Consider the following 144,179-nt stretch of genomic DNA (forward strand, 5'->3'; position numbering starts at 1 on the left):
GGGGCTGTAAATTAAATGACATTAGTGGGCCTGCAGCACTAATTATGTCGTCCACTTAGGTAGCTCTTTAAGAATGTCTCAGGACTGCAACAGCAGCCTGTATGTGCATTTTTAAACTACCATTTTGACCTTTTGCCAGACATAAGCCATTATTTGTAATGCATATAAGGGTAGGTCCTAAACAGCACACAGGGTAGGATGTGATGTATTTAAAAAGTGGGACATGTATGTAAGTTTTACATGTCCTAAAAGTGAAAAACTCCTAATCTCATTTTTCACTATTACAAGACCAACTTCTCCCATTGGATAACATTGGAGTTACCTTATTACATTTTATAAGGTTATCTTTCAAATGGAAGAAGGTAAAACGGATCATGTTTGTTCTGCATTGTAATAAAAAAAATCCTCTTTCATGGTAAAGTGTGTTTTTAAATAACAATTTTGGAAATGTCACTTTTAGAATGTTGGAATGTTCCTGCCTTAGCCAGTCAGTGCTTGCTGTCTGCCTCTGGATCACAACACAAGTGTATTTGACAGTTGTTCTTTGTGTTCCTCCTAGACAGTCACACAAATGAGTGCTTAGGTGGGCCTGCTTGGGGCATCACTGGCACGATGGGAGGGCTGAACTTGGCACAGCCCTACTTACACCTGAGTAACCTGTGGCCTGCCACCACACAAATGATTGCATAGCCCCAGTAGTTAATCTAGAGCCAAGGCAGGGGAGGCAGAGAACTTGAGAACATTAAAGGGAATCCTCCAGTAGTATCTTGCACTTCAAATGAGGTACCAGGTATAAATATTAGACCTTAAACACCAACTCTTCAGTATACTGCTTGACCTGTGAAAGGTTCTGCAGAGAAGGACTGCTATACTGCTGAAAGGACTGTCACTCTTCTGGACTTCTGCCCTGAAGGACTGCTCATTGACTGGCTCCCTGGTTTGGGTGAGAAGGACTGGACATGCAACGTGTACCCAGGACCACCAGAGTGACCCCATGGGCTAGTCTCTTGTAACCAGTAACTAGACTCTGAAACAGTGAGTGCTACCCTGCCTTATGGTGCCACCCCAGTTCTGGAACCTTAGAAGTTGGAATGAAATTGCTCTTCCAACCCATCTGTGGATCCAGCAGAATGGATGAATCTGGTCTGCTGCGCTATGCAACCCTGAGCAGAACCAATGTATCATCTCTGCTGTGAGGACTTTCCTGGAGCAAGGACTTCACATCACCCACACAGCCTGCAGCCTCATCGGAACTGCCACTGCACAATACATCCTCAGTGCAGGCCCTCGCATCTCAAGCCCCTCGTCAATGGCAGCCTCGACAATGAGACATGACTTTGCATCATAAGCCCTGCGACCTCTTTAGAACCAGCCTGTGCACCATGCAAATTTGATGCAGGACTTTGCATCACAAGCCTTCTCATCAACGGCCTCCGATGTACGATGGAGGACCTCACATTATAGCCTAACATTTATCTGAAACCAACTCTGTGTGACACATTTCCAACCTGGATCTCCAATTTCTTTGGCTGCAGGACCCATTCTCAACGTGAGACCGTATACCACTCTTCAACCAGAAAGTAAGGTACTCTTGTTCAGCGGGCCTAAGTGTGTCCCTGTAGCCAGCCCACACTCCATCGCAGTTGGCCTGAACTTGTGACTTTGTCACGGTCTAGCATGATCAGGTATCCATAGTTGGAGCACTATACTTTTGGCACTAAGTTCCCTTAACTCTTTAACATTGCTTATCTTTGGTCCTACTGATCGTATTTTTGTAATTTTGGTCTTGTTTTATTTATGAAGGCTTGCTCTATTCTTCTTATCTGGTGCCCAATTTTTCTTGTGTTGTGTTTTAATTTCTCACTGTTTGAAGTGTTGAACAAATACTTTACACATTGCCGCTAAGTTATGCCTGACTGCTTTCAGACAAGCTATCAGAGGAATTTAGAGTTGGCTTGTAACTTAACCTTCACACAGATTGTGGTTCCTGCAAGAGTAGGGTTTCACCGCCCTCAACCAGTAACTCAGTTTCTTACAAAACACCAATTGGTGCTTGGGAAGTTGGTATGGTAGTACATCATTACAATGCATACACTACAATGAGAGATCACTACAAAACATCTACAACAACGCTTCTAGGGGCATATTTAATAGCTCCTAGCACCACTTTGCGGTACATTAGCGTATTTATTTAAAACATTTAGCGCCATATTTACATTTGTAACCCTTTCTGGGGGGGGGTGAAAAATTTATGCAAGGAAATGCGTCATTTTATACGGCACTTTTAACGCCTGCTCAGAGCAGTCGTTAAAACGGGGTTTCCATTATTTACAATGGGCCCCTATGTACTCTGCAGGAGTAGCAGCAATATTTTGACGCTACTCCTGCAGAGTACATCAGTAGCTTCGCCCCCACTAGCAGCAGAAGCTGCAAACCTTTCAGAACGAAAGGATAATAAACTATGGATGAACTAAGGACAGTAAACTATGTTTATTATCCTTTCTTTCTGAAAGGGGCAGGGCCACGGGGTGACGTGCGCTGAGGGAGGGTGCTCAGGACTCTCCCTCCGAGCGCATGCTGTCTTGGGCCGGCCAAACACACATGCACAGTATGCTGTCTCCAGCCCGGCAACACAGTTGTCAGGCTGGTGAGAGCCTGCACCCAGTCTGCCTGGGAGCACTCAGGCTGGTTGCTCCCAGCCAATCCTGATGCTGCTTTGAGCAGCATCAGGATTGGCACAGGCAGGCTGGGAGCCTGTGCCTGCAGCTGGATTTAGCAGAGACAGAGGAGCGGCGTGGCCCGTGTTCAGGTAAGGTTTAAAAAATATATAATTTAATGTATCTCCCCCTGCTCCCACCTCCCTCTGTTCCCCCTTCCCCGTCGCGCCTCACCCACCCCACTTCGCCCCTTTTAAGATCTGCAAGTGCGACTGGTATATGTGCTATATAACAAGAACTTAAACAAAGCATTCCTAAAACATTGTAACAAGAAGCAGTAATGCCCTCAGTGATGACAATGGTGAAGTCATGAATGATGTCATAGGCAGCTCAAGGGGATGGAACATGTTATGGTTCAAGCAATCGTCAATAGGGATGTCATAAATGGTGCAACAGATGTTGTTGTGCGTGATGACATTTGCAGCTCAAGAGGGGGGTAGTAGTTAGAGTTTGCACTGCAAGTTATAGCAGATGAATTCCATTGGATTAACACATTTGAAACAGATTAGTAGCTCAGATTTTATTGAGTTTTGTTAGAAATGGGGTCTCTAGTCATCATATGTCACATGGTATTCACCACGTGGAAAGGTTCAGCATCATATGGTGCATCAGATTTCTTTCTTCGCATCTGTCAGGAAATCACTAAATCTACTCTCTTAAAAGTGATATTCTTTGCTTGTTGCCTCTTGGTGGCATAGACTTTCATTTTTTGATTGTTTCTTTCTCTCTTGTTGGTCCATTGATGCAACTTGGCTGTCATTGGTCTCCCAAAGATCAAAAAAGCAGGACTTGTGCCTGATGTCAAGTGAGATGTTGAACGATTAGCTCATAAGGTAGAATATAATGCAGTTTAGAAACTGAGCTTCTCAAGAGTTGCACACTGGACTGCTTTCTTTAGCATACTCATAAAACGTTCAAGAAGTCCATTGGCCTACAGCCACAAAGGTGTACTCTTTTGATGCTTTATATTCAGATGCTCCAGGAATTCTGTAAATTCTGGACTATTAAAAGGCCAGCCAGTGTCACACTTCAAAATGACTGGAACGCCCCATGTTGCAAAGGAGAATTCTAGTCTCTCATTGACTCATTTGTGAGTTGTGGATGAGAGGTCTTCGACAAATAGAAAACATGAGTATTCATCCACAATCACTATTAGGTGATGTCTATTGTTGAGTGGACCGAAAAAGTTGTTGGCTATTCTCTCCCTTGCGTGCTTAAGGATTTCTTACATGTTCAAAGTATGTTGAGAAACATTTGTAGAAAGGCAGTTGAATAGATGACAAGCCTTGAGTTCTTTTTCTACACTTTCACCTAAATAAGGAAACCAAGCTCGGTCTCGAAGAGCTCTTTTTTGTGGCAACTATACTAGGATTTTGTATGTGAGCCACATCAATTAATTTCTGTTGCAGACTCTCCAGAATCAGGATTCATGACAATTGCAGTACAACTCCCTCTCGCATTACGAACAGTTCATTCTTGACATTTCTGTATTTTTGATATTCATCATCATTGGTGAGAGATCAAGCATGTCGGTTCCATGACTGATGTGTGTTTATGTTTTTTAACTTCAGCATATCACTATCATCGCTCATGTTAGTGATAATCTGGGCTAATGAGAGAGCAGTTGACATATTTGATTTCACAATTAAATTTTCGGCTCCAGGAGTATTGGAAGGAGTACCTTGCCATTGTTTAGGCACTCTGGAGAAGTAGTCAGCAGAATTTTGATCCTTCCCCAGAAGATGTATATTGGTACTATTATACTCTTGCAATTGTAGTCCTCAACATTCAGTGCAAAGAGGCATCGTGACGTTTGGATTACCAAAGATAGTCAGTAAACCTTGATGATCAGTTACCAGTGTAAAAAGCTTCCCATACAGGAATACATAGAGATGTTCCAAAGCCCATACCACAGCTGAACATTCTTTCTCAGACTGTGAGTAAGGACTTTCTGTTTGGGATAAACTTCTATTAGCATATGCCATGCTATGCCTGAGAGCATTTGGGTTTCTACTGTGATATGCAAGGATAGCGCCTAACCTGACTGGATTAACTTCAGCAAAAACCTCTGTATGAAGCTTCGGATAGGAGTATGCCATTTCAGCAGCACTTTCAATGGCGTGTTTGATTCTCTTGAAATGTTTCTCACATTCCTGCGGCCATTGAAATGTAAAAATTTTCTATGTCAACTGTTGTAAAGGAGCACTTTCAGTGGCAAAGTCTTTAATGTATCTTGAACAGTAATTGGCCATGCCAAGAAAAAAATGTACCATAGAAACATCTTGTGGAGGATCTATGGCCTCTTTGTCAACAGTTTACGTTTCAGCATGCTCTTTAGCTCTGGGAGCCATTAACACTAGCTACAGACTAAGGGGCATATTTATAAACCCCTATAGCCACCTTGCACCACATTAGCGTCATTTTGTTTTACGCTAACATGGCCCAACGAAGTCAAAATCTTCACGCTATATTTACAAAGTGGCCCAAATGCATGCATTGTGCCACTTTGTAATCCTTTGTGCTACGTTATGCCTGCATCAGGCATAATGTATGGTAAAGGGTCATTCCCACGTTAGGGGAGCCGAAAAAATGGAGCAAGGAAATCTAACAGATTTCCTTGCATCATTTTTTACGGCGATTTTAACGCCTGCTCACAGCAGGCGTTATTAGGGGGCTTCCATTATTCATAATGGGCCCCTATGTACTCTGCAGGAGTAGCCCCAATATTTTGCCACATCTCCTGCAGAGTACATCAATAGCACCATGAAAAATGACGCTATTGCCCCCTACCCTGCGCCATGGTGTGCCTTATTTTAACTATGCCGCACACATGGTGGCGGTGGGGGGTGATAATGGGTGCAAGCACCACTTTCCTTAAATATGCCCCCAAGAGCTTCTCTTAGCATTGGTCACCTGATTTAATTTGATAAGCATCCATCAATAACTCCAAGACACATAGCACATTTATGATTAAAATAACTGAACTTTCAGTGTTTCATGAGAGTATCGAGTCTCTACACAAATTCATTGATTTTTTCACTTACGTTTATGTGTTCTTGACTAAAAAGGTATCTTTCATAATCTTTCATATTGAAATGAATTTGAGATATAAATCTCTTTTAATCTGACGGTATGTGACTTCTTCATCAGTTCTTGGTATTTTCTTTATGACTTCTTTCACACCATCAGCAGCAAGATTTTTTAGATATCTTGCATGGCTCTTCTGTACATTTATGTTTGGCCTGAACAGCAAGTTCTTGGCCAACGATGTGTAGATTCTTTACAATGCTTGCTTTGTCTTCAACTGTTTCACAGCACCTAGAGCTACACTTCAACTCCACATGCATGAAGTGTTGATTCCATACTTCGACTGCAACACATTTGACATGTATGGGCAATTTGCATGGACCATGGCAAACTCTCTGAGAGAGCATGATTGTTCTGCAGGCTACTTGTGCCCTATCTCATCACCATTTGCAGCATTCTTTTCAGCCTGGGTACCCGCCAATGACTACGTCACACACGAAGCAGAATATTACACATCTTTATGTAACTAAAAACTCCACGTCCTAAGCCAAACCTTCATTGCATTCCACCTTAAAAACTATGTCACACTTCTAAAGAGTCTGTTCAGAGCCAAAGGTGTTCCATCATAACACTCCCAAGACACAGCAGATCATCATGTGGGTTTTGCTCATCAAAGCCAACCTGCTATATGTTTCTCATATTTGTAATACTTATCAGGTTGCTAATTGTTTACTCATTTTGAATCCTGCTAATTAAATTACTTCCTTTTGTTCTGTAATTCTTTCTTTTTCACCTCAGATCTAGAAAGAAACTCGAGACTCACCTTTTCTTTTTATAAATGTCTGTTAAAGCTTTACAGCAACAAGCGATGCTTGGGGTCAATGAAGCACTCTAAAAAATTGGCCTAACATAACAGAACAACCGATGGCCTGACAGTGCAACTACTTTTTTCAGAGTGATACGTTTCCAGAATTCAGCAATAAGTGTGTATCGCACTGATCTCAAGTATTTATATTTGATAAATGTGTTGGACACACATTATTCTTACTGCTCCTTTCCCTTCTTCATTGTCCTGATGTGCATGAATGGAAAGTGTTCCTGAACCATGACCTGTGTTGGAAAGTCCCCCACCTCACTCCCCATTTGCTGGTATTGGAGTGCTCTTTCAAATACTGTGGAGCAGATTTATGAAAAGTGGTGCGCACCTTGTGCCGCGCCACATTTCTTGCACCCTTTTGCACCCCCATAATACTACCTTGAGTCTGCCTTATTTAACATACAAAACCAACAGATGATGGTCGGAATGCTGAACAATCCAAACGTTCACCCTCAATCACAAAGATCTGGGTTTAATCCATAATTTTTTTACTCACCACCCCACCCCAGTTTGGACCCAACCACATGCAAATCTGTCTTGACCCCGTTCCCATCGGAACAGTCCAGCCCGAAGTGCCAAGCAAGGTCCTCCCTGGACCAGAAACTGGTATCCTAGAACCAGTTTCAGGGTATGACCCTTTATCAGCTAGGTTAGCTTGAATCCAGTGGCGCAATGAGCACGGGATCCACATCTGGGCATCCCCTTCACACTTAGGGCGACAAATGCAAAAACAACAGATGATGGACAGAGTGCCGAACCATTCAAACATTCACCGCCAGTCACAAAGATCTGGATTTATTCCATCATTTTTTTGCACATTTAAAATATGGCACATCATGGCGGTAGTCAGGGGAAATAGCATCACAGGTTTTGACGCTAGTCCGGCCCTTTGCAGGATTAGCATCAAAACATTTGACGCTAATCCTGCAAAGCACCCAGAGGCCCATTGAAAACAGTGGGATCCTCAGTGTAACACCTGCTCTTAGCAGGCATTAAACATGCAGATAAAAATGACGCAAAGAAATCTCTTAAATTTCTTTGTGCCATTTGTTTGCACCCCCCTAGAGTCGGAATGACCCCCTTGCATACATTATGCCTGGCGCAGGGGTCACAAAGTGGTGCAATGGTAGCATTGCACCACTTTCTAAATATGGTGCAACAGTTTTTGGCCTTCCAACGTCACTTCAGCGTAAAAGAATTATGCTAATGTGGACTTGGGGTGGCGATAGGCCCTTTTAAATCTGGGCCCTAGTTGTGATGCTCACTGATCTTAGCCAATCACATTGTGTGAAAAAGACAACATTTACAATGTGATTGACACCAACTTTCAGCAAATGTATACAAAAGTGTGAAAACTTTAAAATCTGTGTGCCACCTTTTGAGACTCAAATATCTCAAAACACTGCTGGACGGATTTACAACAAAAGGATTCTACATGTATGCACAGCTTCTTATGAGAGTTAAAATTGGAAATTATACACCTTTTCACACTGCCTACCTTTTCTTCTGAGGAAAGATGTCCATAAACCTTATCAAACTGAAACATAGCTATCTCAGTTGATAGATTGCAATGTTTAGTGCTAATCTATCCTTGGGGTCAAACCAAATGTTGAAGAAACATTATAGATAGGTGAATATATAAACAAAAACATTAATGTTTTGAACTAAAAAAACACAGAAATTCACCAGTTATAGTTAGCAGCACTAATTATAACTTGTGCCCATGCCATGCATTGCTTATGACCTAACATATTACATCACACATGTCATGTTTTTTTTACATCAGTTATGACATCTCTCAGGGTTCCAGGTACTATTTTGACTCATACCGGGTGCTTGCTTGTGTCTGGACTAAGCTAAAGCTCTCTGAAGAGCTGTAACAACAGCCAAACCAATGTCAAGGGTTGCTTTTAATCATTCCAGTTTGGTTTGGATGGTGTTTTACCAATCCAAAGCTGTAATGCTATGCCTAGCCCAAAGTGGTAAAAGGCTTTTGTCGTTTTACAGCCTGGCAATGATGGCACTAACTAATTCTGTGCTTAAAGGCTTTGCTGGATAAATGGCAAAAGCCGTTGGGCCTTTTTATCACTTGGGTGGTCTGACCGCTGGACTACAAATATGACAGTGGGGGGTCAATCGCCAACACTGTATTACAAACTATCCACTGGGCTTGCTGGCAGACACTGTGTGGTGGCATTGGATCTGAGGGAGAACCAAGGCCAATGTTGCCACACTGTGTGCACCAGCAGCACAATCAGAATGCAGACTCTCTGCCAAGGGCATGGGAAGTGCAGGGGCCTCCCTTTGGTCCCGTCCCTGCCTTTCCCATGGCACTTTTTCCAAACAGCACTTTTTCCATCGCCATACGTATTTTTCCCACAAAGTCGCCAATAGGTAGTTACAGTTAAGTCTGATTTTTCATTGATGGAGTGTTTTTTGGTTTGCTAATAACTTTGACCTCATTCAACAAATCATCACAAAACTTTTTTTAAAAAAAGTTAATCCACCTCAGCTCTTTCCTGGAAGGTTTCTGGGTGATCTGTCAAGTGGGAGCTGAGAAATGAAGGAGTACCAAAACATAAAGTCCCCATGCAGTTTATTTAGACTTCTTTAGAAATGTTACAGCAAAAACTGCTGAACAGAATTATAACAAATTCGGCAGGAATCTAGATCTTGGTACACAGATTATGCATTTTTGTGATTTTGTGTGAATCCTTTCAGTAGTCTTTGAGAAATTAAGGGTAAAAAATAAATGTTTATTTGGACAGCTGGGCTCACAAGTGTCCTGCAAGCCTCCTGCAAGAGCCCACATTTTAAAATAGAGTCCTATGATTGCTCAGGAGGCCAATTTTTCCTATGAGCCTTTATGCTCTCATGGGAGCAAAAGGCTCCCACACGTTTTGTGAGAGCAAGTGATATGATTGGCTGGTTGTTGGGATGTTAGAAATTGAATGGCCGCCATTACTGTTTACTGAGAAAAATTGGAGGTGTCGTAAAAATACAAGGGAGAAGCAGAAATGTATGCTGTCCCCCTAGATTTAGAGAGGAGGTGTCTAAGAGATAATTACTGTGATAAAAATAAATGAATATTGGTTTTAACTAGTTTTTTATGATCTCGCAGGACTCTTGCAGGATCATGAATAGTAAAAAGTGGTATATGAGTTCTGAATACACTCCGTTAGTCGGAATGCATATTGTGGTTATTGTTTTTGAGAGGAAGTGTGTAAGAGATGGGTACTGTGATATGTAGATGGTTAATTCCTATTGTCAAAAAAAGTTAGGATCTTATGAGACACTTGCAGGACTGTGAACAGTAGAAAGGAGTAGTGATCTTTGAATATACCATAGTATGCACACTTCCTACTGGGGAACGGTGTATCGCTGGAGATAGCATGTGAACTATTACTGTCCATCAGCTTTGTAACAGTGGCATATAGAGGATAGTCTCTTCCCACACCCTACTATGCACACCTATCATCCAAGAGAGAGGTCTCACCTGAGAGGCCAGTCTCCCTCCACACACTGTACTACTCATAATCTTCATCAGAGACAGAGTTGTGACAGAAGAGTCCAGTCAATGTACATAGCCTAATACACACACCAGTTATCAAAGAGAGAGGTCTGACAGGAGAGGCTAGTCAATGGACATGGTGTACTATGCACAACCATCATCTGAAACAGAAGTCTGGCAGAAGAAGCTAGTCCATACATACACCTTACTATGCACACCTGTCATCAGAGAAAGAGGTCTCACTGGAGAGACCAGTCTTTTTCCATACAACACACTAATCACACCCATCAACTGTGGGAAAGAGATCTGGAATGAGTGTATAGTCCATGTACACACCCTACTATTCACAGCCATCTTCAGAGAAAGAGCTCTTACAGAAGAGGGGAGTCCATTTACGTACCCCAATACCTACACCCGTCATCTGAGAGAGAGGACTTAGTGGAGAGATAGTCTCCCTCCATACACCCTACTATGCAAACCTGTTGTTAGAAACGGGGTCTCTAGTTGGCAGAGATATTCACCTTTGTCCAAATAGGGACCACAATCCTAGTCAGGGGAAGTCACAGACAATCCAAATGATCCTGTGCCCATCTTTTGGTAGCTTGGCACTGAGCAGTCAGGCTTAACTTAGAAGGCAATGTGTAAAGTATTTATAAAAAATATATGATATTTATTTGGTTGAATTAAGTCAAAATGCTAAAGATTCAATAAGGACAAGTTGATATATCACTTTTGCAAGTTTAAAAAGAGTTTTTCAACTTAGAAATCAACAGTTGTCTCTTGTTTGCACAAACTACCTGGATTGAATCAAAATTTCCACACACGAGAACATAGAGGAGGAGATACATGAAAAAATAAGGTGTGCGTTGGATTTTTTTGCCCTGAGACTTCAGAAAACAGGAGGCAAGCTTAATCCAAACCCTTGTAGAGCACTTCTCAGCAAAGTCAGAGGCCACTAAGGCAGCAGTGCAACAGCAAAGCAGCAGTTCTTCACAGCAAAGCAGTCCAGGTGAGTCCTTTGGGCAGCCAGACAGCTCCTCTTGACAAGTTGCAGGTTCAGGTCCAGAAGTGTCTGAATTGGTGGGGTCAGGGACCGAGTTTATATACCCCAAAATGCCTTTTAAGTGGAGGAGACTTCAACGACTTCAAGTTTAGGATTTTCACCCCTCATCTGCATGAGCCATGTGAGGGGCCTGTGGTCTGTCTGAACACAGATGTGAGTCCCAAACAGGTATGGTCTCAGCTTCTTCAGTGCCCAGACCAGAGCAAATGTTTCTTTTTCAATAGCACTCCACCTCTGTTTCCGTGGTAATAGTCTTCTGCTAATAAAGACTACTGGTCGGTCTAGGTCCTCCTCATTCAGCTGTGCTAGAACCACCCCTATGCCATGCTCTGAAGCATCTGTCTGCACGATGAACTCTTTGGAGTAGTCAGAGGCCCTGAGTTTGGATGCCATGCACATGGCTTCCTTCAGGGAGTCAAAGGCTTTCTGACAAGCCTCTGTCCAATTCAACAACTTAGGTTGTTTCTTAGATGTTCTGTTAAAGGGGCCACTATGGTGCCATAACCCTTAACAAATCTGCGGTAGCACCCGGTGAGAGCAAAGAATGCTCTCACCTCTTTCTGGGTTCTGGGTGGTTGCCAGGCCTTGATTGTCTCAAACTTGGCCTGGGGGGGGGCTGTACCTTGTCACCACCTACTAGGTGTCCCAAGTACACCACGGAACCCTGCCCAATCTGGCACGTACTGGCCTTGATGGCCAGGCCTGCCTGTTGCAGAGCCTGAAGCACCTCCTTGAAGTGGAGCAAGTGTTCCTTCCAGCTGGAACTGTAGACGACAATGTCGTCTAGGTAGGCTGCACAGAACATACCCTTGCCAGCTAGGACCCCGTTAACCAACCGATGGAAGGTAGCAGGGCATTTTTCAATCCAAAGGGCATTTACTCTGAACCGGTAATGTCCCTCGGGAGTAGAAAAGGCAGATCTCTCTTTAGCCCCCTCAGTCAAGGTGATCTGCCAATACCCTGATGTGAGATCAAAGGTACTGAGGAATTTGGCAGTGCCTAGCCTGTCTATGAGCTCATCAGCTAGGGGCATGGGGTGAACATCTGTCTTCATGACAGAGTTGAGATTCCGGTAGTCCACGCAGAACCTAAGTTCTGGCTTGATACTGGGAGCGGCAGCCTTGGGAACCAACACCACAGGGCTGGACAAAAGACTGCTGGACTTTTCAATTACCCAAGAGCCAGCACCTTGGCAACTTCATCCTTGATGCTGGCCCTCACCTTGTCTGACACTCTGTAAATTTTCTTCTTTACAGGTGGACTGTCTCCTCTGTCAATGTCATGGACACACAAGTGTGTGAGTCCAGGGGTGAGGGAAAGCAGGAAAGAAAACTGTTTCAATAATGGTAGTAGTCTCCTCTCTGATCTAGGAGTAAGGAAGATTGACACCCTCCACTGACCCATCACCTTCTTTGACAGAGAGGAGGTCGGGGAGAGGTTCACTCTCCTCTTCCATAGCCTCATTTGTCAACAGAACCATGCTGACCCCAGACCTCTCAAAATTAGGCTTCAGTTGGTTTTGATGGAGCACCCTTAGGGGGTTTCTAGTAGACTTGAGGTCCATTAGGTAAGTGACCTCCCCCTTCCGCTCCTTGATTTCAAATGAGCCAGTCCAGTGGTCCTGGAGAGGTTTAGGATCTACTGGCCCCTTACCCAAACTTTTTCACCAGGTTTAAACTCTACCAGGGTGGCCTTCTGGTCATGCCATTGTTTCATAACCTCTTGATTGGGCTTGAGGTTGCTCTTCTTTTCCAGAAGTGTTGCATCTGGATGCGAAGGGCCAGCCTGTAACTGACCACATCGTGGGGGGGTTCCTGGGAACTTTCTACCATCCCTCTTTTACTAGGCATAGGGGTCCCCTGACAGGGCACCCATAGAGAAGTTCAAAGGGGCTGAACCCACCCCTTTCTGGAGCACCTTCCTACAAGCAAAGAGAAGGCATGGCAATGGAATGTCCCACGTATGCCTCACGGTCTCAGGGAGGCCTGTGATCATGCCTTTAAAGGTCTTGTTGAATCTTTCCACATGACCATTGGATTGAGGATGGTAAGGAGTGGTGAATCGTTAGGTCACCCACACGCTTCCCACATGGATTTCATGTATGTAGACATGAAGTTTGTGCAGTCACTGTCCTCAGACGAATTGCCTCTGGGTAGCGGAGGGGCGTGGTCCACCAAAAGTGTGATAAACCTGTTGCCTAAGGCAATCTTGGGGTCCAAGGGACCAATGACATTGATGCCCACCCGGATGTTGTAGTAAATAAGCTTTTCTCTAGCTTGGTTACCCCCACTTGTGACCTGTTTGTCAGTGTATTTGACTGTGTCTACTGGGATCCTGCTTACCAGGACCCCAGTAGTTATGCTCTCTCCCTTAAATTTGGCTATTGCATACTGGTAACCAAGTATTTCACCCACAATCGGCATACTGGTGCCCCATAATAAGTCCCTACTATATGGCATTTAGGTACCTAGGGCATTGGGGTTCAGGGGGATCCCTATGTGCTGCAGCATATCTTTTGCCACCCATAGAGAGCCCATGCAAAGGCTTCTGCAGGACTGCCATTGCAGCCTGCATGAAGGGGCACATGCACCCTTTCACTGCCATTTACACTGCACCAGGTCACTTATAAGTCACCTCTATAGATGTCCCTCCAGCCCTGAGGGCAGGGTCCAAAGTACCTGTGTGTGAAGGCACCCCTACACTACCAGAGGTGTCCAGGACCATTTCCCCAGACTTTGTGAGTGTAGGATGCCATTTTATGGGTGTACTAGGCATAGGTCACTACCTATGTCCAGCTACATAATGGTAACTCCGAACATAGGCATGTTTGGTATCAAACATGTAGGACATATACCCCTGTGCTTTTGCAAGCATTGATTGTGTGATCCCATACACTCTAGGGGCTCCTTAGAGGACCACCAGTACTGCCATTACAGACTTCTGAGGTTTTCCAGGTAGCCCCAGCTGCTGCCACCTCACAGGCAGATTTCTGCCCTCCTGTTGCTTGAAAAGCTCGAGCCTAGGAAGGCAGAACAATTGATTTCCTTTGGGAGAGGGGTATTACATGCTCTCACTTTGGAAATAGGTGTTGCAGGCTTGAGAGGGGTAGGCTCCCCAAGCCTCTGGAAATGCTATGAAGGGTACATTTGGTGCCCTCCTTGCACAATACAGTCTGCATCGGTTCTGGGACCCCCAGTTCCTGCTCTGGCATGAAACTGGACAAAGGAAAGGGGAGTGACCACTCCCTTGTCCATCACCACCCCAGAGGTGATGCTCAGAGTTCCAGAGGATCCCTGGGTTTCGCTATCTTGGATTCCAAGTTGGCAGAGAACTCTGGGAGCATCTAAGTGGCCAGTGCCAGCAGGTGACTACAGAGCCCTCCCTAATAGGTGTTTACCTGTTTAGCTGACCAATCCCTCTGTCAGGGATTTTTCGGATCTCTCCTTTGAGTGGTTTTTCAAATTCGTATTGCAAGACTCCATCAGGAATCCTCTGTATCCTCCACTTCCCCCTCTCACCAAAGAAACTGCATCTGGACCATCCAGAAACTCTACAAACTGCAACAAAGAAGCAAAGACGACTTCTGCAACATTGTATCGTCAGCTCCTGCCAGCAACTGCAACTGTTTCCTGGTCTTGCATCTTCAGAGGACAGCCTGTTTTCAGCCTGCACCAGAAGACCGAAGGAATCTCCCTTAGGGTGAAGGAGTCATTCCTATGCTTCAGCAGGCACCTACTACATCGACTACCGGCTGCGTGGATACCCTCTCTTGCTGAGCTGCATGGATCCTGCATCACAGGTGGTGAACTGAAGTAGTCCTGACGTCCTACTGTCTAACTTTGGTGGAGGTAAGAGCTTGCCTCCCCATGCAAGACAGTACCCTGTGCACCACGTGTTTTGCAATTGCCAAGCCTTGTTGGTATCCTTCCACAAAGTTCTTCATGCACCATGCAGCTCCAGCCCCCAGCACTCCACCCTGCGATGCACATCTTGCTGAGTGGTGTAGGAGCCTTTTCGTAGTGCTGCATAGGCCTTCTTTTGCACCTCTTTTGCCCCCATGCTGTGGGACTCCTGTGCACGCTGCCTGGTCTTCTGTGGGCTCTCTGAGTTGCTGAGAGCCCCTCTGATTTCCACTCCTGGGTAGAGTTCACCTGGTCCTTCCTGGTCCTGGGCAGTGCCATTTTCCACTAACTGTGAGCTTTACAAGTGCCAAGACTCGTTGGCAGACTCCAGTGATGCAATCCAGACTGAAATCATTCATCCGACATGGGACATGACTTGCACCAACCAGGAACCCAAATCCGTCTTCTTGGGTGCAGTACTGACTATTCTTCTTTACCAGTGGTTCTTATTTTGCACCTTCATCCGGGTTGGCTTGGGCTCCTGTTCTTCCTTGACTGTTCTGTGCTTCCTGGACTTGGTCCCCTTCTTCAGCAGGTCTTCAGGTCCAGGAATCCACTGTTGGTGCACTGCAGTCTTTTCTGGTTCTTGCATAATCTTCTTTCTCAATTCTGTTTGTGTTCTGGGAAAGTTACTGTGTTTTACTCCTGCTTTCCTGGGCACTAGGGTGGGTTCTAGTACTTACCTCTGGGGTTTTGTAGTACTCCCAGCTCCCCTCTACACACTACAATTGCCTAGGCGGGAAACCAACATTCGCATTCTACTTAGTATATGGTTTGTGTTGCCCCTAGGCCCTTTTCTAACTATTGTGATTTTCACTAATTTGCACTTTTGTCTAACTGTTTTCACACCTAGTTTGCATATTAGTGTATATAATTTGTGTATTACTTACCTCCTAAGGGAGTATAGTCTCTATGGTATTTTTGGTATTTGTGTTACCAAAATAAAGTACCTTTATTTTTGTAACACTGAGTATTTTCTTTCATGTGTGAGTACTGTGTGACTACAGTGGTATTGCATGTGCTTTGCATGTCTCCCAGATAACCCTTGGCTGGTCAGCTACAGCTACCTCTAGAGAGCCTGGCTTCTAGACACTGCCTATATTTCACTAATAAGGGATAACTGGATCTGGTATAAGGTGTAAGTACCATAGGTACCCACAACAAACCAGGCCAGCCTCCTACATATATCATGAGCCAGACCCAGTAGGAAGGCCAAGTAGCACTGGGGGACCACCAGCCCAAGTGCTGCCCTAGGCTCACTATAGAGGAGGTCATACTCCCAATATATGTGGTGATCGCCAGAGGCTGCACCTGCTGCTTGGGCTGAGGCCTGTTGCCTCAGACTCTCAAGAGTGGGGCATTCCTTCTGTGCCATGTAGAATTTCTCCCTGGTTGGCCCACCCTCAACATGCCAGTCTGCAAGTTCAGGTAGGTTACCCAGGGCAGCAATGTCCTCCCCAGTTGGCTAAGGGGCCTCCTCCTCAGGGACCCCATAAACCACTGTGGGAACTTCTGGGACTGGTTTCCCGCACACATTTCCCCTATCCGTGGCGGTTGTCTGGGCCATTGTTGCAGGCTCCAGCACCTTGAGACCCTCACGGGTGAGTAGCCCGCTCTATAAATTGTTTTCATTGATTGATTGATTGATTGACTCCCTTCCTGGACAGTCATGGAGCTTGTGGTCATGCAGACCCACTCAGGCAAACATAACATCTCCTGGTGAGACCTTAGCTCTACCTCCTTCCGGTAGTATGCTCAAGGTTGTTGCCTAACAGACAATCTATAGGCATGGCAGGACTCACAGCTACTTTCAGAGTACCAGATTACCCCCCCCCCACTGGAAGGGAACCAGAGCCACCAGCATGTGTCTCTCGCGATTGTCAGTGACTATGACCAGGTGGAATGTATTGGGGATGACCTGCTATGCTGACACCAGCTGACCCCTGACAGTAGTCACACTGGTTTCTGTGTCACGCAGAGCCTCCACCCTTTGCCCATTAATGGTGACCCTCTGCCTATACGTGGGCTTTTGGCACAATTTCCTCATCTCCCAAGGACACTGGGTCACCTCTATCTGTTCCCCAAAGCTGACTGGGACTACCTCCTCCCCTAGCGCTACACTAGCCAACTCAGGTGTCTGTCCTCCAGTGGGGGGCTGTGCCCTCTTGGGACACTTGGAGTCACCCCTAGAGTGACCATACTTGGAGCACTCTGCACATTGCAGTACAAACCTCCCTGTCTTATGGTCAACAAAATCTTTCTTTTTAGAATCAGACTGGGACTGGTTACTACTGCCTCCCAGGGAATTATTTTGGGGGGCTTTTGAGAACTTATTTTTAAGTTTTTCCTCCCCCCACCTTCTTCTGCTGGGAACCCTGACCACATTTGTGGGTGCCCCCCCAGATACCTCTTTGCACACTCTGGGGCTAACCCAGAGGTCTGCCTAGAAGCAAGCTTCCTAGGATCAGTCAGCTTACTGTCAACCAGGGGCTGGCGGAACTCTGTAAAGCACATACTGAGCATATGCTCGCTCAGGGTCACATCATATAACCACTTATAATCATTTACTTCACTGCCCGCACCCATCCATTCAGTGCCCTAATAGAAGAATCAAAAACATCTACCCAAGTTTGGGTGGAAAGTTTACTACTGTCCCTAAATTTCTGGCTATACTTTTCAGGGGTCAGTCCAAACTTGGCAATTAAAATGGCTTTCATGAGTGGGTCTTTGTTACGGTCCTCTGGTTCCAATGTGAGGAGTGCATTCCTCCTAATTATTGGAACATGTTTCCACAACCCGCCCCCATTGATTTTCAGAAACCCCATGGGCCCTTAGCGCTACTTCATAGGCATCAAACCATTTGTCAATGTCATCTCCCGCCACATAACTTAGTACCACATCTTTGGGCATACAAACCTTTTTGTCTCTAGCAGGTCCTGTATGTATGCTGCCACCATCACTGCTGGACTCAGACTGCCTAGACTTGAGGTCCAGTTCCTTTAGACTCAGTTTATGAGCCAGAAATAGCTTCTTTTCAGCCAAGGCCCTTTCAGCCTCAGCTCTCCTCTCCTCTGCCACTTTCTCTGCTCTCCTCTCTTCCTTTTTTAATCTGGACAATTGCAGTTTGAAGTCTCTCTCCTCCCTCCTTTCCTCTGCGGTTAGGCCGTGGCTTGAGACACTGCTCCCTAGTTTAGCAGGGGGCCCAAATCCAGGGGTGTCACCCCCCCCACTTCTATTAGAAAATCCTCGGGGTAGCCATCCTCTGACCGCTCCACCTCAACATGCTGTTGTGAACGGGCACCTGACCAGCCCCTCACAGACTTTTGGTACTCCTTCTTCCTGGAGGCACCCCAGATAGGTACTCCCATACCCTTGCTGAACCCTTTCAGATGGCTGACAGTGTACGTCTCCAGCTTAGCTAGGTCATTCTCTCCAGTTCTTCCTTGAGACCCAGCCAGAGACATGTTGTTGAGGATTAGATTAAAAACGTCGAGCAGAAAGAAATTTGCGCAACAAGAGAAAAAAATCAAATTGACCTTCAACTGTGGATAGGTAGTGTACACGTAGATATTTAATGTTATTACACAAATACAAGTCCTATTGTCAGGGAGACCAGATCCCCGGGCCTGCGTACGTTCCCAACATGTCCACCACTAGACATCTCCAAAACTCTGATAGAAATATCACAGAGCCTGAGAGGGTCCAAGCAGGGGAAAAGAGGATTAGAAAGGGAACAGCTGGGAAGGAGACCTGTAGGAAGCTAAAGGGTAAACAACACAATATCAAGATATTATCACATTGATTTTCACTAGACTATGATTCTAAGCGTTGTCCTACTGGAACCATGAATAACTTAAGAAAGGACTATAACTAGACCTCAAGAAGTCTGGGTACCTGGAAAGGAATCAAGAATGGTGAATACAATGTTTAACATGAACTTTTCATGAAATATCACATACTGTCTAGGAATATAAGAACCTTCTAGAATAATGTTCCAGAACCAACATTGCATCTTTACATGAGGACAAAAGGTAATCTGAAAACATTCCCTGGAAAACAATATGGATTGTACTAAGGACTTAATATGCACAAAGAATGTAACATCTTGTATTTAACACCTTTGCAGAAAATTCAAAGGCCCCTGGATAATTGAGTGCACTTTAGGAATCACTACACATCAAAGTTTTAATTGCCATGAAATGATTGCGCACACTGTAGGCAATCTGAACACCTAGGTTTAAATACGGGAAATGAATCGGGCACACTACCGATTCCAACAAGTATATGTAAATGCCATGAAATGGTCGCGCACTCGATAAGCAATCTTAACATCAAGGTTTAAATGCGGGAATGAATCGCGCACATTGCCGATCCCAACAAGAATACGCAAATGCCAGGAAATGATTGCGCACTCTGTAAGCGATCTGAACATCAAGCTTTAAATGCAGGAATGAATCGCACGTCTTGCCGATTCGAATGCCACCAAGCAAATGCCAAGAAATGGTAGCGCACAATGAGTATGAAGAGTTAAATGCAAGGAATGAATTGCGCGTCTTGCCGATTCAAATGCAACCATACAAATGCCAAGAAATGTTAGCGCACAATGAGTATCAAGAGTTAAATGCAAGGAACGAATTGCGTGTCTTGCCGATTCGAATGCCACCATGCAAATGCCAAGAAATGGTATCCCACACTGAATAACAAGAGTTTAATGTCAGGAATGAATCGTGCGTCTTGCTGCTTCGAAAGCCAATATGCAAATGTCAAGAAATGGTCGCGCATACTGTTGCCAACCCGAATCTCAAAAGTCAAATGCCAAGAATGAATTGCGCGTCTTGGCGAATTTGAATATCAACATGTAAATGCCAGAAACCATGAGCACATTCACACGCACAAGGAAACTCTTTCAACATGAAGGCTAGGCCCAAAAACTCGAATGCCTTTGAAAACGGGGTCGGAGGCCCAGCCCAACCTCCGTCTTACCGCCCTGTTCAAGGATCACCAATACCGTGAAGGGCAAGGCCTGTAGGGTCAAATTAGGCCTCTGAAACAGGAGCTCAGGAAGTTGCTGCTGCTCTGCACCGGGACCTCTGAATAGTGAGCACGTGGAGCTGGGCTGGCTCCCTTAAATAGAGTCTGGCCCAGCCCACAACCACACCCAGTCATGATGCAGAGAAAGCTTCTGGAAGGTCCTAGAAAGGGACCACACCCTAACACACTCAGTAAGTCTGCAGCAATACCTTGCAAAAGAAGTTATTGCAAACATCATTAATAGTGTTTTTTCAAGGTTAAAGTCTGCAATGCAAAAGGTTAACATACTGCATATAAACACAATGCATGAATTATGCTTTTGCATAAAGGCTGGGTTTTTGCATTTTAGTTGACTGTAGAGTGCGCACTGCCCTGATGTTGACAGTACTCCCCTCTCCCAAGCTCGCTCGAGGGCCTGGTTTGTCTCGGTTAAGACGATGAAAACGTCTCCCTAGTCGTGGAGCATGAACATCAGATCCGGAAACCCATGAGTTACTTTCAGGACTGTAACCTTTCCAAGAGATCAGATACCACAGGTTACGACCTCGAAGTTTGGAATCCAACACCTGTTTGACTTCGCATTCCACTTCCCCCTGTACTAGCACAGGAGCTGATTGTGAGTGTACCTTCTGGACTGCTTTTTTCAGGAGGGAAGTATGGAACACTGGATGAATATGCAGTGAGCGGGGCAACTGCAGTTTATAGGTCACTGGGTTAATTTGCTGGAGGACAGTGTAAGGACCTATGAATTTGCGATTAAACGTGTTTTTTTTAAAAGTCTATGCTGGTCATTACAAACCTGGCGGTCGGTGTTAAAGCGGCGGTAAGACCGTCAACAGGCTGGCGGTAAAAAAAATGGAATTACGACCGTGGCGGAAACAGCCAACATAGACAGCCACTTTAACACTCCGACCGCCATGGCGGTACAAACAAACAGCCCGGCGGTCACCACCAACAGACAGGAGGAAGACAATGTACCACCCACAGTATCACAACCTACCAATCTGACAACTTTTTCGGGGCGGATTCAGCGTGAACAAAAACACGGCAGAAACAGGACTTCGAAGGGAAAACGCTTACCTCTACACACCCCACGAGGAACGAGGACGCCATGGAACCAGAGCTTCACATTTTCCCAGTTTTCATCTTCTTGCTCCTTTACCAGGAGCACGAACGCCGGCGGCGAAGACCACGGTGAGTACTGCACCTACAACACAGGGGAGGGGGGGAGGGAAAAAACAAGGACACACACATGCAACATGCAACATCCCCACCCCCACCCTCACCCACGAAAACACACACACTAATACTGCATGATACATTACAGTTACACTCCCCAACCCCCCCGGAAGAATGCAAAGACAAAAGGAAATGAGTGTAACCATTGTAATCTATTAAAATCCAGTACGCAAAAATATATATACACTATTAACAAATATATACACCAAGAATAGAAGTCAAGGTATTGCTCCATTTAAGTCCATGGAACACTGGGCCCACACTGCATAGGCGAGGCCCACACAAGATACCCGAACATGACGGAGAGAACACTGCAGGGGCATCAGATAGAAATAAAACAGGCACCTCAGGGGGAAGGGAAAGGGGGTGCACCTCAGCTGGATCAGTGCACAACACCAAATCCACGAGGGGGCCACATGCCCACTGTTCAATCCTGGGGAGTGCAAAGCCACAGTCTCTCAAGTCTCTACAGTGGGTGGTTTTCCCACTGTTCAATCCTGGGGAGTGCAAAGCCACAGTCTCTCAAGTCTCTACAGTGGGTGGGTTGCCCACTGTTCAATCCTGGGGAGTCAAAGCCACAGTCTCTCAAGTGGATAACAGTCTCCACTGGTTCTGGAGGGGGCTTTGTACCCAGAGTGCTTCATCCTGCCAAGGACAGAGGTAGTGGATGCCTGTCTCCACTGGTTCTGGAGGGGGCTTTGTGCCCAGAGTGCTTCATCCTGCCAAGGACAGAGGTAGTGGATGCCTGTCTCCACTGGTTCTGGAGGGAGCTTTGTGCCCAGAGTGCTTCATCCTGCCAAGGACAGAGGTAGTGGATGCCTATCTCCACTGGTTCTGGAGGGAGCATTGTGCCCAGAGTGCTTCATCCTGCCAAGGACAGAGGTAGTGGATGTAAATCTCCACTGGTTCTGGAGGGGGCTTTGTGCCCAGAGTGCTTCATCCTGCTCATGGCTGACTCAGTAGCGTCAGTGATCTTGGCGCTCATGGGCCAGCGGTGCTTGTGGAGGCGGTGTCCACTGCAGAGGTGCTTGTGGCGGCGGTGTCCTTGGCAGCGGTACTTGTGGCGGCGGTGTCCATTGCAGCGGTGTCCATTGCAGTGGTGCTTGTGGCGGCGTTGTTCATTGCAGCGGTGCTTCTGGCGGCGGTGTCCTTGGCAGCGACTCAGCTGCTGGCGGTCCTGTCTGGGCCTGCGGGGCTGCTGCTGGTGGTCCTGTCTGGGCCAGAGGGGCTGCTGCTGGTGGTCCTGTCTGGGCCAGCGGTGCTGCTGCTGGTGGCCCTGTCTGGGTCTGTGGGGCTGGTGCTGGCGGTCGCCCCCTGGGCAGCGGGGCTGATGGTGGTCACCTCCTGGCAGCGGGGCTGATGGCGGTCACCTCCTGGGCAGCGGGGCTGATGGCGGTCACCTCCTGGGCAGTGGGGCTGATGGCGGGCTTCTCTGCCGTGCCAATCTTCCCAGACTTGCCAGGTTTCTTGTGCCCCTTCCCCACCTTGGAAGGTGTCGCAGCTGACTCCACACTCCCACCTGTACCCCTGGGAGCGGCTTTGGTGGCTGGTGTCTTCCCCCTCTCCCGCCGAGCACTGTCCAACTTTTGATGCTTGACAGGTGGGGGACTGTCCGTGCTGTGGCTCCTTGCCACACTGGCTGCCCTGCTGCCTGGTGCACTCCAGAATCCGGTGACTACTGGCACCACTGATCCTGCCGATGTCGTGGCTGAGGTGCTAGGTTGGGACCTGGAGAGTCGGGCCCTAGGGGACTGACAGGGTGGGGGAGGTGAGGGAAAGAGGTCAAGGGTGGACAGGAAAAGTTTCTTGGGAACACTGGGACACTGGGACGGGTACCTGGAGGGGGTTTGGGAGTGGAGGAAGAAGTTGTGGTTGTAGGAGGTGTACGTTTGGTGACTTTGGGTGAAGGTGCATTTGCTGGAGGCTATTGTGAGGTGGATGGCTGTTGGGTGGGTGTGTGCCTGTGTTTGTGTATCTTGGGAGGTGGCGTCACGGACGCACTGGGAGAGCACATATGGGATCTGTGAATTGAAGTGGGGGTGGTGACTGCACGTGAGCGGGGTGTGGTGGTGATGGAAGTAGTGGCTGTAGATGTAGTACAAGCAGGTGTGAGTGGAGACGAGACTGGGAGGGAGGAGGGAGACGAGGAGGAGGAGGACACATTGGAGGCAGTGGATGTTGCTATGTCTGCATGTGTGTGATGTTTGCGTGAGTGCCTTTGGGATGTGTGGTGCTTATGTTTGCCTGAGCTTCCTTTGTGTGTTGGGGTGTGTGCATGCTGGTCTGATGGTGTGCTTGGCGTAGGCTGAGGTACAGGGGTGTGGGTCTGGGTAGAGGAAGTTGGAGGGGGGAGGCTAGAGACAGGGACAATGGCTGCCATCAGTGCTGAGGCCAGAGTCTGAAAAGCTCACTGAAGGGCTGCCTGACCAGAATGAATGCCCTCCAGGAATGCAGTTGTCTGTTGCAACTGCCTCTCTACACCCTGGATGGCATTCAAAATGGTAGACTGCCCAACAGTGAGGGACCTGAGGAGGTCAATGGCCTCCTCACTGATGGCAGCAGGGGTGACTGGGGCAGGGCCTGAGGTGCCTGGGGTAAAGGTGATGCCCACCCTCCTGGGCGAGCGGGCACAGGGCAAAGGCTGAGGGGCTGCTGGGAGGGCGGTGCTTGAAGGGGGGGGTGGCGGCTGTACCTGTTGATGGGGGGGGCACAGATGGGGCCCGCCACAACAAGGGAGCTCCCATCAGAGGACGAGTCCGTATCACTGGTGTCAGCTCCTGTCCCCGCCATGGAGATCCCCTCGCCCTCCATCCCACTGGTGAAATCCGACTCCGTAGTGTCGCCCTCCAGGGCCATGTGGGACGCAGCTCCCTCCTGCTCCAGTGCCACTGCTCCTCCGCCTGATGATGCTAATGCACACAAGAACAGGGAGAACAGAAAAAGGGGGGGGGCGACAGAAGAAAGACATGTTGAGTGAATGCATTACGCTACCGTTGGCGGACACGACAGACACAGAAGCCCCCTGCACTTCGCCGCGCACTTGGGGTCCACTATTCAATCCCTGGGACATGGCCTACAAGGCTATGGCCGACATCTGCACACATGGATGTCACAGGAACCTGACTAGGTGTAGTTGGCACTGTACCCAGGTGGGGTGGGGTGCCACAGGGCCTGCCTGAAAAAGGAGACCTAACAAGCACACTCGCCCTGGCCTAGGGGAACCCACAGCCCACCTCCCCCACCCAGACACCTCCACTGCGCGCTGAATCAGCAGAATGAGAGTGTACTCATCCCGTTGTTGCTGCTGTGATGCCCTCAAGCGCCCATCCAACTGCGGGTAAGCCACCGCCAGGATCCTGAACATCAGGGGGGTCATGGAGCGACGGGCACCCCTCCCACTTTGGGAAGCCATCCCCAGCTGGGCCTCCACCGTCTTCTTGCTCCAGCAGCGAATGTCCTCCCATCTCTTATGGCAGTGGGTGCTCTGTCTGTGATAGACCCCCAGGGTCCGGACGTCCTTGGCGATGGCACGCCAAATATCCTTCTTCTGGTGGGCGCTGACCTACAGGAATTGTACTGGGGAAAAAGAGAAGTAATTTCCAACTGCACCGTCACAGTCATTGGCCCGCATCCCTACCCTTGCCATGTGGCACATGCACTCACCGTCATTTCATGCAAGCCTCATTCTCCCCCCCCTATCTTTCATCCACCGCACTGCACACAGGCATAGCCCATACAGCATGCTCCCAGTGTACTTACCTGTTTGTCTGGAGGACCGTAGAGTAACGTGTACTGGGGGAGTACCCCATCCACAAGTTTCTCCAACTCCTCCGATGTGAAGGCAGGAGCCCTTTCCCCAGACACACGAGCCATTGTCTCTTCCAGTCTGAGGTCACAGCAGCACTTGCAGTGTAGGTCCTCTCCTGTCGAAGATCAGGTATCGAGTGATTGAACAGATAGAAAATGGCGGTCACATCCGCAGTGGTGTGTACCGTCACCGCCGGCGTACATCGTCATTGGCTCCTGGGACCCTTAGGGTCCAATGTTAACCAATGCAGAATTGTGCTGCGGTCTTCGACCGCCTACTGCGACGGAGTACTACGCCAGCACAGTTACCTCATATCCCATTGTCCCACTTTACAGGTCAGGCAGCCGCCATTTCAGGGACCCACATGGCTCTATTTTTAACTGCGTCACACATAACTAGGCCTTGCCTCAACACTCATACATGCTCATTTCGGATTGTGAATCTTGTTCTGTGTAAGCTGTGTGTACATACCTCTGAGTTGGTTGACTCTGTGCTCGCTGTTGTCCTTCATAGGCACCGTCTGCTGGGACATGTGAGGAGATGGCAGCATCCTCCGGTGTACAGACTGCTGGTGAAGCTGTCGACAATGGAGGAAAGACATGTAATCATCACATACAGGCTAGATAGTGCCCCAATCCTGGAACTGTGTGCCCAGTTGGAGCCAGACCTGATGTCAGCTATCCGCCATCCCACAGGAATCCCCTCTCAAGTGCAGGTGCTGCCAGTACTCCATTTCCTTGCAAGTGGGTAATTTCAAACAACACTGGCCATAGCATCAGGGATGTCTCAACCTATGTTTTCCAACGTGTTGTCCAGTGTTGTCTGCCCTGCTGAAACACATGCGGAGCTACAGCGTTTTCCCTCAGGTGGAGGATTTGCCTACAGTGAAAGGTGACATCTATGCCCTGGGACATATCCCCAACATTATAGGTGCCATTGATGGGGCACACGTGGCCTTGGTCCCCCCCGCAGGAGTGAACAGGTGTACAGAAACCGGAAAAGTTATCATTCGATGAATGTGCAGATGGTGTGTTTGGCCGACCAGTACATCTCCCATGTGAATGCCAAATGTCCTGGCTCAGTGCATGACGCTTACATACTGCGGAATAGCAGCATCCCTTATGTGATGGGGCAACTCCATAGACACCAGGTGTGGCTATTAGGTGAGCACATGGAACCAAATCAGTGGGAATAGTTGTCTGGGTCTGGGGATACCCCTACAGGTTATTGTGTGTCTAACAGTTGTCCCTCGCCTTTTTCAGGTGACTCTGGTTACCCCAACCTGTCATGGCTACTGACCCCAGTGAGGAATCCCAGGACAAGGGCAGAGGAACGCTACAATGAGGCGCATGGGTGAACTAGGAGGATTATGGAACGGACCTTCGGCCTCCTGAAGGCCAGGTTCAGGTGCCTCCATATGACAGGTGGATCCCTATTCTACTCACCAAAGAAGGTGTGCTAGATCATCGTGGCCTGCTGTATGCTTCACAACTTAGCTTGCGACGACAGGTGCCTTTTTTGCAGGAGGATGGTCCAGATGGAGGTGTTGTGGCAGCTGTGGAGCCTGTGGACAGTGAAGACGAGGAAGCAGAAGAAGAGGGCATCGACAACAGGAACTCGGTTAACCTGCAATACTTCCAGTGAGACACAGGTAAGAAGACAAACCTGCCTACTACATATAATGTAACACTACTACCTCTCTACTGTCAGTCCTTTTCACCCAGTGTATGGTCACTGAGTTTTCACTTTCCCTTACGATTTCACAGATGTGGGTCCCACTGTGTGACATCTGCTTTGTTTCCTCATGGACTAGAGCTGTGTGACATAGGTATGTTGACATTACAATTGTAAGAGCATTTTGTCACTGTAATTGCTAATACACTATTTTGAAATCACGGACAGACTCCAGATTGTTTTGTGCCTTAAGGGTGTTTATTTAAGTGCTCAATATTGGAGGGTGCTGTAAAATGGGGAGGGGTGATGGTGGAGGAATGTTCATGGCAGAATCCAGTCTATCACTCTCACAGGTGCATTGTCCAAAGGGGCATAGGAAGTGGAGCTGGGGCAGTTTGAGGATGGACAGGGTGACAAGGTGGGACAAAAGGATGACATTCAGGGCGGTCTCATTTCTTGGCGGGGTCTTGGCATCGTTCTCTGTCTTTGTCCTGGATCTCAGGGACCGTTTGCGGGGTGGTGCTCCATCTGCAGGGGGTGGGGTGCTGGTGTGGTGGTCCTGTGGCAGTGCCTCCTGTCCACTAGCGCCGGCAGAGGTGGTGGGCAGTTCATCGTCCCGGCTAGTGTCAGGGGCCCCTTGTTGTGCCACAGTGTCCCTCCTGGTGTTGAGGACTTCCTTCAGCACCCCTACGATGGTGCCCAGGGTGGAGTTGATGGATCTGAGTTCCTCCCTGAAGCCCAAATACTGTTCCTCCTGCAGCCGCTGGGTCTCCTGAAACTTGGCCAGTACCGTTGCCATCGTCTCCTGGGAATGATGGTACGCTCCCATGATGTTGGAGAGGGCCTCGTGGAGAGTGGGTGCCCTGGGCCTGTCCTCCCCCTGTCGCACAGCAGCCCTCCCTGTTCCCCTGTTTCCCTGGGCCTCTGTCCCCTGAACGGTGTGCCCACTGCCACTGCCCCCAGGTCCCTGTTGTTGTTGGGGTAGTGGGTTAGCCTGGGTTCCCTGTAGTGGTGGACACAATGCTGATTGACGTGTCCTGGGGACAGAGGTATGGGCCCGCTGGGTGGGTGCTGTGCTCGTGTTTCCAGAGGGGGGAAGATCTGTGGTGGCCTGTGACTGTGTGAGGGGAACCGACTGTCCTGAGATCCCAGATGGGCCGGGCTGGTCGTCTAGATCCAGTTGGACAGAGCTGCTGTCATCACTGTGGGCCTCTTCTGTTGGTGGTGTGGACATGTGTGGACCCTCCTGTCCGGTGACGTTGGGTAGGGGTCCTGCAGGGGTGTAAAAGCATGATTATTGCATCTGTGTGTACCATGGTATGCAATGGGTGGGTGACCTTGTACCCCAGTGCTTGCATTCCTCTGTGGGACCTTGTGTGATGATGGTTTAGGGGGGTGTATGGGTATGTGCAGTGGCCATGCATTGGTGATGGGTGTCCATGCTTTGTTGTTGCATGCAGGGCTTGGTGTTGGGCTGTGTGGTTTGTGACAGTGGGACATGTGTGAGGAGTTGGAGTGATGGGGGTGAGGGCCAGGGTGGGGGTATGTGATGGCAAGCAGGTAAGGTGGGGGTTGTAATAGTTAAGGCTTGACTTACCAGAGTCCATTCCTACAGCTACTCCTTCGAGGCCCTCAGGATGCAGAATCGCCAAGACTTGCTTCTCCCATGTTGTTAGTTGTGGGGGAGGAGGTGGGGGTCCGCCGCCAGTTTTCTGTACCGCAAGGTGGTGTCTGGATACCACGGAACGCACCTTCCCCCGTAGGTCGTTCCACCTCTTCCTGATGTCATCCCTATTTCTTGGGTGCTGTCCCCCTGCGTTGACCCTGTCCACTATTCTGTGCCATAGCTCCATCTTCCTAGCTATGGAGGTGTGCTTCACCTGTGATCCGAATAGCTGTGGCTCTACCCGGATGCTTTCCTCCAGCATGACCCTGAGCTCCTCCTCAGAGCACCTGGGGTGTCTTTGCCATGCCATGGGGTGGTGTGGGTGATGTGTGGGTTGGTGTGTGTTATGATATGTGGGTTGATATTTAGTGTTGTTTTGTGTGGGGTGCATGGAAGTTCTGTGGGTGATGGTGTTGTGTGCCTGTGGATGCTGTTGTTCTTGCTGGTCTTCTTTCGGAATTTTTTGTCGTGGGGGTTTGTGGTTGTTGTGGGTGTGTGTTTTGTATTGTATTGGGTGTGTGGGAGTGGTGTGTGTATGTGTACCAGGTGTGTGTATTTCGAAATGTCCAATGTGGCTGTGTTTTGTATATGTTTGTGTATTTTGAGCGCAGCGGTGTGTACCGCCAATGGAATACCGCGGTTGAAAGACCGCTGCGTGGATTTGTGGGTCGTGATAGTGTGGGTGTATTTCTGTTGGCGGGACGGTGGAGGTTTTGTTTCCGCTAGTTTATCACTGATCTTTGGTGTGGCGGACTTGTGTGGGTGTCTGAATTTTGGCAGATTCCGAGCTGTGGGTCATAATAGCTGTGGCGGATTTCCGTGGCAGTGTGTTGGCGGTCTTCTGCACAGTGGTAAGAGGCTTTTACCGCCAATGTTGTAATGACCCCCTATATGTCTTGTAGAAAGACACACTTTATCACCTGGTTGGTATTGAGGTCCTTCACAATGTTTCTTGTCGTAATGCTTTTTGTATTTTTGTTTAGCTTTTTCTAAATGCTGTTGAATCAGTTTCTGGGTTTGGTGGAGGTGTTGAATCGTTTCCGACACAGCTGGGATAAGAGAACTTTCTTGAGGAATCATGATGGGCAAAGTGTCAGGATGATAGCCAAACAAACCAAAAAAGGGTGTAACACCAGTGGAGGTAGGAAATTAGTTATTGTAAGCTAACTCAGCTAGCCAGAGCATTGATGTCCAGGAATGAAGCATAAGCACGCAGATATTGCTTCAATGTCTGATTCAGTCTCTCAGTTTGACCATTTGTTTGAGGATGAGGGCTAGTAGATAGTGTGGACGTCACCTGAAGCGTTTTGCACCACGTTTTCCAGAAATTGGAGGCAAATTGTGACCCTCGATCAGAGAGAATCGTTTTCGGCAGTCTGTGATAACAGACCACTCTATTCAGTAAGATGGTTGCCAGTTCACTGGAGGTGGGCAATTTCTTACAGGCAATGAAATGCCCATATTTCGTGAGACTATCTACCACCACAAGGATTACTGAGTGTTGTTGAACCACTGGTAGTCCTGTAATGAAGTCTAAGGAGATGTGTTCCGAAGGTCGACATGGAGTTGGGAGCCGATGCAACAAACCTTTCAGTTTTGAATGGCTTGTCTTGATGCAAGTACAGACTTCGCAGTTATTTACCATTGTTTTGACGTCTTTTGTCAGAGTAGGCCACCAAAAGAAGCGTTGGATTAATTCAAGAGTTTTAGGAGTACCTGTATGACCTGCCGTAGGTATAACATGCAACCAATGAAATACTAACTTGTAAAGCTTGGTAGTGGGCATGAACAAACGAGAGTCATGGAAAGGTAGTCCTTGCTTGATTGATCGTTTGGGATCTGCTTGATCCCATGCCTGCCATTTCTCAATGGTGAAGGAATTACGGATGTCTTCAAAGAAATCTTCGGTTTTTATGACGCATAGGACTTTGTCTGGAGCAATGATAGCTCTGGAAGGTTGGACTGTAGGCAACGTGGTAGACTCTTGGCGGGACAAGGCGTCTGCTTTGCGATTGTCTTTACCAGGATGAAAAGTTACCACAAAATCTAATTCGGCAAAAAACAACATCCAGCGTAATTGCAGAGGAGACAAAAGTCTGACTGAACTCATGAACTGGAAATTACGATGATCAGTATATAATGTGACAGTGTACTTGGCACCCAACAAATGATGTCTCCATTCTTTAAAGGCCAGAAGCTCTTTTTCAGCAATGACATAGTTCTGGTTGCCTTTGTTTAGCTTTCGAGACATGTAGGCTACAGGATGAAGTTGGCCACTGTCTTTACTTCGTTGTGACAAGACTGCACCAGTTGCCACATCTGAGGCATCAGCTTCCACTATGAATGGACGATCCACATCAGGGTGAGTCAAGACTGGGGCTGTGGAAAAAGCTTCTTTCAAAGTTGAAAAGGCTTGGTCAGCTTCTGGAGACCATACAAATTTTTCTTTCTTTCTCAATAACTTGGTGATTGGGGCCACTGTTTGAGAGAAATGGTTTATAATCCTGCGATAAAAGTTTGCAAACCCCAGGCAACATTGTACATCTCGAACAGTCTTTTGAGTGGGCCAATCAGATACAGCTTGTACTTTCTTTTCTGCCAGGGGTAAGGATAACCCCTAAAAACTCAACTGGGGTAACATGAAACTCACACTTGGTTAGTTTGCAATATAAATGGTGCTTTTTGGAGAGCTGTGAGAATTTTCTTGACATGTTGTACATGTTTGGTTTCATTGTCAGAGTAGATCAAAATGTCATTGATATAGACTATTGCAAATATGTTGAGATACTCTCTAAGAACGTCATTCAGGGAAAATTGAAATGCTGCTGGAGCACTGCACAGGCCAAAAGGCATGACGGTACATTCAAAGAGACCATATCGTGTCTTGAACGCAGTTTTCCATTCGTCACCTTGTCTAATTCGGACTAAATGTTAAGCACCTCGTAGATCGAGCTTAGTGTAGATTTTTGCTTTTTTCACTTGGTCCAACAAGACAGGAATCAGGGACAAGGGTATTTGTTGTTGATTGTGACCTTGTTCAAACCCCTATAGTCAATACAGGTTCGAAAGTCCCCATTCGCCTTAGGGACAAACAACAAAGCAGAGGCTGCAGGAGACTTGGAAGGGCGGATGAAGCGATACTCTAATAATTGATCTAGGTACTTTCACAAGTGTTGATTTTCATGTTCTGACAAGGCAAATACACAACAGCTGGGGAGTATCGCACCTGCAGTTAGATCAATTTGGCAGTCATAAGGTCTATGAGGAGGCAAGGTTTCTGCTTCTTTTTCATCTAATACATCTTCATAGGACGAATATTGTCTGGGCAACTTTACTTCTTTCTCTGCTGCAGTGGCTATGTAAGAGTTGCAATTTTTGGCGACTTGAGACATCTGGAAGCATTTTTTATTACAAAGGGCGGAAGAGAACACAACTTTCTGTTCTGCCCAGTGTATCTCAGGATTGTGATGAGTTAACCAGGGCAAGCCAAGAATAATTCCATCCTGAGGAGCATGGATCACGTCAAAGATGAGTTTCTCTTTATGTTTGATTCTTTGATTCCCCCCCTCACAGATCACTGACAAGGGGACAGTCTGAAGAGTTACTGGGCCTCCAGTCAAGAGTTTTCCATCTTCTGCTTGAAATATTTCTGGAGTCTTTTTTTTCGGTGCATGGGATCCCTCATGCGCAAACCAATTGGGCATCAACAAAGTTCCCGGTAGCCCCAGAATCTACAAGGGCCTTCTTGAAATAGTTATTTTTCTTTACTTGAACTTTTATGCCCAGCTTGACATATCTAGACTGTTAAGGGTCCACGGTGACACCGAAGAGCAACCCTTCTTTACATCTTGGGTGATTTCGTTTTCCGGCTCGACTTGTGCATTGGCTGCTAGTTTCTGGACAGTTTGCACTTTGGTTTGATTGGACACTCTTTGGTGAAATTACCCTTGCGCCTGCAGTAAAGACATTGTCCATTCTTTCTACGTAGGTCTTTTTCGTCTTTGGTCAAAGGCCTCCTGATTGTTCCAATTTCCATAGTTTCTGGAGTTCTCTCTTTCTGGGTTCTTGATTCTCTATTAACGTGAACACGCCAGGGATATTTCTCAGTCTTTTTGCGTGTTCCCCTTTGTTCTGCTAGACGATGATCCAGTCTCAAACAAGGTTTATTAGATCTCGACAATCTGTAGGCTGCGGGTCTATTTAAGCAAGGATGTCATTTAACTCATCCTTGACTCCTTTGTAAAACAAGGCCACTTGCTTTTCTTCAGGCCAGGATGTCTCGGCTACCAGCCGATTAAAGTTAGCTAAGTAAGACACTAGATCCTGGTTATCTTGTCGCAAGTCTAATAGTTCACGATCTGCCGACAATGTCACAGTTGTACGATCAAACACTCGTTCAAACTCACAAACAAAATTTCTCCAATTGTAAAACAGGGGACTGTCTTTACGCACAAGAGGAATGGCCCAGGTGGCTGCGTCACCAGTCAGGTATGATAACAAGAAGGCCACCCTGGATTGGGCATCAGGGAAAGTGTGTGGTCGGCAGGTAAAATGTAATTCCACTTGACCCAGGAAAGATTGCGCTTTCAGGGGATTGCCTGAGAAACGTTCTGGAGGAGCTAGGGGAATGGCTGAAGGAACATTGAGGGAAATGTTTGTAGGAGGATTACCTCCTGAAGCTTGAGAAGAAGGACCAGGCCAAGACACACCCAAAGGACGTTGTTCCTTCTTTTCTACCCTTTTCTGCAACTGACTCACTCTCTCAGCTAAGCTTGCTGCTATATCCTTTGATGACACTACCTCTGCTTGGAGCTGCGTGATAACCTAGACTAGCTCGTCCAATGTGGCCATGCTGAGAACACACTCAAACCAGGAGGATAATTAATTAGTGGGCTCACTATTCTGTCAGGGAGACCAGATCCTCGGGCCTGTGCACGTTCCCAACATGCCCATCACTAGACAGCTCCAAAACTCTGATAGAAACATCACAGATCCTGAGAGGGTCCAAGCAGGGGAAAAGGGGATTAGGAAGGGAACAGCTGGGAAGGAGACCTGTAGGAAGCAAAAGGTTAAACAACACGATATCAAGATATTATCACATTGATTTTCACTAGACTATGATTCTAAGCGTTGTCATACTGGAACCATGGATAACTTAAGAAAGGACTATAACTAGACCTCAAGAAGCCTGGGTACCTGGAAAGGAATCAAGAATAGTTAATGCAATGTTTCATATGAACTTTTCATGACATATCACATACTGTCTAGGATTATAAGAACCTTCTAGAATAATGTTTCAGGACCAACATTTCATCTTTACATGAGAACAAAAGGTAATATGAAAACATTCCCTGGAAAACAATATGGATTGTACTAAGGACTTAATATGCACAAAGAATGTAACATCTTGCATTTAGCACCTTTGCAGAAAATTCAAAGGCCCCTGGATAATTGAGTGCACTTTAGGAATCACTACACATCAAAGTTTTAATTGCCATGAAATGATCGCACACACTGTAAGCGATCTGAACACCTAGGTTTAAATGCAGGAAATGAATCGGGCACACTGCTGAATCCAACAAATATATGCAAATGCCATAAAATGGTCACGCACTCTGTAAGCGATCTTAACATCAAGGTTTAAATGCTGGAATGAATCACGCACACTGCCGATCCCAACAAGAATATGCAAATGCCATGAAATGATCACGCACTCTGTAAGCGATCTTAACATCAAGGTTTAAATGCAGGAATGAATCGCGCGTCTTGCCGATTCAAATGCCACCAGGCAAATGCCAAGAAATGGTCGCGCACAATGAGTATCAAGAGTTAAATGCAAAGAATGAATTGCGTGTCTTGCAGATTCGAATGCCACCAAGAAAATTGCAAGAAATGGTAGCGCACAATGAGTATCAAGAGTTAAATGCGAGGAATGAATCGCTCGTCTTGCCGATTCGAATGCCACCATGCAAATGCCAAGAAATGGTAGGGCACACTGAATAACAAGAGTTTAATGCCAGGAATGAATCACGTGTCTTGCCGATTCGAAAGCCAATATGCAAATGTCAAGAAATGGTCACGCACACTGTTGCTGACCCGAATCTTAAAAGTCAAATGCCAAGAATGAATTGCGCGTCTTGCCGATTTGAATATCAACATGTAAATGCCAGAAACCACAAGCACATTCACAAGGAAACTCTTTCAACATGAAGGCCATGCCCAAAAACTTGAATGCCTTTGAAAACGGGGTCGGGGCCAAGCCCGACCTTCGTCTTACCGCCCTGTTCAAGGATCACCAATACAATGAAGGGCAAGGCCTGGAAGGTCAAAGTAGGCCTCCGGAACAGGAGCTCAGGATGTTGCTACTGCTCAGCACCGGGAACCCTGATTAGTGAGCACGTGGAGCTGGGCTGGCTCCCTTATATAGAGTCAAGCCAAGCCCACAACCCAGCCCAGTCATGCTGCAGAGAAGGCTTCTGGAAGGTCCTAGAAAAGGACCACACCCTAACACACTCAGTAATACCTTGCAAAAGAACAGTTATTGCAAACATCATTAATAGTGTTTTTTCAAGGATAAAGTCTGCAATGCAAAAAGTTAACATACTGCATATAAACACAATGCATGAATTATGCTCTTGCATAAAGGCTGGGTTTTTTGCATTTTAGTCACCTGTAGAGCGCGCACTGCCCTGATGTTGACACCTATCCTCACCGCTGGTCATCAATGTTAGAAATGGGGTCCCTAGTTGGCAGAGGTATTCACCTTTGTCCAAATAGGGACCACAATCCTAGTCAGGGTATGTCACACACAATCCTCTGTCCCTCCGACCTCTGACCCTGCTTCTGGCAGGCAGGTCTCTTCCTCCTCACCACAGCTCCACTCAGGTGCCATTCTATTTTTGGTATTTTTCCCCGTTTTTCGGCTCTGACTCGCCGCTGCGTCCCCGTGGCCCTGCCCCGCAGCCCCACCCCCCTCCCACCACCTCAATTCTCCATTCCCTTTTCCCGCCTCAGAGCCTTGCTGCCCCGCCCCCCCTGCTCTCCCATTGGACGATTCCTCCCCCCTCCCAGCTGCCATTCCCCCCCACCTCCCCTCTTATGCCAGCCGCAGCACGCCAAAGGCAAGCCGTCTGCGCCCGTCCGCGCCCATCCGCGCCAAGACTGCACCCAGTGCCAGACCCCCGGCCAACACGCCCCCCAGATCACCAATCACCACTAAACTGCCGACGACCTCCACGCCCTCAATCCAGGACGCTCCTCTGTCTGCTTCCAGTCCACTCTGACGCGCACCAAAGGACCCTTCTCTCCAAGCTCCAACTCAAAGCTTCAGACAGCCGCCTAAGATACATCCTGCTTAACACCAGCTCCATCCACAAGCATGCAAACGAACTCTGGGACCTACTGACCACATCTTCGCCGACGTCGCATTCCTCACCGAAACTTGGATGAACTCGGCCTCGGAACCAGACACAGCCATAGCCATACCAGAAAACTACAAGATCACCAGAAGAGACCGCAGCAACAAACCAGGAGGAGGAATCACCATAGTCCACAAAAACACCATAAGAATCTCCACCAGCTCCCATGACACCATCAAATCCGCCAAGCACCTCCATTTCAAAATCCACATCAACGCCAACACCACCCTCAGAGGAATACTGGTCTATAGACCCCCAGGCCCCAGACCGCAGTTCTGCGACGACATCGCGGACGCCATCAACTCCCAAGCCCTCGCCTCAATGGACTACATCCTCCTCGGCGACCTGAACTTCCACCTAGAAAACAACAACGATATCAACACCACCAACCTAATCGACAACCTCGCCAACCTCGGCCTCAAGCAACTCGTCACGTCACCCACCCTCACTGCAGGACACACACTCGACCCCATCTTTTCAGCCAGCAACCACGTCTCCTTCAGCCACACCACCGAACCCCTATGGACCGACCATCACTGCATCCATTTCTCCTTTCAGAAGCCGGTCACTCACCACTAAACCCCCCCACCGCTACTGGAACAGAATCTCAACAGATCAGTTGATCTCCATCCTCACACAGGCACCCCCTCCCAGGACCCGGGACCCCAGCACAGCCGCCACCTACCTGCACAAATGGCTAGAAAGACTGCACCAACACCCTTGCACCACTCAAACAACCCTCAGACTCCCACGACAGACCCAAGGCCAGCTGGTTCACCGCGACCTGCAAGCCTCCAAATGGGAATGTCGAAGAATGGAGAAGACCTGGCGCCTTGCACCCACCGAATCCAACCGCACCGCCCTCAAGACTGCCATCCGCAAACATCACCAGACGATCCGCACTACCAAAAGAACCAACTACAAACCAACGCCCACAACAACAAAGAGCTCTTCGGCATCATCAAAGAACTCTCCAACCCCAGGACCTGCTCCCATGAACCCTCGCCATCACAGGAACTCTGCAACTCCCTCGCCACTCACTTCCGTCGAAAGATCAAAGACATCCACAACAGCTTTGAACCCCAGACCAATCAGCCAACCACAGACAGCCACGAACCCAATGCATCAAACAATACAACCCTCTATGCTCCTGGACCCACGTCAACAATGAAGACACCATCAACACCATGGCCTCAATCCACTCCGGCTCCCCCTCGGACCCCTGCCTGCACCAGATCTTCAACAAAGCCAGCAACTTCATCGCATCCCACCTCTGCGCAATTATAAACAGCTCCTTCGAGACAGCCACCTTCCCGGAGAGATGGAAACACGCAGACGTCAACGCCATTTTGAAGAAACCCAAAGCAGATCCAGATAACCCCATTAACTACCAATCTTTCTCCCTCCTCCCCTTCCCAGCGAAGGTCATTGAAAAAATTGTGAACAGGCAACTTTCCCGCTACCTGGAAGACAGCAAAGCGCTCGATACCTCCAAATCCAGATTTCGCAAGAACCACAGCACGAGACCGCACTCATTGCTGCCACAGATGACATCAGGACAATGCTTGACAAAGGCAAAACCGCAGCACTCATCCTCTTGGACCTTTCCGCAGCTTTCAACACCGTCTGTCACCACACCCTTCGAACACGCCTACACAACACCGGAATCCATGGCAAGACCCTTGACTGGATCTCCTCTTTTCTCGCCAGCAGAACCCAGAGAGTCCGCCTTCTGCCCTACCTGTCCGAATCCTCCAAAACCGTCTGTGGTGTCCCTCAAGGATCCTCCCTCAGCCCAACACCTTTCAACGTTTACATGGCTGCCCTCGCCAATATCGCACAAACCCACCACATCAACATAGTATCCTACGCAGACGACACCCAGCTGATCATCTCCCTCATGAACAACTCTACAACAGCAAGAAACAATATCCGCAAGGGACTTCACGCTATCGCCGACTGGATGGATTCAAGCCGCCTCAAGCTAAACACAGACAAAACAGAGGTCCTCATCCTTGGCAGCAACCTCTCCGCCTGGAACGACTCCTGGTGGCCTACCTCCCTCGGAGCCACACCCACCCCCACCCCCACCACCCAAGTACGGAACCTGGGCATCATCCTTGACTCAGCACTCAGCATGACTCAGCAGGTCAACGCAGTCTCCTCTTCCTGTCACAACACCCTCCGCATGCTCCGCAAGATCTTCAAGTGGATTCCCGTTGAATCCAGAAAAACAGTCACCCACGCCCTACTCAGCAGCCGACTGGACTTCGGCAACATGCTCTATGCGTGAACCACAGCCAAACTACAAAAGAAAATGCAACGTATCCAAAACGCCTCTGCCCGATTCATCCTTGATGTCCCACGCCACAACCACATCTCTGCCCACCTCAGAGAGCTACACTGGCTACCCGTATCGAAGAGGATTACCTTCAAACTACTCACCCACGCACACAAATCACTCCACAACACAGGTCCGGCCTACCTCAATGACAGACTCACCTTCCACACCCCTGCCCGCCAGGTCTGCTCCGCCAGCCTCTCCCTCTCCTCTGTCCCCCGCATTCACCGCACCACCACCGGAGGAAGATCCTTCTCTTACCTCGCAGCCAAGACCTGGAACTCCCTACCGCTCCAACTACGCCAGACCCAAGACCTCCTGGCCTTCAGAAAATGCCTCAAGATATGGCTATTCAACCAATAGCTCCCCCCCGCCCCTAGTGCCTTAAGACCCTGACGGGTGAGGGGCACGCTTTATAAATTGATTGATTGATTGATTGAATCCAAATTATCCTGTGCCCACCCTCTGTTAGCTTGGCACTGACCAGTCATGCTTAACTTAGAAGGCAATGTGTAAAGTATTTGTGCAGTAAATCATGCAATAACACAGTGAAAACACCACAAAAATACACCACACAGGTTTAGAAAAATATTAGATATCTATCTGGTTAAATTAAGTCACAACGATAAAGATTCAATAAGCCCAAGTTCAGATATCACGTTTGCAAGAGTCTTAAACCATAGAAATCAACAGTTGTCTCTTCTTTGCACAAAGTACTTGGTTTGCATCAAAATTACCACGCACGGAAAACGCAGAGGAAGAGATGCGTGAAAAAATAAGGTGTTGTTTCTTTCCACACTGGAAGGGGCTTTGCATTGATTTCCGGTACACAGTGTTGGTTCCTCACTGCGATGCTGGGATCTTTGGATGCCCAAGGACAATGCAGGGAAAAATCGTGGTCGTGCGGGAAAAAGTCACAGGCGTTGCGCTGATCCGGTAGGGAATGCGTCAAATTTTCTGCAGCACAGCAGGTGACGCGTAGATTCTTCAAAGGGCAGGCTGTGTGTCATTTCCAGCAGGCGGTTCATCAGTTTTTGATGCACAAGGAGTTTTCTTGAAGAGATGAAGGGGGTCATTCCTACCCTGGTGGTCCGAGACCGCCAGGGTAGGGGACGGAGGAAGCACCGCCAACAGGCTGGCGGTGCTTCTGGGGCTATTCTGACCGCGGCGGTAAAGCCGCGGTCAGAAAAGGGAAGCCGGCGGTTTCCCGCCGGCTTCCCACTGCCCCTGTGAATCCTCCACGGCGGCGCTGCAAGCAGCGCCGCCATGGGGATTCCGACCCCCTTCCCGCCAGCCTGGTTCTGGCGGTTTTCACCGCCAGAACCTGGCTGGCAGGAACGGGTGTCGTGGGGCCCCTGGGGGCCCCTGCAGTGCCCATGCCACTGGCATGGGCACTGCAGGGGCTCCCTAACAGGGCCCCACATTGATTTTCAGTGTCTGCTTGGCAGACACTGAAAATCGCGACGGGTGCAACTGCAACCGTTGCACACCAGCAACTCCGCCGGTTTCCTCGTTGCTGGTGCTTTCCCGCTGGGCGGGCGGGTGGCCTTTTGGCAGTCGCCCGCCAGCCCAGCCGGAAAGACAGAATGACCGTCGCGGTCTCTTGACCGCGGTACGGTCTTTTGGCGGTTCCCGCCAGGCGGGCGGCGACTGCCGCCCGCCAAGGTAGGAATGACCGCCGAAGTCTTGTTGGGACTGAATCTTCAAAAAACAGGATGCAAGCTCAATCCAAGCCCTTTGAGAGCACTTCTCAGCAAAGTCAGAGGCCAGCAAGGCAGCAGGGCAACAGCAAGGCAGCAGTCTTTCACAGCAAAGCAGTCCAGGTGAGTCCTTTGGGCAGCCAGGCAACTCCTCTTGACAAGTTGCAGGTTCAGGTCCAGAAGTGCCTGAATTGGTGGAGTCAGGGACTGAGTTTATATACCCAAAAATGCCTTTGAAGTGGAGGAGACTTCAAAGAGTGGTTTTGAAGTGCACAAGTTCCCATTTCAGTACAGGTCCGTCTGTCAAGGTCCCAGTAGGGGGGTTGGCAGTCCATTGTGTGAGGGCAGGCCACTGGCCTTTAAAATGTAAGTGTCAAGCCCCTCCACCCTTCCAGCCCAGGAAGACCCATTCAGTATGCAGATGAGTGCAGGTGTGACAGTATCCTGTGTTTGTTGTTGTCTGGGTGAAATGCACAAGGAAGCTGTCAACCAGCCCAACCCAGGCATTGACTGGAGACAAGTTGTAAGGCACAAATGGATTTTGAGTGCAGAGAAATGCTCACTTTCTAAAAGTGGCTTTTTTATCCTAGTATTATCAAATCCAACCTCACCAATAAGCAGCATTTTTTATTACTATTCTGGCCATACTAAACATGACCTGTGTATCCCTTTCTGATCAGAATCTACCAATGAATTTAGAAGTTTTCCACTACCAGAACATATAAAACACACAGGTATATGTCATGCCTTTTACCTGCATAGCACCCTGCCCTATGAGGTACCTAGGGCCTAGCGTAGTGGTGATTTATATGTAGAAAAAGGGAAGTTTAAGACCTGAAAGCTGTTTTAAATGCCAAGTCGAATTGGCAGGGAAACTGCACACACAGGCCATGCAATGGCAGGCCTGAGACATGGTTAAGGGGCTACTTAGTAGCATTTGATTTACTGGCCCTGGGCACATGCAGTGCCCTTTAATAGGGACTTACAAGTAAATCAAATATGCCAATTAAGAATAAACTAATGTTACCATGTTTAAGGGAAAGAGCATATGCACTTTAGCACTCGTTAGCAGTGGTAAAGTGCGCAGAGTCCTAAAACCAGAAAAAAGTGTCAGAAAAGTGGAGGGAGGCCGGCAAAAAGTTGGGAGATGACCACCCTAAGGCTGTCAGGTCTAACACCTGTCATCTGAGAGAGAAGTCTGGAAGGAGTGGGCAGTCCGTGTACATACCTTACTAAACACTCTCATCATCTGAGAAAGATGTGTGAAAAAGAGGATAGTCCATTCACACACCCTACTATGCACACCTCTCATTTAAGAGAGAAGTCTGAGGGAAGTGGTCAGTCTCTCCTCACACAGTACGACGCATACCCGTCATCCAAGAGAAAGCTCTCAGTGGAGAGGCCAGTCTCTCCAGACACACTACTATGTACACCTGTCATCTGAGACAAAGGTCTGTGTGGAGAGGTCAGTCTCTCCCCACACCCTACTATACATACCTGTCATGGAAGAGATGGGTCTTAGTGGACAGGATACTCTGTCCTACATACTATTGTTTCTCTACAATTTTGCTGTGATCCCACAAGACTCTCATGAGAGGAGCTCACAAGTTTCAGGGAGTGATGCTTGGTCATGTGCGATCTCATGAAAGGATCTCAGGCCCTGAGGGAGTCTGCACAAGATGTTTTACAATCCTGCAAGAGTTTTGCAAGATCATATTGGAGAGAGGAAGAAAAATTAGCCAAGGACCAACCAATAGTTACCATTTTTATTACATTGGTAAAGAAGTGCTGTGATGTGATTGGGTGCAGAACCAGAGATAGTTAACATTTTTTCTTGGTGATTTTGAGGACGAGGAAGATTGTTGGAGTTATACTCAACAGAAGCGACTATAATTTGGTATGGAAGCAAACTGGTGTCTTCAGCTATATATAAGAAGCTGCTCTAAGTTTAGGTAATTACAAATGTACTTTATGAACTTTGTTGAGAAGTATCAGTAAGGGCATTTATATTGGTAAGTTTAGTGAGTTCAAAGCTGTTTGAAGAGGTAGATGTTTCTTAATATAGGGTTTTAGAGATACATTTTAGAATGTAGAGAATCATCACCAAAGGACTGGACATTGTTTCAAAAATGAACTGTTCAATCTGTATGTAACTTCAGGTAAAAGAGGCAATATTTTTTAAGTTAGAAAGCACAGAATCTACAATTTGTTAATACATTGCCCAGTGTTTTTAATAACCTTGCTGTACACATATTTTACCCCTGTGAGCGTGGTGATATTGCTATTTCTAGAGTAAAACACTGTGCTCATTGTTAGGAAATGTGTGTAAAGAGGAATGTGTTACTTTAGAAATTGTTATGAAACCATGTTTGGAGGTATGTTGTGGATAATAAATGCAGTGTTTGAAGGTGTGGAATTTCATAAGAGAAAGGAATATGAAGTTAGTGGTACAGTACATAAAAATATGTGATTGTGAGTGAAAAATGTAGAAATCTTGTGAGAACATATGGATTTATTATTGTTATCACTTATTGGTGGGTATGCAACCTTACATTTTTTTGGTTATTTTGTCTTTTTAGGGCAAAAAGGGAAAACAAAAGTTCTGAAATACAGAAGTACAATGTTTAAGTTAGAAGAGCAAGGAAACAGTAACTGTGTGGAAAGCTTGGAAAATATTTAATTGCAGGACTGATGTTGTTCTTTCTGCCTACAGTGACATTTGTACCCTTGCAGAAGTGTGTTCTCTGTAGCTCTACTTGTTTTCATTTAGAAATGATCTACTTACTCAAACAGCAAAAGTTATTTATTTAAATAAGGAAGTTTGTTATCTTTTTGAGCAGTAAGTACCTGGGGGGCAGTTGTATCTGCCATTTGAAATAATATGTAGGCAGCTGAAGGACTGTGTAGTTTGGCTGTACAAGCTAAGTTTGTCTAAGCTATTCTTTCAGAAAGACTGCATCTACAACACCCCTATATTCCTGTAATGGATAAACGCATTGGTTGTTTCTAATTTCCAAGGTAAACTTCTTTTTGCAAATTTTATTTTATTTGAACAGACTCTTTTGCCACATAGCCTACCCTAAAATGTCTATTAAAGAAGATATTGTTTGGCAGGTTAAGGTGACTGAAACAAAGGAAAAGGATATGTATGCTTAACAAAATCAAGTAGGCAAATGAAGCAAAAGGGGAGGAGGTGTTGCTAGTTGCTATCTAGCAACGAGAGGGATTCAAAAAGTTTCAAAAAGGTTGTTGTTGTTACATTTTTACAGCTGTTGTAGTTTGTTGATGTAGCTGGGTTTTGTAATGTTGCTAAAGTGTTTTGTTTTATATTAAAATTATTACTGATTTCTTTCCTTAATAGATTTTAAAGATTTCAATGTTATTACAGTCTTGCAATGTTGACTGAAAGTGGCAGCTCCATTTTCAAGAACTGTAACCGTGGTGCTGCATGTAAATTTATGTTTAAAGTACTATAGAGAGATTAGTGCTTCTTCCCACTATAGTATAAAGATTTTCCTATAAGAGACTGATTTTGTCAAAGAGGCAAATGCTTTCTCATAGTATACTAAGCACTGCTGTGAGCTGGCAAAAAGGGTAGTTTTTTTGCACATCTTAGTATATATGCCTGTCACTCTGGAGAGATGTTTCAGAGTAGAGTTCTGTCTCCGTATACCTTACTATTCACACCTGTCCCCATAAGGAGATGTCTGAGAGAGAGGTAAGTGTGCTGTTACATTCACATATGCATAGTGGTTGTCCAAGACTCGGTTTCCAGCAGAGAGGATACTCCATTTTATAATCTAGTAATAACATTCATCATTATGTAGAGAATTATGAGAAGAGACAGCAATCTCTAACCACATCATATTTTGCATATGTATTAATCTGGAGAGATGTCTCAGCTGACCTGGAAGTCTCTCTATAATGTAGATTATATGCTTGTCGTCAAAGGAAAACTTCTCAGTACAGAGCTTATTTGTTCCCCACACACTAGTTGTAGATCTGTCATTCAAAGGTTATGTATCAGCAGAGAGGCCAGTCCTTCCCATTACCCTGATATGCATACCCATCATCCAAGAGAGAGAGAAATCTAAGGAGAGGGGCCAGGACCTCCCTAAACCCTACTACATGTATCTGGCATCCCAGAGTGATGTCTCAGCAGAGAGGCCAGTACCCACTCACTTTCTACAATGTACACCTGTAATCTGCGGGAGGTCTCAGTGTAGAGGCCAGTTTCTTCCTACATACCAGTACAGCCTTCATCAGAGAGTTTGCAGTGTTGAGGTCAGTCCTTGCCCACATTGTAAAAGACATTATTGTTGCCCTGGGGAGAGGTCTCAATGGAATGGCGAGTCCTTATTATACCCTATTGTTGGACATGACCCACTCTGCAAGTACACCTCTGAACCGTTTGCCTTTTACTCTCCACTTTTTTGCTGAATCCATTTTTGTTGGCCTTGGGACTCTAAGCACTTTACCAATGCAGACCAGTGCTAAAGTGCATGTGCTCTCCCCCTAAAACATATTTTGATTGGTACATCTACAATTGGCACACTTAATTCACTTATATGTCTTTAGTAAATTGCAGTACATGTGCCCAGGGTCTGTAAATTAAGTGCTACTGGCGGGACTGTAGCGCTGCATGTGCCAGTGAAAAAGTTGTATTCATGTTTCACTACTGTGATGCCCACCCCTCTCATTGGTTGCCACTGGAGATTCTTTATTAGATTTAATAAACTGTAATTCCTAATTGAAAACGTTTTCCTGCTCTTAGCCCTGTGTGTCTGCAGCCTATCTCCAATGCCTTTCTGCGCTAGGTGACAGCTGAACTTTGTGCATTCCTTTCAGACATCCACACACATAGGGAGCTTGGCTGTTCCTGATGGGACATCAACATCCCGAGGGCCCATCCTGGACAGGATTGGTGGGAAGAGCGCTCACTGACACCTGACTAGGCAGTGTCCTGCTTCCACACAAAGAGCTGCATAACCCCGTGAAGTGAGTGTAGAGCCAGGGCAGGAAGAAAGGATCTTTACACACTCTTCGAAGTCACCTCCACTTTAAAGTCACAACTGCCTATAAGTACTGGACTTCTGACCCTACAAACTCAATACACTGCTGGACCTGTGAAGAACTCTGCCAGGAAGAAGGAGTCTTGTGCGACTACAGGGACTGCCACTCTGGACTGCTGCTCTGGAAGAAATGATTTTTGCTGTGCTGCCCTGCTGCCCGCTGCCCTTCTGAGGAAGGATTGGACCCGTCTTGTTTGAACCCAGAGTAGCTCCAAGAGCATGGTGCCTTGCCTCCTGTTCTGAAGTCTCAGGGACATCAAAGGCTGTTCTTTAATTTACAAAGAGCAAGTTGTGAGCTGGCAAGTGGTGCAAACCAGGCTAAGGCCCTTGGAAGTGACTGTAAAGTGTTTCAACTAGCATAACCCATTCATCTTCATCAGAACGGAAGCACCTTCACAGTTGTATGGAAAATCCTGGTTCGTAGCACTCTGAATCACTGCATCACGTCCAGAACCATCGATTTGGCACCAATGCATCTCTGCTACTGCGTGGACAAGATTGACATGTCGCCCCCTCCCCCCCCAGCGTGGATTAACCTGGTGTATCATATTTGGAACTGCTGCACTCGGAACCAGCACTTCACTCAATTGAACCATAGCTACCAGAGAATGAGCATAGCTTATTTTATGTTGTGTACCTGACTAACCCTAACATTTTTTGTTTTGCGTTTTTTTTTTAGATTGTGACTCTGCCTGGGCAGGGTGCATACCTCTGCCAACAAGAAACCCAATTTCTAACACCTCCTGTATAGACTGTTTATCTAGTTGTGAGGTGTTTTTGAAGAGTCCAGTCTCTCCTCACTCCCTACTTCTTACTGCTTACATAGTGTGGAAATCTGGGACTGGATTGGTTCCTAAAGTCCTAGGAGAATGAAGTAAAATGTTTAATTAATGTACTGAAGGAGAGTGTACATTATGTGCCTTGTGAGACTCATGTGAGATTTGGATGGCAGAGAATATTGTTTATAAAGAAAGGTGTCCCTGCACAGGCTTATTTGTTCAAGTACTCTACTATCCACATCGAAGAATACAGACCTGTTGTCCATTAGAAATACACTAAGGGGCATATTTATACTCTGTTTGCGCCGGAATTGCGTAGTTTTTTTTTACGCAATTCCGACGCAAAACTAACTCCATATTTATACTTTGGCGTTAGACGCGTCTAGCGCCAAAGTCCATGGAATTTGTGTCATTTTTTAGCGTGGACACCTACTTTGCGTTAATGATATGCAAGGTAGGCGTTCCCGTCTAAAAAATTTACTCTGAGGCATGTGTGCCGTATTTACACTCCCGGGCAAAATTCACGCCCGGGAGTGGGCGAGTCAAACAAAATGACATCCAGCCGCTTTTGCGCCGTTTTTTAGCGCCTGGTCAGGGCAGGCGTTAAGGGACATGTGGGCTCGGAAGGAGCCCAGAGGTGCCCTCCCATGCCCCCAGGGACACCCCCTGCCACCCTTGCCCACCCCAGGAGGACACCCAAGGCTGGAGGGACATTAAGGTAAGTTCAGGTAAGTTTATTTTTTTATTTTTTTTGTGGCATAGGGGGGCCTGATTTGTGCCCCCCTACATGCCACTATGCCCAATGACCATGCCCAGGGGACAGAAGTCCCCTGGGCATGGCCATTGGGCAAGGGGGGATGACTCCTGTCTTTGCTAAGATAGGAGTCATTTCAATGGGGGTTGGGAGTCGAAAAAAATGGCGCAAATCGGGTTGAGGCGAAAAATTTGCCTCAGCCTGACTTGCCCCATTTTTTGGCGCCCAAGCTCCATATCCCCCTACGCCGGCGCTGCCTGGTGTACGTCATTTTTTTTCACGCACACCAGGCAGCGCCGGCGGCTAACACCGGCTAACGTCATTGAATAAATACGGCGCCCGCATGGTGCTTCAGAATGGCGTTAGCCGGCGCAAATTTTTTTGACGCAAAACTGCGTTAGCGCAGTTTTGCGTCAAAAAGTATAAATATGGCCCTAAATACTTAAGCTTGCAAGACTCTTGCAAGAAATGGAGAAATACGACACGAAAGGTAGCTGGTTGGATACTTCTACACTCATAGGAGGTTTAGAAGAATGTAAAAAATGTAGGATAAAGAAAATCTATCACAGGACAAGTTCTTCATACAGCCCATCAGTTTTAATGCATGCTGTGGTGCTTGTTTTTGAGAAGTGTGTGAGAGATAGGTAGTGTGATGTGTAGATTAATAATTTGTTATGGGAGTCATTTGTTCTTGCGAGCATCCCACAACACTTACATGGAAAATTACTGGGCCTGCCAAAAGGTGTTTTAAAATCCCACAACAGTCTTGCAAGATTGTATGGGAAAAAGTAAAAACAAAGAGCCAAGGCTCAACCAATAGCTAGAATTCTTATTGCATGGTTGGAGAAATGCAGTGACGTGATTGGGTGCAGAAGCAGGGACAGGTCAGTTTTTCCTTGGTGCTTTCAAAGAGAAGGGAGTGTCTTTGAGTTATGCTTAGCAGAAGTTCATTTATCTGGATTTGAAAGAGAGTAGTGTGGTCATATGCATTTAGGAAATAACTCCAGGTTCAGGTATTTAGCAATGGGCTTCAAAACCTTTTTTGTGAAGTGTTGGTACACTTATTCTACAGTATGTTTAAAGAGTTAGAAGTTGTTAGGGGAGGTGCAGCTGTGTTAATACAGCTTTTGAGAGGTACACATTAGAGTGTAGAGAGATGTAATTAAGGTTTGCAGATTGTGCTAACAATGGAATGTACAAATTGTGTGTTCCTGTAACTAAAGGAAGCAGTGTTTATGAACTTATAAAACAAAGAATGTAATAATACAAGCTGTACTGTTGTTATAAACCTTACTGTACAAAAACGTTAACCCTATGAAATGTTTGATTGTTGATATTGCTATTTATAGAGGGAAAAGCTGTAGTGAGTGTTAGCAAAGGTGACTCAAATGAGGTTTGAAGGTATGTATCAGGAATAAGGCCAGGCGTGGTCCAGGTCTCGCCCGAAACTCCGCTGCGCAACTCTGTGGCACTTTATGCGCACCACTGCTCATCCCCGCTTGTTCCAAGAATGGCCATCAGCGTCGCCTGCCCTGCAGTATAGCTCACATAGCTGCATGTTCAGGGCATTGGTGGACAAGATGCACTTATCAGTGCTATCCTATGAAGGGACTACATTTCCCATGTTTTTAGAAGCAGCGGCCATCTTGGGGTGTGGCAGGCCTATAAAGCCCAGCCACACCCAAGCATGTTGCTCACTATTTTGAAGACTTCTATGCAGCCAGACCTCGTGGAGGTTTCTCTGGAAGAGTCAAGAGTTTCTGAATGGCAGATTATCTTCTAACCAAAGTCCATGGTGCATCGAAAAACAAGTAGGTCGTACTCGTAGCGGTAAGGTCTTGCTGAATCCAAGTTTGGAGGAAGTTATTGCTTCCAATGGATAACGCGCTTTGTGCACATGTAATTCATGGTGTTTCCGTTCACAGATGTAAAGTGCTCTTTTGGCTCAGTGATTCAAAGCGTTTCAGTTCACAGAGATAAAGCGCTTTGTGCACATGTAATTCATGGTGTTTCCGTTCACAGATGTAGAGCGCTCTTTTGGCTCATTGATTCAAAGCGTTTCAGTTCACAGAGATAACGTGCTCAGTGCACATGTAATTCATGGTGTTTCCGTTCATAGATGTAAAGCGCTCTTTTGGCTCAGTGATTCAAAGCGTTTCAGTGCACAGAGATAACGCTCTCAGTGCACACATGATTCATGGTGTTTCCGTTCACAGATGTAAAGCGCTCTTTTGGCTCAGTGATTCAAAGCGTTTCAGTTCACAGAGATAACGCTCTCAGTGCACACATGATTCATGGTGTTTCCGTTCACAGATGTAAAGCGCTCTTTTGGCTCAGTGATTCAAAGCTTTTCAGTTCACAGAGATAACGTGCTCAATGGACACGTAATTCAAGGTGTTTCCATTCACAGATGTAAAGCGCTCTTTGAACTCAGTAATTCCAAGCGCTTCAGTTCTCAGACGTAAAGCGCTCTGGGCAGGATAATTCAGGCGCTTCAGTCCCCAGATATAAAGTACTTCAATTCACAGAAGGAAAAGGTTCTTGGCACAATGATCTAAGTGATTTAGACTACTTGAGTAAAAGCACTTCCTGGTGTGATTAAGTAAGGCGCTTTAGGTTTTAATGAGTAAAACCTTTTTGACATTTATTATTATGAATGTGAAAGTATTTTGGAGATGAACCAATAAAAGTTTTCATTGTTCTTTGAATAACTTAAGATGTGAAAAAACATATTTAAGTCTTTGAGATTTTCTAAGTCATGATCAAAGGTTTATGTTGTGAATACATAAATGTTACTGGATTGATATTCTGGGTAAAATCATAGTTCAACGTTCTTGTCATCTCTTGAATTTGAGGTCGTGTTTTACAAGGAGCTTCGCCTGCATTTCAGAAGAGGTCTCCACTTGATATCCCAGAGACACATTTAGTCAAGAGTCTATAAATGATTTGCATTTTCTATGAATGAGTAAATGCATATTGTTCTAACCTTTCCTTTTCAGATCTCTCTCCCTGCTGTTCCCTTCCCTAATTCCCTTTCCCCCGACTGGCTTCACCATAACTCTGCGCTATAATAGCTTTCTGAGTAGGTGACGCCGGGAGGTGGACCTTTTGTTCAGCAAGGTGCAGATCCTGAGGAAAGGACCCAGTGGCAGTATCTTATAATTTATTTGTGAAAAACAGTGCACTGGGTGAGGGTGTGGAATTTTTTAGGAGAAAGTAATAACAAGCTACTGGTGCATTATATATAAATATTTGGTTGTGGGTGAAAAATGTAAAAATGTTTAGAGCATATACTGATTTATCACTGTTATCAATTATTGCCCAGTGTGTAACATTTTGGTTATTTTATCTCTTTTAGGAGGAAAATTTAAACTTGTGTCTGAAGAAATACCTATCTGCTTACATACACAACAAAGAAATAGCCTTGTTAAGAGAAGCATGATTCTTGTGCATAAGCGAAAACTACTTTACAGTATATTCAGGTTAGAATGATGTGGAGTCACCTGAACAGTTGAGTTCTTCAGCAGCATGAGCTAATTCTGGACTAGCTAGGCTCTGTGAACTGTACATATGGATATGCTGCTTTCCTAAGATATTATTGCCACCTAGCCTGCCATACCATAGAATGAATCTATGGACTGACAGGGTAAGGAAGCTAAAAGTCTGAAAAAGAAGAGCTACATACATCAAAATCTAGTAGGCAAATAAAGTGAAAAGTAGAGGGGTGTTCTTAGGAGGTGCTTACTAGCATAAAATATGATATGTATTATAATGATGTGTGTCTTTTTTATGATATAGTTTCTTATATTGTTTGTTTATCAATGTAGTTGTTGTAGATTTGTCTTGCTATTAAACTTTTTTGTTGTAGTTAAATGATTAAAGAGACTTTGGATTAGTTTCCTCAATACTTAGTATACATTTCAAGTTTATTTTAGTATTGCAAAATTAAGTGAAACTGGCAGTACAATATTGAGGGGCTGTAACTAGGCTTTTACATAATTATGTATGTCAGTGGTACTAATGCCATATTTTAAACTACAGGGAGTTGGTAATAGAGCCAATTACTTTGCAATGCATATATGGTTACTTGTCATGCAATGTGAGGTGAGCTGTGGTATAGGTAACTATAATGTAAAAGAGCAATCTGTGTACAGAGGTAGTGCATATTCATACTCTAGTACACTCTGCTATCAGCTGCTGTGCACACCCTACTATTTATGGGTATTGCCAATGAAATATGGAAACAGGTTATCCAAGACACAGTTCTGAATAGAGTTGACACTCCATTTTACACTCTACTTTGGACATTCATCAGGTATGTACAGAGAGAACCGTTCTCACCCACAGCTTACTTTGCACATTTTACTTTGAGGATATGTCTCACCTGGGAGGGCAGTGTGTTTTCATATCAAAGTATCTATAGATGGTATGCATGAAATACTTTTGAGCATAAAGGTAATTTCAAATCCATAATTTATTTGCTCTTCTGTAATACTGGAGAGAGGTGTAACCACAAAGGCAAGCCACTGTTCACTCCCTAATTTGCACAACCATTATACAAGAGACACATCACAGGAGAGAGGCCAGTCTCTCCACTCACTCATCTATGTAGACTTTTCATGTAAGAGACCTTTGTCAGGAAACAGGGCAGTTTCTTCCCACAGTCTATTATACATATGTGTCAGCATGAGAAGAGGTAAGAGTAGAGAGATACATTTCTCTCAAACCCTATTAGAGCCACCTCTTATCCTGGTAAGATATGTTAGCAGTGAGATGACTCCCTTCACAAATAGCATAGCTTATAGCTGTTGTTCTAAGGACAGAGGCCACTGGTTCACTACACCATGGTGTACAACATCCAAGTGAATATAGTTTATAGGTGATTTAGAATGTTATAATACAATTTGAATAGTAATTTATGGTGTTGTACCAAGTTGCTGAGTTTGTAGGAGAATAAGGTGGGAGGTTAATTAAGTAATAATTAAAAAACAATTAATTATTAATTTAGAAATAATTATTCGATTAGCAATCATGTATATTGTATAATACTTATATCTTGCAGTTATAATTTAAGTGTTGTTTGCTAGGTTTGCAGGGGTATAGGATGGGAAGTTGATTATGAAATAATTAATTGACAACAATTATGTATTGTTAATTAATTATTTAATTTGTTATCAATTATGTGAAATATGCTATACCTATTTATTTTAGATTTAATATAGGTGTGCTCCGCAGGGTTTGTAAGGGTATAGGGTGGGAAGTTAATTAAGTAATAATACTTAAATATCAATTGTTTACATTTGTAATTAATTCTTTAATTGATTACAAATTATGTAAACGTTTTAATGGTTTATTGTTTTAATACATTGATAGATATTAATCAATGTTGATTAACAATATTTATATTAGATTGTTTTTTTTGTAAATTAATAGGGTCTTTTTAAATTTGTAATGTGTTTGAAGTGAAGCACTTTCCCTTCTGTTGCTTAGACTGGATTGGACATAGTAAAGTTAACCCCTCTGAAGTCTATTGCTTTCCCTACTGTTGCACAGACTGGAGCATGAATAGCAAATTGTACCCCTCTGAAGTCCAACACTTTCCCTGCTATTGCACTGTTCGGAGTGAGAATATTCAATGTAAACCTTCTGAAGTCCAACACATTCCCTAATGTTGTGTTGTTTGTAGTCTGAATAGTAAACTTAGGGGCATATTTATAGCCTACTAGAGCCACCTTGCACCACATTAGTGTAATTTTTTTTATGTTAATAAGGCCCAACAAGGCCAAAATCCCCACTCCGTATTTACAGAGTGGTGCAATGCATGCATTGGTCCACTCTGTAACGCTTTGCACTACATTATGCCTGCACCAGGCATAATGTATGCAGAGAGGGCGTTCCCCTGTTGGGGGGGGGGGAAAAATAATGCAAGGAAATCTAAGAGATTTCCTTGCACCATTTTTTACAGCACTTTTAACGCCTGCTCAGAGCAGCAGTTAAAAGGGGGCTTCCCTTATTTTGAATGGGCCCCTATGTACTCTGCAGGAGTAGTGCCAACATTTTGGCACTACTCCTGCAGAGTACATCAATAGCTTCCAATTGAATGATGCTGTTGCCCCCTACCCTGGTCTATGGTGTGCCGGATTTTAAATATGGCACACACATGGTGGTGGTAGGGGGCGTTCAGGGGTGCAAGGAAAGTGACACTCCACTCAGTGCAGTGCCACTTTCCATAAATCTGCCTCTGAAGTCAAACCCTTTCCCTACTATTGCATAGACTACAGTGGAAATAGCAAACGCAAACCCTCAGAAGTCCAACACTTTCCCTACTGATGTACTTTTTGGAATGATAATAGTAACTTTATCCTCTCCAAAGTCCAAAACATTCCCTAGCTCTGTGGGGACTAGAGTAGAAATAGTAAATGTAACACCACCAAAGTTTTACGCTTTTCCTACTGTTGTTTAGACGGGAGCAGGACTTATAAATGTAACCCCTCGGAAGTTCAATACTTTCCCTGCTCGTTTATTGACTGAATTAGGAATAGTAAATTTAACCTCCCCAAAGTCTAACACTTTCCCTACTCTTGTGTTGTTTGCAGTGGAAATAGTAAATTTAACCTCTCAAAAGTACATTTTCCCTATTGCACACTATCCCTATTGCGGCATAAAGTGTAAGTGTGCCTTTCTGTATAACATAAATTCAGGATATTGAAACCCACCATTGCTTTTTGGTGTATGTAATAAATAATGTCCAGGATAATTCTGCGCTCTTGCTGGAGCTATTAAACAAAAAATGCATTTGTCGGCTTTCTTTCTTTCTTCTTCAGCATGTACAGGATATTGTAAAATTTAGATATACAGTGATGTGTTCATTTTAATAGAGTGTATTTTTGAAATAGTGTTAGATATAATGTAGACTATGTGCTATAATGCGCTTTAATCCTTTTTTAGTAATAAGTGATGTTTAATCATATTTTGAAGATCCAGGTTAATTTAATTGCATAATTATTATAAAACTTTCCCCGGATGACTGTACTGTTAAGTCTCCTTAATTCATTGTATAGATTCATTTCTGTACTTCTTTATCATTCCATTCACAAAATAGACTAACGGCGTGATTATGACTGTGGCGGTCTGACCGTGGGACTACCAAGCTTGCGGTGTGGAGGCCTCCATCAAGCCACCGGCCTCATGCCATCTCGTATTTCGATGTTTCCACCAGTGTGACCAACAGAATTGTCACAATTACAAAGTTTCTGCTGGTCAGCCCAGTGGAAACAGTGCTGTAGCATTGGAGATTCTGCAAGCAAGTAAGTTTTTCGATTTTATGGGAACAACTAGTAGTTTAGTGTTAAATGAACACAAGCTTTTTCATCTGACTCACAGAGCAGCAGAATGGGGTCGACAAGGCAAACAAGGGGCATGTATGGATGTGTTTGGCCTACTGAAATTACATGTTTTAATACCATTGACGTTTTGACCACTTAAAGCTCAGCCAGCTATCAACCTTGTGTACAACCTCAAAATCTAGTTGAAAGTCTTTAAATTTCAAGATTGTTGGTGCAGCCAGTGCTGTGTATCTCCATACACATGCTTCAGGATATTTTTCAATCTTCAGTAGAGAGTAACAAATGCTCACAGTCTTCTCAGGTGTCTGTGACCCTGCAAGAGAGCAGGTGCATCAAAGAGTTTCTCAGATCAAAATTATTGCCCATCTACTCTATGTGGGCCTGTATATAATCAGTGTAAGCTTTCTGGGCAAATCAGGTTATGGAGAGGCTTTAAATATATATGCAAATGGACTGATGGGTGGTTGGAGGGCTGGAGCTCTTTACAGAAGATTGGTGATCTGAGGACATTAAGGCCCTCATTATGACATTGGTGTTAAATCCCACTTACTGCCATGCTGACTGGCGCCAACATACCGCCGCAGCGGCGGATATCCGTTCACATCTTATGACACACACACACACACCAATCCAACACTATTCAGCCACAGACACAAGTCCGCCACACCAAACGTCAGTGATAAACTGGCGGTATCAAAACCCACACTGTTACGCCAACAGAACAACGCCTACCATATTATGACCCACAGATCACCACTGCGGAAATTTAACGGCAGTAAACCATTGGTGGTACATAACACCGTGCTCAAAATACACACAAAAAAAACAACATTACATTGGTCAATTTAGATAACACACACCTGACAGCCACATACCCACACCACTATAAAACACACACCCACATTACCCACAACCCCTTATAAATACAAACTATTGGCACAAGACAGACACCACAACTACAGACAACACCATAGCCACACACTACCGACACCTATCACCAACGCACCCCACAACACACACCCCAATACATCACTCTACACACCCTCATCTACACAACTCACACAATACCCATGACACCACAAAGACACCCCAGATTCTCAGAGGAGGATCTAAGGGTCATGGTGGAGGAAATCATCAGGGTAGAGCCTCAGCTATTTGGAGCACAGATGCAACAGATATCCATTGCTAGGAAGATGGAGCTATGGCGAAGGATCATGGACAGGGTCAACACCGTGAGACAGCACGCGCACCCCAGAACAAGGGACAACATCGAGAAAAGGTGGAACGACCTACGAGGGAAGGTGCAGTCCATTGCAGCAAGACATCAACTGGTTTTACAGAGGACTGGCGGTGGACCCCCACCTACTCCTCCACAACTAACAACATGGGAGGAGCAAGTCTTGGTAATCATGCATCCCAAGGGCCTGGCCAGTGTAGCAGGAGGACTGGACTCTGGTAAGTCAGCTCTATACTACTATCATCCCCCTACCTGCCTGCCATCACATACACCCAACCTCACCCTCACTCCCATCACTCCACCACTTCCCACACACCCCACCATCACATCCCACTCATCCCAATGCCAAGCTCTGCATACCATACCAATGCATGGACACCACTCACAGACCTGCATGGACACCTAAGCATGCACACTAGAGAGAACTAATCATCCCACCATACACCAAAGTACACAAGTGAAAGCTGTCAGGGCAAATACAAACAACGAGGGCAACCCACCAATGCACACACAGAAACAATAAGACTGCATTTACATCCCCACAGGTATCCCAGCCAATGTCAGTGGCAAAGAAGTGCCAGCAATATCCAGTCCCCCAACTGAAGAGGCCCACAGTGATGACAGCAACTCTGGTCTCCTGGATCTGGATGACCAACCTGGCCCATCAGGGATATCTGGACAGTCGGTTACCCAGACATAGTCACAGACAATCACAGAGCCTCCCCCATCTGGAAACACCACCACAGCACCCACCCAGCATACCCATACCTCTGTCCCCAGGACAGGTCAATCAGCAGTGTGTCCACCTCTACATGGACCCCAGGGCACACCTCATACCCAAGACAATTGGGGACCTGGGGTCAGCGGCAGTGGCCACACGGTCCAGGGGACAGATGCACAGGACAACAGGGAAATTGGGAGGAGTGCTGTGCACCAGGGTTAGGACAGGCCCAGGGAACGACTCTCCAAGAGGCACTTGCAGACATCCTGGGAGCATGCCAACCTTCCCAGGATACACTGAGCCAGATCCTGGACAACATGCAGGAGAACAGGTGACTGCAAGAGGGACAGCACCAGGAGATCAGGGAGGACTTGCAGGCCATCAAAACCACCCTCGTCTCCATAGACGGGGTGCTGGCAGACATGGCCAACATCATGAGGGAGGCAGTGTCACACCAGTGGGCCCCTGCCACTAGCCAGACATCTGAACTGCCTTCTACATCCGCTGTCGCTAGTGGACAGGAGGCCCTGCCACAGGATCAACAGGCCACCTCCACCCCTCCCCCTGCAGAAGGTGAACTACCCTGCAAATGTTCCCTGTGATCCAGGCAGAAGCCTGAGACTACTGCCAAGACCCCCGCCAGAAAATGAGACTCTCCTGATTGTCACCCTTCTGTCCCACCCTGTCACCCTGTCCACCTTGAACTGCCATTGCTCCCCTTCCTTTATTTCCTTGGACAATGCACCTGTGCAGCAAATAGACTAAAACAATACCCTGGACTTTCCTCCTTCATCACCCCATCCCAATGCACTTGCCCCTCTACTTCTTAGCACTTAAATAAACACCCTCTGAAAAAATACAAGTATGGAGTACATATGTATTCGTTTATCTAGGTTCAAACATGTTCAAATAGGAAAGACCTGTAGTTGGCTGCAGTGATCACACCAGGAGTGATAGTGGGGCACCAACATCTGCAAAATGAGTTGCTAAAGGGTGCAGTGAGTGGGCATAGAATTGGGAAATATCAGCATGCCAGTGCTAAAGATAACTTAAATAATGACAATGAAATGTGAAGTAACACTGTCTTACCTTGTAGTGTAGCCATTTTTAATATAGCTTCATGCATGTTAGTTTAGCATAATAGGCCACTGTGCACTTTGCCCTAGATATATTTTATTCAACTTCGTACTGTTATTTTACAATAACCAGTTTTACGGTCTTGTTTTAATTTCTTCGATCGCATTGTTTAGCTTAGTTCAGCACTGTGTTCTCAAGTAATGCATTCTTGATCGCCCTGTGCTTCAGTCAAGGTTACAGTCTGGTACATTGCCGGTAAACATGGTAGAAGTTTAGTCTCCAGTATTCATAGAAAATACACATCCTTTACTTAGGGACATTTTCTTAGAACATCTGCGTGTTAGTATAAAAACACTTCCTAGTCCTAGTACAGGTCAAGAGAGAGATTCCGGCCAGGAACCTACAGCTAGTTGCTGAATGCCCCGTTGCAGATGCTGATGCAGATTACAGGCCTTTGCTCAGGTATGAGGGTTGATGTCCTCCCGGGGGAACCTGAAAGGCAGGCTTAAAGCTTCACATGCTGTGCTCAAAACATAATTTAGAGAGAAAATAATCTAGCAGCACTATGATAGCCTTATTCTTGTGCTTCACTCTCATCTTTACTATGTTAATCCTACTGTGTTGTGTAGTTCTGGTTATTGCAGCTCACGCTTTGCTATCTAAAATGCAGTTGTTTTATTAAACCAATCTTTAAAACTTAAGCTGCCTTTGTCATTTATATATGAGACCGTACTGTGTATGAGAGAACTGGTTGTGACCTGAGTGACCACAACTTCCCTGGGAAGTGCTAAGATGTCATGCGCTCGGCTGCCTAATTGTCTCTACCATTTGGGAGAGATGAGGCACTGCTAGCAGGCCAGAGCAAAACCGGATTTAGAGTGACAAGGGTCCTTTACCGTGGGTCAGACATAGGTGGTCATTACAACCCTGGCGGACGGTGTTAAAGCGGCGGTAAGACCGCCAACAGGCCGGCGGTAAAAAAATTGCAATTACGACCGTGGCGGAAACTGCCAACAAAGACAGCCACTTTAACACTAGAAAAAAACAGCGCGGCGGTCACTGCCAACAGACAGGCGGGAGACAATGTACCGCCCACACTATTATGACAGGCCAATCCGCCACCTTTTCCGGGGCGGATTCACCGCGGATAAAAACACGGCGGAAACTGGAATTTCAAAGGGAAAACGCTCACCTCTACACACCCCACGAGGACGCCATGGAACCGGAACTCCAAATTCTACCTGCAATAGTCTTCCTGCTCCTCTATGAGGAGCACGAACGCCGGCGGCGAAGACCATGGTGAGTACTGCACCTACGACACAGGGGAGGGGGGAGGCAAAAAATAGGGACACACACACGCAACACCCCCACCCCCACCCTCACCCACTAAAATACACACACTAATACATGTTGATACACTACAGTTACACCCCCTAAGCCCCCCGGAAGAATGCAAAGACAAAAGGAAATGATTGTAACGATTGTAATCTATTAAAATCAAGTACTCCAAAATATATATACACCATAAACAAATATATACACCAATAATACAAGTCCAGGTATTGCACCATTTATAGTCTGTGGACCACTGGGCCCAAAATGCATGGGCGAGGCCCACACTCGATACCCGATCAAAACAGAGAGAACACTGCAGGGGCATCAGATAGAAATACAAGAGGCACCTCAGGGGGAAGGGGGGCACCTCAGCCGGATGAGTGCACGACGCCAGATCCACGAGGGGGCTTAATGCCCACTGATGTATCCTGGGGAGTGCAAAGCCACAGTCTCCCAAATCTCTACAGTCGGTGGTTTGCCCACTGTTCAATCCTGGGGAGTGCAAAGCCACAGTCTCACAAGTCTCTACAGTGGGTGGTTTGCCTACTGTTCAATCCTGGGGAGTGCAAAGCCACAGTCTCTCAAGTTGATAACAGTGGGTGGTTTGCCCACTGTTCAATCCTGGGGAGTGCAAAGCCACAGTCTCACAAGTCTCTACAGTGGGTGGTTTGCCCACTGTTCAATCCTGGGAAGTGCAAAGCCACAGTCTCTCAAGTGGATAACAGTCCCCACTGGTTCTGGAGGGGGACTGGTGCCCAGAGTACTTCATCCTGTGAAGGACAGAGGTAGTGGATGGACCTCTCCACTGGTTCTGGAGAGGGACTGGTGCCCAGAGTGCTTCATCCTGTGAAGGACAGAGGTAGTGGATGGATGTCTCCACTGGTTCTGGAGGGGGACTGGTGCCCAGAGTGCTTCATCCTGTGAAGGACTGAGGTAGTGGATGGATGTCTCCACTGGTTCTGGAGGGGGACTGGTGCCCAGAGTGCATCACTCACCCTGTGACGGACCCAGTTGCGTCAGTGCCCCTGCCGCTCATAGGCTAGCGGTGATTGAGTTGGCGGTGCCCTGTTCAGCAGTGCTTGAGTTGGCGTTGCCCTGTTCAGCGGTGCTTGTGGTGGCGGTCCTTCATGGCCCAGCAGTGCTTGTGGTGGCTGTGCCCTGTTCAGCGGTGCTTGTGGTGGCGGTCCTTCCTGGCCCAGCGGTGCTTGTGCTGGCGGTGCCCTGTTCAGCGGTGCTTGAGTTGGCGGTGCCCTGTTCAGGGGTGCTTGAGTTGGCGGTGCCCTGTTCAGCCGTGCTTGTGCTGGCGGTGCCCTGTTCAGCGGTGCTTGTGGTGGCGGTCCTTCATGGCCCAGCGGTGCTTGAGTTGGCGGTGCCCTGTTCAGGGGTGCTTGTGGTGGCGGTCCTTCATGGCCCAGCGGTGCTTGTGCTGGCGGTGCCCTGTTCAGCGGTGCTTGTGCTGGCGGTCCTTCATGGCTCAGCGGGGCTTGTGCTGGTGGTCCTTCATGGCCCAGCGGTGCTTGTGCTGGCGGTCCTTCATGGCCCAGGGGTGCTTGTGCTGGCAGTCCTTCATGGCTCAGCGGGGCTTGTACTGGCTGTACTTTATGGCCCAGCGGGGCTTGTGCTGGCGGTCCTTCACGGATCAGCTGGGCTGGGGCTGGCGGTGGCCTCCTGGGCAGCTGAGCTGGGGCTGGCGGTGGCCTCCTGGGCAGCTGGGCTGGGGCTGCCGGTGGCCTCCTGGGCAGCTGGGCTGGGGCTGGTGGTGGCCTCCTGGGCAGCTGGGCTGGGGCTGGCGGTGGCATCCTGGGCAGTTGGGCTGGTGCTGGCGGTGGCCTCCTGGGCAGCTGGGCTGGGGTTGGCGGTGGCCTCCTGGGCAGCTGGGCTGGGGCTGGCGGTGGCCTCCTGGACAGCGGGGATGATGGCGGTCTTCTCTGCTGTGCAGCTCTTCCCAGACTTGCCGGGTTTCTTGTGGCCCTTCCCCACCTTGGGAGGTGTCACAGCTGACTCCACACCCCCACCCCTGGGAGCAGCTTTGGTGGCTGGAGTCTTCCCCCTCTCCTGCCGGGCACTGGCCAACTTCTGATGCTTCACAAGTTTGGGGCTGGCTGTGCTGTGGCTCCGAGCCACACTGGCTGTCCTGGTGGTCGGTGCACTCCACATACCGGTGACTACAGGCACCACTGGTCCCGGAGATGTTGTGGCTGAGGTGCTACTTCGGGACCTATGAGATGGACGGGGTGGGGGAGGTGTGGGAAAAAGGTCAAGGGTGGACAGGAAATATTTCTTGGACACACTGGAACGGGTAGCTGGAGGGGCTTTGTGAGTGGAGGAAAAGGTGGTGATAGTAGGAGGTGTATGTTTGGTGACTTTGGTGCAGGTGCATGCGCTGGACGCTGTCGTGAGGTGGATGGCTGTTGGGTGGGTGTGTGGCTGCGTTTGTGTATCTTGGGAGGGGGCGTCACAGACACACTGGGAGAGGACACAGGGGACGTGTGAATGGTAGTGGGGGTGGTGACTGCACATGAGCGGGGTGTGCTGATGGGTGTGCTGGTGAGGGACGTAGTGGCTGTAGAGGAAGTGCATGCAGGTGTGAGTGTAGACGAGACTGGGAGGGAGGAGGGAGACGACGAGGAGGGGGACACAGTGGAGGCAGTGGATGCTGGTGTGTCTGCATGTGTGTGTTGCTTGCGTGAGTGCCTGTGTGATGTGTGATGCTTATGTTTGCCTGAGCTTCCCTTGAGTGGTGAGGTGTGTGCAGGCTGGTCTGATGGTGTGCTTGGGATAGGCAGAGGTACAGGGGATTGGGTCTGGGAGGTGGAAGTTGGAGGGGAGAGGCTACAGTCGAGGACAATGGCTGCCATCAGTGCTGAGGCCAGAATTTGAAAAGCTCGGTGACGGGCCGCCTGACCAGAATGTATGCCCTCCAGGAATGCATTAGTTTGTTGCAACTGCCTTTCTACACCCTGGATGGCATACAAAATGGTAGACTGCCCAACAGTGAGGGACCTGAGGAGGTCAATGGCCTCCTCACTGAGGGAAGCAGGGGTGACTGGGGCAGGGCCTGAGGTGCCTGGGGCGAAGGTGATGCCCACCCTCCTGGGTGAGCGGGCACGGGGCGAAGGCAGAGGGGCTGCTGGGAGGGCGGTGCTGGTAGGGAGGGTGGCGGATGTACCTGTAGATGAGGGGAGCACAGATGTTGCCGCCACCACAAGGGAGCTCCCATCAGAGGACATGTCTGTGTCGCTGGTGTCAGCTTCTGTCCCCGCCGTGAAGCTCCCCTCGCCCTCCGTCCCACTGGTGAATTCTGAGTCCGTAGTCTCACCCTCCAGGGCCATGTGGGATGCAGCTCCCTAGTGCTCCAGTGCCACTGCTCCTCCGCCTGATGATGCTAATGCACACAAGAACAGGGAGACCACAAAAACGGGGGGGCGACAGAAGAAAGAAATGTTGAGTGCATCGATTACCGCTACCGTTGGCGGACAAGACAGACACAGAAGCCCCCTGCACTACGCCGCACTCTTGGGCTCCACTGTTCAATTCCTGGGAAATGGCCTACAAGCCTATGGGCGACATCTGTACACATAGATGACACAGGGGCATGAATAGCTTTACTTGGCAGTCTACAGAGGTGGGCTGGGGTGCCACATGGCCTGCCTTACGGAGGGGCCTTGCCTACGTAACTCGCCCTGGCATAGAGAAACCCACAGCCCTCCTCCCCCACCCAGACAACTCCACTGCACGCAAAGTCAGCAGAATGAGAGGGTAATCACCCCCTTGTGTCTGCTGTGATGCCCTCAAGTGCCCATCCAAATCCGGGTAGGCCACCGCCAGGATCCTGAACATCAGGGGGGTCATGGTGCGACGGGCACCCCTCCCACGTTGGGAGGCCATCCCCAGCTGAGCCTCCGCCGTCTTCTTGCTCCAGCAGCAAATGTCCTCCCATCTTTTACGGCAGTGGGTGCTCCGTCTGTGGTAGACCCCCAGGGTCCAGACGTCCTTGGCGATGGCACGCCAAATATCTTTCTTCTGGTGGGCGTTGACCTACACTAAAATACACACACTAATACATGTTGATACATTACAGTTACACCCCCCAAACCCCCCGGAAGAATGCAAAGACAAAAGGAAATGATTGTAACGATTGTAATCTATTAAAATCCAGTACTCCAAAATATATATACACCATAAACAAATATATACACCAATAATACAAGTCCAGGTATTGCACCATTTATAGTCCGTGGACCACTGGGCCCAAAATGCATGGGCGAGGCCCACACTCGATACCCGATCAAAACAGAGAGAACACTGCAGGGGCATCAGATAGAAATACAAGAGGCACCTCAGGGGTAAGGGGGGCACCTCAGCCGGATGAGTGCACAACACCAGATCCACGAGGGGGCTTAATGCCCACTGATGTATCCTGGGCAGTGCAAAGCCACAGTCTCTCAAATCTCTACAGTCGGTGGTTTGCCCACTGTTCAATCCTGGGGAGTGCAAAGCCACAGTCTCACAAGTCTCTACAGTGGGTGGTTTGCCCACTGTTCAATCCTGGGGAATGCAAAGCCACAGTCTCACAAGTCTCTACAGTGGGTGGTTTGCCCACTGTTCAATCCTGGGAAGTGCAAAGCCACAGTCTCTCAAGTGGATAACAGTCTCCACTGGTTCTGGAGGGGGACTGGTGCCCAGAGTGCTTCATCCTGTGAAGGACAGAGGTAGTGGATGGATGTCTCCACTGGTTCTGGAGGGGGACTGGTGCCCAGAGTGCTTCATCCTGTGAAGGACTGAGGTAGTAGATGGATGTCTCCACTGGTTCTGGAGGGGGACTGGTGCCCAGAGTGCATCACTCACCCTGTGACGGACCCAGTTGCATCAGTGCCCCTGCCGCTCATGGGCTAGCGGTGCTTGAGTTGGCGGTGCCCTGTTCAGCGGTGCTTGTGCTGGCGGTCCTTCATGGCCCAGTGGTGCTTGTGCTGGCAGTCCTTCATGGCTCAGCGGGGCTTGTGCTGGCGGTCCTTCAGGGCCCAGCGGTGCTTGTGCTGGCGGTCCTTCATGGCCCAGGGGTGCTTGTGCTGGCAGTCCTTCATGACTCAGCGGGGCTTGTACTGGCGGTCCTTCATGGCCCAGTGGGGCTTGTGCTGGCGGTCCTTCACGGATCAGCTGGGCTGGCGGTGGCCTCCTGGGCAGCTGAGCTGGGGCTGGCGGTGACCTCCTGGGCAGCTGGGCTGGGGCTGGTGGTGGCCTCCTGGGCAGCTGGGCTGGGGCTGGCGGTGGCCTCCTGGGCAGCTGGGCTGGGGCTGGTGGTGGCCTCCTGGGCAGCTAGGCTGAGGCTGGCGGTGGCCTCCAGGGCAGCTGGGCTGGGGCTGGCGGTGGCATCCTGGGCAGCTGGGCTGGTGCTGGCGGTGGCCTCCTGGGTAGCTGGGCTGGTGGTGGCCTCCTGGGCAGCTGGGGTGGGGCTGGCGGTGGCCTCCTGGACAGCGGGGATGATGGCGGTCTTCTCTGCTGTGCAGCTCTTCCCAGACTTGCCGGGTTTCTTGTGGCCCTTCCCCACCTTGGGAGGTGTCACAGCTGACTCCACACCCCCACCGGGACCCCTGGGAGCGGCTTTGGTGGCTGGAGTCTTCCCCCTCTCCTGCCGGGCACTGGCCAACTTCTGATGCTTCACAGGTGGGGGACTGGCTGTGGCTCCGAGCCACACTGGCTGTCCTGGTGGCCGGTGCACTCCACATACCGGTGACTACAGGCACCACTGGTCCCGGAGATGTTGTGGCTGATGTGCTACTTCGGGACCTATGAGATGGACGGGGTGGGGGAGGTGTGGGAAAAAGGTCAAGGGTGGATAGGAAATATTTCTTGGACACTGTTAGAAATGGGGTTTTTGGTTGGCAGTCAGGTTGCCCTCTGTCCAAGCAAGAACCCTCACTCTAGTCAGGGTAAGTCACACACAATCCAAAATCAGCCTGTGCTCACCCTCCGGTAGCTTGGCACGAGCAGTCAGGCTTAACTTAGAAGGCAATGTGTAAAGCATTTGTGCAATAAATCATACAACACCATAGCATAACACCACAAAAATACACCACACATTGTTTAGAAAAATATATAATATTTATCTGGGTATCTTCAGGTCAAAACGATCAAAGTTGCAATATGAATTTGTAAAGATATCACTGAAAAGTGATATAAAGCGTCTTAAGTCTTTAGAAAGTAAACAGAGTCTCTTTCAAACACAAAGTACCTGGTTTCTGGTGGAAAATCTCCTCAGAGGGCCACAAAGGAAGAGGTGCGTGGGAAAAGGGTGTGTGCGTCGATTTCTCCCCAGCACACACGGACTTGCGTCGTTATTTTCCACGCGGGGAAGTCGGGCGTCGTTTTCCGGCACGCGGACAGTCTCTTTCTGTGGGTCGCAGGGATTACCAGATGTCCCGGGTCTGTGTGTGGATTTTCATGCTTGTTTTCCGGCTGCGCGTCGTTCTGCGGGGCTGCGCGTCGAAGTTTCGATCTCACGGCAGGCGTCGCATCGATTTCTCCTGCGGAGTCGGGCGGCGTTGTCCTTGCGAGGCCGTGCGTCAAAGTTTTGGTCTCACGGCAGGCGTCGCGTCGATTTCTCCTGCGGAGTCGGGCGGCGTTGTCCTTGCGAGGCCGTGCGTCAAAGTTTTGATCTCACGGCAGGCGTCGCGTCGATTTCTCCTGGGAAGTCGGGCGGCGTTGTCCTTGCGAGGCCGTGCGTCAAAGTTTCGGTCGTCCCGAAGGTGTCTCGTTGATCAGCGTCGGTGTGCGGCGTTTTTCTTGCCGCGGAACAAGCTGTGCGTCGAAAGGTTCGGCGCACGGAGCGTCCAAGAGGAAGAGTGAAGTCTTTTTGGTCCTGAGACTTCAGGGAACAGGAGGCAAGCTCTATCCAAGCCCTTGGAGAGCACTTTTACAGCCAGGCAAGAGTTCAGCAAGGCAGCAGGCCAACAGCAAGGCAGCAGTCCTTTGTAGAAAAGCAGACAGGTGAGTCCTTTGAGCAGCCAGGCAGTTATTCTTGGCAGGATGTAGTTTCTGGTTCAGGTTTCTTCTCCAGCAAGTGTCTGAGTGAATGCACAAGGAGCTGTCAACTAAACCTAGCCAGACGTGGATTGAAGGTCACAACAAGGTTTTAGTGCAAAGAAATGCTCACTTTCTAAAAGTGGCATTTCTAGAATAGTAATATTAAATCCGACTTCACCAGTCAGCAGGATTTTATATTACCATTCTGGCCATACTAAATATGACCTTCCTGCTCCTTTCAGATCAGCAGCTGCCACTTCAACAATGTATGAGAGCAGCCCCAATGTTAGCCTATGAAGGGAGCAGGCCTCACAGTAGTGTAAAAACGAATTTAGGAGTTTTACACTACCAGGACATATAACCACAAAAGTACATGTCCTACATTTTACCCACACAGCCCCCTGCTCTAGGGGTTACCTAGGGCACACATTAGGGGTGACTTATGTATAGAAAAAGGGGAGTTCTAGGCTTGGCAAGTACCTTTAAATGCCAAGTCGAAATGGCAGTGAAACTGCACACACAGGCCTTGCAATGGCAGGCCTGTGACAAGGTTAAGGGGCTACTGAGGTGGGTGGCACAACCAGTGCTGCAGGCCCACTAGTAGCATTTAATCTACCTGCCCTAGGCACATGTAGTGCACTCTACCAGGGACTTACAAGTAAATTAAATAGTCAATCATGGATAAACCAATCAGTAGTACAACTTACACAGAGAGCATATGCACTTTAGCACTGGTTAGCAGTGGTAAAGTTGCCAGAGGTCAAAAGCCAACAACAACAGGTCAGAAAAAATAGGAGGAAGGAGGCAAAAAGTTTGGGGATGTCCCTGTCAAAAAGCCAGGTCCAACATGACCCCCTACCAGCCTAAAGCCAGGGGAGAACAATCACTATCCTGATGTACTTCCCTGTTTGAGGCGACAGAACAAGGACCCAGGCCCACAACAGCAGGGGCATGCTCCAGTTCTTCGCCTTCCTGACTCCAATTGGATCCCTCTGTCCATACTCTCAGGGCCCACTAAGCCAACCCATGGGGAACCTTTCTCCTTACCTGCGGATCCCATCTGTGCAGCACCTAACTTTACTTCGCTCACAGATGTATCCCAGGAGCAGGATAGTACCACCATGACCAACACAGTGGTGTTGCCCACTCTACCCCCGGGGTGTGACACTTGTCCCCTCCCCAGGGATAACTCTGTCCACCCGGACAGCAAGCCACAGTGATTACTGACAGCTGCCAGGGATGAGAGCCAGGCCTCAGGCCTCTCAAAGCTCTCCAACCACTGTGGCTGTGGAGAGTGGGGGGCGGTAGCCCCAGGTGCTGGGCACCCTTTAACCACTCTCCCTTCCACCAGGTCAGGGATGACAGTCTGAACCTGGTCCTCCCCTCTGGGGCTCTGTAACCTCCCTCCTGGAGCAGTACCCCCAGAGTCCAACATGGACAGGGTGCTTACAGAAGTCGCCCTGTACCATTCCTCCACCAGGGCAGGGCGGTTAACCTGCAACTGGCCCTCCAACCTGGGGTCTGTACCTTCAGGTTGGACTAGGGCCTGGGGTGAGGCTTCCCTCCCCCTGCCCTCCCTTCTGGGGTCCAGCACCCTCCAACTAGGAGTGGCCTCCTCAGAAGACAACATGGTAGGGGCACTGTTATCAGTAGCCCCTCCCTCCAGGTCCGGGGGGACACCTTGAACCTGGTCTTCCAGCCCAGGGTCTGTACCCTCAGACTGGATCACTGCCTGGCAAACCAGGACTTTCTGGGAGGCACACCTACCCCCCCACCAGGTCAAAGTTTAACCTCTGCACCTGACCATTCAACTCAGAGTCACCACCCTGAAGTTGAACAATTGCCTGGCACGCCAGGACTTCCTGGAGGGCACACTGACCCTCCACCAGGTCAGAGTTTAACCTCTGAACTTGGCCATTCAACTCAGAGTCACCACCCTGAAGTTGAACAATTGCCTGGCACGCCAGGACTTCCTGGAGGGCACACTGACCCTCCACCAGGTCAGAGTTTAACCTCTGAACCTGGCCATTCAACTCAGAGTCACCACCCTGCGGTTGAACAAGTGCCTGGCACGCCAGGACTTTCTGGGGGGCACACCTACCCCCTACCAGGTCAGAGTTTAACCTCTGAGCCTGGTTCCCCAACCCAGGGTCACCACCCTGAGGTTGGGCAATTGCCTAGCACGCCAGGACTTTCTGGGGGGCACACCTACCCCCCACCAGGTCAGAGTTTAACCTCTGAACCTGGTCATCCAACCCAGAGTCAACACCCTGAGGTTGGACAACTGCCTGGCACACCAGGACTTTCTGGGAGGCACGCCTACCTCCCACCAGGTCAGAGGTTAACCTCTGAACCTGGTTCTCCAACCCAGGGTCACCACCCTGAGGTTGAACAACTGCCTGGCACGCCAGGACTTTCTGGGGGGCACACCTACCCCCCACCAGGTCAGAGTTTAACCTCTGAACCCGGTTATCCAACCCAGAGTCAGCACTCTGAGGTTGGACAACTGCCTGGTAGACCAGGACTTTCTGGGGGGCCCACCTACCCCCCAACAGGTCGGAGTTTATCCCCTGAACCTGGTTAGCCAACCCAGAGTCGCCACCCTGAGGTTGAACCATTGCCTGGCAGGCCAGGACTTCCAGGGAGGCACACCTACCTCCCACCAGGTCAGAGTTTAACCCCTGAGCCTGGTTAGCCAACCCAGAGTCACCACCCTGAGGTTGAACCATTGCCTGGCAGGCTAGAGACTTCCAGGGAGGCACACCTACCTCCCACCAGGTCAGAGTTTAACCCCTGAGCCTGGTTCCCCAACCCAGGGTCACCACCCTGAGGTTGGGCAATTGCCTGGCACGCCAGGACTTTTTGGGGGGCACACCTACCCCCCACCAGGACAGAGTTTAACCTCTGAACCTGGTCATCCAACCCAGAGTCAACACCCTGAGGTTGGACAATTGCCTGGCACAGCAGGACTTCTTGGGAGGCACACCTACCTCCCACCAGGTCAGAGTTTAACCTCTGAACCTGGGTATCCAACCCAGAGTCACCACCCTGAGGTTGAATCTTTGCCTGGCATGCCAGGACTTCCTGGGGGGCACTCTCACCCCCCACAAGGGACACACCGTCCCCAAGGGCCAAACAAGAGTCTGGTTGGCGCAGGTCTTCCGACCTCTGCCCATCCGGCAGAGCCTGGGTTTCCCCCAAACCAGAAACGGTTTCACCTGGGTCATTCCTGGGGGGCTCTGCTCTCAGAGCTGACCCCTGACTCTCAAGGTCCTCCATTGGGGTCTACAACCCCCTCTCAACCCTATGTCTGGACTTCTGCACCCCCTCACTAGGAGGGGTACTGCCAGAAACCAGAACTGTTGGGATGCTGGCTACAGTCACCCCCCCAAGTTCTTCTGACACTGCGGGGCTTCCCTCAAAAGGTGGCCCTACGGTACAGGCTAGGCTTCCCTCCTGGTGTTCCCTCATGGAAACCTGTAGGACCTGGGACCTACCTGGGACACTACAATCCTTTCCCACCTCACTCGGTTGGGAACCACCTAGACCACTCCCTTCAGGAGCACCCCCAAATGCCTCTTCAGACTCTCTGGTACTCACCCAGAAGTCTGCCTCCATTGTAAGTCCCCTGGGGTCAGAGAACTCACACTCCACCTGGTGTTGGCGTAGCTCTGGAAAATAAGGACCAGACATATGCTCTCCAGCAATTACATCATTCTGCCCTTCACATGTATTAACCACAGTACCCTTCACCCAACCACCCAGTAACTCAACCTTGGAAAAGCACTCTACCTCACCCTCCTGAGACTGGTGAGACAGTATCTGTCTGTCCCTGACATTCAACCCATACTCTTCTGGGATGTCTCTATATATCCAGGACGTCCATCAGGGGGGAACCTTTTCTCTGTCACTCTCTGCTAGAGTCAGTAAAGTGTCCCTCCCCCCAGTAGGAATATGACTCCCTGTGCCAGTTCCCCAATCCTTCTCAGGGACCCTGTGCATAACGGGAACTCCCTCATACCCTTGAACCGCCTGGGGTGTGTCAACTCCCTTCTTCAAGTTGGGCACCACATCTCTGGGCTTGTGCCCTTCTTCAGCAGTACTAGATGCAAGATTTTTGCTGCCACCATCTGAACTGGACTCAGCCCTTCCGGCCTCCAGTTTCAGCTCTTTACAGCTCAGCTCTTGAGCTGCAATCTTTTCTTCTTCCAGGGCTAAGAGTCTTTTTGCCTCAACCTCTGCAAGATACTCCTCTAATTGTTGCTCCTGTCGCCTTTGACCTCGGAGCCATTCATCTATTTCTGGGTCACTGCCCAAATCTGAGTAGTCTTCCTCCTCAGGTGCGTAGTCCTCCTCCTCATCTGAGGGGTACTTAGTCATTTGGTTTCTTGCTGCCTCTCTCTCTGCCCATCTTTCCTCCCCCCAGACTATGTAGTGATGTAGCATCTCCGCCTTAGTAGATCTCCTTGCTACAGGAAGGCCCCATTTTCTGCAAAGCTTCCTTAGGTCAGCCTTAGTGAGGTGGTCAGTACGAACAAAGAATGAGTAGGAACACAATCCCATTCTGATAAGATCTTATCAGCAAAAACCAAAATCCAAAGTCCAAAATATCAATAGTATATCCAGGAGGACATCAGAGAACCAAGAGCCAAAAAAGATGAAAAATCAAGTTGACCTTCAACTGTGGGTAGGTAGTGAAATACTTAGCTACTGTATGTCACTGCACAAACACAAGTCCTATCCTCACCGCTGATCACCAATGTTAGAAATGGGGTTTTTGGTTGGCAGTCAGGTTGCCCTCTGTCCAAGCAAGAACCCTCACTCTAGTCAGGGTAAGTCACACACAATCCAAAATCAGCCTGTGCTCACCCTCCAGTAGCTTGGCACGAGCAGTCAGGCTTAACTTAGAAGGCAATGTGTAAAGCATTTGTGCAATAAAACATACAACACCATAGCATAACACCACAAAAATACACCACACAGTGTTTAGAAAAATATATAATATTTATCTGGGTATCTTCAGGTCAAAACGATCAAAGTTGCAATATGAATTTGTAAAGATATCACTGAAAAGTGATATAAAGCGTCTTAAGTCTTTAGAAAGTAAACAGAGTCTCTTTCAAACACAAAGTACCTGGTTTCTGGTGGAAAATCTCCTCAGAGGGCCACAAAGGAAGAGGTGCGTGGAAAAAGGGCGTGTGCGTCGATTTCTCCACATCACACACGGACTTGCGTCGTTATTTTCCACGCGGGGAAGTCGGGCATCGTTTTCCGGCGCGCGGACAGTCTCTTTCTGTGGGTCGCGGGGATTACCAGATGTCCCGGGTCTGCGTCGATTTCTCCCGGGAAGTCGGACGGCGTTGTCCTTGCGAGGCCGTGCATCAAAGTTTCGGTCGTCCCGAAGGCGTCGCGTTGATCAGCGTCGGTGTGCGGCGTTTTTCTTGCCGCGGAACAAGCTGTGCGTCAAAAAAGTTCGGCGCACGGAGCATCCAAGAGGAAGAGTGAAGTCTTTTTGGTCCTGAGACTTCAGGGAACAGGAGGCAAGCTCTATCCAAGCCCTTGGAGAGCACTTTTACAGCCAGGCAAGAGTTCAGCAAGGCAGCAGGCCAACAGCAAGGCAGCAGTCCTTTGTAGAAAAGCAGACAGGTGAGTCCTTTGAGCAGCCAGGCAGTTATTCTTGGCAGGATGTAGTTTCTGGTTCAGGTTTCTTCTCCAGCAAGTGTCTGAGTGAATGCACAAGGAGCTGTCAACTAAACCTAGCCAGACGTGGATTGAAGGGCACAACAAGGTTTTAGTGCTAAGAAATGCTCACTTTCTAAAAGTGGCATTTCTAGAATAGTAATATTAAATCCGACTTCACCAGTCAGCAGGATTTTATATTACCATTCTGGCCATACTAAATATGACCTTCCTGCTCCTTTCAGATCAGCAGCTGCCACTTCAACAATGTATGAGAGCAGCCCCAATGTTAGCCTATGAAGGGAGCTGGCCTCACAGTAGTGTAAAAACGAATTTAGGAGTTTTACACTACCGGGACATATAACCACAAAAGTACATGTCCTACCTTTTACCCACACAGCACCCTGCTCTAGGGGTTACCTAGGGCACACATTAGGGGTGACTTATGTATAGAAAAAGGGGAGTTCCAGGCTTGGCAAGTACCTTTAAATGCCAAGTCGAAATGGCAGTGAAACTGCACACACAGGCCTTGCAATGGCAGGCCTGAGACAAGGTTAAGGGGCTACTGAGGTGGGTGGCACAACCAGTGCTGCAGGCCCACTAGTAGCATTTAATCTACCTGCCCTAGGCACATGTAGTGCATTCTACCAGGGACTTACAAGTAAATTAAATAGTCAGTCATGGATAAACCAATCAGTAGTACAACTTACACAGAGAGCATATGCACTTTAGCACTGGTTAGCAGTGGTAAAGTGCCCAGAGGTCAAAAGCCAACAACAACAGGTCAGAAAAAATAGGAGGAAGGAGGCAAAAAGTTTGGGGATGTCCCTGTCAAAAAGCCAGGTCCAACAGACACACTGGAACGGGTAGCTGGAGGGGCTTTGGGAGTGGAGGAAGAGGTGGTGGTAGTAGGAGGTGTATGTTTGGTGACTTTGGTGCAGGTGCATGCGCTGGAGGCTGTCGTTAGGTGGATGGCTGTTGGGTGGGTGTGTGGCTGCGTTTGTGTATCTTGGGAGGGGGCGTCACAGACACACTGGGAGAGGACACAGGGGACGTGTGAATGGTAGTGGGGGTGGTGACTGCACATGAGCGGGGTGTGCTGATGGGTGTGCTGGTGAGGGACGTAGTGGCTGTAGAGGTAGTACATGCAGGTGTGAGTGTAGACGACACTGGGAGGGAGGAGGGAGACGACGAGGAGGGGGACACAGTGGAGGCAGTGGATGCTGGTGTGTCTGCATGTGTGTGTTGCTTGCGTGAGTGCCTGTGTGATGTGTGGTGCTTATGTTTGCCTGAGCTTCCCTTGTCTAGTGAGGTGTGTGCAGGCTGGTCTGATGGTGTGCTTGGGATAGGCAGAGGTACAGGGGATTGGGTCTGGGTGGAGGAAGTTGGAGGGGAGAGGCTACAGACGGGGACAATGGCTGCCATCAGTGCTGAGGCCAGAGTTTGAAAAGCTTGGTGAAGGGCCGCCTGACCAGAATATATGCCCTCCAGGAATGCATTAGTTTATTGCAACTGCCTTTCTACACCCTGGATGGCAAACAAAATGGTAGACTGCCCAACAGTGAGGGACCTGAGGAGGTCAATGGCCTCCTCACTGAGGGCAGCAGGGGTGACTGGGGCAGGGCCTGAGGTGCCTGGGGCGAAGGTGATGCCCACCCTCCTGGGTGAGCGGGCACGGGGCGAAGGCAGAGGGGCTGCTGGGAGGGCGGTGCTGGTAGGGAGGGTGGCGGATGTACCTGTAGATGAGGGGGGCACAGATGTTGCCACCACCACAAGGGAGCTCCCATCAGAGGACATGTCTGTGTCGCTGGTGTCAGCTTCTGTCCCCGCCGTGAAGCTCCCCTCGCCCTCCGTCCCACTGGTGAATTCCGAGTCCGTTGTCTCACCCTCCAGGGCCATGTGGGATGCAGCTCCCTCGTGCTCCGGTGCCACTGCTCCTCCGCCTGATGATGCAAATGCACACAAGAACAGGGAGACCACAAAAAGGGGGGGGGGGGCGACAGAAGAAAGAAATGTTGAGTGCATCGATTACCACTACCGTTGGCGGACAAGACAGACACAGAAGCCCCCTGCACTACGCCGCGCTCTTGGGCTCCACTGTTCAATTCCTGGGAAATGGCCTACAAGCCTATGGGCGACATCTGTACACATAGATGACACAGGGGCATGAATAGCTGTACTTGGCAGTCTACAGAGGTGGGCTGGGGTGCCACATGGCGTGCCTTACGGAGGGGCCTTGCCTACGTAACTCGCCCTGGCCTAGAGAAACCCACAGCCCTCCTCCCCCACCCAGACAACTCCACTGCACGCAAAGTCAGCAGAATGAGAGTGTACTCACCCCCTTGTGTCTGCTGTGATGCCCTCAAGCGCCCATCCAACTCTGGGTAGGCCACCGCCAGGATCCTGAACATCAGGGGGGTCATGGTGCGACGGGCACCCCTCCCACGTTGGGAGGCCATCCCCAGCTGAGCCTCCGCCGTCTTCTTGCTCCAGCGGCAAATGTCCTCCCATCTTTTACAGCAGTGGGTGCTCCGTCTGTGGTAGACCCCCAGGGTCCAGACATCCTTGGCGATGGCACGCCAAATATCTTTCTTCTGGTGGGCGTTGACCTACATGAAATGTACAGGGGAAGAAGAGAAGTCATTACCAACTGCACTGTCAAAGTGATTGGCCCCCATCCCTACCCCTGCCATGTGGCACATCCATTCACCGTCTTTCATGCACGCAGCACTATGCCCCCTTCCTTCTTACTCATAGCCCATACAAAATGCTCCCTGTGTACTTACCTGTTTGTCTGGAGGACCGTAGAGTAGCGTGTACTGGGGGAGGACCCCATCCACAAGCTTCTCCAACTCCTCCGATGTGAAGGCAGGGGCCCTCTCCCAGACGCACGAGCCATTGTCTCTTCCAGACCGAGGTCACAGCAGCACTTGCAGTGTAGGTCCTCTCCTGTCGAAGATCAGGTATCGAGTGATTGAACAAATAGAAAATGGCGGTCACATCCGCGGTGGTCACGTCCGCGGCCGTGCGTACCGTCACCGCCAGCGTACATCGTCATTGGCTCCTGGGACCCATAGGGTCCAATGTTAACCAATGCAGCTATGCGCCGCGGTCTCCGACCGCCTACCGCGACGGTGTACAACGCCAGAGCAGTTACCTCACATCCCATTGTCCCACTTTACAGGTAAGGCAGCCGCCATTTCAGGGGCCCACATGGCTTCATTTTCAACTGCGTCACACATACCTAGGCCTAGTCTCAACACACATACAGGCCACCTTTTGTGTATGATTGGTGTTCTGTGTAAACTGTGGGTACGTACCTCTGAGTTGTTTGACTCTGTGCTTGCTGTTGTCCTTCATAGGCACCGTCCGCTGGGACATGTGAGGAGATGGTGGCATCCTCCGGTGTGCCGACTGTTGGTGGACCTGTCAACAATGGAGGAGCGACATTTGATAATCACCTACAGGCTTGACCGTGCCACAATCCAGGAACTGTGTACCCAGTTGGAGCCAGACCTGATGTCAGCAATCCGCCATCCAACAGGAATCCCCCCTCAAGTGCAGGTGCTGTTAGTGCTCCATTTCCTTGCAAGTGGGTCTTTTCAAACAACTGTGGCCATTGCATCAGGGATGTCCCAGCCTATGCTTTCCAACGTGTTGTCCAGAGTGTTGTCTGCCCTTCTGAAACACATGTGGAGCTACATCGTTTTCCCTCAGGTGGAGTATTTGCCTACAGTGAAAGGTGATTTCTATGCCAAGGGACATATCCCCAACATCATAGGTGCCATTGATGGGACCCATGAGGCTTTGCCCCCCCCCCACAGGAGTGAACAGGTGTACAGAAACCGGAAGAGTTCTATGAATGTACAGATGGTATGTTTGGCAGACCAGTACATCTCCCATGTGAATGCCATGTTCCCTGGCTCAGTGCATGACGCCTACATCCTGCGGAATAGCAGCATCCCTTATGTGATGGGTCAACTCCAGAGGCACTGTGTGTGGCTATTAGGTGAGCACCTGGAAGCAAGTCAGTGGGAATTGTTGTCGGGGTCTGGGGTTATCCCTCCAGGTTAGTATGTGTCTAACAGTTGCCCCTCACCATTTGCAGGTGACTCTGGTTACCCCAACCTGTCATGGCTACTGACCCCAGTGAGGAATCCCAGGACCAGGGCAGAGGAACGCTACAATGAGGCCCATGGGCGAACTAGGAAGGTGATCGAGCGGACCTTCGGCCTCCTGAAGGCCAGGTTCAGGTGCCTCCATATGACAGGTGGATCCCTATTCTACTCACCAAAGAAGGTGTGCCAGATCATCGTGGCCTGCTGTATGCTTCACAACTTGGCTTTGCGACGACAGGTGCCTTTTCTGCAGGAGGATGGTCCAGATGGCGGTGTTGTGGCAGCTGTGGAGCCTGTGGACAGTGATGAGGAGGAACCAGAGGAAGAAGACATGCACAACAGGGACTCAGTGATCCAGCAATATTTCCAGTGAAACACAGGTAAGAATACAATCCTGCCTACTACATGTACTTTTACACTACTACCTCTCTCCTGTCTGTCGTTTTCACCAAGTGTATGGTCACTGAGTTGTCACTTTCCCTTACGGTTTCACAGATGTGGGTCCCACTGTGAGACATCTGCTTAAATTCCTCATGGACTAGAGCTGTGTGACATAGGTATGTTGACATTACTATTTCAAAAACATTTTGTCACTGTAATTGCCAATACACTATTTTGAAATCACAGACAGACTCCAGATCATCTTGTGCTTTAGGTGTGTTTATTTAAATGCAAAATATTGGAGGGGGTAGTTAAATGGTGAGGGGTGATGGCGGAGGAGTGTCCATGGCAGAGTCCATTCTATTAGTCTCACAGGTGCATTGCCCATATGGGCATAGGAAGTGGAGCTGGGGCAGTTTATTTATGAACAGGGTGATAAAGTGGGACAGTAGGATGACAATCAGGGTGGTCTCATTTCTTGGCGGGTCTTGGCATCGTTCTCTGTCTTGTTCCTGGATCTCAGGGACCGTTTGCGGGGTGGTTCTCCATCTGCAGGGGGTGGGGTGCTGGTGTGGTGGTCCTGTGTCGGGCGTCCTGTCCACTAGCACCGGCGGAGGTGGTGGGCAGTTCATCATCCATGCTAGTGTCAGGGGCCCCTTGTAGTGCCACAGTGTCCCTCCTGGTGTTGAGTACCTCCTTCAGCACCGCTACGATGGTGCCCAGGGTGGAGCTGATGGTTCTGAGTTCCTCCCTGAAGCCCATATACTGTTCTTCCTGCATGCGCTGGGTCTCCTGAATCTTGGCCAGTACCGCTGCCATCCTCTCCTGGGAGTGGTGGTATGCTCCCATGATGGAGGAAAGGGCCTCGTGGAGAGTGGGTTCCCTTGGCCTGTCCGCCCCCTGTTGCACAGCAGCCCTCCCAGTTCCCCTGTGTTCCTGGGCCTCCGTCCCCTGGACCGTGTGCCCACTGCCACTGCCCCAGGTCCCTGTTGTTGTTGGGGTGGTGGGTTATCCTGGATTCCCTGTAGTGGTGGACACACAGCTGTATGGGCCCGCTGGGTGGGTGCTGTGCTGGGGTATCCAGAGGGGGGAAGGTCTGTGATGGCCTGTACCTGTGTGAGGGGAACCGACTGTCCAGAGGTCCCTGATGTTCCGGGCTGGTCATCTAGATCCAGTTGGACAGAGGTGCTGTCATCACTGTTGGCCTCTTCTGTTGGTGGTGTGGACATGTGTGGACCCTCCTGTCCGGTAACGTTGGGTAGGGGTCCTGCAGGGATATAAAAGGATGTTTGTTATATCTGTGTGTGTAATGGTGTACAATGGGTGGGTGACCGTGTACCCCAGTGCTAGCATTCCTGTGTGGGAGCTTGTGTGATGGTGGTTTAGGGGGGTGTATGGGTATGTGCAGTGGGCCTGCTTTGGTGATGGGTGTCCATGCTTTGTAGTTGCATGCAGGGCTTGGTGTTGGGATGTGTGGTTTGTGATGTTGGGACATTTGTGAGGAGTTGGGGTGCTGGGGGTGAGGGTGAGGGTGGGGGTATGTGCTGGCATGCAGGTAGGGTGGGGGATGTAATAGTTAAGATTTGACTTACCAGACTCCAATCCTCCACCTACTCCTGCGAGGCCCTCAGGATGCAGAATCGCCAAGACCTGCTCCTCCCATGTTGTTAGTTGTGGGGGAGGAGGTAGGAGTCCGCCGCCAGTCTGCTGAACCGCCAGGTGGTGTCTTGAGACCACGGAACGCACCTTCCCCCGTAGGTCGTTCCACCTTTTCCTGATGTCCTCCCGATTTCTTGGGTGCTGTCCCACTGCGTTGACCCTGTCCACTATTCTTCGCCATAGCGTCTTTGCCGTGCCATGGGGTTGTGTAGGTTATGTGTGGGGTGGAGTGTGTGGTGATAAGTGTGGTGATATGTAGTGGTGTGTTGTGTGAGGTGCGTGGAAGTTGTGTGGGTGATGGTGTTGTGTGCCTGTGGATGCTGTTGTTCTTGCTGGTGGTGTCTCTCTCTGGCCTTCTTTCTGAATTTTTTGTTGTGGGGGTTTCTGGGTGATGTGGGTGTGTGTTTTATATTGTAGTGGGTGTGTGGGAGTGGTGTGTATTTTGAATTGTCCAATGTGGGGGTGTTTTTTAAGAGTATGTGTATTTTGAGCGCGGAGGTGTGTACCGCCAATGGAATACCGTGGTTGAAAGACCGCCGCATGGATTCGTGTGTCATGATAGTGCGGGCGTATTTCTGTTGGCGTGACGGTGAAGGATTTGTTTTCGCCAGTTTATCACTGACCTTTGGTGTGGCGGACTTTTGTGGGTGTCTGAATTTTGGCGGATTCAGAGATGTGGGCCATAATGTCTGTGGCGGAATTCCGCGGCTGCGGCGGTGTGTTGGTGGTCTTCTGCACGGCGGTAAGCGGCTTTTACCGCCAATGTTGTAAGGAGGGCCTTAGTCCCCCACACTGTGAACGATCTTGCCGCTCAAAATCCAGCAGTCTCATTAGGATAATGAGAGCCTACGCAACAACCTGTGTGCCATTGGAAGTATCGTCGAATCAATGATATTCTGTTGTCCTCATCCTCATCCTCTGGTGCCACACGGCCATCTACAGCCTCCACATCCTGCAGAAACGTCACATGGCGTCTCAGGGCAAGGTTGCGCAACATGCAGCATGCCAAGATTATCTGACAGACCTCTTGGGGTGAGTAGCACAGGGATCCACCTGTTAGTTTCAGGCACCAGAACCTGGCCTTCAGGAGGCCAAAGGTCAGTTCGATTATCCTTCTTGTTCACCCGTGTATCTAATTGTAACGTTCTTCGTCTCTTGTCTTGACATTCCTCACAGGGGTCAGTAGCCATGATAGGTTGGGGTAACCTGAGTCACCTGCAAATATCGAGGGACAACATTTAGACACACACTATCCTACATGGGCCACACCATACCCATACACCAACATCTACTGGGTGGAAACCGGGGCTCACCTATTAGCCACACACGGTGCCTCTGTAGTTGGTCCATCACATTTGGGATGCTGCTATTCCTCACGATAAAGGCATCATGCACTGACCCAAGATACTTAGCATTGACATGGGAGATGTACTGGTCTGCCAAGCACACCATCTGTACATTCATGGAGTGAAAACTCTTTAACTTCTGAACACCTGTTCATTTTGCCGGGCGGGGGACAAGTACAATATGTGTTCATCAATTGCCCCAATTATGTTGGGGATATGTCCCATTGCATAGCAGTCCGCCTTCACTGTGGACAAATCCTCCACCTGGGGGAATACATTGTAGTTGCACATGTGTTTAATCAGGGCAGACAACACTCTTGTCAGCACTATTGAGAACATTGGCTGTGACATTCCTGCTGCCAAGCCCACTGCCACATGGAAAGAACCAGTTGCCAAGAAATGGAGCACAGATAGGGCTTGCACAAGATGGGGTGTCCCAGGGGGGTTGCGGATAGTAGATATCAGGTCAGGCTCCAATTGGGCACACAGCTCTGTGATTGTGGCCCTGTCAAAGCCATAGGTGAGGAAAATGTGCCTGTCCTCCATTGTTGCCAAGTCCACCAGGGGTCTGTACACGGGGGTATGTCTCCATCTCCTATTCATCCACAGCGGTTGCGGTCTAAGGGACAAAAGAGTGAGGAACTGGTCACAAATTGAACATCAGAGCTACAACAGTACAATGCATGATGTTAATTTGTAATGGGTAAGTGGGATTTGTCCTGTATGTATAATACTTAACTGTGACGTAGTTATTATCCTGGGCCTGCCCCACCCTGAAATGGTGTCCGCCTGTCCTGTATGGAGGGACAGGTGAAAGTGAGGTAATTCCGCTGACATTGTGCGGTAGGTGGTTGGGAACCTTCGTGCAACTCCTCATTGGCTAACATTGGGCCCTATGGGGTACAGTGGCCAATGGTGATGTACGCTGGCGGTGACGGTACGCACTGCCACAGACATGACCGCCATTTTCTATCTGATCTCTCACTTGCTACCTGACCTTCCATAGGAGAGGACCTACACTGCACATGCTGCTGTGACCTGTGCATGGAACCTACCATGGCTCGTGTGACTGGGTGAATGGCCCCTGCGATCACCTTGGCAGAGTTAGTGCGACTGGTGGATGGGGTTCTATCCCAGTACGGACTGCTGTATGGGCCTCCAGACCAACAGGTGAGCAAACTGTGAGCACGATGCATGTGGCATGAATGCATGGAATGATGTGTGTGAAGGCCTTATGCATGGGGGGGGGGGTGGATATCACCTGGTCACCATACAGCTTGTGTGCTGGCCCATATGTGTGTAAATGGCGATGTGAAGGGGTATGGTGGGCAATAAGTGTAACAGGCAGGACGGTTTGACTGATACCATTTCAAGTGTGTATTTCTCGGCAGGTCAGCGCACATCAAAAGAAGGGTATATGGAGTGCCATCACCAAGGATGTGTGGACCATGGGGGTCTACGGCAGGTGGAGCACCCACTGTCGGAAATGGTGGAAGGACCTGAGATGCTGTGCAGGGAAGATTGTGGAGGCTAAGCTGGGGATGGCCTCCCAACGAGGAAGGGGTGCTCATCGAACCCTGACCCCCCTGATGGCCTGCATACTGGTGGTGGCCTATCCGGAGCTCGATGGGTGCTTGAGGGCATCACAGCAGCTACAAGGTGGGTGAGTACTGTGCCCATCATTACAACATATGCATGGTAGGGTGATACCCGGGTGGGGGTTGTGTGTCAGTGGGTGCCCCTAGGCCAGGCCTGACATTGCAGAGTAGGTCCCATGTTGGCCAGGGTTCTGAAGTGATAATCTTGCTACCTAGCTCGGTGGCATCCACAACTGGACAGGGCTGTGTGAGTCCCAGGTTTGGTGCATTTGGCAGTATGTGCCCCTCCCCATGTCTTGGTGGCTAGCATTATAACTGGTAGTGCAATGCATAGTGCGCAGGGCTGTTCCCTGTGTGTGACAGTGGTGTGTACGCCAACGGTGGTGTTGGTGCAGTCATTGACCCAGTGTATCCATTGTCTCTTCCCTCCCCTTTTTGTTTTGTTACCCTGTCCTTATGTGCATTAGCATCATCTGGCAGAGGGCACAGGCAATGGAGGGAGCTGCATCCCACAGAACCCAGGAGGCAGAGTCTGAGGTTATCCCTCCAGGTTAGTATGTGTCTAACAGTTGCCCCTCACCATTTGCAGGTGACTCTGGTTACTCCAACCTGTCATGGCTACTGACCCCAGTGAGGAATCCCAGGACCAGGGCAGAGGAACGCTACAATGAGGCCCATGGGCGAACTAGGAGGGTGATCGAGCGGACCTTCGGCCTCCTGAAGGCCAGGTTCAGGTGCCTCCATATGACAGGTGGATCCCTATTCTACTCACCAAAGAAGGTGTGCCAGATCATCGTGGCCTGCTGTATGCTTCACAACTTGGCTTTGCGACGACAGGTGCCTTTTCTGCAGGAGGATGGTCCAAATGGCGGTGTTGTGGCAGCTGTGGAGCCTGTGGACAGTGATGAGGAGGAACCAGAGGAAGAAGACATGCACAACAGGGACTCAGTGATCCAGCAATATTTCCAGTGAAACACAGGTAAGAATACAATCCTGCCTACTACATGTACTTTTACACTACTACCTCTCTCCTGTCTGTCGTTTTCACCAAGTGTATGGTCACTGAGTTGTCACTTTCCCTTACGGTTTCACAGATGTGGGTCCCACTGTGAGACATCTGCTTAAATTCCTCATGGACTAGAGCTGTGTGAGATAGGTATGTTGACATTACTATTTCAAAAACATTTTGTCACTGTAGTTGCCAATACACTATTTTGAAATCACAGACAGACTCCAGATCATTTTGTGCTTTAGGTGTGTTTATTTAAATGCAAAATATTGAAGGGGGTAGTTAAATGGTGAGGGGTGATGGCGGAGGAGTGTCCATGGCAGAGTCCATTCTATTAGTCTCACAAGTGCATTGCCCATATGGGCATAGGAAGTGGAGATGGGGCAGTTTATTTATGGACAGGGTGATAAAGTGGGACAGTAGGATGACAATCAGGGTGGCCTCATTTCTTGGCGGGGGTCTTGGCATCGTTCTCTGTCTTGTTCCTGGATCTCAGGGACCGTTTGCGGGGTGGTTCTCCATCTGCAGGGGGTGGGGTGCTGGTGTGGTGGTCCTGTGTCGGGGCGTCCTGTCCACTAGCACCGGCGGAGGTGGTGGGCAGTTCATCATCCATGCTAGTGTCAGGAGCCCCTTGTAATGCCACAGTGTCCCTCCTGGTGTTGAGTACTTCCTTCAGCACCGCTACGATGGTGCCCAGGGTGGAGCTGATGGTTCTGAGTTCCTCCCTGAAGCCCATATACTGTTCTTCCTGCATGCGCTGGGTCTCCTGAAACTTGGCCAGTACCGTTGCCATAATCTCCTGGGAGTGGTGGCATGCTCCCATGATGGAGGAGAGGGCCTCGTGGAGAGTGGGTTCCCTTGGCCTGTCCGCCCCCTGTTGCACAGCAGCCCTCCCAGTTCCCCTATGTTCCTGGGCCTCCCTCCCCTGGACCGTGTGCCCACTGCCACTGCCACAGGTCCCTGTTGTTGTTGGGGTGGTGGGTTATCTTGGATTCCCTGTAGTGGTGGACACACAGCTGATTGACGTGTCCTGGGGACGGAGGTATGGGCCCGCTGGGTGGGTGCTGTGCTGGTGTTTCCAGAGGGGGGAAGGTCTGTGGTGGCCTGTGCCTGTGTGAGGGGAACCGACTGTCCAGAGGTCCCTGATGTTCCGGGCTGGTCATCTAGATCCAGTTGGACAGAGGTGCTGTCATCACTGTTGGCCTCTTCTGTTGGTGGTGTGGACATGTGTGGACCCTCCTGTCCAGTGACATTGGGTAGGGGTCCTGCAGGGGTATAAAAGGATGTTTGTTATATCTGTGTGTGTAATTGTGTACAATGGGTGGGTGACCGTGTACCCCAGTGCTAGCATTCCTGTGTGGGAGCTTGTGTGATGGTGGTTTAGGGGGGTGTATGGGTATGTGCAGTGGGCATGCTTTGGTGATGGGTGTCCATGCTTTGTAGTTGCATGCAGGGCCTGGTGTTGGGATGTGTGGTTTGTGATGTTGGGACATTTGTGAGGAGTTGGGGTGCTGGTGGTGAGGGTGAGGGTGAGGGTGGGGGTATGTGCTGGCATGCAGGTAGGGTGGGGGATGTAATAGTTAAGATTTGACTTACCAGAGTCCAATCCTCCACCTACTCCTGCGAGGCCCTCAGGATGCAGAATCGCCAAGACCTGCTCCTCCCATGTTGTTAGTTGTGGGGGAGGAAGTGGGGGTCTGCCGCCAGTCTGCTGAACCGCCAGGTGGTGTCTTGAGATGACGGAACGCAGCTTCCCCCGTAGGTCGTTCCACCTTTTCCTGATGTCCTCCCGATTTCTTGGGTGCCTTCCCACTGCGTTGACCCTGTCCACTATTCTTCACCATAGCGTCTTTGCCGTGCCATGGGGTTGTGTAGGTTATGTGTGGGGTGGAGTGGGTAGTGATAAGTGTGCTGATATGTAGTGTTGTGTTGTGTGAGGTGCGTGGAAGTTGTGGGGGTGATGGTGTTGTGTGCCTGTGGATGCTGTTGTTCTTGCTGGTGGTGTCTCTCTCTGGCCTTCTTTCTGAATTTTTTGTCATGGGGGTTTGTGGGTGATGTGGGTGTGTGTTTTGTATTGTAATGGGTGTGTGGGAGTGGTGTGTATTTTGAATTGTCCAATGTGGGGATGTTTTGTAAGAGTGTGTGTATTTTGAGCGCGGCGGTGTGTACCGCCAATGGAATACCGTGGTTGAAAGACCGCCGCGTGGATTCGTGTGTCATGATAGTGCGGGCGTATTTCTGTTGGCGTGACGGTGGAGGATTTGTTTTCGCCAGTTTATCACTGACCTTTGGTGTGGCGGACTTGTGTGGGTGTCTGAATTTCGGCGGATTCAGAGATGTGGGCCATAATAGCTGTGGCGGAATTCCGCGGCTGCGGCGGTGTGTTGGCGGTCTTCTGCACGGCGGTAAGCGGCTTTTACCGCCAATGTTGTAAGGAGGGCCTTAGTCCCCCACACTGTGAACGATCTTGCCGCTCAAAATCCAGTAGTCTCATTAGGATAATGAGAGCCTACGTGACAACCTGTGTGTCATTGGAAGTATCGTCGAATCAATGCTATTCTGTTGTCCTCATCCTCATCCTCTGGTGCCACACGGCCATCTCCAGCCTCCTCATCCAGAGAAACGGCACATGGCATCTCAGGGCAAGGTTGCGCAACATGCAGCATGCCAAGATTATCTGACAGACCTCTTGGGGTGAGTAGCACAGGGATCCACCTGTTAGATGGAGGCACCAGAACCTGGCCTTCAGGAGGCCAACGGTCAGTTCGATTATCCTTCTTGTTCACCCGTGTATCTAATTGTAACGTTCTTCGTCCCTTGTCTTGGCATTCCTCACAGGGGTCAGTAGCCATGATAGGTTGGGGTAACCTGAGTCACCTGCAAATATCGAGGGACAACATTTAGACACACACTATCCTACATGGGCCACACCATACCCATACACCAACATCTACTGGGTGGAAACCGGGGCTCACCTATTAGCCACACACGGTGCCTCTGTAGTTGGTCCATCACATTTGGGATGCTGCTATTCCTCACGATAAAGGCATCATGCACTGACCCAAGATACTTAGCATTGACATGGGAGATGTACTGGTCTGCAAAGCACACCATCTGTACATTCATGGAGTGAAAACTCTTTCAACTTCTGAACACCTGTTCATTTTGCCGGGCGGGGGACAAGTACAATATGTGTTCATCAATTGCCCCAGTTATGTTGGGGATATGTCCCATTGCATAGCAGTCCGCCTTCACTATGGCCAAATCCTCCACCTGGGGGAATACATTGTAGTTGCACATGTGTTTAATCAGGGCAGACAACACTCTTGTCAGCACTATTGAGAACATTGGCTGTGACAATCCTGCTGCCAAGCCCACTGTCACATGGAAAGAACCAGTTGCCAAGAAATGGAGCACAGATAGGGCTTGCACAAGATGGGGTGTCCCAGGGGGGTTGCGGACAGTAGATATCAGGTCAGGCTCCAATTGGGCACACAGCTCTGTGATTGTGGCCCTGTCAAAGCCATAGGTGAGGAAAATGTGCCTGTCCTCCATTGTGTCCAAGTCCACCAGGGGTCTGTACACGGGGGTATGTCTCCATCTCCTATTCATCCACAGCGGTTGCAGTCTAAGGGACAAAAGAGTGAGGAGCTGGTCACAAATTGAACATCAGAGCTACAACAGTACAATGCATGATGTTAATTTGTAATGGGTAAGTGGGATTTGTCCTGTATGTATAATAATTAACTGTGACGTAGTTATTATCCTGGGCCTGCCCCACCCTGAAATGGTGTCCGCCTGTCCTGTATGGAGGGACAGGTGGAAGTGAGGTAATTCCGCTGACATTGTGCGGTAGGTGGTTGGGAACCTTCGTGCAACTCCTCATTGGCTAACATTGGGCCCTATGGTGTACAGATGCCAATGGTGATGTACGCTGGCGGTGACGGTACGCACTGCCACAGACATGACCGCCATTTTCTATCTGATCTCTCACTTGTTACCTGACCTTCCATAGGAGAGGACCTACACTGCACATGCTGCTGTGACCTGTGCATGGAACCTACCATGGCTCGTGTGACTGGGTGAATGGCCCCTGACTTCACCTTGGGAGAGTTAGTGCGACTGGTGGATGGGGTTCTATCCCAGTACGGACTGCTGTATGGGCCTCCAGACCAACAGGTGAGCAAACTGTGAGCACGATGCATGTGGCATGAATGCATGGAATGATGTGTGTGAAGGCCTTATGCATGGGGGGTGTGTGGATATGCCCTGGTCACCATACAGCTTGTGTGCTGGGCCATATGTGTGTAAATTGCGATGTGAAGGGGTATGGTGGGCAATAAGTGTAACAGGCAGGACGGTTTGACTGATACCATTTCCAGTGTGTATTTCTCTGCAGGTCAGCGCACATCAAAAGAAGGGTATATGGAGTGCCTTTACCAAGAATGTGTGGACCATGGGGGTCTACGGCAGGTGGGGCACCCACTGTCGGAAATGGTGGAAGGACCTGAGATGCTGGGCAGGGAAGATTGTGGAGGCTAAGCTGGGGATGGCCTCCCAACGAGGAAGGGGTGCTCATCGAACCCTGACCCCACTGATGGCCTGCATACTGGTGGTTGCCTATCCGGAGCTCGATGGGTGCTTGAGGGCATCACAGCAGCAACAAGGGGGGTGAGTACTGTGCCCATCATTACAACATATGCATGGTAGGGTGATACCCGGGTGGGGGTTGTGTGTCAGTGGGTGCCCCTAGGCCAGGCCTGACATTGCAGAATAGGTCCCATGTTGGCCAGGGTTCTGAAGTGATAATCTTGCTACCTAGCTCGTAGGCATCCACAACTGGACAGGGCTGTGTGAGTCCCAGGTTTGGTGCATTTGGCAGTATGTGCCCCTCCCCATGCCTTGGTGGCTAGCATTATAACTGGTAGTGCAATGCATAGTGCGCAGGGCTGTTCCCTGTGTGTGACAGTGGTGTGTACGCCAACGGTGGTGTTGGTGCAGTCATTGACCCAGTGTATCCATTGTCTCTTCCCTCCCCTTTTTGTTTTGTTACCCTGTCCTTATGTGCATTAGCATCATCTGGCAGAGGAGCAGAGGGCACAGGCGATGGAGGGAGCTGCATCCCACAGAACCCAGGAGGCAGAGTCTGGGGTTATCCCTCCAGGTTAGTATGTGTCTAACAGTTGCCCCTCACCATTTGCAGGTGACTCTGGTTACCCCAACCTGTCATGGCTACTGACCCCAGTGAGGAATCCCAGGACCAGGGCAGAGGAACGCTACAATGAGGCCCATGGGCGAACTAGGAAGGTGATCGAGCGGACCTTCGGCCTCCTGAAGGCCAGGTTCCAGTGCCTCCATATGACAGGTGGATCCCTATTCTACTCACCAAAGAAGGTGTGCCAGATCATCGTGGCCTGCTGTATGCTTCACAACTTGGCTTTGCGACGACAGGTGCCTTTTCTGCAGGAGGATGGTCCAGATGGCAGTGTTGTGGCAGCTGTGGAGCCTGTGGACAGTGATGAGGAGGAACCAGAGGAAGAAGACATGCACAACAGGGACTCAGTGATCCAGCAATATTTCCAGTGAAACACAGGTAAGAATACAATCCTGCCTACTACATGTACTTTTACACGGTCACTGAGTTGTCACTTTCCCTTACGGTTTCACAGATGTGGGTCCCACTGTGAGACATCTGCTTAAATTCCTCATGGACTAGAGCTGTGTGACATAGGTATGTTGACATTACTATTTCAAAAACATTTTGTCACTGTAATTGCCAATACACTATTTTGAAATCACAAACAGACTCCAGATCATTTTGTGCTTTAGGTGTTTTTATTTAAATGCAAAATATTGGAGGGGGTAGTTAAATGGTGAGGGGTGATGGCGGAGGAGTGTCCATGGCAGAGTCCATTCTATTAGTCTCACAGATGCATTGCCCATATGGGCATAGGAAGTGGAGCTCGGGCAGTTTATTAATGGACAGGGTGATAAAGTGGGACAGTAGGATGACAATCAGGGTGGTCTCATTTCTTGGCGGGGGTCTTGGCATCGTTCTCTGTCTTGTTCCTGGATCTCAGGGACCGTTAGCAGGGTGGTTCTCCATCTGCAGGGGGTGGGGTGCTGGTGTGGTGGTCCTGTGTCGGGGCGTCTTGTCCACTAGCACCGGCGGAGGTGGTGGGCAGTTCATCATCCATGCTAGTGTCAGGGGCCCCTTGTAGTGCCACAGTGTCCCTCCTGGTGTTGAGTACTTCCTTCAGCACCGCTACGATGGTGCCCAGGGTGGATCTGATGGTTCTGAGTTCCTCCCTGAAGCCCATATACTGTTCTTCCTGCATGCGCTGGGTCTCCTGAAACTTGGCCAGTACCGTTGCCATCGTCTCCTGGGAGTGGTGGTATGATCCCATGATGGAGGAGAGGGCCTCGTGGAGAGTGGGTTCCCTTGGCCTGTCCGCCCCCTGTTGCACAGCAGCCCTCCCAGTTCCCCTGTGTTCCTGGGCCTCCGTCCCCTGGACCGTGTGCCCACTGCCACTGCCCCAGGTCCCTGTTGTTGTTGGGGTGGTGGGTTATCCTGGGTTCCCTGTAGTGGTGGACACACAGCTGATTTACGTGTCCTGGGGACGAAGGTATGGGCCCGCTGGGTTGGTGCTGAGCTGGTGTTTCCAGAGGGGGGAAGGTCTGTGGTGTCCTGTGCCTGTGTGAGGGGAACCGACTGTCCAGAGGTCCCTAATGTTCCGGGCTGGTCATCTAGATCCAGTTGGACAGAGATGCTGTCATCACTGTGGGCCTCTTCTGTTGGTGGTGTGGACATGTGTGGACCCTCCTGTCCGGTGACATGGGTAGGGGTCATGCAGGGGTATAAAAGGATGTTTGTTATATCTGTGTGTGTAATGGTGTACAATGGGTGGGTGACCGTGTACCCCAGTGCTAGCATTCCTGTGTGGGAGCTTGTGTGATGGTGGTTTAAGGGGGTGTATGGGTTTGTGCAGTGGGCATGCTTTGGTGATGGGTGTCCATGCTTTGTAGTTGCATGCAGGGTTTGGTGTTGGGATGTGTGGTTTGTGATGTTGGGACATTTGTGAGGAGTTGGGGTGCTGGGGGTGAGCGTGAGGGTGGGGGTATGTGCTGGCATGCAGGCAGGGTGGGGGATGTAATAGTTAAGATTTGACTTACCAGAGTCCAATCCTCCATCTACTCCTGCGAGGCCCTCAGGATGCAGAATCGCCAAGATCTGCTCCTCCCATGTTGTTAGTTGTCGGGGAGGAGGTGGGGGTCCGCCGCCAGTCTGTTGAACCGCCAGGTGTTGTCTTGAGACCACGGAACGCACCTTCCCCCGTAGGTCGTTCCACCTTTTCCTGATGTTCTCCCGATTTCTTGAGTGCTGTCCCACTGCATTGACCCTGTCCACTATTCTTCGCCATAGCGTCTTTGCCGTGCCATGGGGTTGTGTAGGTTATGTGTGGGGTGGAGTGTGTGGTGATACGTGTGGTGATATGTAGTGGTGTGTTGTGTGAGGTGCGTGGAAGTTGTGTGGGTGATGGTGTTGTGTGCCTGTGGATGCTGTTGTTCTTGCTGGTGGTGTCTCTCTCTGGCCTTCTTTCTGAATTTTTTGTCGTGGGGGTTTGTGGGTGATGTGGGTGTGTGTTTTATATTGTAATGGGTGTGTGGGAGTGGTTTGTATTTTGAATTGTCCAATGTGGGGATGTTTTGTAAGAGTGTGTGTATTTTGAGCGCGGCGGTGTGTACCGCCAATGGAATACCGTGGTTGATAGACCGCCGCGTGGATTCGTGTGTCATGATAGTGCGGGCGTATTTCTGTTGGCGTGACGGTGGAGGATTTGTTTTCGCCAGTTTATCACTGACCTTTGGTGTGGCGGACTTGTGTGGGTGTCTGAATTTAGGCGGATTCAGAGATGTGGGCCATAATAGCTGTGGCGGAATTCCACGGCTGCGGCGGTGTGTTGGCGGTCTTCTGCACGGCGGTAAGCGGCTTTTACCGCCAATGTTGTAAGGAGGGCCTTAGTCCCCCACACTGTGAACGATCTTGCCGCTCAAAATCCAGTAGTCTCATTAGGATAATGAGAGCCTACGCGACAACCTGTGTGTCATTGGAAGTATCGTCGAATCAATGCTATTCTGTTGTCCTCATCCTCATCCTCTGGTGCCACACGGCCATCTCCAGCCTCCTCATCCTGCAGAAACAGCACATGGCGTCTCAGGGCAAGGTTGCGCAACATGCAGCATGCCAAGATTATCTGACAGACCTCTTGGGGTGAGTAGCACAGGGATCCACCTGTTAGATGGAGGCACCAGAACCTGGCCTTCAGGAGGCCAAAGGTCAGTTCGATTATCCTTTTTGTTCACCCGTGTATCTAATTGTAACGTTCTTCGTCCCTTGTCTTGGCATTCCTCACAGGGGTCAGTAGCCATGATAGGTTGGGGTAACCTGAGTCACCTGCAAATATCGAGGGACAACATTTAGACACACACTATCCTACATGGGCCACACCATACCCATACACCAACATCTACTGGGTGGAAACCGGGGCTCACCTATTAGCCACACACGGTGCCTCTGTAGTTGGTCCATCACATTTGGGATGCTGCTATTCCTCACGATAAAGGCATCATGCACTGACCCAAGATACTTAGCATTGACATGGGAGATGTACTGGTCTGCCAAGCACACCATCTGTACATTCATGGAGTGAAAACTCTTTCAACTTCTGAACACCTGTTCATTTTGCCGGGCGGGGGACAAGTACAATATGTGTTCATCAATTGCCCCAATTATGTTGGGGATGTGTCCCATTGCATAGCAGTCCGCCTTCAATGTGGCCAAATCCTCCACCTGGGGAAATACATTGTAGTTGCACATGTGTTTAATCAGGGCAGACAACACTCTTGTCAGCACTATTGAGAACATTGGCTGTGACATTCCTGCTGCCAAGCCCACTGTCACATGGAAAGAACCAGTTGCCAAGAAATGGAGCACAGATAGGGCTTGCACAAGATGGGGTGTCCCAGGGGGGTTGCGGACAGTAGATATCAGGTCAGGCTCCAATTGGGCACACAGCTCTGTGATTGTGGCCCTGTCAAAGCCATAGGTGAGGAAAATGTGCCTGTCCTCCATTGTTGCCAAGTCCACCAGGGGTCTGTACACGGGGGTATGTCTCCATCTCCTATTCATCCACAGAGGTTGCAGTCTAAGGGACAAAAGAGTGAGGAGCTGGTCACAAATTGAACATCAGAGCTACAACAGTACAATGCATGATGTTAATTTGTAATGGGTAAGTGGGATTTGTCCTGTATGTATAATAATTAACTGTGACGTAGTTATTATCCTGGGCCTGCCCCACCCTGAAATGGTGTCCGCCTGTCCTGTATGGAGGGACAGGTGGAAGTGAGGTAATTCCGCTGACATTGTGCGGTAGGCGGTTGGGAACCTTCGTGCAACTCCTCATTGGCTAACATTGGGCCCTATGGTGTACAGATGCCAATGGTGATGTACTCTGGCGGTGACGGTACGCACTGCCACAGACATGACCGCCATTTTCTATCTGATCTCTCACTTGCTACCTGACCTTCCATAGGAGAGGACCTACACTGCACATGCTGCTGTGACCTGTGCATGGAACCTACCATGGCTCGTGTGACTGGGTGAATGGCCCCTGCCTTCACCTTGGCAGAGTTAGTGCGACTGGTGGATGGGGTTCTATCCCAGTACGGACTGCTGTATGGGCCTCCGGACCAACAGGTGAGCAAACTGTGAGCACGATGCATGTGGCATGAATGCATGGAATGATGTGAGTGAAGGCCTTATGCATGGGGGGGGGGTGGATATCCCCTGGTCACCATACAGCTTGTGTGCTGGGCCATATGTGTGTAAATGGCGATGTGAAGGGGTATGGTGGGCAATAAGTGTAACAGGCAGGACGGTTTGACTGATACCATTTCCAGTGTGTATTTCTCTGCAGGTCAGCGCACATCAAAAGAAGGGTATATGGAGTGCCATCACCAAGGATGTGTGGACCATGGGGGTCTACGGCAGGTGGAGCACCCACTGTCGGAAATGGCGGAAGGACCTGAGATGCTGGGCAGGGAAGATTGTGGAGGCTAAGCTGGGGATGGCCTCCCAACGAGGAAGGGGTGCTCATCGAACCCTGACCCCCCTGATGGCCTGCATACTGGTGGTGGCCTATCCGGAGCTCGATGGGTGCTTGAGGGCATCACAGCAGCTACAAGGGGGGTGAGTACTGTGCCCATCATTACAACATATGCATGGTAGGCTGATACCCGGGTGGGGGTTGTGTGTCAGTGGGTGCCCCTAGGTCAGGCCTGACATTGCAGAGTAGGTCCCATGTTGGCCAGGGTTCTGAAGTGATAATCTTGCTACCTAGCTCGTAGGCATCCACAACTGGACAGGGCTGTGTGAGTCCCAGGTTTGGTGCATTTGGCAGTATGTGCCCCTCCCCATGCCTTGGTGGCTAGCATTATAACTGGTAGTGCAATGCATAGTGCGCAGGGCTGTTAACTGTGTGTGACAGTGGTGTGTACGCCAACGGTGGTGTTGGTGCAGTCAGTGACCCAGTGTATCCATTGTCTCTTTCCTCCCCTTTTTGTTTTGTTACCCTGTCCTTATGTGCATTAGCATCATCTGGCAGAGGAGCAGAGGGCACAGGCGATGGAGGGAGCTGCATCCCACAGAACCCAGGAGACAGAGTCCACCAACGCTGAGGGCACACAGTGGGACAGAGGGCGATGGGAGGACCACGGCAGAAACAGGAGGTGACAGTTCGGACACAGATACCTCCTCCGATGGAAGCTCCCTGAGCCCACCCCAGCTACTGGTACAGCCGCCACCCCCGCACCAGCACCAGCACCGCCCTCCCAGCAGCCCCTCATCGAGTTTCCTGTGACTGCTCACCGAGTAGGGTGGGTATCTCCTTTGCCCCAGGCACCTCAGGCCCTGCCCCAGTGATCCCTGCTGCCCTGAGTGAGGAGGCTATTGACCTCCTGAGATCCATCTCTTTAGGGCAGTCAACCAATGTGAATGCCATCCAGATGCACCATACTAATGCATTCCTGGAGGGCATTCACACTGGCTTGGCGGCCCAATAGAGATCAATCCAGGCTCTGTCTCCTCTCTGATGGCAGCCATTGTCCCTGTTTCAACCCTCCCCCCTCCAATTTTCTCTTCCCAATCCCATTCCCCTCAACCCCAACCTATCCCAAGCACACAGGCAAATGAGTATGCACACAAGACGACACACAAGAGTGGCACAGGCAAACACAAGTACCACACTTCATCCCACAGGTACTCACACAAACTCCATCGAGATGCAGACATACCAAAATCTACTATATCCACTGTGTCCCCCTCCTCCTCCTCCACCTCTCTCTCAGTTGTGTCTACACTCACACCTGCATGCACTACATCTTCATCCAATACCAGCATCACCACCACACCTAGCAGAGCACACACCTCACTGGCAGCACCTCCACAACAGCCATGCACATGTCACCTGTGTCCTTTCCCACTGTGCCTGTCACCCACCCTCCCAAGGTACACAAACGCAGACACTCAGACACCCAACAGCCATCCACCTCACAACAGCATTGCGCCCATGCACCTGCACCCAAACACAGCAGATAGACACCTCCTACAACCACTCCCTCTTCCCCCACTCCCAAACCTTCTCCCTCTTTCTGCCCCAATGTCCCTAAGAGGTTTTCCCTCTCCACCATTGACTTCTTCCCAACCCCTACCCATACCCCGTCTTTCATGTCTGGCCATTGTGGCAAAAATCCAGTCAAGCACCTCAGCCATCCTGTCCACAGGCCCAGTAGTCTCCACACCCACTTGTGGTGGGAAAGGATCCAGGGCACCAGGCGGCCTCAAGGAAAGGGTGCCTGCCTCAGCTGCAGCCCGGAAGGGCAAGAAGCCATCCCCAGCTGCTTCCAGGAAGGGCAAGGACCAATCCCCAGCTGCTGCCAGGAAGGGCAAGGAGCCAGCACCAGCAGGCAGGAAGGACAAGAGGCCTGGTGCAGGGACTCAGACGGAGCCCCTACCACCAACCATGGTTGTGCAGCCCCTACCACCAACCATGGTTGTGCAGCCGTCCGATGCTGCAGGGGATGGGCTGGAGCTTCTGACCAGCAGCAGCAGCACCACCACCACCAGTGGGCAGCCATCCGAGGCTGCAGGGGATGGGCAGGGGCCTCTCCCCACCAGCAGCAGTAGCAGCACTACCACCACAAGTGGGCAGCCATCCGAGGCTACAGGGGATGGGCTGGAGCGTCCCTCAACCACCACCACCAGCACCACCACCACTGGGCAGTCATCTGAGGCTGCAGGGGATGGGCTGGGGCCTCCCCTGACCAGCGGCTGCAGCAGCAGCACCACCACTGAGCAGCCGTCACCGCTGGCGGAAGGGATGTAGTCCTGCCTCCATGGGCTGCTGTGCGGCCTTACCCCTGCAAATCCAGTGGTTCTGACACCCAGCTGAGAGACTGTGAACTTACACTCCCCATTATGACGAGCACAGGGCACGATGCCCCCTCCAGAACCAGTGGGTAAGACACCCCCAACCCCAGCCTCGACAGGAGCAGAAGAACAGGGCACGATGCCCCCTCCAGAACCAGTGGGTAAGACACCCACCAACCCCAGCCTCCGTAGGATCAGAAGCACAGGGCACGATGCTCCCTTCAGAAGCAGTGGAGAAGACACCCACCAACCCCAGCCTCCCCTGGATCAGAAGCACAGGGCACTATGCCCCCTCCAGAACCAGTGGGGAAGACACCCACCAACCCCAGCCTCCCCAGGATGAGGAGCAAAGGGCACAATGCCCCCTCCAGAACCAGTGGGGAAGACACCCACCAACCCCAGCCTCCCCAGGATCAGAAGCACAGGGCACAATGCCCCTCTAGAACCAGTGGGGAAGTCACCCACCAACCCCAATCTCCCCAGGATCAGAAGCACAGGGCATAATGCCCCCTCCAGGACCAGTGGGTAAGACACCCACCTGAGAGACTGTGGCCTTGCACTCCCCAGGACCAAGCACAGGGCATGTTGCCCCCTCCAGAGCATGTGGGCAAGTAACCTACTTGAGAGACTGTGGCCTTGCACTCCCTAGGAAAGAGCACAGGGCATGTTCCCCCTCCAGAGCATGTGAGGAAGTCACCCACTTGAGAGACTGTGGCCTTGCACTCTCCAGGACAGAGCACAGGGCATGGTGTCCCTCCAGAGCATGTGGGGAAGTCACCCACTTCAGAGACTGTGGCCTTGCACTCCCCAGGACAGAGCACAGGGCATGTTGCCCCCTCCAGAGCATGTGGGGAAGTCACCCACTTCAGAGACTGTGGCCTTGCACTCCCCAGGACAGAGCACAGGGCATGTTGCCCCCTCCAGAGCATGGGGGCAAGTCACCCACTTGAGAGACTGTGGCTTTGCACTCCCCAGGACAGAGCACAGGGCATGTTGCCCCCTCCAGAGCATGTGGGCAAGTCACACACTTCAGAGACTATGGCCTTGCACTCCCTAGGACCAAGCACAGGGCATGTTGCACACTCCAGAACCAGTGGTCTTGTTCCATCTGCTGGCTGAGGTGCCCCCCAGTTACCCGTCCCCTTGAGGTGCCTGCCTATTTTCCAGCAGATGCCCCTGCAGTGTTCTCTCCGTGTTGGAGCAGGTGACAAGTGGGGCCTTGGACTTTGGCCTGTGGCCCACGCACAATATGGACTGGGCAATGTCCCTTGAACTGTACATATGTATATACCATTACATTGCATTTTCATATTTCTACTTTGTTATTACACTCAATTTTGCGCAATCCTGTTGTCCTTGCATTAATCCTCAGGGGTACGGGGTACATATGTTTTATTCCTGCAGCTGATTGTGTGGGGGTGTTGCGTGTGTGTGTCACTCTTTTTTTCCTCCTTCCCTCCCCTGTATGCTAGGCGGCTGTACTCACCATGGTCATCTTCACTGTCGGTTCTCTTGGTGGAGCAGGACGTAGAAATCGTTGGGAATATTTGAAGTTCGTGGCATAGTTGTTCCCCATGTCTCCAATGGTGAGTCCTTTCCCTTCTGATCTCTATTACTGCCAGGCTTTTAATGTTGTTGGTACCGCCCTGGAAAAGGTGGCGGTTTCCAGGTTCTTAATATGGTGGTCGCAACATTGACTTCTGCCTGACTGTAGGCGGCTACCGCCATGGTGGCTGTTGTATCCGCCCTGGCAGTTGTTGTGGTAAAGTGGCTGTCTATCTGAGTTCTCACCGCCATGGTCATAATTTGGCAGTAGTTACTGCCAGCCTGTTGGCAGTATTACTGCCACTTTATTACCAACCGTCAGGGTTGTAATGAGGGCCTAAGTTCCCAATTTCACACATTGACCTCTGCCACAAATAAATGAGACAAACTACAATGGGGTGAAATTCTAGGCTCCACACATGTCCCTCAAACACTGTAATAAAATCCAGTGCATGAATGTGTTGAACCCCATAGCTTACTTCCACATTATCAACATAGACATTTATCCAAACCTGCAGTAGCAAGAAATCCCAGTCAGACTAGTGTGATCTAGAAATAATTGATGGTAAGGTGTTTTGTGCAGGAGATTACTGAGCCATGCTAAACTGCCAATTCAACTACTTCATTATGTTGTATTGTGTTGTAGAATTAATTTGGGACTTTCCTGCATGTTGTAGTGGTCCCAAAACTCGATCACAATATTCAAATGAGTAGATAACGCTTCACTACTGCATGGGTTGAGAATGGAGTTGGATCTCTGTGCATGTATTAGTTTTGATTTTTGGTGTTGAGTGAAACCAGAGTGTTTTCCAGCTTGTGCAAATGTTACCACATGGTTGGGTAAGCAAATGACCAGTGAGTATAATATTGTATGTATTATATACAAATCAATCATGCATTATGGCCTGAGACGCAATTCGGTTCTGCTATTTGGAAAAGTCATGTCTTCATTTCCCTTCTGAATACTTGATGGTCGTTGACGGTGCCTATCCGCTTTGGGAGTATTATTCAAAGAGTGCAAGTCCATACTGAAAAGCAGTTACACCTGAGTTGGTTTTATGACTATCACACACAGGACTGTTCATGGTCTGGTTAGTCCCATCCAAGTGATGCCTGTAATGCCAGGTGTTAGACCTGACAGCCTTAGGGTGGACACCCCTAACTTTTTGCCTGTCTCCTTCCACTTTGTGGATACTGTTTTTGCTGGTTTTAAGACTGTGCACTTTATTACTGCTAACCAGTGCTAAAGTGCATATGTTCTCTCCCTTTAAACATGGTAACATTGGATCATACCCAATTGGATTATTTAATGTACTTATAAGTCCCTAGTAAAGTGCACTATGTGTGCCCAGGGCCTGTAGATTAAATGCTACTAGTGGGTCTGTAGCACTGATTGTGCCACCCACTTAAGTAGCTCCTTAACCTTGTCTCAGGCCTGCCATTGCAAGGCCTGTGTGTGCAGTTTCACTGCTAATTCGACTTGGCATTTGAAAGTACTTGCCAAGCCTAAAACATACCCTTTTCTACATATAAGTCACCCCAAAGGTATGCCCTAAGTAACCCATAGGGCAGGGTGCTGTGTAGGCAAAAGGCAGGACATTTACCTGTGTAGTTTACATGTCCTGGTAGTGTAAAACTCCTAAATTCCTAAATGCTCCCTTCATAGGCTAACATTAGGGCAGCCCTCATATATTGTTTGAGTGGTAGCTGCTGATCTGAAAGGAGTAGGATGGTCATATTTAGTATGGCCAGAATGGTAATACAAAATCCTTCTGACTGGTGAAGTTGGATTTAATATTACTGTTTTTGAAATGCCACTGTTAGAAAGTGAGCATTTCTCTGCACTTAAATCCTTCTGTGCCTTACAATCCAGATCTGGCTGAGTTTAGTTGACAGCCCCCTTGTGCATTCACTCAGACACAACCCAAATACAGGATACTCAGCCTCAATTGCATACATCTGCATTTTGAATGAGTCTTCCTGGGCTTGGACGGTGGAGGTCCTGACACTTGCATGTCAAAGGACTGTAGTCTGCCCTCACACAAAGGACTGCCACACCCCCTACTGGGACTCTGGCAGACAGGATTGAACTGAAAGGGGACCTTGTGCACTTCTAAGCCACCCTTCGAAGTCTCCCCCACTTCAAAGGCACATTTGGGTATTTAAACAGGGCCTCAGCCCCTACCAACTCAGACACTTCCTGGAGAAGAGACCTGAAACAGAACCTGCATCCTTCCAAGAAGAACTACCTGGCTGCCCAAAGGACTCACCTGTCTACTTTCTGTGAAGGACTGCTGCCATGCTGTTGACCTTCTGCCTTGCTGCTCTCTGGCTGTGGTGAAGACGTGCTCTCCAAGGGCTTGGATAGAGCTTGCCTCCTGTTCCCTGAAGTCTCAGGACCAAAAAGACTTCATCTCTACAAGAAGGACTCCTTGTGCAGCGAAAGTCGATGCACAGCCTGCCAGAAACGACGCACAGCCTGCACTGCGGTGAACAATTCACTGCACGCTGAACTAGAACGACGCAGCCCTACTTCGCAATGAGAAGATCGACGCAGCACCAGTGGAGCAACCGGAAATTCGATGCATGCTCACTGGATTGATGCACACCCGTGCCGGAACAACACAGCCCAACTTCCAGAGAGAATACAATGCAGCGCCTGCCGTGCGGTAGAAATTTCTACGCAACACCCACCGGATCAACGCAGCCCCTGTGACTTCGTCCTGTCAGCGCCAGAAATCCACGCATCATCTCCGGGGTGTCCAAAAACCCCGCAACCCGAAGAGGATCCATGACTGAGTGGCGGAAATTTATGCATAGCCGTCCCTGCATGAAAACTAAACAACGCATCGCCATGTGCGGCCCGAGAAATCAACGCACACCCCCTTTGTTTCCACACATCTCCTCCTCTGTGGTTCTTTGCAGAGATTTTGCATGTGAACCAGGTACTTTTGTGCTTGAAAGAGACATTTATTGCTTTTTAAAGACTGAAGGCACTTATATCACTTTTACAGATAAATATTATATATTTTTCTAAACACTGTGTGGTGTATTTTTGGGGTGCTATACTATGGTAATGTATGATTTATTGAACAAATACTTTACACATTCCCTTCTAAGTTAAGCCTGACTGCTCAGTGCCAAGCTACAAGAGGGTGGGCACAGGATAATTTGGATTGTGTGTGACTTACCCTGACTAGAGTGGGAGTCCTTGCTTGGATGGGGGTAACCTGACTGCCAACTAAAGACCCGATATCTAAAACTAGGCAACAGCAACAACAGGATTTGAATACTGCACTTGTCACCCATTAGGGTATCCAGATGCTGAAGATGCTGCGTGGGGCCTCAGTCAAACATCCAAGTCTTGAGATTTTTTCTGAATTCCTCCATGGAGAGAGAAGGTCTTAGATGAACGGGGAGACTGTTGCAGGCTTTTTCTGTGATGAAGTTGAAGCCTCAGCCACCGTATGTGCAGCAGCAGATGAGGGTGTGTGCATCGGGGAGCAAGGTGGTGTGCAGCTGTCTGGAGGGGCAGGCAGTGGAAATTCAGGCAGTGGTTGAGGCATGTTGGTTCATGCAGGGCTTTATGGACGTATGTCAGAAGCTTGAATTGGCATTGTTTGTGTATGGGGAGTCAGTGGAGGTTCCTTAGGTGGGAAGGTGGGTGCTCATCTTTGGAGGTCCAAGATGAGTCTGGCTGCTGAGCTCTGGATGAATTAAAGTATTTTCATGAGCTGTAATATGAGACCGCTTTATACAGCGTCAACATAATCTAGTTGGCTGGTAATGAGGGCCTGTGTGATAGTTCCTCTGGAGGCGAACCGGAACCACAATGTTTCAGAGTATGCAGAGGGTAAGGAGACAGGTGGATGAGACTGCATTGATCAGGTGCTTCTTGTTGAATTTATTGTCGATGATGGTTCCTAGGTTTCTGGCATGGCTTGTGGAGGTGACTTTAGGTCGACAAGTCACCAGGAGTCATCCCAAGGTGAGGTGGTGTTTCTGAACAGCTGGACTTCTGTCTTGTCAGTGTTGAGTTTGAGGCAGTTTTCCTTCATCCAGTCAGCAAAGATTTTCATGCAGATGTCAAAGTTGGCCTTCACAGTGGAGAGATCTTTGGATAGCGTGATGATAAGCTGTGTTTTGTCTGCAACATGCAACAGGCATGTGTGTGGTGCTAGTGGAGATCCTCAAGAGTGTGGACTTCTAAAAGTTGTTCCACTTTTAAGCCTAGCATCAACAGCATTGTGTACCATGTGAGGTTGAAACAGTTCTCAGGGTCAGGGTGAAGGTTTAGATAAACATTCAAATGTAGGGGTAATGTTAAGCCCTCTACGATTCCTACTTGACAATTATAGAATGAAGAGTTAAAAGGAATTAACGATTTTGTTTAGATCAGTAGTATGGGTACCAGTGCCATCAGATCCTCTGTCTAATAGCTGATGGGAGACCATGTAAATATTAGATGATAGCTAGCATCAGAGTAGCTCAGCAACATGTTTAATGTCTACAGACTTTAATGTCTACAGGTCTTCTCAGAGGAAGTTCAGTGCTGATTTGGCACTTTTTCTAGTACTGAAACAATTCTGTCTATCATATAGTAATCTGTCATGTTCAATGAGGTATCATATCTGGTAGAAATGAACATTTGATATTGTTTGGTTGTTTGCTGTGTCAGCCTGGCTAAGTGGTTGTTTCTTTATTATTGGTTTGATGAAAGATATTGTTATGTCCCAAAGGATTTCATCAGGTATTAGGAAGATAATTTATCTCACTGTCACTAGGGGACTCTAGCAGAATGGTCTTGCAGATATTGAGCCTGCCTACCTTTGATGAAATATTTAGGGCCTCATTTACAAGAATCTGATGCATTGGCAGAGATGCATCAGACTTCTTGCGCTTCCCTAAAATCCCCTAATGACGCCATGGATGTGCTGCATTTACAATACTGAGCTCCATGGCACATGCTTTCACACATGCGTCACAAATTCTGATGCATCTGTTGGCACTAAACTGACATATTGGTTGAGTTGTGGCATAAAAATTATGGCCCATATTTATACTTTTTGACGCACAACTGCGCCAACGCAGTTGTGCGTCAAAAATTTTACCGCCGGCTAACGCCATTCCAACGCACCATGCGGGCGCCTTATTAATGGAATGACGTTAGCCGGCGCAGCGGACTGGTGTGCGTAAAAAAAAATGACTCACACCAGGCAGCGCCGGTGTATGGGAAAATGGGGGTTGTGCGCCAAAAAACGGTGCAAGTCAGGTCTGAGGCAAAATTCAGGCCTCAAACCAGATTTGCGCCATTTCTTTTTTATGCCCAACCTCCATTGACATGACTCCTGTCATAGCAAAGACAGGAGTCATGCCCCCTTGCCCAATGGCTATGCCCAGGGGACTTTTGTCCCCTGGGCATGGCCATTGGCCTAGTGGCATGTAGGGGGGCCCAAATCTGGCCCCCCTATGACACTTAAAAAAAACGAAAAAAAGATACTTACCTCAACTTCCCTCAACTTCCCTGGGATGGGTCCCTCCATCCTTGGGTGTCCTCCTGGGGTGGGCAAGGGTGGCAGGGGGTGTCCCTGGGGGCAGGGGAGGGCACCTCTGGGCTCCTTCCGAGCCCACAGGTGCCTTAACGCCTGCCCTGACCCAGGCGTTAAAAAACGGCGCCCATCAGGCTGTGCGCCGTTTTTTAAGGCCTGCCCCCTCCTGTGCGTCAAAATGACGTCAGAGTATAAATAAGGGGCACAGGCCTTAAAGTCATTTTTTGGAAGGGAACACCTACCTTGCATATAATTAACGCAAGGCTGGTTCCCCCTTCCAAAAAATGACGCACATGGTGGAATTTTGACGCCCGCGGGGTCGGACGTCAAAGTATAAATATGGGGCAGGGTTTGCGCCGATTGTGCGTCAAAAATTTTGACGCACATTCGGCGCAAACAGAGTATAAATATGCCCCTATATATCTGCTCTGAGCGGTCTATCAAATTCTGATGCAGGGAATTTGCAGAATGGCATAATAGAATGTTGTAAATTTCACTTTATTAGTTCTGCGTGGCTTTTTGCCTTTGAGCGCCTACCCTACATACGTTATACCTGGCACAGGTATTATCTGATGCAGCGCTTTACAAACTGATGCATTGGACACAGTGTGTCAGTTTGTACATCTGGAGCAGTGCAGTGCACTCCTCTCACCACCACTGCATCAAAAACAAATGGTGCAAAGGGCTTGTGAATGAGGCCCTTAATTTCCTCTTCAGTCAGAAGGCCGAATGTGTATAGTTTAGGTTATGTATTTGAGGAATTTGACCTTTGTTGTAAGAGACAGAAATTATTTTAATACTGTCTTTTTACACCATGTTTTCCCTACTATGCTCTCTGCTACATGACAGGATTCTCAATCACTACATAAAACAGGGCATCTAGGGGCATATTTATACTCTGTTTGCACGGAATTAGCGTCATTTTTTTTTACTCTAATTCGGTGCAAAACTAACTCCATATTTATACTTTGGTGCTAGACCCATCTAGCACCAAATTTATGGAGTTAAAGTCATTTTTTGGAAGTGGAAACCTACCTTGCCTTAATAAGATGCAAAAAAGTACTCTATGGCCTTAATGCCATATTTATACTCCTATGCAAAAATGGTGCACGGGAGGGAGGAGGGGTCAAAAAATGGTGCAAAGCTTGCTTTGCCCAGTTTTTTAACTCCTGGTCAGGGCAGGTGTTAGGGTATCTGTGGGCCCATTTCCATGGTGGAACACCATGGAATAAGCCCGCAGGTGCCCTCCCTAGGCCTCAGGAGCACCCCCACCCACACCAGAAGAACTGCGGAGGTTGGGGGACCCCATGCCAGGTAAGTACAGATAAATACAGGGGAGTATTGTATTTTATTTTTTAAAGTGCCATAGGGGACCCTGTAATGAGCCCCCATACATGGCACAGGGTGCAATGGCCATGCCCAGGGGACCCTTTCTCCTGTGCTGGCCACTGGGGGGGTGGGCATGACTCCTTCCTTTTCTAAGGCAGAAGTCATATGGCATGGTAGGTTTAGCACCATAAATTGACGCTAATCTGGTTAGTCATTTTTTTTTTTTTTACTCCAACCTGCCTAAAGTCATTTTTTGGTGCTAAACCCCCTTTTTGTATACCGGCAGCCCCACCCGACTAAAGTCTTTTTTTTTTTTTTACTTTTGCCTACTGTTTGCACCGGCTTGCACCATTCCATAAATATGGTGCCCGGCTGGTGCACAGAAATGGTGCAAGCCGGTGCTAAACCTTTTGGTGAAAAACTGCTTTAGTGCAGTTTTGCACCAAAAAGTATAAATAAGGACCCTCATTTGGGATGCTCACAATGCTGTAGCTCAAGGCACACCACGTGCACTCAAATCATAACACTATAAATCATCCATACTGCATGTTCCCAACATATGCCTGATATCCTTTAGTCAGATTTTTTTTGTTGAGTTTCACCAAAGCACTCTCAATTGAATAATAGCACAGAACACCATAATTCCAGACACATCTCCAAAATGGCATCATCAAATGGGTTATATTAGACATAACCTTTGCTCCTTCCGGTTGACAATATGGAAACTAGGCCATAGTGGATCTGATTCATGAACCACTACTGAGTACATTTACACTTTACAGTAAGTTTAATACATTTTGGTATTCACAAACTGTACTTTTATAATAGCTTACAATTTTGTAGTAAGTCCAGCAGTACACTTGGCCAACCACTTGTATTGCAAGACCCTCCTATCGAAAATAAAGGAGGTAAGGACTTAGAATAAAACCCATAGAAAATATTGTTAAATCAATAAATGTAAAAACATTTCTAAAGATAGCAATAATGTACTGTTTAAATATTTAAACCCCATAGGAAATATTGTTAAACTCAATTAAATATTTAAAATAGTTAAAAAACATAAATAAATGCAAATTAATGTTTAAGAATAGTAAATAACAATATTTTTTAATGTTGAAATAATTAACAACCAAATTAAATATTTTATAGTTAATTTAAAATTTTAAAAAAACACTGTAGTAACTATAGCTTGCACACAAATCTTGCACAGTGTTGTAATCAATGATATAACTTCAGGTGTTGTTAGACTTTTCATCCTTGACGTGGTCTCCCCTAACTTTTTGCCTCTGTTTCCCAGGTTGTTGATGTGTGCTGGACTCTGTTTTTGCTGTTGTTGTTACTCTGGGCACTTTACCACTGTTATCCAGTGCTAAAATGCAAGTGCTCCTCTGTAAAATGTATGTGTAATTGGATTTCCATGATTGGCATATTTGATTTACGAGTAAGTCCCTAGTACAGTGCACTAGAGGTGCCCAGGGCCTGTAAATCAAATGCTACAAGTGGGCCTGCAGCACTGGTTGTGCCACCAACATTAGTAGCAATGTAAACACGGCTCAGACCTGCTACTGCAGTGTCTGTGTGTGCAGATTTTAACTGCCAATTCCAATTTAGCTTGGCAAGTGTACCCACTTTTCAGGCCTAAACCTTCCCTTTTCTTACATGTAAGACACCACTAAGGCAGGCCCTAGGTAGCCCCATGGGCAAGGTGCAGTGTATGTTTAAGGTAGGACATATACTAATGTTTTTTATATGTCCTGACAGTGAAATACTGCAGATTTGTTGTTCACTGTTGCAAGGCCTATCTCTCTCATAGGTTAACATGGGGACTGCCTTTAAAAATGATTAAAGCGTAGATTCCCCTTGGGAGCAGATAGAAATGTGGAGTTTGGGGTCTCTGAGCTCACAATTTAAAAATACATCTTTTAGTAAATTTGGTTTTGAGATTGTGTGTTTGAAAACGCCATTTTTAAAAAGTGGGCATTTTCTTGCTTAAACCATTTATGTTACTCTGCCTGTTAGGTGGATTCCCTGTCTGGGTCAGTTTGACAGTTGGGCTGTTTGCACCGCTCTCTAGACAGTGACACAAAGGGAGCTGTGGTGAAGCCTGCATATCCTGATGAGCCATCTGTGTTAGGGGAAAGGGGACGAGTGGTCACTTACACCTGAAAGGGCTGTGCCTGCCCTCACACAATGCAGTCTCTAACCCCCTGGTGTGTGTCTGGGTCCTGGCCTAGGCAAGGCAGGATTTCACAAACAAGAGAGACTTTCCTTTGAAGTAAGCCTACTTCAAAGGCCAAAATGGGGAGAAGAAGAGCACCCACAACCACAGACTTTAGATCACTTCTGGACATCAAGAGGAACCTCTGCCTGGAGAAGAGCTGAAGAGCTGAGGAGAAGTGCTTCCCTGCCTGTGACTGTGCTTTGTGGAGCTATCTTGCAGTTGCTGCTTCTGCTTGTGCAAGAGGACAAAGACTGGACTTTGTTGTGCATTCCTGGTTGTGAAGAAATCTCCAAAGGCTTGTCCTGAGCTTGTCTCTTGTTGTCGAAGTCTCAGGGCCATCAAAGACTTCTCCTGCCAGCACCTGGACTCTCTGCTGAGACTCCTGCCCTGCGAAGAGGTACCCTATCAAGTTCCTTGGGCCTTGACAGGTGAAGCTGGCAGACCAAGACTTAAAATTCATGCACAGACTACCATGCAGGGAAAATATTGACGCACCTTCCGAGACGCGGCTGAAAAACTATGCGCTGCCGGCTTTGTGGCAGAAATCGACACTCCACTGGCATTGCGACTAGAAGATCGACGCACGCAGCTGGAGAAACGACACGCAACATCCGCTGACGGAGGCTGATAACGTCGCAGCCCACATAGCGCGGTTTTGCTAATACTGTGCAGGAGGATTTTCGAAGCAAACCTTGCTGGGCGCGGACCTGAGTGCTTGCTCGAATCGACGCATCACTCTCCTGCGGAGAGGAAAAACGACTCGCGCCGACCCAGGTACTTTTCAACGCTAACAGTGTTTTTACTGTTTACTAAAGGATTTAAGACTCTTTTGCTTTTGAAATGAATAACTTGACTTGTGTATGTTTGATTTTTGTCGTTTTGGTCTTCTTTTGTTTAGATAAATAGTTCCAATTTTTCTAAACCTGTGTTGTGTAATTTTGTAGTGTTTCCACTGAGTTACTGTGTGTGTTGGTATGAATACTTTACACCTAGACTCTGAAGTTAAGCCTGCCTGCTTGTGCCAAGCTACCAAGGAGTTGAGCGGGGTTAACTGAGGGTGATTCTTCTTTACCCTGACTAGAGTGATTGTCCTTGCTTGGGCAGGGGGTATCCTGACAGTCAACCAAAGACCCCATTTCTAACAGGTGTCATCAATGATGTTATCAATGATGCGTTAGAACATGTCACAAGTGAGATAATCTGTGAGCTCCTATGCAGTGCATGGTGAAGTCACAGGTTATAGTAATTTTGCTGAAATAAAAATGAGTGAATTTCAGTGTTTGTTAGAGTTTAAAACAACATGTTTTAACTTTCAATTTCATCGAACTATAACGTCAAGTTAACCTATTTTTCTTCAATGTATTGCTGAGGTTTTTTTTAATGGAAAGTAAGATAATATTACCATAAATACCCGTAACAACACTTTAACATGTGTTTATTCAGTGAATTTTAAAGATTTTTTTAAAAAAGAGAAATAATATTTTAATAACATACCTAACTATGACAACCCCCTGCCATGCACAGCCATTGGCCGGCAGGCCCGATATCCCACAGCAGTGGTCTTTGGCCGTGCATGGCATGGGTTTGGCTGCGTGGCCTTGCCGTCCCAATACAAAGAATGTCATTTTAAATAAGACAAAACTACATGCATTGCAAAAGATTCAGAACATCAATATATAAAAGGCAGGTCTATTAGCTTCCCCAGGGGGTTACCACATCAACATATATAAAGTAGATCTATTGTCTTAGTTTTAAAGGTAACCACATTAGTAAATTAGTCATATTTTATCAATGAAACCAATCTAATCATTATTCAGTGCATTAATTATTAATATATGCTTTACAGTGTTCATTAACAGTAATTATAAGTAATAGCCCAAAACATCGACTATGAGGAGACTCTGCACCAGTGTAGAGTTTAAAGTGCATGCTTGCAAGAGTTGCCAGTCAATCCAGGGGGATGCAACAGCCAAAGTATAACCATGCTAACATTGCTTGTTGTGGGGCAGTACACTTGTAAGTTACTACCTTGTTAAAATGCAGTAAAGAATTAAATAAGTAATTAGAAGTAAACCAGGTTTAATAAAAAGGATTAAATTAAAACACCATAAACAATTCTAAGTCTGTTTAGCACATTTTAGACCATGCCAGTCAACTATAGGATCAACCATAAAGGGTTCCCATGCTCCAGCTGCAGAACATTCAGCTCCAGGTCTATGTGCTTTGAAAATTATACCACCCTCTCCTGACGTCATGTACTCAATGAACCAGGAGACATAATGCTAGTTTTCCTTAAATGCTTCTGGGGAGGGTGCTGTGCTCGCAGCAGTCCACCAAAACATTTAAGTAAATCATTGATGATGACTCGGTCACTCCTTTGGACACCACAACAAAGAATAAAATGCAAATATAAAACCCTCGCAAGACTTTAAGTGGTGTTGCTTTCTAGAACAGTAAATGTTTGGTGAGTGGCTACGCTGCTCTCCATCGTTTATTTGGCCTCACACGTTTAGATTATTTATTTATTTTTTGGGTTTGTGGCCTGGTCCTATCAGGGGAACCACAAGATATAGGGCCTCATTTAAAAGAAAGTGGACCACGCAGCGCTGCACCAAAATTGGCAGCGCCATTCTGCGTCACTTCAGAAATGCAGGGAGGCGCCATATTTACAAAAATATAGTGCACATCTGTTACCTCTAGTGCTGGCTCTAAAATTAGCTGCCTACCGCCAACACAGGCACCCTTGCACTATGGCGAAATGGTTTCTGCATTGCAGGGAATAATTGTTTATGTGGAGGAAGGTCTCACTTCCTGCACATAAAAAATCATTCATGGAGTTTTGCTCTTTATATGTGTGCTGACGAATGCTGCACACATAGAAGAAGCAAAAACAAGGAGAAATCAAAGTATTTCTCCTCGTGGCCCCATGGGAACGCCACCCTAGCGGTGCCTCAGGTTTACAATCGATTCTAAATCTGGGGCAGCGTCAAAAGCAATGGGTGTTGAGGTGGAACACCCACAGCAACACCCAATGCACGCTCCTTTCACGCTAAGTGATACATGTTAAGCGGCCATAATTACAAGGCAGCATGAAGCCACAAAAAGTTGCTTAACTCCACCTTGTAAATATGGTGCAGGGCATTGCGCCATCAAAGCATTGTTAAAAGAGATGCTTAAATGAGGCCCATAGTTTGTTGGGAGATGCAGCGGGAGCCTCAAAGCCCCTGTGGTCCTGGCAGCTCCACAGCCAGCACCCATCCTCGGTGTCAGTGAGTCAGACATCTTTATTATTTTTTGTGGGTGCATCAGTCACATACAACACATTGTTTTGTTGGAGGATGCGTTGGGAGCCCCAAGGCCCACACACCCCTGCTGACGCCCCAGCCATCACCCATTCTGGGTGCCCGTCGGAGTCAGCAATATTAAATATGCTCCTGTCCAACTGGAGCTAAATTCCCGCTCTCAGTGTGGGAGCGCAGTCACTGTTCCTTGCCAGTTTGGTCAGGAGAATTGTATTATGCTGCCACAGGATGGGAGTATTTCCACTTCCACCTGTGGCAGGGGTTGGCCTCAGTGGGGACAATACCTTGCTTGGAGAAGGGAGCCACACACAGTGCGCGCTCCCCAATAAGTCATATATGTTTTTTAAATACAAAGAGAGATTGGTCATGCCCCATGGCAAGCATGGAGTGCCTGCCCATACCTAGCTCAAGGAGGGGGGCTCACACACGCCCTCAACCCATTTTTTTAAAAATGTGCTGACACCCACTGGACTCTGACCCACCACTGATGTTTATAATTGAAAAAGGCAGACTGCCCCGGCCTGTCCTTATTTTTTTATATTTACTGCAATAACACAGTCCGACTATAGCACCGAGGTGGGGCCAACAAAAATACATATCTGTTTTTGGTCCCAGAGGCGTCCCTCTGGCCTCATGTCTCCCTATATTATTATTTTTTTTTCACACAACAGTGAAACTGGGTCCCCAAGTCCCGAAATGGTTACAAAACATCCTTATAGATGTTGCTTGCAGGCCATCAGATCTAATACTTTGCTCTGTTGTTTCTGCAGTACTATCACAGCATAAAATATCTATACATTGTGTAACTTCATTTCTCAAAACCTACTGAACAAATATATGCCAATTCACAAAAAACAAAGGGCCAAATCTGGCATAGCGTTGCACACTGTCATTTACAAAATGCATGGATGCACCATATTTACTAGACTATGGTACACCCCTGTCTTTCCCCCTGTGTCAGGGCTAAATATGCAGCTGTGTGCCAATGCAGCAACCCTTGCACCACAGTGCAACAATGGCTGCATTGAGGGGGAGATTGTTTTTGTGCAGGAAGGAACACCATCCTTCACAAAAACAATCTTAATAGGTGATTTGATCTTTCTATGTATGCTGCGGAATGGGTGGCTTTCGATTTTGGAGCAGACTCATGTTTACGAAACTCAAAATACAATGGGTGTTGCTGTCGCACGCCCACAGCAATACCCACACCATGCCCCTTCCACGCAAAGTACTGTGTGTGAAGGGCCATATTTACAAGGTGGGGTTAAGCCACACAAAGTGGCTTAACGCAACCTTGTGAATAAGGTGCAGTGCATAGCGTAACTAAAAGTGAGTGAGTTTTTTTTGGAAAGTTTTGTGTACGTCAAGCAGAGGAAAACAAAATTAAAGATTTCTTATTGAAACTTGACCCTAACTATAACTACACATATTACTGCAACTTTGTAGCATATATATAATGAGTTTTCCCTTCTTCTGAAGTGCCACTTGTCCTGTGCCTGCTTTAGAGCATCAAATAAATAAATACAAAAATACTTTTCTTTAGTTGAACAGATAGGATTTTCAGAGAGAATGTCTTATTTGTGACGTCACATTTAAACCTGCATTTAGGAAAACCTAACAGCGAAGAGGTACTGTTGTAGTAAAGCATGCTTGTTTAATAACAAATAACAGTAGTGATGGGCAAGATTCTTATGTTTTTTTGCTTTCACATCCTGCGCACTCGTCTAGTTTGTTGTGTCATCGTTCGGCCGGCACCTTCCCACATGTTGCTTGGCAACTGCCTACCATTGCCTGTATTACTTCCTCTCCCACCGCCCACCCACTTTTGCTCATTTTATTTATTTTTTGTTCCTGATCCAACTTCAAATCAATGGCCATAAAGAACACAAAAACACACATTTCATTTTGTTAGCATGCACATTTGGTGCATTCTGGTGCAAACGAAGTGGGTGGCTGCATAAAAGGTTTTTGGGACACATTTATGGAAAAGTCATGAATCATTCATAATGCAACACATTTCTAGTGCCCCATTGCGTCCCCCTAATGACACCGTGTGTGCCGTATTTACAATACGGTGCACCATGGCAGTTGTTTCCACATTAGCATCATAATTTGTGGCCCTAATGTAATGCATTGCTAGATTAACACCATAAATCATGGCATTAATGCAGCAAGCACAGCGAGGCCCATTGTATTCAATGGGAGCGTCGTCCTAACACCTGCCTTATTCAGGCGTTAATAATGATGCTAAAAATGACACAGGGAAATATAGTAAATTTTACTGCACCATTTTTCTGCGCCTCCCTGCATGGGAACGCCCCCCTTGCATACATTTTGCCTAGTGCAGGGGTACTCTTTTGCAAGGGTTTACAAAGTAGCTCAATGATTGCGCCACTTTGTAAATATGGCCCATGGGAAATGCCACCTTCACGCCACATTTCCCTAAAAAAAATATGCCCCTTTGTTTTTTAACTTTACCTATGCTGCACAGCATCATGGTTGATTGTGCAGGGGGCTGAAAAGGCGGGATCTATTGGCTTTCAAGACACGTGTTCAATGAAGAAGGCATTCTCTACCAGGAAAAGTATTTCCCCCCTCCGGGGAATCATTTTTCACCTGATAAAGGCCATTTTCACTGCGGCTGCTGCTGTAGCTGCTGTGTCCTACGGCAATTCTAAGTAATGAATGTGGAGAAGGCGTACACTTGGAAAGCTATGTTTTTTGTAGATTTTCATGACGGATTGGGGATTTTTTTCTATAACCCAGAGAAGTCACAGGCCTGTAGAAATCTGATTCTCAGAATTGATTCACAGATTTCCAACTTACCTCAGAATGGAAAGTAATGAGTGAGAACAACCAAGTGTGTTTTAAAAAAATGTGCCCCTACTTCAATGTGTTAGCACCATGGTTTTTAAAATATGTGCAACAACGAGCTCCACTAAAAATGTTTGCACCTATATATTGTATGGATATTAAGCAAATGTTTTGCTGTCCATTAATGATTTCCAGGCACTGCGGTTTGACGTAGTTTAGTTAGTCCGAAGCATGTCATTTTAAAGCGGAAGAAAGTTGATCCCTATGGAAAAGTAAACTGAATCATAAGTGTCAGTGGGCATGTTCTACTGCTTGTAATGTATGCTAATGTAGTTCTGATTCAATGTAGGACTCTTGACCCTTTCCTGAGGCAGATATGAATATGTATCAATGTATCTTTGTTCATTATTCAGTCACGGATTCATTTAGGTGTACAGGCAGTCTCTGGTGCTCGTCGAGACAGAGAATGGCGTCTATTATGGAGTGAAAGGTCACTTAAACCGATGGATACAATTAACAGGTTTCTCAACAGAGATTTAACGCATGACTAAGGCACGCCTACCAACACTGCCTGTGTGTTAAATCTCACAGCAGAGTAATAAGCCGAACCTTAACAGTTCTTGGCCATCTTAATCCAAACGGACTTGCCAAATGGCACAAGAGGTGGCGTTGAGCTCGTGGCTCGGTCATTTAAGGACACCGACTCTTAATGAGTGACCGAAATCCGGGGTATCTATGACAAATAAAATTACCTTTTATACTACTCGGGGCCTCTCGTGGTATTCATTTCTACTACAGGCCCAAATTGTGCCAAGAAACGCTCATGCTGAACTGGTTTCTCATTTCCCAGAATTCATTGTTTCAAAAGGAAACCTACCGGGACGGGTTATATTTAACGCCGAGCTGCATTAGGTTATTGTGTGAGAAGTACGTGCATGGCTGATTGAAGTCCCTGGAGCCTCTTGTACTGGGAATACAGCACAAGATTTCTCCGGCTACTTTGTAGAAAAAGCAGCATGTTGAATAAACACATTCATCGTCGGAAGCAGACTTTAGTCATTGTGCTAGAGGAAGGGTTGGTTCTGAGAAGCGTTCGCCCTTTAGAATGCACAAAGCCTCTCTCCACAAGAAAATGCACTGCGCTCCTGCGGTCGCTCCTTTAATCACCCACTTTGATGCAACGTTTAGTCTTTCCGACAAGTGTGGCATAATAATACTTTTATAAATGATCTCTCTACAACCCCTTTCTTCTAGTGAATCCTTTGCTACTTCCAGACTGCTTGTTAGGCTGCCATCAAGAGCATAATTTAACTCCTAGTGTCATCTTTAGTATTTTGGGGCCCCGGTCAAGAAATATTTCGGAGACCTTGTTCAGAACAACTTGAATTTTATTACCGTTTTCCTGCTATTTTAAGTTTGCCTGATGCCAGAAAATACTGAATATATAGTAACATTTCAGAAACAGAAGCACATAAAAACAGTTGAAATCTGTCTTGTCTAGTGTACCAAAAATCCTTAAAATGCCACAGGGCAGAGAGAGACAGAGTCAGAGGTAAAAGAAGGCAGAAGGACAGAGAGATTGTGATAGAGAAATAGAAGAGAGTGAAATCTAGTAGAGAGAAAGTTCACCTTCTCAGGGTTCCCCTTGGAAGGTGGATTCCCTGGGCAATCACCCACTTTGCCCATGCCTTAAAATTAGGCCTGGGTGGAATTTCAATTACGCCATAGTAATTGGAGTAGTTTCAGTAATTTCTGTTACTCTTTGACGCTGAATAACAGATAATTATGTGATTGCTCCTCGCATATTTCAGAATTTTGGGGGAAAAAACCCAACAAGAGATCGCATTTAGCGAACGCAAGCAGCTGTTTGCGCGCACTATTTGTGTTCTGGTGCATTTGGTGCTGTTATTAGTACAAAATGCATTCATGCCACTCTAGGTCGTATTCAGGTTGTGAGAAAGTCATCCTGTTGGCCCTGATAACCCTCATTTTTTGGCTGAGACTTATGGTTACTGACTATGCCCTTGGGTCTGCTAATCATTCCAGGGCCAGTGCTCTGCTTAAAAGGTATATGGAAATTAGGTGTAATTATAATGGGATCTGACAGCCTACCTGTAAGTCCCTAGGATATGGTTGGGCATGTAGATTTAGGGACCCCAGAGGAGTTATGGCACCCATGGGTACACTGCTGTGGGGTTTATTGTCACTTTAAAGGCAGGCCTTTCTTGCTGGTTGCTTTCTAAATAAAGTTAACTCCATATTAAAAAAACTTTGGAAGTAAAAGTACTATTAAAGTTTGAAACTACTTTATTTTTACATGTCACCTATAAAGTCTGCCCTAGGTGGCCCGAGTGAGGGGTGCAGTGTAAAAATAGGCAGGGACATTACAAAAGCTGTTTTGTGAGCCTGGTGAGGGAAATCTGCCAATTTCGTTTTCCCCATTGTAGTACATTAGCTCTATAACCTAACATTGGGAGGCCATGCACAGTTATCTGATCAGTAATTTTACTGCAAATGTTACTGTGACATTATCAATTATGTTATCAAAGATGTCATGAGTGCTGTAATCGTGGGGTAATTAGCAGTGTATGGGGAGGGCACAAGTTGTAGTTACCTTAGGGCACAAGTTACAGTTACTTGAGATAACTCTGACAATAAGTTGTGAATTTCTGTGGTTTTGTATGTTTAAAATGTGAGCCGTGATCGCGCGCCGGAGCAGCTAAGATGGGCATTCGATAACAACGCTCCTAAGCTGCTGAGGACGTTTTTCTATCGGAGGGAGGCGTTTTTGACAGCTGGCTATTTCTTTTCCCAGAATTTGATGTTGGAACAAGCAGGGAGCAGTATGGTGAGTTTTTTCTTTTTTTAAAACTCTGGTATTTTACAGAGTTTAATCTTTTTAACCTACTGCTCCCTTTCTGACAGGAATGCGGCCGCCATTTTGAGAGGATTTTGTTTTTTTTTCCTAAAAAATATTTTCTTTTTTGTCTTTTGGTTACTTTAATTAATGTGGAGAACTTAATACTTTTTTGACACTCTTGGATGCCACCCTTGAAGCTGTTATAGTCATTTTATTCTGGATTTTCTATTATAATTTTCAATATTTGTCCTCTGAGGTGACTTAATCGACGTTGCAGGAATATTAACTAAACTATTGTATTAAATATATACTGTGTGGCTGAAATGGAAGCCCCTCACACGTCCAAAATATCTGTATCCTCTGTCTCTAACTCTAATGGTCGTAAAGACTCCAGGGGCCAAAAAAGAGTTAAAAAAGACACATCTTCTCCATCTAAATCTCAATTGCCCCTCACATTTGATGACATTATGGATGAGCTTAAGCTAATAAAGCCGTTTGTTATGGAGACAAATATTGTGTTACAGCGAATTGAGGAGAAATGGTCAGGTCTGGATTCTAGACTTTCTGAGGTGGAACAGAGGATCAGTGACATACAAGATACTTCTACTAAAGTTGATAACTTGACTAAGGAAGTCGTACTACTTAAAAAACAGACAGAAGATTAGAAAAATCGCAATCGGAGAAATAATCTTCGCATTTATGGCATTCCGGAAGGCTCCGAAGGCCAAGATTTGATAACATTCATGCAAACTCATATTCCAAAGATTGTTGGTCTTCAGAATACTACTGCTCTCAACATCCAGAGAGTCCATCGAATTGGTCCCTCTTCTCCATCAAAACCAAGAGGAAATATCGCCTACTTCCTACAGTACTCAGATTTAATGACCGTTTTGACTGCCGCCAAACAACGTAAACAAATGTGGTCAGGCCAAAAGATTTTATTTAGCCAGGATGTGGCCACGGTGACCGGCAAACGAAGGAAGGAATTTCTGGATCTCCGACCAGCCTTAAGATCTATGAATGCTAGATTTGGCCTTATTCACCCTTGCTTCTTTAGGTTCACCTTCAAGGACAGAACAACTACTTTTGAAAATCCCTCTGATCTGAAACAGTTTATATATACTCACTAAGGGAAGGCAATGGAACTTGATTGGTTAATGTGAAATAGGTTTCGCTAAGATTCTGTTGTCTACATGTCTTCTACTAGTTAAATAACCAATCTTCGTATTATCTCATGGAATGTTAAGGGTTTACGTAATCCAGTTAAGAAACAAAGAGTTATCCAACATCCCTCTAAATTGAATTGTCAAATTGCTCTTGTACAAGAAACCCATCTTAAAGAGCAGGATTTTAAAAGTTTGAATAGAAATTGGGTTGGTCATGTTTTTGGTTCCTCTGTAGCTCATAATAAGAATGTGGTAATAATATTGTTTCATAGATCCTTACAAATACAAGTTGTGGAGGATATTAAGGATGATATAGGAAGATGGATTTTACTGACAGTTAAGATTAATGGTATGCTGTTTTCCATTTGCAATGTTTATGGTCCAACTGGAGTAGAGCCTCAATTTTGGGTTAACTTTTCTTCTTTATTATTATCTTGCAACTCTGAAAATCTTGTAGTATGAGATGATTGCAATCAACTTATGGATCCTTTTATAGTTCGTCGCTCTCAAATTCATTATATCCCTAATAAAATGCAAAAAACATTTTATCAAGCAATCTCCTCCAGAGGTTTACGTGATGTATGGAGAATTGCTCACCCAGATGTTTTAGAATTCACGTTTTATTCTCCAGTACATCACTCATATTCTAGAATAGATGATATATTTGCTACACAAAATGTTATACAAACAATTTCACATGCTGATATTGGGTCTATTCTTTTATCAGATCATGCCCCAGTAATAATTGATATGAACCATCCATGAAATTCCTCCTTTTCTAATCGCTGGAGGTTTAATAACACTTTATTGCAAGATCATTGATTTATTGAACAATTTACAATGTTTTCTAAATAATTTTTTATGCACAATTTACCTTCTGATACTCAGATGAACTTTATATGGGATGCATTTAAAGCTACTGCTCGAGGCTTTATTATAGATTATGTTGCCATTAAAAAGAAATACAAATCTAAAGTTTCCTCTCAACTGCTCACACAAATAAAATGTCTTGAGCATGAATATTTCTCTTCTAACAAACCAGACACCTTATCCAGGTTGATTGATGCTAAATTACAATACAATAAGCATCCCTTGGAAAGTGCATGTGGAACTCTACTAAAAATAAATAAAAAAATTTACGGGGGAAAATAAAGCGGGTAAACTATTGGCACATTATTTAAAGATCAAAAAACAAAAGTCTAAAATTACTATTGTCACAAACACATTTGAAAATAGACACACTAAAGATTCAAAAATCCTGGAATGCTTTACCGACTATTATACCACAACATATACTCCCGAAAATACTCCTAATATGACTGATGTAGATACCTTCTTCCACTCTATTCCTCTGAAACAAAAAGTAGATTTGTCACCATTAGACTCTGACCTATCTGAAACAGAAATTTAAAATGCCATTACCAAGCTTCCTAAAGATAAGGCTCCTGGCCCAGATGGCTTTTCAATAGAATTTTACTCAACTTTTGCATCTATTTTAGTTCCAAAGCTATTAACACTTATACAATATTTCATATCAAAAGATCAAGCAAAGGGCACTTTTTCTGAAGCTATGTTGTGTAAAAGGATAAGGATTTATCCAAATGCGGTAATTACAGACCTATATCCCTCATTAATGTTGACTGTAAAATCTTTGCAAAAGTCCTAGCCTTACGGATTAATCATTTTATCCCAGACTTAATAGACATTCATCAGTCAGGTTTTGTTAAGGGGCGATACATATCGGATAATTCTAGAACTTTTCTCAATATTATTCATCTTGCCTCTAAGTCCAGGGATCCTGTAGCTGCCATAACTCTAGATGCTGAAAAAGCCTTTGATCAAGTTTGTTGGGATTTTATGTTTGGAGCATTAAAATGGCATGTTTTTAGTTCTCATATTATTAAACTTATTAAACTTTTATACTCCACCCTCTACGTCAATTTTAGTCAATAGTAAACAATCCCATTACTTCCCCCTGCACAGAGGTACTAGACAAGGTTGTCCTCTTTCACCTCTGTTATTTATATTAGCCCTTGAGCCCCTTCTAGAGAAAATACGTAGGTCATCTGATTTTTATGGTTTTAAGCATAAAGACACTGAGATTAAATTCACAACTTATGCTGATGATATTTTACTTTTTATTTCTAATCCTCACAAGACTATTCCGGAATTTTTAAAATTATTACAAGAATACTCAAGTGTCTCAGATTATAAGCGTAATGTAGATAAATCAGAGGTTTTGCCATTACGTGTTTACTGTCTACCAGACATGTTTAAAGATACTGGGATTACATGGAACTCTAAGCATATCAAATGCCTGGGCATATCCTATTCCAACTCACTTAAAGATACTATTCGAACTAATCTCAAAGAGGTAGACTCAAGGATTGTGAAATTACTTGACAGATGGTATCCTCTTTATTGAACTTGGTGGGGAAGACTGGCCACAATTAAAATGATGTTGTTGCCCATTTTACATTTTTATTTACCTATGCTCCCAGTTAAACTTCCTTCTAGTTTTTTAAAAACTATAAATACATTATTTATGAAATGTTCATGGAACAAACGTAAATCTCGTATATCTCTAGTTAAACTGCAGGAATCTAGAGATAATGGATGTGTACATTTTCCATGCCTTAGAAGATATCACTCTGCATTTGTTTTAAAACAAGTATGCTTGTCCCTCTCTCCCACTTTTCATAAAGGGACCCCTCTATGGAGTCAATTGGAACGCTCACAAATTACACCATTTACATTTTGAGATGCAGTTGGGCTTTCAAAACCTCCTAAATCTCTTTTCTCTCCGATAATAACTCATTCTATTTCTATTGCCAGGCCATTACTTCTTGCCTCTCACTCCTCATATGAGAACCTTATGCAAACTCCTATATGGTACAATAATGATATTACATTTCATAATAGAATTTTAGTATGGAAAGAGTGGATGCCCAAAGACATTATAACTTTGGATCATTTAATTCTAGATAATGCTGTACTTGAATTTCAAGATATTCAACGGACATTTCATAGCTCTTATTATTATTACGCTGTGCAATATCAAACTCTCTTTGCTATCCTCTATAACTTATTGTCTCAATCTTTGGGGGCTCCCTCTTCTACACAGCCTAATTCCCAACCTTATAATTTTTCCTCACAAGTCCCAGCATCTTTTATATACAGAACCCTTACACATACCAGTCTTGTGAGACCAAAATCTAAAAAAGAATTAGCATGGGAGCAGGATTTCAATCAAAACATTCCTATATCTACATGGAAAAAAATATGGTCAAAACTCCATACAACATCACGTTCAGCATCTACAACCCAAACGTTATTTTACTTTTGTAATAGGTTGTACTATACTCCTGTAGACCTTTATAAATTTAAACTTACTACAGATAGCAAGTGTTGGTTGTGCTCTAAAGAAAACAGTCATTATATGCACATGTTTTTTGAATGCCCTGCAGTTCATACTTTTTGGGAACAAGTTTGGGATAAAGTTAATCACATTTTCTCCATCAATGTACCTTTCAATTTATTACATGTTTTTTTGGGTAGTACTTCATCTATTTGGTATTCCAAACCACTGCTTGGTAAATTGGCTGATTTGCTCATTGCTAGTGCACTGCAAATTATAACTTCTAATTGGAAAGATAATACCAAAATATCTGTTGTAACTTGGTGGAATCTGATTTGTTATAATCACAGAATGGATTGAGCAAATGCTAATACTACTCAACTGTTAATTAAAAGGTACATGCTTTGGCTTCCTCTCACCTCTTTCCTTTCGCAACACAAGACCTTTCATACTACTGTTAATACTTAATTATTGCTTTATTGTAACTATGTGATTTTTAATTTGCATTGTTTTATTTTTTCTTTTCTTTTCTTTTCTTTCCTTTCTCTCTTCTCTTTCTTTCTTTACTAAAACATAACAAAAAATGCTATTATTCTACGGTACAATATTATAGTCTGGTTGTGTATACAAATTGTTTCTTATAGTTATAATTATTATCTTTATGATTATGATTATTTTTTTTCTTTTTTTTTCTTCTGGTTACAATGTATTTATTTTATTGTACCAGTGTATGTTAACTTATTCAATAAAGCATTATTAAACACAAAAAAATGTGAGCCTAATTATAATGTCCCTGTAACCTTTGTTTTTTTAAATGAATTTCTATGTTTTTTTAACCTTATTTCCAAACTATAATGTCCCAGTAAGCTTTGTTTTGTTCAGTGAATTTCTATGTTTTTTTCATTACTATATGTGAATCCACCCACCGCTGCACACAGTCTTTGGCTATGCACGGAGGTGGTTGGCCACAGGGCGTGGCCGCAGTTAACCCCCTATGACCAGCCAAACTTGCACAGTGCACGGGCGGCGCCTGTCAGTAGTGTCGGTTGCCTGAAGACCTGGCCTGCAGCCAGACCCTGTGGCAAACCCCCTAACCATCCAACCCCCACGCTGTGCATGGCCATTTGGCTGTGCCTCGCAGGAGTTGGCCGAGGCCTCTCTGGGTGTGAAAATAAGTGTGAGAAGGTGTATCTGGGGATGAAAGTGACTGTGAGACAGTCTTTTTGGGTGTGCAATTGTGTACATCAGTGTTTTAGTGGATGTGTCTGTGTTTGAATGGGTCAGTAAGTGGGTGCATGAGGGTGACAGTGGGTCTGTGAGTGGGTGTGTGAAAGTCTGAGCAGATCTGTGGGTGGGAGCATAAGGGTCTGAGTGGGTGTGTGGATGGGAGAAAGAGACTGAAAGAGAGAGAGAGAGAGGGAGAGATAGGGAAAGGGAGAGAGAATTTTTTAGGCTTTGATGTATGATATACTTAGAATGAGATGTTTCTGCACAATTTGAAAATAAAAATGTATTTGTCATTTAAAAAGAGTAAGCTCACCATTCAGTATGAGCCTTAAACATTTGTAGTTAAAAAAATAAAGGAGGGAAATGACCAGGAAACCACCTGTTCTCGTACACCCACAGTGAAAGCTATTCAGGTTTTTTTATGTATATTTTTTTAGCCCTTTATGGGCTAGCTGAGACCCTGGAATCCCTGACTTATTTATTCAGTAATATGCTGATACGGGCTATCTGGGACTGCAGGTGTTGCCTCAAGGCCTCTCTCGCGGTCCCTGACTATATTTTTTATAATATGCCCCTGTGGGCTATCTGGGACTGTGGGACCTCAAGGCCTCCCTCACGGTCCGATTGGTACAGCAAGAAGGCAGTTACTTTTAGCAGCAGCTGCCTGGTTGCTGGAGTAATGCTTTCATCTCTGTTCCCTGCACGCATAGGTAGGACATAACTGGAGCTGGCACTCGGGGTTGCGGTCCCCAGGGCCATCAGTGGCTCCAGGAGGGGGCCACGACATCACCCTCCAATGTGGAAGAAGCCCAGGGGAGGTGGTGATCTATAGGGCTACGGGGGTCTGAAATGGACCCCTTTCACTTTTTCATTATAGCCCCAGATAGGTGGTGGTCTCTGGTCCCTGGAACTGTGGGGAGGGGGGGCTAGTGTCCCCATGTGCATTAATTAAATATAGCCCTGGGGAGGTGGTGGTCTCCAAGGCTGCGGGGGCAGTTCAGCCTCCTCATTAATGTCGTTTGAAGCCCTGGGGAGTTGGTGGTCCCCGGGTTTGTAAGGGAGGCTGCTGGGTCTCCCCACATAATTGTCGGGATGGATGTCTGAATGTAAGCTTAAGCTAAATGGAGATAAGACTGAAGTAATGATACTAGGACACTGCCCTCGACCAGGTCTTAATTCCTCTATGTTCCTAATATATTCCTTGGGGGGGATTTGCACCCCCCCCCCAAGGAATATATCAAGAGCCTAGGAGTCTGGCTTGATCCACAGCTTACCATGGATCATCATGTAAATAAAATGTCTTCTACTTATTTTAGTCTATTTAGGGGGTTATTCTAACTTTGGAGGAGGTGTTAATCCGTCCCAAAAGTGACGGAAAAGTGACGGATTTACCACCAGCCGTATTACGAGTCCATTATATCCTATGGAACTCGTAATACGGCTGGTGGTATATCCGTCACTTTACCGTCAATTTTGGGACGGATTAACACTCCTCCAAAGTTAGAATAACCCCCTTAGTCTCTTAAGGAAGGTTTTTAAAATTCTTCCATTTATTGCAAAAAGACTCATCATCTAGGCTCTTATCATCTCTTGTTTGGATTATGGCAACGCCTTGTATCTTGGATCCCCTAAATACATGAAAAAAAATCAGCAGGTGGTGCAGAACGCTTCTGCCCGTCTTTTGTTATACATACCAAGGCATGAATCTGCCAAATCAGCCATTTCCTCTCTCCATTGGCTCCCAGTGGAACAACGCATAAAGTTTAAAACCTTGTGTTGTTTCCACAGGTCCTTATACAATAGAGGCCCTCCTCTTCTAAAGACCCTTGCCTCTTTTCATAAGCTCATGAGACAGCGCAGGTCTTCGTCAGCTGCGTTAGCTTCAATCCCCAGAGGAAAAATATCTAAATGGGGTGGAAGTTCCATGGCTTACCTCAGAGTCAAATTGTGGAATTTACTTCCTCTTGATCTTCGCATAAATAGCCGTGAACTTACTTTCCAGCCAGCACTTAAAACTTGGCTGTTTTAGAGCTTATCCCTCAGACTGTGTCTCATAGGTGTGTGACTAGCGCTGGGAGGCCTCTGGGTAGCCATGCACTATACAAGACACCATAACATAACATAACATAACATTTAAATATAACCGCTGGGAGGTGGTGGTCCCGGGGATGCTAGAGGGCCTCGCGGCGCCCCTGCTCTGATCTTCACCATCGCCCTGGAAAGGTGGTAAATCCCAGAGCAGTCGGAGGGGGCTTCATTTAAAAAAAAAATTATGGCGGATCTGATGATCCACCATGAGTCCAGCTGTAAATTTAAAAAAAATGCTTTTTAGCTCCGGGAGGATGGGGGGACCCAGCACCAGACCTAAGGGGTCAGCGTGTCTGTACACTGGGCAATTTTCTTTCTTGTTTACATTTTAGTCTGGGACTCAGCTCAAGCTGAGTCCCAACATGGCTGACAATACTTCCTTGTTGGAGTGTTGCCAGCCAATCAGATCTGAGCACGAGATCCGGAGGGGGCGCGAATCCTTCTTGTCCCTATATATACAAATTTGAATTTCCTTAAATTTTCAAAAATGACTGAATGGATTTACACCAAATAACAAAGGCTTTTTCTGAACAACTTGACCAAGATCTACCTTTCTGCCAAACTTGGTGTAATTCCGTCCAGTAGTTTTGGTGCTATCACTGTTCAAAATCCCTATAGAAACATATATGGGGAAATACATTTTGGGACCCTCCCTTTTTCTTGGCCCCCCCTGAATTGATCACCCTGCCACTAGCCTCTTGGATTACCACTTCTTGTGAAGTGCAGCAAAAATCAACCCCAGGGAGCAACATTCCTTAAAAATCCAAAATGGCAGAATTTTGGAGGTGAGGTCTGGCTGAGTCCACCCACTGGTGTAGCTAAAAATCCTTAACACACCCCTCTCCTAATCTAATCAGGAGGGAACCTGGTTGTCTGGGTTTGCAGGAAATGGGGGAGATCCTGAGCTGCTCCAAATTTCCTTCCCTCCTTTGAAGACCAGTTGTCTGCTCTCCTCCCATCCTGTTTCACCATCTACTGAGGCAGATCTCCTCCCCCAGACACTTCCTTTGTGTTTAGCCCAGGCCACTTCACACCTCTTCAAGGCAGCCTGGCCAATCAGAGAAGGGCACTACAGAGCTGAAACTGGTAATTTTCAGGAAGAGTTCTAAAACTCTTTCACTGAACCAGTTATATTAAGTCCAACAATGGTAAGTTATTGTATTTATTATAACCATCAGTTTGAGACCAAACTTGCCATATCTAGCTCCTTTGGAGACTTTATTATTTAAAATAAAGTTTCCCCATTTTAGCCTATGGAGCCTATTCACTGCAATGAGGGAAAACTAATTTGGCTATTTTTCCTCACCATGGCTTATTAAACAAATCTTACAAGTTCCCCGCTCATAGTTACACTGCACCCAACCCTGTGGGCACTTAGGGCATGCCTTAGGGGTGACTTACATGTAAAAATAAGATAGTTTAAGACTTTAGAAGTACTTTTAATTCCAAATTAATTTGAATTTGCATATACCTTTACTTTAAAAGCAGCCAGCAAGGCAGGCTGTCACGATCTGAATGCTTCTTACCGTGGTTATCTGCCAATCTATAGGCACCACCTGGTCACTTTCTGGTTCTGGACTGACCAAGGTAAGGGCTACCCTTTCCAGTAGCCACAGTGCTGCTGATAGAGTAACACCAGGCAGACTGTGACCTCCAAAAGGAGTCCCAGAGGAAAAAACCCAATCCTGGAAAAAACCTCAGAAGCATGGAACTCCTGAAAAAGAGGTAAGAAAAAAGAGAAGCGTAATACGAACTGGAAACAGCAAAAACTGCAGGCAACAAAAAACAGGAGAAGTCCAAAAAATCACCAGATACAGTAGCGAGGAGCACCATCAGAACGGAAGTGTTTGCAACGCAAGGAACAGAAGACCATCTGTGCTTATACACTGGCAAACAGGAAGTGACACGCAGGAGGTTCCAAAGACACCATCTTGAACTGGGAAAAGCCACATTAGAGTGAATGGAAAAATAGCCATGGCGTAAAAGAGGAAGCAAAGCATGCAGGGAAGGAAACACAGACTCCTGGGAAGAAGAAAAGATGGCTAAAAGGGAAACCACAAAGAAAGAAAAAAGACAGAAGAAATAGGTAAGAGAGATTTTAAGGGCAAAAGGTGGGCGCAGCACCCAAAGAAAGATGTACTGGTCGCACTGTGGACCAAAAAATAGGCAGCAGCCCGAAATGCAGCTCAAAACGCGTCCAGCGGCAGAAACGGCCATCCAGGACATGGACTGCCGATCTGACCGGGGTCCGCAAGTGGGGCGCCGCAGGTCCTCACGGCATCACATTAGGTCCCCTCCCCGAAGCCCCAGGCTGAAAAAAGGTATGGACCATGCAAGAAGCATGGAAAGAGGAGGCATCCTCTCACAAACAGTCACTAATGGGATAGCCCTTCCAGCGAATCAACAACTGGAGGCGATTCCGAAAAATGCACAAATCGCACATCTCATGTACTTCATACTGAGGATGAACATCAACCAAAAGACAAGGAGGACCATGGGCAGTTCTCTGGTAGGGATCTGGAACAAAATGCTTGAGTTGGGATACGTGAAAAACAGGAAGCACTTCTCAAAGTCAATGGCAGACGAAGTCAAACAGAGACTGTATTAATCACATGCAAAACTCAAAAATACCCATAGTAATGAGGTTTGAACTTGTTCTGAGATAAGGGAAAAGTCAGAAATTTAGAAGAAAGACAGATCTTGTCCCCGGGCCGAAAAGATGGAGCAGTATTACGGTGAGCATCAGCTACCTTCTTCCTATATCATTTTGTGGCCAAGAGATTGGCACGTGTCAGGTTCTGGACCTGATTGAGATGACAAACAAATGAGGTAACTGTAGGAACAGGGGAGTCCTTAGGAGTGACATTAGGAAAAACAGTAGGGTGAAAACCATAAGTGTAAAAAAAAGGTGTAGACTTAGTTGCACTATTGATGTAAGAAAACTCAGCCAATGCTAGGTAAGAAAACCAATTATTTTGAGTCCCATTACAAACACAGCACAAATATTGTTGGAGTCCTTTGTTTAGGCGTTCTGTTTGACCATTGGTTTGCGGATGGAAACCGGAAGATAGGGCCACATCAATATGTAAAAACTGACAAAACTGTCTCCAAAAACAGGATACATATTGAGGTCCCCGATCAGAAATAATTACTTGAGGAAGACTATGTTATCGAAATATATCTTGTATAAAGACATGACTCATTTCTTTAGCGGTGGGTAATTTCTTGAGGGCTGAAAAATGAGCCATCTTAGTAAGGGAAACCACTGGAACCATTATGACCCGATAACCTGCAGAAAATGGCAAAGAACAGATAAAGTCTGTGGGTATTGTATGCCATGGAATGGATGGTACTGGTAAGGGCATCAATAGACCTTCTGGCTTAGTCCAAGGTGTTTTAGTTTGAGTGCACATTGGGCAAGATCTTACATATGTTTCGGCATCAGACTTTAACGTGGGCCACCAAAAAGAGCGAAGGAGTAGTTCCTGTGTGTTCTTAATCCCGCAATGTCCAGCAATAGTAGAGTCATGACACCTTTGCAAAGCTTCTGTCTGTACTTTCTTAGTAGGCAAGAATATGGTGTTTTTATGAAAGCAATATTACTGATGCTTCTGTAAGTGGGGACTTAAAGTGTTCCATTGTTCCATGGATAACTTCTGATACTCGGTCTTCACCCGATCAAGAAAAGATTGAACTAGTCCCACAATGCGACATGGCTCAATGATGTGTGGAGAAATAGAAATATTGCTCTCTGGATATCAGCGGGATAAAGCATCTGCCACAATATTTTCAGATCCGGGAATGCAAGTAACAATGAAATCGTATTGACTAAAAAAGAAAGCCCACCGGGCTTGACAACTATTCCGGCATTGAAAACTGCAAAGGCATTGTAGATTGCGATGATCAGTTCGAACTTCAAAAGTCTCCTGAGAACACATTAGGAAATGTCTCCATTCCTTGCAGGCAGCCTTTAATGCCAGTAATTCTCTTTCCAATACAGAATAGTTTAATTCTGAATCGGATAACATGTAGGATAGATAAAAGATTGGATGTTCAAGGTTATCATCGTCTTGTTTTTGAAGTAACACCGCTCCAATGGCTCGATCTGAAGCGTCTGTGAGCACAATACATTTCTTAGTAGTGTCAGGATGACAGAGTATCGGGCTTGGGTAAAGGCATTCTTTAGAGTCTGAAAAGCCTTTTCTGCTTCTTCTGTCCAAATAAACCCCTTCTTTAGGCCTTCTTTTTGATGGTCTGTGTTATACAGCCTTGTTGTTGGGTAAAATCCTGCATAAATTGCCTATAGAAGTTGAACAACCCTAAGAAACACTGTGTTTCTTTGACAGAAGTAGGAGAATGCCAATCTAATATGGCTTGTACCTTTTCTGGGTCTATGGCGATTCCAACTGGTTTGATACGAAAACCTAGATATTGAACTTCAGTCTTGTTAAACTCACACTTCCGGGTTTACAGTACAAATTATTTTGTTGGAGTCTTTCCAAAACTTGAAGAACATGTTTAGTGTGTTGTTTGGGACTATGAGAATATATTAAAATGTCATCTAGATAGACTACGACACTCTGGTTCAAAAGATCAGAGAAAACCGAATCTATAAATCTTTGGAATATGAAGGTGCGTTGGTAAGACCAAAAGGCATGGCACGATATTCAAAGTGGCCCAACGGGGTACGAAAAGCAATCTTCCATTCGTCACCTTTCTTAATTTGTAATAGATGATAGGCACCCCTTAGGTCTAGCTTAGTGAATATTGTAGCTCCTTGGACTACTTCCAAAGCATCCTTTATAAGGGGAAAGGGATACCTATCCTTGATGGTCATCTTATTTAGCTCTCAAAAGTCTATACGGGGCAGAGATCTTTAGTCTTCCTAGGTACAAAGGAAAGAGGTGCCCCAGCAGGTGATGAAGAGGGAGCAATCAATTCACTTTGTAGGTTTTCCTCTATGTATTCCTTGAGTACCTTCTTTTCCTGTTCTGATAGGGAATACATTCTTCCAAATGGGACACCTTCCCCAGGTATCAAAGGAATAGAGCAGTCATAGTCCCTATGAGGAGGTAAAATGGGTCTCTGAGGTTTCTGGAATACATCAGAGTACCCCTGATAGCATCTGGGTACTCCTTGAATCACATTTTTTAGTACTGCTTGCTTCATTGGAGGGAAACATGGACCCTTTTGGTGACCAATAGGAGTCAGTAGAATAACAATGAAACTGACAAAAGTGAGAGGAAAGTGATATGGTCCGTGTCCCCCAGTTTATATAAGAATTGTGTCTTGCCAGCCAAGGAATACCCAAAATCACAGTATGGTTAGGGGAAGATATCAGGTCGAAGGCCACATGTTCCTTATGTCTTCCGAATTGCAGTCAAATAATGGGCGTGGTATCAACCACTGGTCCAGAAGTTAGAAGAGAGACATCTACTGTTTGGACGTATTCAGGGATTTCTTTAGGAACACAAGGTATTCCTTTTTCTTTAGCCCATTTCTCATCTAAAAACATATCACTGGCTCTACAATCCAATAACGCAAAGACTTGCTCTTCCTGGGTCGGGCACTAAAGAATCACTGAGATGATAAAAAGAGCGGAGTTCTCTTCTCTGGAGTAGCAGATTGAAGGAGTTTCAATACCTGCTGTCCCCTTCCTTCTCACAGGGGGTGGGATTGGCGTTTCCCGAAGGTCTGATGGGACGGATGAGACACAATCAAATTAAATGACCTGCACTGACAAAATAAAGACATAAGCCTTTACGTCGTCAGTTCTCTCGTTCTGCTTCTGATAACAGACCACGGGCAACATCTATTTGCATGGGTTCTTCCTCCATTGAAGCAGAGAATTCTGATCGGTATGCTTCAGGACGACGTGTAGACGGGCGAACAGCCACTGTCGGAGACTGGACCCTGGATCTTCGTTTCTCTAATCTATGTTCCCGTAAATGGTACTCAATATTGAGGGCCAGGTCCATCAGTGACTTCAATGATTCTACTGGAGTAGAATGCACCAGTTCACCCATTATTTCATCTTGTAACCCCGATGAAAAAGTATCACAAAGGTGCGTTCAGCCCACATGGTTTCAGCTGCTAGTTGTTTAAATCGGGTTATGTAAGTCAGAACATCCCGATTCCCTTGTTGAATCTCACATAATGCCTCTTCTGGAGCAGCTTCCAATCCTGGTCGCTCAAACATCTGTTTAAAGGCTTGCACAAAGTCTGAGTAATTGGATATTATCAGATCATTGGCAGCTTCCAAAGGGGTTGCCCAAGCTAGAGCTGCACCAGACAAGGAGCTTATCAGATACCTCCTTGGTAGCTTGGCAGAACAGTGGACTTAACTTCTGAGTGCTAGGTGTAAAGTATTTGTACCAACACACACAATAACCTAATGAAAACACTACAAAACGACACAACACCCGTTTAGAAAAATAGGAACTATTTATCCAAACAAAAGAAGACCAAAACAACAAAAATCTACAATACACAGGTCAAGTTATCAATTAATAATCAAAAAGAGTCTTTAAGTAGTTTTAAACACACACTAACACTTTTAGCTTGAAAATGTACCTTGGGTGCGTCAAAAATAACCCCACACAGGCGAGTGTGCATCAAAAAAGGGCTTGCGATGCGTTGATTCCACTTAGGAACGGGACCTTGCATCATCTCTCCTTTTGTTGGGTCGTGGCAAATCATTTCTTATCTCTGCAGGAGACTGATGCGTCGATCCGATCTGCACTGTCGGGCCCGGGCAGGCGTTGCGTTGTTTTTACACGCCCAGCGGTGCTTGCGGTGAAAATCCAGCTACACGATGATCCGAAAACCATGCAGTGTGGTCTGCGATCTCCCAGCCTCCATCTCCCAGCCTCCATCAGTGATGCTGTGCGTTGTTTCTCCAGCTCCATACATCGATTCTTCGGTCGCATTTCTGGAGAGCGTTGATTTTCAGCCGCAGAGCTGGCGGCTCATTGTTTCTTCAGCCTCAGATCGGAGTTGCGTTGATCTTTTCCCTGCACGGTGCTCTGTGCGTGGATTTCCTCCTCTTAGGCTGCCGGCTTCTCCTTTCAGGGTCCCAGGAACTGGATGGGCACCACAGGGCAGAGTAGGAGTCTCTCCAGAGACTACAGGTGCTGCCAGAGAGGAGCCTTTGCTGTCCCTGAGACTTCAAACAATAGGAGGCAAGCTTTAAATCAAGCCCTTGGAGATCTTCTCAAGATGGAAGGCACAAAAAGTCCAGTCTTTGCCCTCTTACTCTGGCAGAAGCAGCAACTGCAGGATAGCTCCACAAAGCACAGTCACAGGCATGGCAGCTCTTTTTCCTCAGCTCTTCTGCTCTTCTCCAGGCAGAGGTTCCTCTTGTTTCCAGAAGTGTTCTAAAGTCTGTGGTTTTGGGTGCCCTTCTTATACCCAGTTTCTCCTTTGAAGTAGTCCTACTTCAAAGTAAAGTCTTTTTTGAATGTGAAATCTTGCCTTGCCCAGGCCTGGCCCCAGACACTCACCATAGGGTTGGAGACTGCATTTTGTGAGGGCAGGCACAGCCCTTTCAGGTGTGAGTGACCACTCCTCCTCTCCCTCCTAGCACAGATGGCTCATCAGGATATGCAAGCTACACCACAGCCCCCTTTGTGCCACTGTCTAGTGTGAGGTACAACCAGCCCAATAGTCAAACTGACCCAGACAGGGAATTCACAAACAGGGAGAGTCACAGAAATGGTATAAGCAAGAAAATTTTCACTTTTTAAAAGTGGCATTTTCAAACACAATTTTAAAATCAACTTTACTAAAAGATGTATCTTTAAATTGTGAGCTCAGAGACCCCAAACTCCACATGTCCATCCGCTCCCAAAGGAAACGTACACTTTAATCAGATTTAAAGGTAGCCCCCATATTAACCTATGAGAGGGACAGGCCTGGTAACATTGAAAAACAAATTTAGCAATATTTACTGTCAGGACATATAAAACACATTCCTATATGTCCTACCTTAACCATACACTGCACCCAACCGTTGGGGCTACCTAGGGCCTACCTTAGGGGTGTCTGACATGTAAGAAAAGGGAAGGTTTAGGCCTGGCAAGTGGGTACACTTGCCAAGTCGAATGCACAGTTAAAACTGCACACACAGACACTGCAATGGCAGGTCTGAGACATGATTACAGAGCTGCTCATGTGGGTGGCACAACCAGTGCTGCAGGCCCACTAGTAGCATTTGATTTGCAGGCCCTGGCACCTCTAGCGCACTTTACTAGGGACTTAATAGTAAATTAAATATGCCAATCATGGATAACCCTATTACATACACATTTTGTAAAGGAGCACTTGCACTTTAGCACTGGTTAGCAGTGGGAAAGCACCCAGAGTAACAAAAACAGTAAAATCCAGCAGTAGAGTCCAGCACACATCATCAACTGGGGGAACAGAGGCAAAACGTTAAGGGAGACCACGCCAAGGATGAAAAGTCTAATAATAACCAACCTTGGTCTTATCCTGGATAAACTGAGAGGGTCGAAACGCAAAGTATACCATTGAGTCCAGAAATTCATTTAACTTGTTTGGATTTCCAGAATAACGAGGTGTGGAGACAGAAATAGCAGGTACATCACTAGACCGTGACACCAATGCTTGTTTCAGAACTATGTTCTCTGTACGCAGTTATTGTAATTCCTGTGTCTGTGCAGTTTCCATGACATCATCAGGTGGGACATCCATGGTTCCAGGGCAACGTGAAATATTTTGGTGTTGCAATCTGTCACGATCTGAATGCTTCTTACCGCGGTTAGCTGTCAATCTCGAGGCACCACCTGGTCTCTTGCTAGTTCTGGACTGACTAAAGTAAGGGAGACCCTTTTCAGTAGCCACGGTACTGCTGATAGAGTAACACCAGGCAGACCGTGACCTCCAGAAGGAGTCTCAGAGGAAAAAAAACGATCCTGGGAAAAACCCCAGAAGCAAGGAACTCCTGAAAAAGAGGTAAGAAAAAAGAGAAGCATAATACGAACTGGAAACAGCAAAAACTGCAGACAAGAAAAAACAGGAGAAGTCCAAAAAATCACCAGATACAGGAGCAAGGTGCACCACCAGAATGGAAGTGTTTGCACTGCAAGGAACAGAAGTCCAGTTGTGCTTATATACTGCCAAACAGGAAGTTACAATTAGGAAGTTCCGAAGACACCATCTTGAATTGGGAAAAGCCACATTAGAGTGAATGGAAAAATAGCCATGGTGTAAAAGAGGAAGCAAAGCATGCAGGGAAGGAAACACAGACTCCTGGGAAGAAAAAAAGATGGCTAAAAGGGAAACCATAAAGAAAGAGAAAACAAGAAAAAAGAAAAAAGACAGAAAAAATAGGTAAGCAAGATTATAATGTCAAAAGGTGGGCACAGTGTGAAGCAGCGCCCAAAGAAAGATGAACAGGTCATGCTGTGGACCGAAAAATAGGCAGTGGCCCGAAACGCGGCTCAGAACGTGGTCCGCGGCAGAAACGGCCATCCAGGAAAAGTGGGGCACCGCAGGTCCTCGCAGCATCAAACAGGCCTGCCTTTAAAATGACACTGGGCACCTCAGCAGTGTACCACCTATGCTGGGGTCCCTAAACCTACAATCCCTACCATAGACTAGGGACTTATAGGTAGGTTGACATAGCCAATTATAATTAGCCTAATTTGCATTCTCATTGTAGACAGAACACAGGCCGTGGGCCATATTCACTGAAAAAACAATGGTTACAGGGGCGTTATAGTTAGGAAGTAGAATTTAAAAAACATAGCTATTCCCTTAAAAACCCAAAGGTTATAGGGACATAATATTTAGGCTCACATTGTAAACATACAAAACCATAGAATGTCACCTGTCATAGTTAGAGTTATCTCAAATAACTATACCTCGTGACCTAGGGTAACTATAAGTGTAACTATAACAGTATCCTGCATCCAATTTAATATTGCTGAATAATTTCTTGGTGTATTTGGTGTTCATTTTAATACAATTTGTCAGGGCATCTTTATTCACATCTTTGAGTCGCTGGTGGCATTTGTTTAGAACAGACTTGAAAGTGTCTCAGTTTGTGGTGTCTCTGCTGGTGAGCCATCTACTCTTGAGTACTTTGCAGCTGAGTTTCATTGTTTGATTTTGGCAAGTACCAGATGGCTTGTTTGGTGGCTCTGTGGGTCCTGGCTTGTTTTATGAGGGCGACTTGGTCGGTGGTGCTGGTGATCCAGGTGGTGAGGTGCTGGACTGCTTGCTCCAGGTTGGTTGTGAGGTTAGCCTGGGTGATATTAAAGGCATCCATCCATTGAGTCTGTGTTACTTTGTTTCATCTGTGGAAGGGGTTATGGTGCATGATGATCCTGCTTGGTCCAGGTGATTTCTGTGGCATGGCTGTATTTGACTCTGTCTGAGTTTCTGGCCATGAAACTCAGGTCCAGTGTGTGTCCTGCTCTGTGTGTGGGGTCTATGACCAGCTGGGTTAGGCCAATGTTTCTCAAGTGTTCCCGGAGGTTGGCGGAGTTAGTGTTTGTGGGGTAGTCGAAGTGGAAGTTGATTACACCAAGAAATATGTATTGCATGGACTTGATGGTTAGTGGGTCAATGGGCTTGGTGATGGCATCACAGAAACAAATGCATGGTACTGGGAGTCTGTAGGTGAGGGTGCCTCTGATGGTTGGTCTGTCATAAGTGTGGATTTGGAAACTGAAGTGTTCAATGGTCAGAGTGATGTTGTCCTCAGTGGTGGTACATCGGATTGTTTTTTTGTGGAAGATAGCGACACCTACTCTGGGGGTTATTCTAACTTTGGAGGAGTGTTAATCCGTCCCAAAAGTGACGGTAAAGTGACGGATAACCACCAGCCGTATTATGAGTTCCATAGGATATAATGGACTCGTAATACGGCTGGTGGTAAATCCGTCACTTTTCCGTCACTTTTGGGACGGATTAACACCTCCTCCAAAGTTAGAATAACCCCCTCTGTGTTTGATGGTGCAGTTTCGGTATACCAACTTGTTGCTGTTGGACATTGCAATGGCGAAGTCGAGGGTGGAGGAGGGGTTGAGCCAGGTGTCAGTAATTACATTTGCGTCAGGGGCGAGGGTGGTGATGGTGTCCCATACTTCGGTGGCATGTTTGCAAAGAGATTGTGCAGAAAGCATCAGATTGGTTTTGGGTGTTTTGCAGTTGGCAAAAGTGGGACTGGTGCAAGTATCTGTGAAGAAGGACAGTCCTGAGTTGCAGGTGAGGAGACATCGGTGGTAGGTTAATGGCCATGCTGTTGATGTTGAGACAGCAGTTGCTTGGGGTACAGGGCTCAACGTTTGGCAGCAAAGTACCTGTGGTGGCCATGCGGCCAGGGTTCCTTCCGCTGGGCACGGTCCTAGTGCAGATGGGCTTGCCTTTGATGCACCTTCGACACTTCACCTGAACTTTTCACCCACACCAATATTATTCTACAGTTCTTTGGTTCTGAAATAATACATACTTGTTTCCAATTCCCATGGTATTAATTGTCAATGCATAACATTGCCCTACAACATTATTGTAAAGCCAGACTTATTGGCATTGGCAATGCTTGTTTTTACTGTTGAGGTCCATGATATTTCAATAAGCACTGTCTGCAGCATACACAAATGGGTATAAACTCCAATATCTTGCATGATTCCTTTATAGTGTGTCCTAGACTGGTCTGATTTGCAAAAGTGGCCACTATTTTAGCTATTTGGTTCGCTAATGAGGACCATTTTTATGGTGGTGCGCAAGCCAATTCTTTTTCCTAGTCTGATCCTGATGATGTGACATGTTGCGGTCCATTCAGTAGTTTATGGTCAGAGGGTATTAGCTGAACCAGATATTACCAATAAATAGAAGCATCCGTACAGATGCATCTGTAGGTTCAAACACCACAATATCTCTTTAGCCTACATGTATCGATCTTTTCATCTTAGGCACTTTCAGCAGTTCTTATAATCATGTGCCAGTAAAGAGCTGTAGTATGGACTTCAGTGTACAGGCTGCATTTCTTGTGTGTTTCCCACTTCTGCCAGAGCATGCCCAGTTTGAGCTCCACAAGCACTGGATGCAAAGAACCCCCCATTCAGGGTGTGTAATTCACAAACAAGCTCTCACATTATCCTGCAGCATCCTCGTGGCTTCTCCCTAGGCCTGAGGAGCAAATGGAACTAATGGGGTTGACAAGGATGACTCACCCGGGCAAATATTATCTGGAATTGAGCACTTTTTCAAAATAACACCACAAAAACATGTGCTGCAAGTATGTTTCCCACAGATAAGTTAATGCAGGAAGATAAATTGATCAATATTATATTTCTAGAGTATTGATCTGGGTACTCTTGTAACACCTATCTATTTCTTCATGTCATTAAAATAGATCATTAAAAGTTGTGTGTTGGGATCTGTCACCCGCACATGATGAAATAATTCCTCTGGTTTACAATGGTCAAGTTAGACACTTCCATCTGAATGTTATCAACAACTTGTCTGCACATAAGGATGTGGCCTTTGTAAGGTAGGCCCATATGTGTATATTGTGCAATTTCCTTCTAGGAAATCGCAATTTAGCAATTTCCTAAATTGAGTCTTCCTAATAGGATTGCGACTCAGTAGAAATCGCTATTAGGAAATCACAATTTACATACATTCCAATTTGCTATTCAGAAATAGAGATTTCTACAGATACGCTTTTTGGGAATCACAAAATGGAAAGTTCATTGATATGGGCCAAAATGTTGATTTCAAGCTGTGTGCAAATCCTACAAAAAAACATTTTTAGCAAGTGTGAGAGTCTGCTCGCGCTCACTATTCATGTTCTGTTACATTTAGCACTATTTTTTAGCTCAAAGTACATCCTCGCATCCATTTTGGAGGTGAGGGAGCAGTCTTGCACTACGAAATAGTGCTGAATGCAGAATTGCTCTTGTGGTAGATCTGGGAGTGCCCCAAATTGCTGTACCTTCACGGGTGTCTTTTTCTAGTGAATGAATATATAGATGTATATGTGTATATATGTATAAATATCTATATGTACATGTAGATAAATAGATAGATAGATAGCAGATAGAAAGATAGATAGATAGATAGATAGATAGATAGATAGATAGATAGATAGATAGATAGATAGATAGATAGATAGATAGATAGATAGATAGATTACCTAGTGGCAGTTGCCACTTTGTAGTTATAGTTAGGACCATGTTTCTATAGAAAACATGTTTTTTGACTTTAGGCACCATTTGACGAATCTTCCCAAAAGTTTCCCACCAAAAGTGTACCGGTGATTCTTGTTGCACATGGAAAGTTTTGGGTTGATCCGTCAAGCGGGAACCGAGAAAAAGGGGGGGGGGGGGGGAGGAGGTGAAAAAAATGTGTTTCCCATGTTAATTACCATAGTACCTTTAGACACTACTACAATTGCACCAAATTTGGAAGAAGGCTAGCTTTTGGTACGCAGAATATGCTTTAGCTTATTTGTCGAAAATCTGTTCAGTAGTTCTTGAGAAATTTAAGTAAAACCACTTTTGTATATCTCTGGCCGCGACTCATGCAGGGAAATGCACTGGCTACCAACATTTCAAACCAGGGAGCCATCTTAGGACTTGGCTTCAGCTGAGTCCCACAATTTCTTTTTTTTAAAGAGACAAGGGGTCACGGTAGCGTCACCCTGATCCCGTAGCTCTGGTGCTATGGTCACAGAGGAGCCCACAAAGCTAGAAAACACTAAAAAATAAAAAAATCTCATATTTGTGGAAATAATATTTTTTAAAAAACAAGCGTGGACTCATGTGCTTGTTTTTTCAACCCCTGGCCCCCTGCTGCCCCAGGGACCACCACCTCGCACTGGCTCTAATCTAAAATGGAGGTGGAGGGCCCCCCAACAGCCCTGAGGACCACAAACCTTCCCCACCCCGGGCACGTGTAAAAATAAATGTAGGGTCTGCCCGGCCAACCGCAGCCTCAGGGACCACCATCTCCCCGGGGCACTTGTTAAAATGGATGTGTGGGGTCACTCCTGCAGCCCCAGAGACCACCACCTCCCTGAGGTACTTAGCCAATTCTGTGTGCGAAGGCCGCACAGCCCCTCCATAGCCCCGGGGGCCACCACCTCCCTAAGACAGTTTTCAAATTGAGTGCAGGGGGCTGCGTGACCCTGAGCCAGTGATGGCCCTGGGGACTGCTGCACCTCCAGGGCTGGCTTCTGCTGTATCCTGGGATGTCCACCCCTGGGACATAGCTGTTTGCTGTGGCTTGGCATCAGCTGTGACAGCTGCCGCCAAGTCACTGCAAATAGATATATCTGAAAACTTCACCGTCCTTAGCATTCACCCCAATTAACAGCGTCCTCTTAGGAAAGGCAGTTGTGACCACACTTCCTCCACTGCAAAAAATATCTATTATTTCAAAAGTCATTGTCACAGCAACATCCTTCGTATTTCGGAGATCGCATCTCCTTGATCACAGATAAAAAAAATAATTAAAAAAATTAATTCCCAGTGTGCACTTAGGACAGTCATTAACATGAACAAAGGACCACTAGCTGTCAAGCATTCAAGTATAACAGCAAAACGGCAGCCACCTTATCCTAGTTTCTATACACAACTATGTCCATACTTGTCACAATTTATTTCTGATCATGCGTTTTAGCACAATTTATATACAAATCTTCATTGTTCATTCCAATAAACAAATAACAACTATCTATTAAACATTCAAGTATTGCACCAAAACAGCAGCCACATTATCCTTGTTTTTGTATTAAACAAACATATGAAAATATTGTCTCATTTTTCTCATAATCCATATGTTTTGGCACAGTTATTTCTGAGATTTTATATGCATAGCTTCATTATTATTTCACACCAAATAATTCTGCCCTAGTGCGCTGTTTCATTCTATTTGAAAATTACCCCTTCCACCTGGGCCTAAGCATTCATTAAATCTACAACCAATATTTTGATCTAAATCCCACCAAGGCCATATTAACTCAAAGGACATAATAGCTCTTTCACAACTCCAAATCGTTCTTCTATTTTCTTTTTTTCACTTGAATCTTGCATGTTGCTAGGACAATTTGTCCTCTTGCATATCTAAAATTAAGTGCAAACCCCACCAAAGTTAAAAATTGATAAACTGCTCAAGACGCATGTAACTGATAACTTTTAAAAACATTCATCTATCATCACCATTTCAACCGTCGACCCAAATGTACTTCCAACTCCTCATCCAGGTTGAGCCCATTAGGATACAGTGTGTTTAACTCAATGATAATTCTGGATTTTAACTGTGTAATTCAATGGGAAATTCTGTCAATCACCATAAATTGTAATTTATATAACCTTCCATCATTACATTGTTTGAAATTACGTGCTACAAGTTATGATTTATCCTCATTGAGTATAGCACCAGTGTACTTTTTGGGATTACGGAGGCAGCAGACGCACACAATGAATATGGTGAGGTGTGCGAGTCATTTGATGCTTTATCCGACAAAGTAAGGAAGTTGGATTTGATATTGGAAATTAGAGCTATGGCTGTAGCAAGAAAGTTGAAAAGGTGCAAGGCAGCTAAAAAGCTATTTCTATCATTGGATACAAATGAAATAGTTGGTCAAGAACTAGGAGGAGCAGGGGTTGAGAATCATAGCAGAGACAAAGTACAATTGTGGGATGATTTATGGACAAAATCTAAAAGAGAACAGTCCAAGTGATGGGAAGCTATAACTCTCAAGAAATATGTTGATTGTGCAAGGGTCCTGAGAGGATTGAGGATCTTTGTAATTCCCACATGTATTAATCCGGATCCCCTGACGATAGAAGAATGGGCAACCAACAATCATCAATGCTCTATAAATATGTTTAAAATACTCATAAAATATGCATAAAGAAAGGGAGAGCCTAGTAGTAGAAATTGAAAACATTTCTGCATTGTTGAAATAAAAATGTGCCAGTGAAGAATTTGAAAATGAAATGACCAAACTTGAGAGAAGATTGGCTAAATTGGAGGAAGAATTGAAGGCAAAAATATATTATTACCCGCTTATAGCAGGTGCCCAAATTGATTACCAGAGTTTCCTATAGTGAGTTTCTGCAGGCTCTCAGAAACTGTCACAGTTATGGTGCTTTCCAACACGAAGTTGAAACCATGATTGAGAGGTTAAAGGAATGGGGAAATTTTGAATCTGTTTTCGAAAGTGCAGAATGTTTGCAGAGAGAATCTCCTCACCCAGAAGAAGTATGTTCATACAAACAGTCCCAAAGCTATTTGGTTAATCACTACATGTATTAATAAAGTCAGAGGGGTAAGAAACAACCTTAACAAACATTGGAAATTATTAAGCACTGATGAAACTTTGGGGGTCATTACGACATTGGCGAGCGGCCGCAAATGTGGCCGCACTCCCGCCGTGGCCATCAGGAGATCCCCGCTGGGCCGGCGGGCGGAAACCTGGTTTCCGTCCGCCGGCCCAGCGGGGATCTCGGCCGCAACACAGGAGCCGGCTCCAAAAGGAGGCAGTGGTTTTGCAGCCATGCGACGGGTGCAGTTGCACCCGTTGCGCTTTTTACTGTTTGCATAGCAGACAGTGAAAAGCTGCACGGGGCCGTGGCAGGGGACCCCTGCACTGCCTATGCCACAGGCATGGGCAGTGCAGGGGCCCCCAGGGGCCTCGCAACTCTCCTTTCCGCCAGCCTTTTCATGGCAGTGCAAACCACCATGAAAAGGCTGGCGGGAGGGGGACTCGTAATCCCCTGGGCAGATTACTCCCGCCGGGACTAAAGTGGCGGGAACCCGCTGGTCCCAGCGGTGTGACCACGGAGGATCCGCCGCGGTCGTAATACCAGGGATTTCACCGCCAGCCTGCTGGTGGTGAAATCCGCCAAAACAACCCTGGTGGTCCAAGACCGCCAGGGTTGTAATGACCCCCTTTGTCTGATGTAGTGGAAGGTCACCCCAACATTACATTTGGAATGGGGACATCCTTGAGGGATGGATTGTGCAATAACAACATCAAAAGTAGAGCAAGTAACCCTACTCTATCAGTTAGAGATTTTTATAAGTGTGAGAGTTGCAAAGCGTGTATGCACAGTCAAAATTTTAAACATTACTTTTCCCCATTATTACACACACACATGCACACAGAGAAATTGATAAACATCTCACATGTCTTTCGGATAATTGTTTTTATGCTCTACTATGCCCATGTGAGAAACTATAAGTTAGGAGTGTGACTCACCCCTTAAGAAAAGGGTGCTTGAACACATGCAGGCCATTACAAATGGTAATAAACAGTACCCAGTGGCCAGTCATTTTGAGATGTTCCACAATAGTGATAGGAATTCACATAGGTTTTTTGCTATTAAAAGAATGCCTAAGTTAAGGAGAGATGGTAACTGCACATGCATGTTGAGGCATCTAGAATCTAGATACATCTTATAACTAAACACTAAGGGCCTCATTATGACTTTGACAGTCTTGTAGCAAGACGGCCGCGGCGGCGGGTGTCAAAAAAACGCCATGTTGTTGGTAATCCGACTGTCATATTAAGAGTCACACTATGATGACTGCCAAAATACAGCCACAAAATCGAAACCACCAGGACTCAGGAGGGCAGGAATGAGGCAGTTCCACCACCAGCACCGCCACACAGACAAGCTTCCACCCACCACATTACAATCCTCAATTCAAGACAGTGGTTCTACCATGGCAGAAAACCATTGGCGGTCTGAACCGCCGCGCTCAGAATACACTCCTTCCAGAACACAATACCACATTGGACAGTTTGAACATCCCACACCTGACAAACATATACACACCAGAAACACCTACTCACAGCACTATGTAACACCCCCCACACACAACCTCCAATCCTTTGCGACTAAAACAACCACAACATACACTGAGATGCCACAAACCTATTACTCAGCACTCATACACCTTAGGCACATTTACACTCACCACACACCTCACAACTGCACAAACAACATTATACACACATCACAACTATACACGAACACCACAATCAACCAGCACTCACAACAAAACACTCTCACCCCACGAAGCACCCTACACACACAACACCCACCCATACCCACAACACAACCACCATGTTACATCAAAAGCACCCACGCTTCAGTGATGATGATGAGGGTCATGGTCAATGAAATCATCAGGGCTGAGCCACAGCTGTTTGGAGCAGAAATCATCCATAGCCAGGGAAAAGGAGTTATGACAGAGATTAGTCAACTCAGTGGGCAACCATTCACTCACAAGGGAGGACATCAGGAAGAGGTAGAACGACCTACGGGGGAAGGTGTGTTCCATGGCTTCACCACACCAGATAGCCGTATGCAAGACTGGTGGAGGAGAAGGTCATGGACATACTGCATCCTAAGGGCCTGACTGGAAGAACCAGAGGACTGGACTCTGGTGAGTAACTAACACTCCCCTGGCACTAAACAACCTGTCCAGCATGCTTCCTCATCACCCAAACATCCCCCCAATTCACCCCATCTCCCACTAACCCTCCCACCTTATCACCCAATGCCCCTCTCCTGCATGCCACACCACCACCCTCGCCTGATGCCGACACACTCCCAGCCAATTGCATCGATAGCACTGCCAATAACTACCACTACCACTCCCACAATGCACTAGCCCATTCACAGCAATACCTGCAATGTGCACTCCATATCACATCACTTGCATATATGACTATTTCACTAGCTACAACAATTGGATGCTTCGACTGAGGACCACGACATGGCAATGACAGTGATGCAATGGCACTACACAATGCAAAACAACCCCTATGGAGACTGGTACACATGGCACAGCTGCACCTGTCATTGCCATTGCTGGGAATCAAGTCAAGCCACTGTATGCATCAGACAAACAGACAACCAGTCACACCTCCACCATTTAACCCTTTCTCACTCCCTCCACAAATACCCCTGCCACTACCCCTACAGAGAGGATACCAGAGACCGACAGCCCTCCTTAGGATGAAAGCCCCAGTGTGGATAATGGCGCTGGATGTCTGTACATTGACGACCTACCTGACCCATCTGGGACCCCTGGTCAGTCTACTACTCCCTACCTCACCCTTCCCACATCAAACCTCCCCGACCCTGTGGCACTGACATCACAGCCAACCATTCGTCCCCAAACCTGTGCCCCAAGGATTGTACAATCAATTGTGTGCCCCACAGTACAGGGACCTGAGTCACCCCCTCATACCCAAAACAATAAACGCTCTGCTGACACTGGGAGTGGGCATACTGTGCCAGGGGTCCGGGCACATCGAGGCAGGGGTAATGGGAGGGAACCTGTGGGCCAGAGGACAGGGCAGCCATCTCCCAAGTCCTGGGAGCATATCATAAATCCCAGTATAAGATGGGCCAGATAATAACCCTGTTTGGGGAAAACCAGAGGCTGCAGATGGTATCCCACCAGGAGGTCATGCAGCAGTGGCAGGCACACAATGCCAACATGACCTCCATTGCAGGGGTGCTAAAGGACATCAACACTACCCTGCATGCTTCTCCCACCCACCTGCAGGCCTCTTCCACTAGGCACATCCCATCTGAGCCATCTACATCTGCAGTTGCTAGTGTAATGGAGGCCCTGCCAGGGAAAACACAGGCCTCAGGCAGCCCTCCCTCTGTAGCTGAAGAAACCCCCACAAATGTGGACGTCCATCCAGCTATCCTGCTGGAGCAGATGCCAAGACCAAACCCACTGCCAGGAAGTGACCCTCTCCTGATTACACTCCCTTGTGTACCACTGCGACTCCCTGTTGACTGTTCACTGACATTACTCCATTTTCCAATGGCCCATGAACACTGGACCTGTACTACCAACAGCTGTAACACCTACTATGAGGATACCATCTACCATGGCGCTACTCATCACCTGATTGCCACTGTATGCACATTAAACACTTTAGATCACAGCAACTGCATTTATGTATTTATTTGCACACATACAAATGTTTGGTCTGCAAAATGTCTTGTGGGTATGGCCCCCTAATCCAACAGGCAGTGAAAAGAATTGCAGTGGGAGGCATCCTCTGCAGGAGACACAGTACAACCGAAATGGCCCAGGGTAGATGTAAGGGAGTCACAACTACAGCCACACACCACATGAAATCCAAATATCCAACCTGCAAAAAGATCATGACAGAGACTACCATCAGGCTTGTAGACATGGTACCACACAAAGCACATATGCTGTACATAGTTGCCCTGTCCAGTGTAGATAGCCATTTAAACACGGCACAACAGATATTACTTCCACTTCAACAGTCTCAGGTAGTGCATCATAATACACTCTAGTGCCATCTGTTTTGCACTAAACCCAACTCTGTGAACAGTAGCCAAAGACAAATTAACATGAGTAGATCAAGCAGTAGGTAGGAGTGCCAAGGATAAAAAGGACATAGTCACTTGCTGAAATGACATGAGAATAGGATAATGCAGGACACACACCACAATACAGGGCTGTCCATAGGAGATGTCAATCTTGCAACCTGCAGAGCGTGTACATATTGTAAAGGAGATATACATTCAGTCAGCAGCTTACATGCATTCAGTCCTCTCACACAATACACACATAGGGATAGGAACACTTTACAACACCACTGATAATCCAAAATTGGAGGACCATTGACAGCAAAGTATGTTGAAATAGTACACATGCAAATATACACACAGCATACCTGTATGTTACTGGAAGTAAAGAATGATTAGCTCTGCCCTAGACACACCTGCACCTTCCTCATCTTCCCCCTCATCGCTTTCCACTTCTGCATCACCAGCCACTGGTCCAGCTGTCTCCTCATCATCAGCTAGTAAGGGTAACTGACGTCTTAGAGCCAGATTGAGATGCATGCAGCAGGCAACTATGATCTGGCATACATTCTGGGGACTGTAGAGAAGAGCACCTCAGAGATGTGCAGGCACCTCAATCTGCCTTCAGGAGGCCAAAAGTTATTTCTACAACATGCCTCGGCCTCCTATGGGCCTCATTAAAATGGAATTCCCCTTAAGTGGCAGGGTACCTCACTGGTATTAACAGCCAGGGAAGGTTAGGATAGCCAGAGTCACCTGTGTGCATAGAGGTAGGACCTACCATAATACAGGTACAGACAAAGGAAGATTGTGATGACAGGTGCCATTACAAAGACACTCATCCAATTGCATACATACCAATGAGCCAAGCTCTCTCTGTAGTCGTGTCATCATATAGGGGACATTGCTGTTCCTCAGAATGTAGGAGTTATGAACAGATCTAGGAAACTTGGCTGTCACTTGGGAAATGTACTGGTCTGCCACACACACTACCTGAACATTGATGGAGTGGTAGTTTTTCCTGTTCCTTCACAACTGTTCATTGGCACTGGGAGAGAACAAGGCTACATGGGTGCCATCTATGGCCCCTATCATGGTCTATGTGAAGTCTGCCTTCACATAGGGCAAATCCCCTTGTTGGGGGAACCTGATGTAGCTGTCCATCTGTTTCAATAAAGCACACAGTACATTCTTCAGCACAAGACTGAACTTGGGCTTTGACTTCCCTGCTGCAAAGCCCACTGTAATCTTAAAGGAGCCTGTGGCAAGAAAGTGTAGCACTAACAGAACTTGAACGGTGGGAGGGGTTGACATATGGATTACATACGGTAGGCAATAGATCAGGCTCCAACTGGGTATATAGATCGATGAAGGTCTGATGATTCAGACAATAGGTCTGAATTATATGCCTCTCCTCCAGGCTTGCAAGGTCCACTAGTGGACAGTACACTGGTGCATGTCTCAATAGTCTCATGACACGGTATCTAGGATAGAAAGGTCAGATTGTACAGTGTGATATGCACTCCACACGTTAGCACTACATATTATTGTTGCACACACCTAATACTGCTGACATACCAGACATATGAAGCAACTGTGTCATGCATGTCATATGTATGAGCCAAACCAAGATGCCACAACATAGGCCTACTCCACAGCATTCAGCTGTTAAAAGTGTGGGGTGCACTTATTTAGCTGTAGCAATGCAAGAAATGTGCTGAAAATGGCACCTGCCTGTTCTGCAGCACTGGACAGATGGAAGTGACCTATATCTGCCAGCGTATGTTGTGATGGTGGTAGGCGGTCACAACCGCCATGCAAATTCTCATTGGTTAACATTGCTGCCTATGGGGGACTGGGGCTAATGGCGATCACCACAGGTGGTGACGGTCTTGTACGTGGCAACCGTGACTGCAATTTTCTGCAGACTTGCTCACTTGACTCTTGACACTCCTACAAGAAAGACCTCCACTACGTGAGCTGCTGTGTACTGTCTCTGGGAGCCACCATGCCACAACCTGCAGGTGATAGGGCCCCAGCATTTACTCAAGAAGAGCTTGAGAAGCTGGTGGAAAGGGTCCTACTTCTGTATGGACAGCTGTAAGGGGCACCAGAGAAGCAGGTGAGACCAATGCCATAGGCATGTGTGAAAGGGGTGGGTGTGAGTGTGAATGGCGTACGTGTTCTGGTCAGGATGTAAATGCACGCAGGGGGCATGGAATTAATGCATGTGAAGCGTTAGGATGGGCATATGTGGGCATTTGGTGGATTTAATGTCTGTAGTCCACTGCTGTTGGTATGGTGCCTGTCTACATGACTTTCTCCTTCTGTCTGTGTCACACATCCTGGTCAACGCCCATCAGAAGAAGGGGACCTGGCATGCCATCACCATCGGCATGCAAGTGCGGACCCTGGGGGTCCATACCTAGTGGAGCACTCATTCTCGCAAGTGGTGGGAGGGCCTGAGATGCTGGGCCCAGAGGACTGCGGAGGCCCAGCTGGGGATGTCCTTCTAGTGAGGGAGGGGTGCCCGTCGGGCCCTGACCTCCCTAATGGCCCACATTTTGGCAGTGGCCAGCCCTGAGATGGATGAGTGTTTGAGGGCAGCACAACAGCCACAAGGGAGTGAGTAACCACTATATCCTGGGACTTGGTTGGTATTAAATGGGATTGGGAACCTTATTCCTGGAAGAGTGACATTGTAATACATGCTACATGTCTACCAACATAAGGGAATGGTAAATTGGCACCCTGGTAGAGTATATTTTGTA

Source organism: Pleurodeles waltl, chromosome 2_2 (assembly GCF_031143425.1).
Source record: "Pleurodeles waltl isolate 20211129_DDA chromosome 2_2, aPleWal1.hap1.20221129, whole genome shotgun sequence".
Lineage (NCBI taxonomy): Eukaryota > Metazoa > Chordata > Amphibia > Caudata > Salamandridae > Pleurodeles > Pleurodeles waltl.